This window comes from Orbicella faveolata, unplaced genomic scaffold, assembly GCF_042242905.1.
Source record: "Orbicella faveolata isolate gen_17 unplaced genomic scaffold, um_ofav_v1 contig_26, whole genome shotgun sequence".
NCBI lineage: Eukaryota > Metazoa > Cnidaria > Anthozoa > Scleractinia > Merulinidae > Orbicella > Orbicella faveolata.
The window spans coordinates 21,640,200-21,762,095 of record NW_028301554.1 but is presented as its reverse complement, the minus strand read 5'-3'; the positions used below and the strand labels follow the sequence as shown (position 1 = coordinate 21,762,095).

General features: G+C 39.4%; 10 protein-coding genes, 2 long non-coding RNA genes and 3 pseudogenes across 12 annotated transcripts in view; 6 read left to right on the top strand and 9 right to left on the bottom strand.

Annotated features, from left to right (window-relative positions):
- Nucleotides 1-1,597: 1,597 nt before the first annotated feature.
- On the bottom strand, nt 1,598-3,965 carry LOC110066006 (DELTA-thalatoxin-Avl2a-like; annotated as a pseudogene).
- Nucleotides 3,966-5,845: 1,880 nt separating this feature from the next.
- LOC149108520 (uncharacterized) lies at nt 5,846-6,706 on the bottom strand. Its single transcript, XR_016208878.1, has 2 exons — nt 6,011-6,706; nt 5,846-5,978 (listed from the first exon to the last, which is right to left on the bottom strand). It is a non-coding gene; the product is annotated as an uncharacterized LOC149108520 (long non-coding RNA).
- Nucleotides 6,707-7,563: 857 nt separating this feature from the next.
- LOC110066040 (DELTA-alicitoxin-Pse2b-like) lies at nt 7,564-13,542 on the top strand. Its single transcript, XM_020773242.2, has 2 exons — nt 7,564-7,783; nt 11,680-13,542. Exons 1-2 carry the CDS (start codon nt 7,646-7,648, stop codon nt 12,925-12,927), a joined length of 1,386 nt encoding a protein of 461 aa, XP_020628901.1. The 5' UTR covers nt 7,564-7,645; the 3' UTR covers nt 12,928-13,542.
- Nucleotides 13,543-14,383: 841 nt separating this feature from the next.
- Nucleotides 14,384-21,444, top strand: LOC110065995 (E3 ubiquitin-protein ligase TRIM71-like). Its single transcript, XM_020773181.2, has 3 exons — nt 14,384-15,526; nt 18,009-19,305; nt 19,846-21,444. The coding sequence occupies exons 2-3, from the start codon at nt 18,024-18,026 to the stop codon at nt 20,826-20,828; spliced, it is 2,265 nt and encodes a 754-aa protein (XP_020628840.2). The 5' UTR covers nt 14,384-15,526; nt 18,009-18,023; the 3' UTR covers nt 20,829-21,444.
- A 1,333-nt stretch (nt 21,445-22,777) lies between these two features.
- Nucleotides 22,778-25,634, bottom strand: LOC110065999 (E3 ubiquitin-protein ligase TRIM45-like; annotated as a pseudogene).
- Nucleotides 25,635-27,094: 1,460 nt separating this feature from the next.
- Nucleotides 27,095-30,324, top strand: LOC110066000 (protein disulfide-isomerase A3-like). Its single transcript, XM_020773186.2, has 4 exons — nt 27,095-27,457; nt 28,189-28,276; nt 29,230-29,350; nt 29,625-30,324. The coding sequence occupies exons 1-4, from the start codon at nt 27,303-27,305 to the stop codon at nt 29,762-29,764; spliced, it is 504 nt and encodes a 167-aa protein (XP_020628845.1). The 5' UTR covers nt 27,095-27,302; the 3' UTR covers nt 29,765-30,324.
- A 663-nt stretch (nt 30,325-30,987) lies between these two features.
- On the top strand, nt 30,988-32,815 carry LOC110066001 (NADH dehydrogenase [ubiquinone] 1 alpha subcomplex subunit 13-like). The gene is made up of 3 exons (XM_020773188.2): nt 30,988-31,202; nt 31,499-31,570; nt 32,295-32,815. Exons 1-3 carry the CDS (start codon nt 31,018-31,020, stop codon nt 32,431-32,433), a joined length of 396 nt encoding a protein of 131 aa, XP_020628847.1. The 5' UTR covers nt 30,988-31,017; the 3' UTR covers nt 32,434-32,815.
- A 126-nt stretch (nt 32,816-32,941) lies between these two features.
- Nucleotides 32,942-39,715, bottom strand: LOC110065996 (uncharacterized). The gene is made up of 7 exons (XM_020773183.2): nt 39,598-39,715; nt 38,648-39,144; nt 37,687-37,913; nt 36,418-36,643; nt 35,704-36,018; nt 33,859-33,953; nt 32,942-33,775 (listed from the first exon to the last, which is right to left on the bottom strand). The coding sequence occupies exons 2-7, from the start codon at nt 39,102-39,104 to the stop codon at nt 33,614-33,616; spliced, it is 1,482 nt and encodes a 493-aa protein (XP_020628842.2). The 5' UTR covers nt 39,105-39,144; nt 39,598-39,715; the 3' UTR covers nt 32,942-33,613.
- Nucleotides 39,716-39,769: 54 nt separating this feature from the next.
- LOC110066002 (PCNA-associated factor-like) lies at nt 39,770-42,895 on the top strand. Its single transcript, XM_020773189.2, has 3 exons — nt 39,770-39,915; nt 41,423-41,572; nt 42,091-42,895. Exons 1-3 carry the CDS (start codon nt 39,879-39,881, stop codon nt 42,231-42,233), a joined length of 330 nt encoding a protein of 109 aa, XP_020628848.1. The 5' UTR covers nt 39,770-39,878; the 3' UTR covers nt 42,234-42,895.
- Nucleotides 42,896-45,115: 2,220 nt separating this feature from the next.
- Nucleotides 45,116-59,753, bottom strand: LOC110065998 (casein kinase I-like). Its single transcript, XM_020773184.2, has 11 exons — nt 59,330-59,753; nt 59,155-59,195; nt 58,977-59,046; nt 53,461-53,609; nt 52,112-52,346; nt 51,451-51,536; nt 50,435-50,519; nt 49,740-49,888; nt 48,919-49,035; nt 48,483-48,706; nt 45,116-46,821 (listed from the first exon to the last, which is right to left on the bottom strand). The coding sequence occupies exons 1-11, from the start codon at nt 59,511-59,513 to the stop codon at nt 46,761-46,763; spliced, it is 1,401 nt and encodes a 466-aa protein (XP_020628843.2). The 5' UTR covers nt 59,514-59,753; the 3' UTR covers nt 45,116-46,760.
- A 4,388-nt stretch (nt 59,754-64,141) lies between these two features.
- Nucleotides 64,142-95,142, top strand: LOC110065994 (coiled-coil domain-containing protein 171-like). The gene is made up of 30 exons (XM_020773179.2): nt 64,142-64,447; nt 66,579-66,714; nt 68,963-69,039; nt 69,382-69,556; nt 70,480-70,592; nt 71,100-71,188; nt 71,327-71,367; nt 71,728-71,822; nt 73,294-73,386; nt 74,928-75,022; nt 75,658-75,862; nt 76,246-76,357; nt 76,520-76,626; nt 77,018-77,107; nt 77,407-77,568; nt 77,887-77,925; nt 78,470-78,640; nt 78,908-78,991; nt 80,531-80,635; nt 81,100-81,631; nt 81,943-82,137; nt 84,235-84,476; nt 85,021-85,236; nt 85,737-85,928; nt 86,594-86,739; nt 87,356-87,542; nt 88,120-88,344; nt 88,912-88,997; nt 92,047-92,133; nt 94,135-95,142. The coding sequence occupies exons 1-30, from the start codon at nt 64,307-64,309 to the stop codon at nt 94,220-94,222; spliced, it is 4,326 nt and encodes a 1,441-aa protein (XP_020628838.2). The 5' UTR covers nt 64,142-64,306; the 3' UTR covers nt 94,223-95,142.
- LOC149108519 (uncharacterized) lies at nt 68,672-79,927 on the bottom strand. The gene is made up of 3 exons (XR_016209163.1): nt 79,866-79,927; nt 79,652-79,748; nt 68,672-68,771 (listed from the first exon to the last, which is right to left on the bottom strand). It is a non-coding gene; the product is annotated as an uncharacterized LOC149108519 (long non-coding RNA).
- On the bottom strand, nt 91,014-91,748 carry LOC149108518 (uncharacterized; annotated as a pseudogene).
- A 2,275-nt stretch (nt 95,143-97,417) lies between the features above and the next one.
- LOC110066039 (protein Wnt-2b-A-like) lies at nt 97,418-111,835 on the bottom strand. The gene is made up of 4 exons (XM_089295719.1): nt 110,596-111,835; nt 110,137-110,351; nt 104,724-105,004; nt 97,418-98,972 (listed from the first exon to the last, which is right to left on the bottom strand). Exons 1-4 carry the CDS (start codon nt 110,670-110,672, stop codon nt 98,484-98,486), a joined length of 1,062 nt encoding a protein of 353 aa, XP_089151845.1. The 5' UTR covers nt 110,673-111,835; the 3' UTR covers nt 97,418-98,483.
- A 6,606-nt stretch (nt 111,836-118,441) lies between these two features.
- Nucleotides 118,442-121,896, bottom strand: part of LOC110066012 (centromere protein H-like) — a 12,423-nt gene continuing 8,968 nt past the window's right edge. Inside the window, exons 8-10 of the mRNA XM_020773205.2 lie at nt 121,601-121,662; nt 120,561-120,621; nt 118,442-119,113 (exon numbers count right to left, since the gene is read on the bottom strand). Coding sequence (XP_020628864.2) covers nt 119,015-119,113; nt 120,561-120,621; nt 121,601-121,662 — 222 coding nt within the window. The 3' untranslated portion in view covers nt 118,442-119,014. The remainder of the gene's footprint in view (nt 119,114-120,560; nt 120,622-121,600; nt 121,663-121,896) is intronic.

Genomic DNA, 121,896 nt, shown 5'->3' with positions numbered 1-121,896 from the left:
CTGACATATACAACGTAATTTACGAGACCCGCATATACGCGCATTTTAGCACACGTATATATGGGTCCTTGTAGGACGCGTCTATTTGGGCATTTATTTCGCATATCCTCGCGCTTGAATTTACGCAAATATGTGGCCCTTTAAAAATGCGTATATACGCGATCTAAATGGTCGTATATATGAGCTTAAAGTCCATACGTAACGTATGTAAACAAGTATACGCGGCAGAAAAACCCGTGTATACCCTGTCGTAATTTTGAAACGAATGGCCAACCATAGATCTCGGACTAAAACGGTTCGAGCAAAGCACCTAAAGACCGACATAATTTCGGGAAGAAAATCAGCCCTCCGATTAAGTAGCGTTGCGTGATAGAGAGAGGGTCTCCTCATCTATCTTTTAGTCGGCCAAAGGCTCCCCTAGCCTCCCCTAGCCCAAGCACTGCTCGTCTTGCAAATAAAGTCTTGCGTTTTATGGAATCAATCTCTTCCAAACTTCGAAACAAGGAGAACGGAATGTATCCTAAAACTTAACGTTTGACCGCTATGAACCTCCTCCCTGTAAATTCTAGGGACTGTAACCCTTAGAACCGTTGAGATCTAACTAACGTCGAGTCAGTGTTATTTAGGCCAACCGAAGCACTATTTTCTATTTGCTAAGCGCTGGAAATCGAGTTTGATCAAACTGCGATTGGTTTTGATTTCACATCTGATTGGCTGAATTGAACAGGCGCGAACTTTTTTAAAAAGCAGTGACAGCCGGAGAAAGAAAAAACACAAAACCAGAGCATTTCAGGATTCCATTTTGGACACTCAATATAAAATCGCTCCAAAAGAAAGTTTTCTAACCAAGGAGAGCGAGCGCGCAGAATCCATGCCGGTATCATTCAACTTGGACGAGTCACTTGACTGAGCTACGAACGCAGTGAGGCCTGTACTTACGACTGAGGTCAAGATTCTCCCAAATGAGTCGAGCTCACTGGCAGGTATGTTTTCAACTTCTAAAGCCTGTTTTTATAGACTGGAAAAAATTCTTAGAAGCGTTCAAACCGCTCTTAGTCTTTTATTTATTGTTATTCACTTATGTTCAATAAGAATTTGCCAAGGTTTGCTCGCTTTATTAACATTTTTACTCGTGAAGTTTTTAAGTGTTCTTTTGGCTCTTTCATTAAGTATTTTTAGCAGACAAAAGCCAATTGTTTTCGCAATTTTATTTATGTGCTGGTCTAGACGGAAAAATCTGGATTTCGGTCAACATCCATTTAAGCCAATTATATTTGTGAATTTGGCAGTTCCAACTCTTGAGAAAAGGCCATATTATAAAAATGCTTCAAATTTCTGATTTTTTATGTGTTAAAAGTTCTTAACTGTCATTGAAAAGAAAAGGAAGGAACTTGTAAAAAAATATCCTCACCCAGACTGAAGAACCACAACTCAAGGTGTTTGAATCTTTTGAAACATCGTATTCGGAGATGAACGGGATGTCCCGTTGAGGGTCTGACGCTCAGTCCCCCACTGTCCCGCTCCATTACCCTTTAATGGTAATGCCATTTTGGCTTTGAACATCCTAGAAACGTCTAGGAACTAGGTGAGCAGCACGTACTTTTTTTTGGTTTATTCTAAAAGAAACTATTCGAAACGAGACCAAACACAAACAGTTAAACCTGATAATGAAAAGCCTAGGGGTTTTATTTGTCTAAGGGGCTATACGTAACTGTTCGGCAAGCCTTGCCGCCTTTTAAAATGAAAATACAAAATACAAAGTCACCGAAGCGGATGATCTACCTGGCTCAAGATCTTGATGTCAAATTAACAATGCTCGGTACATTTTGTTCTTATATACCCATATCATGAAACATATATGACAAATATGCTTTTGATGAGAACTGCACGTGCTAAAAATTACAAAAACGCGAAGCCAGTTTTAGTCTAAGTACCTAACGATTGCTACATTACAGGTGTACAGCAAAAAGCGAAAAAGATCGAAAAAAAACACTATTCTACAATTTCCAGTTTTAAAACAGTCTTGCCATTTTCTTTCTTTGCCGGTTGTTTTTTTATTAAAGCTATAGCTCGACTGTTCCTTTGGAGATGTTCGGGTTCAAGCTTAAGTAATGGGCTCGGAACAAAGCGCGCTTGTTGTCTAGTTTCCATACCGTTGTACGCTCCTCCGACGGGTTCTTGCAGTAGCAACGAACATGCGAGATCTCGCAGCCATGCCATTCCCAGTCAGTCTCGGTGTTGATGACCGCTGTCGTTTTCCCATTACAGTTATAGTCCAGTTTGATGTCCGTGTACGTGACGCACGATGGACCTCTACATGAGCACCAGGCCACTGCCTTACGGTGGCAGTCTTTGTCACTGTGACAGCCTTCTGGCGCCAGAGAACACTCGTACTGCGGTGAGGTGGGGGAAGAACTCTTGGCAAAGTTGAACATCTGCAAATCTTGTCCGCCACCAGGCCTATAGTCGCAGCCATAGTTGAGAAACCCGAGGTATTAGTACTCGAGATTGACAGCTCTGATGAAGTTTTCAGTATGTTGTCCGACATACAGGGTTTGCAGAATGCTCCAAAGTGACGTCAAGGTGTACTGAATTGCAGACTTGGTTTCTTTGGCTTCATTCAGAAATTTTTCCATCAGATCTGCAGTGCGGTGCTTAATAAGCTCGTTTCTAGGTTTCAGGGGTCCCTCCTCGAACAACCAGATTGCCATTCATGGACATTTCAGACACCCGGGATATTTCACTTTCATGAATACCAGAACACACTGAAACACCAAGCTCTGTGACATTTGTCGGTCACGCCAAGGCCAAGAAGCTTTCAACCTTGAAATCTCTCTCCTTATAGGAATCGTCGGTCTCAGCAAATACCATTTGGTTGATGCTCGATCCCAGTAACGCAGACGACACAACATGAGAGCCATAAGTGTTGAGGAATACATCATAGTGCTTCCAGGCATTGGAATACCAGGGATCCTGAATTTTAACAGGCAGTTTTCGAAATTGTTCTAAAAAGTTTCCGTCAAAATTCTTTTCATCCAGCAGGCATGCTTCGTTTAACATATCTTGACTGTAAGATGCCTGGATCAGGAGTGAATTTCCAGTCACAGAATGGACGAACTCGGAGAGCCCTTTTGATGCATACTCGAGTGATAAGCCCAGTGAAAAGCCTGTCTTAAGAGAACTTTCCAGACCTGCTGTGGTCGCCAGGGACGAATAGGCGGCATTCGTGTCTTTGTAGTAACGGAATCTCCGAATCGAGACGAGCTTTGGGTTTTCTATGATACACCTCTGCAAAACGGAAGGATCCAAAATCTGTAGAAAAAAAAAACGTGAAAATAGATGATATTCCATAAAAGACCGATAAACAGGAAAAGCAATAAAAGACTTCTTTCTATGGATTTGGGACATCAGAGGCAAGGACAAAACCGTGGATTGCAGATCAGTAATAAGGATTTCAGGATGAGTTTAAGGACTGGAATTGAGGCAGGACTCTCCAGATGAGCAAGATGCAGTAAGATGTGATGCAGGCCTATCAAAGAAATTAAACGTAAGAAAACTCAACACCCATGCAATGAGTTGCTTTTTCAACGTACAATACTCTGCAGAACACTTCCTTTCGTTTCAACATTTTCTTCGACGATCCTTCAAAACAGGGTCAATAAAAACTTGTAAGTCATATTTTGTCACAAAAAACCCTAGTTGCTTATGCAAGCATTTGCGGGCGTTTCAAAGACGCACAGCTTCAGCTGAAAGTTTACCGACTTATAGGCAGTTAGTATCTTTACCAGCAATGTAATTACTCTAGGCCAAACATTTCTGTATACCTGATATCCACTCCTGGGTATGTCACCCACAAGTTTCTATGTAGGAAGATACAATCCCCTTCCAAGAGGGCTAAAATCTCCCCCCGCAAAAGTACCGAGATTAATAAAGGACAACGCAAACAGGAAAATCATCCTCCTAAATGTTCTGCTCCTTCAACTGGAGCTAAAGGTCAAACGCCTTGCGTACGTGCAGTCGAATCCAAGAGTGTCCTATCGGCGTGGTTTCGCTATTTATTTGTAGTTGCCCTCTTCTCGCTTAGAAGAGATGTTGCATTGTTTTTGAGCGACACTTAGACGTAAGTCTCAAAACGAACTTTTGCTTTGCTGCGTCAAACTAAATCTCTTGCCAAAAATATTTTCACGACGTCAGGTTCGGGGCAGGGGAGACACTCTCTGCAGGGTTTTGGGCTTTCATTATACCAATAGGGTATAGTGCGCGGGGCACATTGAGCCACACTCAAAATTGTATTCTGGTGCCTTTTATAACAATGCTCTTTAAGATGTCTATCGAACAACTCTGTTGTTATTGCATGGCAATTTCGCCCACCAAAAGATTTTAGGGTTCCAGAGAGAGTCGTTTTCAAATAATATGTTCTTAAAACGCCTCTTCCCCTAGAATCTTACATGCAGAAATTTGGCAGCAATCGTATATATGGCTTCAAAGCAGGATAAGGCTGATCAGATACACGTCAAGGCAATAGGTGATATTGTCTTAGAGATTTATACCTTACGATACACGTAAGGTTTCCTTAGTTTTGTTGATAAAAGGCTGAAATGACAGAGTAGTTGTCTGATCTAAAAGAATCATCTCATCAAATCAGTAAAGACAGTAAACCAGCCGTTAAAACTTAAAACACTTAGTGCACTTCTATGAAAGAGCTATTGTCGCAGGATCATGTCGACAAAGTTTAGTGGGTTTATTTTTGCAACTATACTTCCAAGATGGATGGAATCATTTATTGAGATAAGTAAAACCTAAAGCAGCTGCTAACATTATTTATTTCCGACTTGGATCTCTATATTTAGGGTTCCTTTTCGGAAACAACTTCGGAAGATCAGAGGCCAGTATTGACAGTATGCAAAGCTGGCACGAAAAAACGAAAGTTGTCAACAACTGACCCATTTGCCAAAGTCAACAAAGCGAAAATATATGGAACGAAGCTTGAAATTGAGAGAACTTTTTTCGTTGAATGTAGGCTTCAGTAATCTCTCGAGCTTGACCCAAATATCTCTTGCCATTGAAAGGAAAGTTTTTGAAAGTGATGACGTTATTTTGTTGACATGTTGACCTTCAGAGAAAATCGGTTGAAAGTGATTTGGATTGAAATCTCTCTTGACCTTGATAGCAAATTTGTTGAACGTGCAGCCAATTTTGTTTCTTGAATTTTGCACTATTTGGCCTTCCATTCTTTGGACATCCGGAAGTTTTTCACCCAGTCTCGTTCATTCCAACCCAGGCACGTCTCTTCCCAAAACAACTGCGACCTTGGTTTGGTCCAAACACGACGAACAGGTAAATGCGTGAAAAGTAAAAAACGGAAAAAAACAAGGAGGAAACGAGACGTCTGCGTCGAAGATGACGACGAAGCCGTCTCTGTGCAATCCTTTACCAATTTTGGGTAATTTTGCGGGTTTCCTTTAGCCCTGACTGCCATAACGAAACCAGACCCATTGATCGCCATTTCGTTTACAAACTTTAACATCAAAATGAGGCTACGCAGAATGTAAACGTGTACATGTTTTGTAAAGGAGTTGATCCCGTAAGAAGTGGCGGATGGCTTAGGCAAACTTATAATGTTGCGTAAGTTCGTTTTGAGACACAGGTTATACTTCGGTTTTTTTTTTTTACTTATTTTAACGGCTTGATGTTCCCTTTTGACCAGACAACGTCTCAGTCATTACAACCTTTATAGATCTTTATATCAGTCAATAAACGGTAGTCAACCAAGCAATTTAGCTCTATAGTTATTTTGAATGACCAGCTACTGTGTGGATTTCTAATTTATGTATTAATCTATATATTTTTGTAAATTACAGTGGAACCTCGATTTAACGAACCTCTATTTAACGAAGTCCTCGATACAACGAACGATATTCTATGTCCCGGCCAAAGTTACAGTAAAATGTATGGAATAGAACCTCGATATAACGAACCTCGATATAACGAATTCTTCGATATAACGAACATAATCCGGAAGCCCAAACGTAAAATCTACCTCGATATAACGAATTACAATGTTTCCTTGTTTACATAGACAATTTTCTGTATAACTTCTATGCTGCAACATTTTTAAATCGCTACTCTCAGAGAAAGTGTCGCTCTTTTGTAAACAAAAGCTGCGCGTCTGCTCAAAAGTGAAAATAATTAAGCCACCATGCTTAATCAATTGCATCTCAAAACGCGACACTTCTGGGTGACGAAAATTGCATTGAATTGCGTGACAGAAGTCATCTGTGTTACAAATCAATCATTAACTATGACCTCGATATAACGACCATTTTGGTCGTTTCCCCTCAATTTCGTTATATCGAGGTTTTCGATATAACGAACCCTCGATTTAACGAACAAATTTGGCCGGTCCCCAGCGACTTCGTTAAATCGAGGTTCCACTGTACAATACAAACAGACGTTGCTTGTCTTGTCACCGAAGCTAAGGAAACTTTACGAGTACCGCAAGGCATAAATCTGTAGAAGAAAGCAGGTCACCTATGGATTTTTCAATGTCCATTAGACTGCTAATTAAAACAATTTTCTTGAGAAACGATTTCCCTTGGAAAACATCCGCTTGGATTCATGTGGCAAAACTTTGATGTTAAATTCTTCTTTATTGCCTTCACGTGTATCCGATCAGCCTTATCCTGCCTTAGCCTATTTAGTCATATACACGATTGTTGCAAAATTTCTGCACGTAAGTAATCACGGAAGATCGAGGGGGGGGGGGGGGGGCGGGCGGGGATGAGGAGAGTGGGAAATCCATCTTGGAAGTATAGTTGCAAGAATAAACCCACTAAACTTTGTCGACATGATCCTGCGACAATAGCTGTTTAATGGAAGTGTACTAATTGTTTTAAGTTTTAACGGCTGGTTTACTGTCTTTACTGATTTGATGAGATGATTCCTTTAGATCAGACAACGACTCTGTCATTGCAACCTTTTAATCAACAAAGCTAAGGAAACCTTACGTGTATCGTAAGGTATAAATCTCTAAAACAATATCACCTATTGCCTTGACGTGTATCTGATCAGCCTTATCCTGCTTTGAAGCCATATATACGATTGCTGCCAAATTTCTGCACGTAAGATCCTAGTGGGGCGGGGCGGGGGGGGGGGGGGGGGGAGGGAGGGAAGCGTTTTTAGGAAATATAATTTGAAAACGACTCTCTCTGGAACCCTAAAATCTTTTGGTGGGCGAAATTGCCGTGTAATAATAACAGAGTTGTTCGTTAGACATTTTAAAGAGCATTGTTATAAAATTCACCAGAATACAATTTTGTACGTGGCTCAGTTTTCCCCGTGTATTACCCTATTCAGTACATATTCCCTAAACCCAGCAGAGGGTGTCTCCCCCGTCCTGAAACCTGACTTCGTGAAAATATTTTTGGCAAGAGATTTAGTTTGACGCAGCAAAGTATCATGAGTTCCTTTTGAGACAACAGGTAATTTAATCGTCTGTGTGTTTTCTTATGTCTACGTGTCACTCCAAAACAATGCAACATCTTATCTAAGCGAGAAGAGGTCAACTATCAATAAACAACGAAACCACACTGATAAGACACTCTTGAATTCCACTTGCCGTTGAACGAGCAGAGTATTTAGGAGGATGATTTTCTTGTTGGCGTTGTCCTTTTTTCACATCGGTACTTTTGCGGTTGCCGCGGAAGATTTTAACCCGCTGGGAAGGGGAGTGTATCTTCCTCAGTTTGACTTGCTTGGAAACTTGCGCGAAAGTGGATCTCAGGTATGTTGTAATATTTGGTCTGAAGTAATTGTTTGTAAAATAACGATAAAATTTGCTGAACATACAGCTTGTTCAAGTGAATGTATGAAATATCATGAAGACATGATTGATCGTTGCAGTTATGCACACAACTTCAGAAGTTGTGAAATTAAAGCCTGAAAAAAATTCACACTGCACCGGTATCGCAGAGGTCATGGGTTCGAATCCCGTCCAGGCCTGAATTTTTTTCAGGCTTTAAGTTGTGTGCATAACTGCGATGATCAATCATGTCAACATATGTCAACATATCGTTACTAGGTTCGGCCGAAAACACTGAGGGCTAGGCCGTCCAAAAAAAATCGTTACGGACGGAATATTCATATTTCGACGGAAGATTTTGAAAAGAACCGCGAACTGGTTGAAATGCAGAAATGATTGATAGGCTTACAGACCTGTTCTATGCCCATTATTGACACATTTTCGTCAAATTTTGATTTCTTTTTTCAGTTTTTGCGAATAATATCACTTATCATTCAGTATATTCTTCAGGTGAATTTCAGCATTTCTGATGATGCTACTATAGTCACTGCATCTTTCAATAACTAGCCTGCGTTGCAGCCGGACGTGTCATAGAATCCACGATATAGACTATACCGGCGGTTTAGACTGTCTGGTAGTCAGATGGATTCTCATTTAAATAAACTGATCCTTATTAGTTTGCTCCATTTTGATATCGGTGACTGAACCATTTCTAAATTGTCTAAATCATTTACTGTTTCAGTAGACCGTTTAACACGAGAACACCTAACTATTTGTATTTAGACAGTATCATTTGTCAATCATTTATTCCATTTCGCAAACCATCACTAAACCATTTATGTTTGGTCTGTGCCGTTTAATAATCTTGTATTTTTGGTGGTGACGGCCGCCCATAGCCGAGCACTGTTTCGTTGTCTGAACTGTGCTCAACGATTTGATTACCGCGCGCTCGGTAGAAGTCGGAAGCTGGAAGGAGCCGCCGAACACTTGATTGAGGGTAGCGAAAAACGCACTTGTCCGTTGAGCTTTGAATTTTAGAGTCTGCATGTTATTGAAAGGCACAGTAACTCTGAAATGCTATCGCCTTGAATCTCGGAAGATCTTTCAAGCTAAATTTCTGATCGAAGACTCTTTTATAGGATCATCATTTAAGGTGGCTGGACACAGTTTTTGATACCTGTGTTTCATTCACCTTTTTCTCTAAAACCCTTGATCTCTCGGTCGCCAAAAATGGCAGCAAGCAAGCAAATAACACAAACTTTGGTTTTTCGATGGTTAAGCTGACGTGGGTGCCGTTGCCATGGCAACATGAATAAAAACAAAAAGGCCTTTAAAATTGGTTTTGTTTATTTGTAGAAAATCTAGTCATTAGATTTTCTTGATAATTTGTATGCAACAAACTTGTAACGATCCTCACAAGTAAACACCATTTTGCTAATAATTTAACAGAGAGATCTTTAATTATCCCCTGTTGAAGGTTCACTGGAATATCTAGAATATCCTCTGTTAAAGTTCAATTATTTTCAATACTCCAGTTACTTATTTCCTAAGTATTTTCCTACCAAATTTCGTGAAATTCTAATGAGTGGTTCTCGAGAAATAGGCGTATTTCCGAGAGTGCAATTTTTCAATCGCAATTTTTTGACTAACTACGCATGCGCTGCATTTAACTGGGTTCTTTCGGTAACAAAGAAAAAGCTGAGAATTGCTGGGTTCTTTGCATCGTTACCTTTTCTAACATATCTTTGTGATAAAAGGCTAAAGCCATTAATACACTGCGTTTAATTATAGAGAAAAATAGCACAGATAGTACGGGTAAACATATACAGGCAAAAACTAACGATAGACAAATCCGACGTTTCGGCGATATCTTGGCGCCATTGTCAAGGGAAACTAATTAAATATGCGATTTCAAGAGTAACCAAGAGTTCAGAGTTACTAATTTGCATAAGTTAGACAAAGACTTTAGCGCGAACTGAGTCTGATTGTACATTTAAACACGGTCGTAGTTTAGCGTGTTGAAAAAATGCCACAACAAGTTTGATTGTCTCATTAATGAGATGTTACTCATTAAACAATTACGACCGTGTTTAAATGTACAATCAGACTGAGTTCGCGCTATTAAAGTCTTTGTCTAACTTATGCAAATTAGTAACTCTGAACTCTTAGTTACTCTTGAAATCGCATATTTAATTAGTTTCCCTTGACAATGGCGCCAAGATGTGGCCGAAACGTCGGATTTGTCTATCGTTAGTTTTTGCCTATATATGTTTATCTAAATCATTGTTGTTTAGATTGTACGGGTGTTGAGTAAATAAAATGATCGTTCTATTGACGGCATGTTTGTTTTTTGCAATCCTTGTGCACGCGCTGAATTGCATCAGCAAAAGCGCGCGCGAAAACTGTGTAAAAGGTCATTCCTCACATTTGCATTGTGCATCCTTACTGCGCGTAATTTATGGCGTCATTAGCGCGCGCTTGTGCACGCGCATATTGAAAACATGACGGATTTGCCTTGATATTGAGCTCTGTCAGTTGAAAAATGGCTCTAGCTCACCAACGAGCATGGGCACCCCAATTTTTTTTTCCAGTCGTTGTAATCAACTAATCATAAGCTTTGCGTGAGAAAAGACTAATCTAATTTCTATTGCTGAAAATTAAATAAATAAGAAAAATAGCAGATACACTGTGGTCTTTTCTATTTTGCAGTCGGTAACCACGTCAAGAAATTTGGTTCAAATTTTTAATCAAGGATTTGGCTTTCTGTCTGAATCAAACTTAAACGTTTATTTGTGTTCGACACAATGTATTGACTGTAGTTTAATGCGTGTTCTTATGAGTCCGGGCTTACAAAGATGTTACAATTACTGGGAATGCGTTCTTATAATAAGCATTAAATAATGCCAAAATGGGGCATTTTCAATGCCTCACTGCCCCTTAATGAGCATGGGCACCCCCCTTTTTTATTTCAAAATTGAAGTTATCATATGACAAATATTCAGTGGACAAAGTTTGAACAAAAATCTATTGTCACTTTTATTTCAGAGGAATTACCTTAAGGACGGTGCCTACTTTTGTTAGTGCACACACGTTCTGCGCATTACGCAAGCCATGGTCTAAGCGCCACACGCGCGCTGGGGTTGACATTGACGCAATCAACTACGCTATCACGTACACGACTAAAATGAAAGCAAAATTTTCCTACTGTGACCAAATCAAGTTTAATGAACCTGTACTTAAGCCAGGAAAACCAGAATAGCAGCATATCACTAACCAGCTGTTATCTGTTGAAAATTATACCGAAATCCAACTGTATGTTGTAATATTTGGTCTGAAGTAATTGTTTGTAAAATAACGATAGAATTTGCTGAACATACAGCGTGTTCATTGAATGCATGCAAATGCCCATAACCCACCGCCGACTTGGGCGGCAAAACTTGTGTTTTTTTTTCGAAAACATCTTCATCCAGAGAGTAGGCCGAAAATACTGAGGGCTAGGCCGTCCAAAAAAAATCGTTACGGACGGAATATTCATATTTTGACGGAAGATTTTGAAAAGAACCGCGAACTAGTCGAAATACAGAAATGACTGGTATGCTTACAGACCTGTTCTATGAAATGTATGATCTTTCAGATATTCATTTGTGTTCTATGCCCATTATTGACATATTTTCGCCAAATTTTGATTTTTTTTCAGTTTTTGCGAATTATATCTCTCATACAGTATATTCTTCAGCTGAATTTCAGAATTTCTGATGATGCTACTGTAACCGATCCTTAACTGGGTCTGAAATGCTATCGTCTTGAATCTCGGAAGATTCAAGCTAAGACTCTTTTAGGATCATCAAAGTTGAGCGTAATGTTTTAATTTCCGACAGGTACTGCGTTCTTCAGCTGTGCCGCAATGTACTATTACAGCTAAACAGGACGTCTCGAGCAGGGGATTCAAGTTTTACAAAAACACCGAAGAATTCTACTCTTCCATGACCACCTCCTCAGGTCTGGAAAGCTCTCTACAGACTGACTTTTCCTTGAGCCAAACACTTGATCAAGCATCAGAAAACGTCGGTGGAAGTGACCGGAGAGTGACTGGTAATTCACTTTATTTTGTCGCATCCTATCGTCAAGAAATATTGAACAAAGACTGCCTGAATTATGGAAAAGATTTTGACGAAAAGTTTCTGGATAGTTTTCAATCACTGCCAGTCAACATTCCACAGCCGTGGATGGACTCGGATTGGAAAGAGTATGATATCTTCCTTAAGAAATACGGCTCCCATGTTTTCACGTCTATTTCGGTAGGATCGATGATCAATCAAATGGCATTTGCTGAGACTTCCGATTCCTACACTGAACGAGATTTCCAGGTCAAAAGCTGCATGTCCCTGGGTATATCATCGGCGTTTGGAGTCTCGATGTGTTCCGATATTGACAAAAGTGAAGCATCGCGAGTGTCAAAGATGAACATGAGGGGCGAGCTTGTCATTAAAGGAGGGACCACTGAAACCCGAAACGAACTCATCAAGAACCGCACAGCCGACCTGATTGAAAAATTCATGAATGAAGCCAACGCCACTAACGCTGCAATCCAGTATACGTTAACCGCAACCTGGGATATCCTCTTGTTTCTTTATGTAGGTAAAGATAACGATAACTTCATCAGAGCTGTCAATCTCGAGTCCTACTACCTCGGGTTTCTCAATTATGGCTGCAACTATCAGACAAATGGTGGACAAGATTTGCAGATGTTCAACTTGGTGAAGGGTTCTTCCCCTACCTCACCCCAGTACGAGTGTTCTCTGGCGCCAGAAGGCTGTCATAGAAATGACGATTGTCACGTCAAGGCATTTAGTCGATGCCGTTGCTATGGTACCTCGTGCATTAAGTACGAGAAAGTGACACTGGACACTGGGAAGACAAAGAAGAACGCTCACGTCAACAGGGACGACAACTCATTGAAAGGGCATGGATGCAGCTACAAATCGTCAAAGGCACAGTGTTACTGCACGGATGAATCAAAACAGCGTACTGTCGTATGGCCCGCTAAAAGGGGAAGTAAAGATGTTTTGTATAAAGCACATCACCTAAACTTGAAGCAACTCGTGTGTGACAGAAAGGAGGCTTAAACGAAGAGCATATCGCCTGGGAAGATCCGCAAACTAAACCACGACATTGTAGATGCAGTTTCTTTACAATATCCCGCTTCGCTTTACTAAAACAGAGACTGGAACAGTCTTTGTTAACAGTTGATCATGTCAGTTTGTATCTTTATCCCAAAATCGCTGGCATTTTAACTTTTCGTCGTTCATTGTTGAACACATTATTAGTGAAAATTATCAGTTTAGACTTGAGCTCACATGTGCTCAGCTATTTGTTGTTCTATACGTTTTTTTTGCTAATAGTCAACGGGGTTTTCAAGTCCTTTAGAGTTGCTTTTGCTAATGATCATAGTTATTATTTTTAGTTATGGCTGAATCTCATATCCCAAAATCAACTGAAGAAAACTCAATTTGAGATGCTAAGATTGTTCTTTTGGACCTTTTGAGTTTCAGTTGTGTTTAGAGTGTATATTACCCATATATATATATGTGCATTCTCGTGAATGATTTTAATTCATAGCGTAAGGCGTGAACCCAGGCGTCGGCTGAACTGTCAAAGAGAAAAAATGCCCTTCATTTCTTTATCATTGCTACACTAAAAACAATGTCATATAAGACTTAAATACACTATCAGTTGAGAGAGTTGGGGAATTTATTTAGTCACACCAGCAGAACTAGAAAAATCAGTCCCCTTATTTTCGTCAGTCAACGAAACGGGTTTGTGATTTGTCCCCTATTTAATGTTGAATAGGTACGTTGCAGTCAGTGTGCGTCGCACAATTTTCGTAAAATTTGTTTTCTGGAATATCCACACTCTATGTAGCTTGTCAGAATTTCATAACTCATGGGTTTGGCGTCTCAGACTACACTCTCTGCACCCAAGAGCAGAATGATTTCTCTGAACATAACTAGGGTAGATTTGATGGGAGGCGTACACATGGTACATGCGCGATTAGAGTCTGTATTCAGTATATACATTCATCTGTACGAAGCACGATTCAGAGTGCGGGGATAATTTTCAGACAAATGTCTCACTCAAACCCAGTGCGCATTTATTTTTGTAGTCATAAGAAAATAGTCCGGCAATTTTGGCCATCATGTCGTCATCTAAGTAGTGCGCTTCGTAACACAAAATCCCGCGCACCTCGCTGCAGAACCGTGGTCGAAAAAGTGAACTTTTGTTGACTGGGTTCTAGTCAGGACTAGTGTAAACTCAAGGATGGATCTAATGTGGAATTGAGGAATTGGCTATGTCACTGTACGTCACACATCTCGGCTCATCCGGTTAAAGGAGCTTCGTCACGGTTTCCGCATCTTGAAAAGTTTATCATAAATTGTTCAAGTTCGTCGTTTGTAATCCGTGTCAATTTTCTCCATACTTCACCATCCTTGTTCATTCATGGTTTATTATTAGTCTTTGGTGCTTCTGCATCTTAGTTAACTGCTATTTATATTTTCAGGTTCCCTTTAGTTGAAAGCCGTATTTTGTAAAAAAAAAAAAATGACTCAAAATATCGTGACTGAGCTCCTTCAAGTATACGGATTGGCGTTAGGACCGTTAGAATGTTTCATAAGCTTCATTTGTCACCGGATTCTTATACAAACGTTATATTCTGCGCCCCCCACCCCCCGCTGTGTGTACCCTCCACGGGCCCTGGCGGAAAAACTCGTGGTATGTTTTTTCATCTCAATGATACGGCCGGTTTTGCCTCCTGCTTATCTCTCTTAGAGACTAAGAACCTTAAACTGAGTCAACAAATCAGTGCAGGGTATAAGAACCCAAAGCACTAAACAGTTATGGAAAAGTCAGTGCGAGAGAAGTATGGGACGAAATTACATTGTATAAATCAGTTAGTATGTATGGAGACTACAAACGTCGGGTTTCTTGGTTTAAGGCCGTGAGATCGAGTTCCCCATGAACATTTTCAAATAACAGCAGATGTCACAAGATAATCATTGTACTGAACACATTTAGAGCGTGTTACGTATTTCCTATGCAACAGATTGTCTAACTGCGTAATGGTTTGTTTATTTTGGACTAAAAGCGTCCCTAAAATTCAAAGCAAAGAACTTCCAATATGTTTGGTCCTTATTCCGGCTAAAAGCTGTGCAAATAAAAACATATCCCTCAATCCTGGTAAACAATCCAGTGGTGATTTCCAGAGACAAATTCAATTTTCGATTATTCTTCGCTGATCTCGATATGACGAATCGTGGATATTTAACAATATTTAGTTCATTTTATAGATATTTTGTTGCATTTAGTAATTCACACGTTATCAAAGCGATTCACAAATCCCATAAAGGCACAGAAACGCCAATAACTTGAAGATGCAGTGAAATATTTTCAACCTGCTTATTAACCCGTCAAACTTCAGATGGTCCCTAAATCAACAAAACTATTCCCTCCACTGATTGGTCAACGAGCAGTCAAATACCGGAGCACAGGTCAACGGGTTTTTACGTAAGAATGCCAGATCACTGCATCGTAATGAAATCACCCAAGAACAAAGGATGATATATTTTTCCTTCTCAGCGGCGTGAAACAATCCTAAAGTAGCTTGAATGAATTCGTCCGCGGACGTATTGGAATACGCCAACACTGGAAAAATAAGGACAGATTGAGGTAACTTCAAACTTCTTCAGTATCGTTCGCTTCGTGTAAATATAAAGCTCGAATCATCTCTACACTTAGGAACGCGAATTATTTTTGAAATAACTGAAAGTCGCCAGGAGGAGGGTTCGCTTCCCAAGTGATCCGTGAAAATAAATCATTTTCAACTTCCACAAATCATAAGATACCAAGATATGTTCGGACTCTTTAAGATTATTAATGACGGTGGTTTATGACTTTTGCGAGCCAAAGTCAATTGATTATTTTACTCGCGAACAAAAAGGAAATTTAAAACTGGTACTTCAGTTTACATCAGTTGATCCAAAAATGTTTTTCCGCTTGACAAGTATTTCAAATCGATATTAGATCGAAAAAACCCCGCGAACTCAAAGATTAGTTCTGAAGAAAAAAAGCCATGATTTCAATTTGACTTTGTGAGTTTTGATTTCTTTTTTTAGTGCGATTTAAACTAAAGCTGATACAAACTACGGCAGCTGGTCACAAGCTTTGCTTAAAGTCGGAATATTTCTCTTTAGAAGAACAAACTACGTTTTCATCACAGCTTCTGGAACTACTGTCAAGTAGTATAAATTTCATCTTTATCTTTTTTCATGGGTAAATCGGGTTTCGATAGGTTTTGTCCCGTGCATATTTTATCGAAACAGGTAACTTAATCACTTCTATGATTATTTTGGACATGAAAGCAATAATTCCAAAAACAATACGAATAGCGCTTTTCAACTAGGGAGTAAAAGTTGCCCGACCGTTCGACCATTTTCTCTGCAGGAAAACTTCACAGTGTCTTACGTTTTTTGAACTAACAGGGAATAGGGAGGGACGGATTAACATTAAATTAAACACCGCGAAAGACTAGTTCATTAATTGAATGAGCTCATTTCTTCAACTGTCCATGGGACTACTGCATTTATAAAGAATGTAATTAAGGAGTGATAGAGTCAAAACTGGCAACAAGCAAATTTAAGGCTGGTTTTGACAAGCACGTCAGTTACAGCATAAGCCGACATAAGGCTAAAACAGTAAGAGGTTGAAAATTAGCGCCTTTTGTTCGAACAGTGTCCAAACAAAAGGCCCTACCTAACAGCACCTTATGCTTATTCGCCAGTGAAAACCAGCTTTTAATGTGCCACATTTAGCCGACAGTTTCATCTCGCCCATCCAGTCCGATCTCATAGCAAAGAACGATTGATATCACAATTAACTTCAGTTTTCGGGCTTACAATATCAACATATTTCTGGAATGACAAAATTATCAAGAAGAATATTGCCTGATCAAACATCAACTCTTCAGTGTAGAATGAGATAACGAGTACCAAAAATTGATGCTTCCAACTTAAATGCAATAAAACAAAGCAAAATTTTCGGCTTAATAGAGAGTGATACAACGAAGCGATTTCTTTCCGTGTGTTAATAACGCGAGACGGAGAAAAGCCGAAGTAATTATAAGGTGCTTTACATGTTATTTAAAATAGATTTGCGCTTAAAGTCACATCAATTATCAGTCCTTCCATTCATTAAATAAAATTAAGTTTATCGAAGCTTGCTTAATGCTTAGGGCCTAGATATAAAGTTGGACAAAGGTCAGTGATATTATCAACTATACTTAATTATACAGTGTATCTTTAAATTTGTCGACCCAAAGAGAAGAGCAGAGCACTGTTCATCGTCCACAACACTGCGTTACAAGTCTCTGAAACCAACCAACCAACTGTTCGGTCTCTGAGCCCAGTAACTGTCAGTCTGATCAATGACCAGCCAACCAAACAGTCGACCGACAGATTGACTTACCGACCAATCGACCAGCTGAACACCCAACCAACCGACGGCAGACCAACCTATCAATGACTCAAGCAGTCAAGTCATCCAACCAATCAACCAATTAAGCAGCCAATCAAAAAGTCATGCGTGACCAACGAAACTAACAAACAAATGAAAAAAAAAAAAAAAGAAAATGGCGTCGGCTTTTGGTCCCTCAACATCTAATTTTCAAGGACCTTGTGTTACCTGATCTATCGTTTAATTTAGCTCCCAATCCGTGTTTTTGAGATCTCGTTAGTTTATTTCTAAAATTACGTTTATTGTGATTGCCAGAGGTAATTACCGTGGTTTTAAGACGGCCATTAAATAAACTACGTTAACTAAGTAATCTGACTAACTTTACGATTCAGTATAAACGGAGCCGAGCAAGACACTCTGATGCTTGGCTCAAACTAATACTCATCTCAATCAGTATCGCTTATCAGGGTAGACTATTCGGGCAATTTGAAATCGGTGGACGGGGGGCAAACCTCCCCTCTCCAAGCGCTCAACCATGCAAACCTATCTCGAAAACATCATAGAAGCAGTTGATAAGCGAAATAACATATACTGTAAGCGGACTGGAACATATTTAGGTATATTTTTATTTAAAAACATATCGCTTGGCCTTATCTTCGGTGCAATGACTAATTTGTCCAATTTCAATCCTGTTTGTCAGGTTTAACGAGGCACCATGACGTCAGCCATCAAGGTTATCGAACAGATCAACGAGCAATTGATGTGCGCCATTTGTCTGGATCGCTTGACCACGCCGCTATTCCTGCAATGTCTTCACACGTTCTGTTCGCAGTGTTTGCATAGAATTGCCAACAACGATCCATCTTCAACGATTATCTGTCCCACATGCCGCGCCAAAACTCCACTTCCGGACCAAGGAATCGATCACTTAATGCCTAACTTCTTTGTAAATCAAATGCTGGATCTGGTTCACTTGAAATCAGAAGAGCTGAAGAAAGAAATGCGCGAGAACAAGAAGTGCAACGCCTGCGATAACATGAAAACAGCGGATTTTGCTACTTCAAGATGCGTGGACTGCAACAAGGACTTGTGCACGAGTTGCGTGGCAGAGCACAAGCGGGCCCATGCCACACTCGACCACAGAATCATTGCAACCAGCGAAGATGACAGCCAAGAGACTCAAGAGCTGGATAAATACAGTTTGTCGTTCTGCAAGTATCACACAAGAAATGTCATCAAGTACTTTTGCAACACGTGCGACGAAGCCATTTGCCGAGTGTGTACGATCCTAGAGCACCGGGAACACCAGTACGTATATCCCAAGGACGCTTTGCCGGCCAGGAGAGGCGCTATCGCAGAACTGCTTGAACAAGCCAAATCCCGGATGCCTGAACTAAAGAAAACGCTGTCTCAAGTTCAAGAAATGTCAAAAAGGCTCACGGAGTGCAGAGAAGCCATCGCAAAGGAAATCAGCGAGAACACTGAAGATCGAATCGAGGCGTTGCGCGAAGGACAAAATGAGCTGTTGAGGCAGCTAGATCACATCCATGACGGCAAGCAGAAAGTCTTGGGCTTGCAAAAGGACAGCATCGAGCTTGAGCTGGGAAAGCTTTCTGGCTGCTGCGAGTTTGCTGACAACGTCTTGACGTTTGGCAACGAGGTCGAAGTTCTACAGATGAAAGGACGCTTGGAAATCTTGAATGATGTGAAGGTCCAATTCGAGCCTGAAGAAGACGACACCATTCAATACGTTCACGATCCCGCCTCAACAAAGACTGTGTCCGAGTCTCTAGGCAGCATCCGGGCTAGCAGCACTTTTGCCTCGATTTCATACGCAAGTGGAGACGGAATTCACACTGCGCGTGTCAAAATGGAGACAACTTTCCGGCTGACCACTAAGGATCGACATGGCCAGAGATACAAAGGAGGAGATAGAGTCACAGTTGACATAAGGCAACCTGATGGGACACCTTTGCGGTCCACAGTCAAGGATGAAGGTAATTACGCAGAAAACTTCTTCGTTGTTAACATCTGGCAAATTATACCGTTAGGTAAAAGGTAGAATCTGCATGCGAGCCAAGTGGATCATCAGGCTGGTGCTCATCTTTGTTTCTCTAGTTGAAGCGACTAAGAGTATTTCTACTCCCCCCCCCCCCTGGATTGGATGCTAGTCCATCGCAGGGTTACCACCAGCATTAAATTCGCCGGTACCCATTTATGCACTTGGGTGGAGAGGGGCACTGTGTGCGTAAAGTGTTTTGCCCAAGAACACAACACAGTGTCCCCGGCCAGGACTCGAACGCAGACCGCTCGGTCCAGAGTCGAGCGCACTAACCATGAGGCCACCGCGCCTCCACAATCATACCGTGAAGAAGTAAGGTTTATGTTATTTCTTAATTGTCGGATTTGATATAACTTCTAATATGAGCGCGGTTGGGTTAGACACTGCATAAAACAGTAACATTAAATTAATTTTTAAAGAACGCTGTTGTTAGTGATCAGTCATGTAAATCTAAATTGTCTCGTCTCAATTACAGGGGATGGCACCTACACTGTGTTCTACATGCCAGAGGTGAATGGCAAACATGAAGTGTCCGTTTCCATTCAAGATAAGCCAATCATGGGTAGCCCCTTCACCGTGCTCGTCATCAACCGCCGCGAATACGCCGACGTCGGCCCGACGCTCCATCGATTTGGTCAGTACGGCAGCAAAAAACGCGAGTTCAAATCACCGTTCGGCGTTGCAGTCGACAACGAGAGTTACATCTACGTAGCCGATAGCTACAACCATCGAATCCAAATTTTTGGCCCACGGGGAGAGTATGTTTCCCAGTTTGGTTCCCACGGGGAACGCAAGGGAGAGTTTAACTGCCCGACAGACGTAGCCATTGATAACAAAGGAAGAATCATTGTTTGCGACAATGGTAACAACAGAATTCAGGTCCTTAGTCGGAATGGTGCATTCATTGGCAAATTTGGTCGCGAGGGTACTGGCAACGGTTTCTTCAAATCCCCCTGGGGAGTTGCGACCTCTCGGAAGAACGATATTCTAGTCGCTGACATGGAGAATCACCGGGTTCAAATTTTCTCCCCCGAAGGAAAGTTCGTATCAAAAATTGGTTCTTACGGCGATCGCCCCGGGCAGTTTAACTCTCCCTGCTACCTCCTCGTCAACCCGGAAGATGACCATATATATGTATCTGACTCGAAAAACCACCGTATCCAAGAGTTCGACAAAAACGGGAAATCGCTGAGGCAAATCGGATGCCAGGGAACAGGGGAAGGGCAGTTTTCACATCCCCGTGGGCTAGCCATCGATATCGCCGGCAATCTTGTGATTGCTGACATGGGAAATCACCGCTTGCAGATATTGGCCGCCAGTGGTAAGTTCGTCAAGGAGGCTGGATCCGAGGGTAGTGGAGACGGACAGCTATCGTTCCCAGAGAGCGTTGCGATCATGCCCAATAGTGGATACATTGTTGTATCTGATCTCAGCAACAATCGTATACAAGTTTTTTAGAAGAAACAGCACACATCTATATGCATAAGCGTTCTACTGTAGCAAAAGCCTCAGTTGTGTAGAGAGGTTATGATAAGAAAAACAATACGTTTTAGAAAAGCCTTGTAAGCCCTTTGCAGGTCCTCCACAAATGAATATTTACAGGGCAGTGTTTGCTGGACGCCATGAATTTAACATTTTTGAGCTAGTTTATATTGTAACAATTTTATTTATCCTCACGGCGAGAGATGGTACAAGAGATATCTAGAGAAACTAGAAAATTACTCAATGCTAGAGATGATGTAGATTTATTATGTTTTGTCTTTCGGAACAAGAAAGATTGAGTTCCTCGTCATCCCAGCCGCCACCAGAGTAAATATGTTTCCAGTTATGTTTATTTAGTTTTGCAAAGCCTCTTTTTTTGGCCAGAATCGAATTTGTGATAAGTAACTAGAAACGAGTAACGAATAAGCTATCCCACAGATTCAAGTGAAAGAATAAATTATTCAATATACAAACAAACAAACAAACAAACAAGCTAGCCGGAAAGCAAGGAAAGAAGAAAGGAGAGGATGCATAAAATGTGCGAATACTAAACAAATTTATGAACAAAAGAATAAACTTTCCAAATGATTCATTGCTTGGGACATACGAAGTAAAAATATGTGCTGATAACTGATCATTGTATGTACATATGATAACGGCATCATGATTAAGCTTCTGGAAATATTGATTGAATATGTATTTGAAGTTACACCACAATGTTATATTTCTAAATATTTTAATACGGTAGTACCACGCTCAACGGGTAGTTTTACACCTAATAGGAACTACAATCTTGGCCAAAAGTCTTAGGACTCCTTAATTTTCTAGTGAGCATACAGCTCACCTAAGAGAGAAATGCATACACCCCATTCCCTCCTTTACAATGTTGTCCACATAGCGAGAATTCCGTTTGCAAATTCAACATCGTTTGGGGAGAGTGGGAGTGGGGGAGGGGGGGGGGGAGGGGGGGGGTAATAACTAAATAAGAACTTGAAAAAAAACAAGCAAGAGCAGACAAACATTGATGTTTCCGTCCACGATATAAGTTGAGTGTCTTAAGGACTTTTGGCTGTAGGATTGTAGATGTAGTAACGATGACTTAATCGAATAATATTGCATTGGGTTAACAATTTTTTAAAATACTCAAATTATATTTTACGAAAACCATTTAAATCAAGGTGCTAATGGTATACCATATAGATTTGAAGTGAAATGAAAATTGTTAAAAGTTGCTTTCAAGAATGATTTTGTCACGTTCTTCCTTGTTGACCAATTTACAAACTCAGGGGACAAATATCTACATAGGAGCTGTTATACAAGCTGATATAACTATAACATTAAAACTGGTTGAAACTTTTTCTAAGCTGGTTCGTAGCCATGGTAAATTATTGAATAATAAAATGATTTTTTACGTAACAATTTACACGCCTATCGAATTCGTCCTCTGCCTAACTGAAGGACGATTAGCCTTCTTAAAAAGTTACTTGACGATAAAAATGATTTATAAATTAATCACTTTTAAGTTAATTGATCAATCAATCAATAAAAAAGAGATTAACTAACAAGACTAGGTACTGATATCACTTTTTTGTTTTCTATTGACTTGCTGATCAAATATAATCTCGCCTTTGCTTAATTTTGACCATAATTTCTTGGATACATTACACCATCCATGTTGATATTAAGTCTTACTATCAACATAGCAAATAACTGAGTCAACTGAATTTCCGATCCGATGCAATTGGCATGTGCTATTAATGTCAAGCGGTATTGACATTTTCAGACGATACCCATATACAAAAGATACATTCTAGATTTTGCACTTAATTTTTACTTAACCTATCCCCTCAGTAACGGGACTTTTCATGTTTGAAAGGTTATTTCCCATGACTCTCGCTAAAATTAGGAAAAAACAACACCCTTGCTTAAATAATCGCGTTCAATTTTATAGTTATCGCAAAGTTGATGCTGTGAGAAATTCTTAATTTCGGTAGTATGCCAAGAAACCCTGGAACAAGGTGTCGGAAAAGTGGCGACCATGCAATCACGCTATCGACATTTCACACCAATTTGCAAGCACCAGAACTTAACGCGGAAGAAAATTTACTCACTATACCTAACTGCTTACATGTCTTAGGTTTTTATTTCGTGTACAAATATATAGCGCATTCAACGTATGCAGTAGAGTTTGTTGGCTTCGCCATCAGTCACAAGGATTCGACCATCTGGGGCAGCGGCTATACCCGCAGGACTGAGCAGCACGGTGGAACTCTTGCCAGTGAAACGGCCGTCTAAACTAAACTGTTGTACACGGGCATTCTTGGTATCACACACGAGTACATTGCCGAAACGGTCCACGCACATAGCTGAAGGCTTATTAAAGCACCCTTCGTCACAGCCTTTTCTCCAAAACTTATACAGAAACTGAGCTTGCTTGTCAAAAACCTTTACACAGTGATCGACGCCATCACTCACAATGAGCTTGTTTTTGTGTACTACACAACTCAGTGGGCTACTGATGTGTTCTGGGCCACTGGATCCGGCTGTAAACACTGGCTGACCGTTTGCTAAGAATATTTGTATTCTGTCATTTAACCAGTCAGAGACAACAACCTGTCCTTGATCATCGGTGCACACACTGAGCGGATTCTGAAACTCTCCGCTTTGCGAACCTTTTCTCCCGAAGCTCTTTAAAAAGTTTCCTGTACGCACGTCAAGCTGTTGTATTCGCTGATTCCATTCATATGCCACCAGTAGCTCGTCGTCAGTTAGGAAGGTAACATCGGCTGGATGTTTGAAATATCCATCCGATTCTCCCTCACTGCCCAGTTTCCTAATAAACCTGCCAGCATTGTCCAATAAGGCAACACAGTGGCCCTCGTAATCTGTGACAGCAATCTCCCCTTTCCTATTTACAGCAATTCCACGAGGCCGCTTTACTCGACCTCCTCTTGGCATGTGCAGCTCGCTAACTAAGTCCACAGAAAATCTTCGCTCCTGAGCTTGGACCGTGAAAGGACTACCAGTGAGAGTGACAGCGTTTAATTTGGCGTTGATAGTGTAGCTGCCGGGTATTTTAGGTGTGAACTTCACTTGGAAGTTTCCATCTTCTTTCTCACGAATAACTAAACTTGCCACCTCTTCAGCGGGTTCCACGAAAACTTCAACTTGATCGCGAAGATTCGTGTGCCATACTTCCCCTGGCGGTGTGTGTAGGCGAAGCGTTAATTCTGCTTCTAAACCAGCTTGAAAAGTTTGAGTCAGTCCCTCGCAAGTAGCCGTCTTCCACGCGATGAATCCCAGGTTTACACTCTCGGGTAGGCAAGTCGGAAAGAACCTAATGAATGCTGCATGACCCGGAAGTGATGGCACTTTCGATTTGCAAAGCTCGTCAAATCGCTGTTCCAGGCTTGACTTGTTTTGTAGCACGCCAGCACTTGAACCTCCATGCTCCAGGTCACTAGTGAACTCTGCTGCTTGGTTGATCCGTTTTGTAAACGATTTCGCTTGCTGCTTCGCACTGCTTAATTTCTCGGTTCTTGAAGCCAGCGTTCTATCCAGGGCATCATTAGCTTCACGCTGCCGCTCTCGAATCGCGGCTATCATTTGCTCAGCTGCGTCAGAAACCTCTTGTTTTGCAGCAGCAATATTAGTTTCCAGTTCAGCAGCTGCCGATTCAAACTGCTGAATCACATCTTCGTAGGCTTTTTGCTTCTCTTTAGCTAACTTAGCGCTTGCCAACAAATCTGATTTCTCCTCAACACACACTTTGTCAAGTGGGACGATGTCGTGGTTCCTGTGATCAGTGTTGATGCACGATTGGCAAATGCAAGTTTTACAGTCGCGGCAGAAAAATTCCATCAATTTTCTTTCATGATACTTAACTGTGCAAAATGACTTTGGATTTAATACGTCCTCGTAATCTTCGTCTTGAAAATCCTTGACTACTTTCGCTCTGTGCCCTTTAGAGATGGTGTTCAAAAGACAATCGCGACATAGAAAGTTTCGACACTCAAAGCAGTAATGGATTTCAGGTCCCTCGTTCAAGTCACATTTTGAACACCTCAGCTCATCTCCTTCTACGCTCTGGCGAATGGCGAGATAGTCATAGACGGTAGTGAGGAAGACTCGTCGGCAGATCATCAAAACGCCTTCCATCAGGGATGTGAACCTGAGTTTCACACTCGGGACAGCTGAATTTTCCGTCTCTTTCGCTCGATAATGCGTGTTTCTCCAAGCACTCACAGCAAAATAAGTGATAACAAGCAAGAATGTTAGGTTTCTTGTAGGTGTTTGAACAAAGACAACAAGTAAGTTGTCGTTTAAGTTTCGGCAAAGTGAACTCCATTGCAGTACGCATCGGTTTGGAGATAAATGTTCTGTGACATGTTCTGGTCTCTGATTCCGAGAAGTTTACCAAAAAAAAAGAAAAAAATATCAAAGGGAAAAAATCGGATTGGGTGGTTGTAAATAGTCAAGCGAAAGGGCCAATGGCTGCGGACTTGTGCACTGATCCACAAAATTACATCTCACGTGATTCTGTCTCGCGTTCACTGAATATCTAACATTACAATCCATCAAGTACTGTTTCTCGCTCTATTAACCTAAACACCTCACACTGCGCGGGCCAAAACTTTAGCATTTCCGACCATAAATCCAAGGCGGTATCCCTTGCATTCTCAATTTCAGTTTTAGGTTACATGTCTTTTAAAATTTTTCAAAAGTGTCAAAATAATGAACAGTTACAAACAACGATCGCTAATAATAATAAAAATACAAAAATCCGGACAGACGATCGGTCCCAGACTTCGTGAAGTGCTGGCAGAGTCCTAATAAAAAGGCTCGTTTCTCTCTGTTATCCATCGAAATGCTGTATTTCTGAACATTCAGATATGCGTTCAAAAATACCAATGAAGATGTTTGCATAATGTAGTCATCCTACGTGAAAAGCTAATATTATTTTTTAACCACCCAATTCTTTTTGTTTTCTCCATACACTTAACAAATTTTAAGAATTACTTTCAAGAAGTCATTTATTTAAAAAAAGGCAAAAAGAAGTTGTTTAAGTCCTAGATAGTTGTGTGGCGACTGATCAGATATATCTGCCATCTTGAATCAGTAGAATCCACAGGTTTTCGAAGAGCCGTGGAACTGCATGGGCTTAAGTCACATCCACACCACGCCGGAGGAATTTAAAAACGCAGCAATCAAAAGTTATTTTGTTTGTTGAACAAAGTCGTATAGAAGAGAGCATTAAGAGAAGAAATCGGAAATGGATCGGGCATACGCTACGGAAGCCTGAGAATAGCATCACACTTTCCGCCCTCGAGTGGAACCCTCAGGGGTTCAGAAGAAGAGGCCGCCCAAAGCAATCCTGGAGGCGAAGTGTGCAAGACGAGCTCGCCAAGAAGAGTATCACTTGGATAGAGGCAAAGAGAACTGCCAAAAATAGAGTCAGGTGGAGATCCATGGTTGACGCCCTAGATGGCCTAAGGTAATGTAAAGGTTATTTTGGCTTTGTTTTTTTTAGGAAAACTCGCTCAGGGAAATCACATGATCCATCGTTTTCGAGAAGCTCCGTTTCAGGCAAAATTTTTTCCGTCAACACGAAAACGAAAAGGTAGACGTTCTCAAATTCCCCCGGTTTGAATCGAAGAGCGTTGTTGAAAAGCTCCGTTTTCGTGACGGATTAGTGTGGACGCTGCCTTAGTTAACTTGTATGCCCCGGCCAATTCTTTTTCATCCGAAGAGAAATTTGTCCAAATTAGATTTTATTTCCAGCAGTAAACCATGCAGTGAGCTGACTAGCAAAGTGCTTGTTTGTAGTCCTCATAGTGAGGCATGCTTTTACTCGTTCCCAGTATCTCAAAGAAGGGAATCATGTCTCAATCTCGTTCCCAGGACACTTTTCCACAGTAAAGCTCGATGAAGCAGTGATTTGAGTGCAGTCATGAATGTTATGCGAACTACAATTTTAACGGTAATAGTCTTTTTGCGATTTACTACTGTAAACTGCTATAAAGACAAGACCTTTATGACAGAATTTTTACTGCTAACAGAGCACAATAGTTTCCCTGAGATTTTTTTCGGTATTTTCGATGAATATTGTTATATTCTCTGGCTCTTATGCAAGAAACCCAAAGGGCTAGTAATCTTGTTCGCTGCTTAACAAGAGAATATTCTTATGCTTGCACCATCTTTTTTGCGTGATTGTCCGATAAATTGCTTATACGGGTGTTTCTGGTGGTCGCTGGCTAAAAGAATTAAACAAAGCATATATAAAACAAATATTACGGGTCCTGCAGGTTTAGTCACATTTCATCTATAAGAGATTTCTCCACAAATATCTGTCAACTTACGCTTAGAGACACGCGCTGGTACAACGTTCGTGAGCACCAGCTATCGTTGCAACAGACAAAGTCTTGCTATTTTCACCTTGTTGCCGACAACATGAAGTTTCTACTCGCTTCGATGACAATTTTTGCAGCTCTGGCGATAACTTTGGAAGCCGGAGAACAATCGCCTGTTGAAGAGCTCACAGATGATACCTTTGAGAACTACCTTACTGTGTCCCAGGTTGCAATGGTGGATTTTTTCGCTCCATGGTAGGTAATCAACACACTAGTTTTAAAACAGTAGTCTATGCATGCCTCAGTGTAGGTAGTTAAATTGAAATGTTTTAAATAATTCGGCTAAGGAAAAAAAAAAAAAACCATCACGAAAATCCTCTGGAATCACAAGGATCACGTTCTATTGTTCTGTTTGAAGTCAATTTTCCTTTGTTTGGTAAACTAAATGTACTATTCGGTTTTGGAATAGTCGAATAGTGAAGGCAGTGGCTAGATTTACGTTTTGAACTTAACTGAGTAAAATGTGTCCAGCCACGAGCGGAGCATTTGACGTAGAGATGCAAATATTGGCAAAAAATTCATAAAAGAACGGAGTGGTTAAACGGAGAGATTGATAAGTCAATCACCATCGTACTGTGAAGCTCGAGATCGTCTTTCACAAAACGCTATTAGCGTGACGATCATTTGTCATTAGCTCTGTCGTTTAAAGACGTGTAAATGTGTAAAACGTTACCAGTTCACACTAGTTTTACTTGCGTTTAGCCCCTTCCAAACGATCAGTTACGAGTTGCGCAGCAGCGGCGAAGAGGTGAAGAATTAACTAACACTCGTCATTTTTCACTAGCCGTTCTCTGAGCAGGTGTAGGGCTTCATTCGCACCTAAAGACCCCCCAATCCCTGCTAGATCTCCTTATTATCGTTGAGAAAATGATGAGCTTAACTCTGTCACAAATTTCTGATGAAATAGTCAATAATTTCCATTGCAGGTGCCCACACTGTCAAAAATTTGCTCCCATTTACGAAAAGGCAGCTATTAAAGCACAGGGATCGAGACTGAACGTTTTCTTTGCAAAGGTACTCAAGAGATTGAGAAAAACTTGTAGCTTGTCGTTAATAAATGTTTTTTTCTTTCCATTGGTGTGATACATGCGTGATTAGGCATGTATAGATTGTGCTTAAAAATGTCGAAAACGTTGCTCAAAAACGGGTCAAAAAGTTGCTCCAAAGTTGCCCCAAAATGACAAACGTTGTCCTAAAAGTTCAACAAATTGCTTATCAACAATTTGACATACGCCACTTTATTAACAGAAAAGCTTTAAACAACTTGCTTCGTTTGACCATAGTTATGGTTTGACATGATATCAAATGATAGTGACATTTTCAGCCCGAAATTCAAAAGGAAGTAAATATTACAGTGATTCCGCAACCGCTGGAAATTGATTCAAGGTTTGTGGGCAAATGGCTACTGTCCTGTTCGTGGGCGCATGGACTAACAAAACATAAACAAAGCGAAACGCCTTTAATTTTTCAAAAGGCTTTTCATTACCAGTTGAAGCTGAACTCGACATCCCCTGAAAAAGGGGAAATTCATTTCTGGCACAAAAAATTGACTAAAGTTGCCCAAGAGTTGCTCAAGGGCCCAAAGCTACTCAAAGTTGCGCACAAGTTGTACAAGACTTCAAAAGTTGCTAAAAAGTTGCCGAGCACAATTTATATATGCCTAGATACATTCTGCAGATTTTCTGCTAAATATAGCTTAATCAGGGCATAGTTTGAGTTACAGAGAGAGCCGGTATACTCCTGATTATTAACTCTTGGTTCAAAGCTTATTTCTAATGGAGCCGATCAATCGCGCGCGACCTTGTTCATAAACCAAGGACAAAGTAGGCGAGCCATTTTCATCCCAGAATTTGAAGAGAGTAGCTCCCAAGGGTAGAAGGTCCGGCTGCAATAACTGTAATGGAGAACTAAAGGTGTCAAGGCGTCATCGTAGTGGAAATCTTACATATATTTCTCATTATTTGTAGGTGAACTGTGCAGGAAGCGGCGAAAACATCTGCAAGAAACTGCATGTCAGATTTCTACCGACAATTAGAGTCTTTAGGGATGGCAAACCAATCGGAGATTACACAGACGATCGAACTACAGGTAGAAAACCTTTAACCTGTTTCAGTCTTTTTAACACCATTGCAAGACCTGTCTTGAAATCACTATGATTAATCAATTAATTGATGCAAAGTCTCTCTGCAATCAGGATTAGCAAGAAAACAATTTTTAAATTAAGACTAATTCTACTCATTTCTTGTATTTTTTTTCTCAGCCCTCGCGATGTCGGCAAAATATCCTTGCATATGATCTATAAAACACATTCTTAAAATAAGGAGTATCCAGTTTTAATCACTTTATTTTTTTGTTTTTTTAGAGGCTGTTGTAGCTTTTGCACGGAAGGCATCTTTAGCACCAAATGATTTGAAAATGACGATGTCAGATGACATAAGCGACCCACATAAGATCCCTTCAAATGTCACTCCTTGGCATGCGGAGGAAACTGGACACCACTGAGAACAAAGATGCAACCTTCCCCCTCCACTGTCACTGCCTTCTGCGGTCGTTATTTGATTGGTCACGCAATGCTTCTCTTGGATAGGAGCGCTTCGTGATGACCCAAATAACGGCTGCGAAGGAGACTTATATTCTTCCGATACAAGCGCTTGTCATGTAACGCGACGAGGAGTGTTACGTTACAATCTAATGCGCAACCACTGCGGAGCAACGCCGATGTACTCCCTTACTACTATCACAAAGGAAGGGCTCTGGGGATATTCTTCCACCAAGAAAAAATGTTATTACACGAAATTAACGTAGCATAAGCTCACCAACTATTCATAGTTGTTGATCAGGTGTAACTTAGATGTGACTTGCGAAAAATAGGAACAATGTATTGTACATCATCGTTCTGTGAATTTGTTATTTCAACTACAAACTATGCGGGACCAAGAGAAAATGTTCTCTTGGCTAGACTTACGTAGATCTGGAGTCATAGAAAACCTGTAAACTGGTTCATTCACAACTATTACTAGGTCTCATTTGAATCTTAGAAATAAAATTGCTGCTACCTTAAACTTCCCTCCTATTATGAAACTTTCTCATTGGATTTGTCTTCTCCGGTGGCACATCAGTTTTTGTTGGCCCTATGTTTTAAATAGAGAGTATTTCATGATGCTGGGTAGTTACATTAGCTAGGGAACTGAGGAACGGGTTGAGAAATTGGCTAGAATTTGGGTATGTTTGGGATGAGACGAACATATGCCTTAAAATATTAATTTTATTAAATGGCAAACTGGTCTGCGAAGACAAGGAGCAGTCTAAGTTCCCTGAACGGTCCGAAAAAAAAAAAAGAAAAAGAAAAAAAGATGAGTTTAACCTAAGCGTGCACGTTTGCCGAGAACAGATAAATAAATTTATCTGAAGAGTCATTTAGAGCCACTGTCATAAGTACTTCATTGTACTTGCTTGTTTCGTCCGCGTGGTCTATAAAAGAATTTCGGTCTCGTTCTTTTCTTAGACGTTAATTGAACTCGCCTTTGGTTTGCTCTGCAAACTTTCCAAAACAAAATAAATAGACTATTTTTTTAGGTTATGGACCTCACGCTAGTTCAGGAACAAATATATCTTTCTGCAGCGTAATTCAAAACAAGAAAGTTAACCGAACGTCAGCCTGACCGAACGTTTTAGGTCAGTGTGTCGGCGCTGTGTACGCTTTGCAAGCCTATGTTGCAGAAGACTGGGAACCAGAATCGACGTGAAAAAGCAAAATGGCGTCCTCCTTGGTGAAACAGCCGGTGAAGCAAGAAATGCCACCAAAAGGTGGTTATCCTCCCATAGAGTTCGCTAGAAATATCCCAAAAAGAGGACCGTCTGGTGTGGCATTGTTTATTGGTGGAGCTACCGTGATGGCTTTCGGATTTTATAAGGTTATCATGGGAAACAGACAACGCTGGTATGTGTGTGTTGAGCTACATGCACAGTGTATGTGCTATGTTTTATATTGGTTGCTTTTATTTTTAGCCCGTGCCAACGGAAGCAAATGAACAGCTAATGAATACCTATACTAGTACTAATATTATTTACGTTCTGAAGCTGAAGGTAGTAAACGTTTGGACGTGTTTTACTATAGAAAGTCTAAGTTAATTTTTCACCAAGCTCAACTTTACGGAGCATTTGCTGATCGAGAAGGTGCATTTCCATATATATTACAGTGTAACTCTTTGTCCTGCTTGCTTTTGCAATCGGCAGTGAACTCCTGAAGGAGCAGAGGTATGCCAGAATTGGAGTGCTACCACTTCTGCAAGCAGAACACGACAGAAGGTACATGTAAGCTTATGTTTAATAAAAAAGTACATTGTCTATTAAACATGTATAATACCAATCAGTTCTTTTGTTGTTACCAGTACTAAGAGCGAGATAAAGCCCTGAGGCACAGTGTACCTGTAATGTCTCTGCTGGGCCAAACTGTAATCAGAATTTACTTAGAAGAGTAGGTATTGTTTGACATATTTTAACAATAATTTGCTGTGCTTGCTTTTGGAGTCAGCAGAAAAATTGAGCTGAAATTAATTGGATGTGATTGTCCATAATGATTTCTTTGGTTTTGTATTAGTGATGGTTATTGGAATACCTTTCTAATGAACAATTATAACAAGATTATTACTTATGCTGGAAGAGAACTCAAAAAATCTCTTTTCTTTTTTCCCTGAGTAGTGTTTGCCACTGACTGATCAACTTTAATCTTGTCTCTGTCAAACCTAGCTTTGTCAAATGCTAGCAGTTTGTGGAAAATGTATCAGATTTGAACCTGGTTACCTAGCGACATTGGTTCCCATTAGTCTCATGTAGCTTAGTGGTAGAGCATCTAACCCATCTGCAGGCCTGGGTCACTGACTAACACCATGCTCGAAATCCAAAGTTCTGGAACATTTGGTTATGATGATAATGTACCAGTAATTGTATCAACGAACCCAACATTGGAGTAATAACTGCCCTGCTTATTAAAGTTGCATTTTGGTGTAATCATCATTCTTTCTCCTTATAGCTGTTTGCGTTTACTAAAAGAAAACGAAGAGCTTGAAGCACAAATCATGAAGGATGTTCCTGATTGGAAAGTTGGAGAGAGCGTGTACCACACAGACAAATGGGTTACACCTATGCCTGTTCAAGTTGAAAAGCTCTAACAATAGCTTGGAATTAGTGCTTCCAGATACAAGAGAAACATTTTGGATGTACTTGTAGGAGTTCTTTTCTGTGTTCTGTGAGAAATAATGAGAAAAGTCTTTGACATGTGTTTTTTGATGATGTTTACTCAAATTGTGAGCAAGTCTGTTGAGTAACTGTGTTAAGTTGGTGTGTTAGTTGAAAAATATTGCATGGCTTATATTTGTCCAGGTATGAGCTTAAGCACTGCTGTTTACTTCTGTTAATATTTCAACTACTGTAATCGAAAGAAAATGTCATTGACTTCTGTTTGCGACAGCCAAAGTGCAAGTGTAAATGGGCACTCAAAATCCTAGGGTATGAAAGTTTGCTTTGATCAAAATTAAATATATTTGTAAATAAGTCTCAGTCTGTTTTCTTGATCACTTGAAAGCTGAATTAAGCTTCTTAGTACCTAGATTTTTACTGCGTAGTCACCCCAGATGGCTAGTAATAGTCGAGAGTATTCAGGCCACCAATCAGACAAGCTTAATAAGCAAAGCACAGCCTTTTAATCAATGGAACATATGGACTGCAAGATGCATGTACATGTAGCAATATTCAACTCACAGCTTAGCAGTGGCTGCTGATGTGAGCATTGCCCCTTAGTTTATCTTCTTGGTTCTTTTATGCTTTCTCATCTTTTTTTCACATCCAACTTGACATATGTACATGTATTTATTCCATGCAAAGGCTGGATGCTGAGCATGTGATGTTTATATTTTTATCATCTTAATGGTTCATTACACAATGGTTTTGTTCTAAGAGAACACTAAAAACACACACACTTTGCTAACAAAGAGTGTGACACTTCATATTGTTATTTATATGGAATAGAATGACATTTTATTTTTCAAAGTGGGACTCTACTGCACAATACATATGCAGGCCTACTAACATGTTATCTTTACAGACTGTTACAAGCTTTCTTTGCGTGTAAAGGTAAGTGCAATGCAACATTGCATCAGTGCTACAGAACTTAATGATAAAATTACAGGTGCTTTTTATAATAATCTACAGACAGTTAATTGTTTTTGGTGTAGATAAATACCTTACCTAGCTAGGTATAGACAACTTAAATTGTAACATAAACACATCAAGTATTTTACACTGTACATGTACATGCATTTATTACAAAATAATAAACCACAAGAACTTGTCTCAAATATAGGCATTTAAGGTTCCAAGTGGAACAGAGCTGCGCTGTAAGCTGCCAGGATCAACGTTTCTTCTTGAAGTCCTCTTTGGTGTGTATGTTCTTTGGTGTGTTGTGCTGAATCCTCTTTCCTCTGGAATTGGAGGTTTTATATGCGACTTTTTAAGCTGTTGAAAGAGTAGACAGGTTATTGCAAACCTTGGAACCATTCGTTAAATAAAAATAATAATATTGTAAGCTCTAAACTTACATTATCAACAGCTAGGGGATTGGGGATGAGTTTGGGAACACCAGCATGTGATGGGAAATCACTCCAGCTTGTTGGCACGGTAACAGGTGCACCACCTAAATAAAAGAACAAGACCAAAATATTATACTCATTCATAATCATTAGCTGGTAGTGCTTTGCAACTGGTAACATTTCAACTTACAGTACTAACTAGTCAAAGGGATTCCAGCACCTACATGCACATGTGTAAAAGTTACTGTTCTTGTAGTGACATGCATTTGCATGTGATTTCATGAGTATGCATGTATTTAAGGTGGCCGAACACATTTTTCGCGCACGCTTTTGCTGATACAATTCAGCGCATGCACAAGGACTGCAAAAAACAAACATGCTGTCAATAGAGCGATCATTTTATTTACTTAACATCCGCACAATCTGTGCTATTTTTCTCTATAACTGAACACAGTGTATTGATGGCTTCAGTCTTTTATTACAAAGATATGTTAGAAAAGGTAATGATGCAAAGAACCCAGCGATTCTCAGCTTTTTCTTTGTTACCGAAAGAACCCAGTTAAATGCAGCGCATGTGCAGTTGCTCAAAAAATTGAGACCGATTGCTTTTACAGAAACTTGCAGATTTCTAACGATCTAGTCGTTAGAATTTCAAGAAATTTGGCAAAAAAATAGTTCAGAAACCACGTGAATGACCTATCACAGAAAATCTGAATTTTGACATAGGGAATTTTTAATAATACAGAAAACGATTTATGGCGAATTACAAAAATCGTCTGTGTCAAAATTTTATTAGAACAGTGTTGACAGAAGGGATTTAATGTCATTTTGTAGTGGGGAAAATGATGAAAAAAATCTAACGACTGGATTTTTTTTAAATAAACAAAAACCATTTTTTAAGCCTTGTTTTCAAGCAGCCCTGTTGCCATGGCAACAGCACACACCTTAACCAAAATGTGAGAATAAACCCTTCTGTGGTTAAAGGGACACAGTCAGCTGGTGCACATGCACATTAGATACCATTTTACAGCTAATTTCCACATCACACTTCATCACAAGAAGCGCGCGTGGAAAATAAATTGAGAAGCGCATCCAGGCAAACCTTGTCAATTCGACGTATTTCCAAGTCAAAATAGTGCTTATATCTGTGTCATATTAGAAGAACAGTTATTTCATTGATACCAGGGAGAATGTACCGATGGACGTGGCCAGGGAAAGCCAAAGGTCAAGAATACCTTCGAAGTCGAAGAATCCGCGGAGGTGAGAAACACGAGTAATTGGTCATTTCTGCTTTCAGTTGGATATTTTGCTTTTCTAATTTCGTTCTACATCTTCTACCCTTTCTAAATTTAGGAACCAGACCCATTTCATTGTAAAAGTGCTTGCTCGACCTGTAGAAAGCAAGGTTCTACAAGAGGTTGTCCTTGTTGAGGAGAGAATCGACTCTTGCAAAAAACGGGCACCAAAGCATAAATAGTTTAAAGGTAATGGTGAATTAGGCATAGGCACTTGAAAACTGTGTTCCGCCATCTTAAATTGGAGGAAGAAATGCTTTGTTATTCATGCACGCATTTGCATGTATTCTGCAAAACAAAAAGCCACTGCTAACTTGTATTCGAAACACGCAACTTTCAATATAATCGGTTACACACATTTGCATGTTTGGTGCATGTAAAGTGCGTGGTCACTGCATGCAACATGCATGTAGTAAATGCACTTTACACATGTGTAATGCTGCAATCTCTTTGACCGATACTGTAACCAGGATTTTAAGGTTTAGTGAGGCTGGTCATGATTGGCTGTAACCATCTGTGACGTGAAAAATAACAGTCAGAATTCACATCTTCTACTTACTGTAATAGTCCAATGGGATGCTGCTATTTGTGGTCAATCCTGATGCAGCTTTTTTGTATGGTGCTGATACCGCTTTGAAGTCCGACTTCATTGAAGTGTCATAAAAGCGTGCTCCCCTTGCTGCTCCCAGATCCACATGTGATTCAGTTCTCAGATGAGAACCATCCACTATTTTATTTCTAAATCCGGTGGTAGGGTTCCCAAAGAAGATGTCATTTGTTGTCACACTGACTCTCTCATGAGTTCGTAATGGATCCATGTCTCCCTCAGGAAAGCTGCTCTTTCCCATGTCAAGGTTGGCAGAAATACTCTTGTCTACAACAAAATGATGGTAACGTACTCCATAATCACAATTTAAAAAGTTCTGCAAAGTTTATATTTGTTCAAAGAGGAGGCAAAAGCGCAATGAATGCTTCATCATTTGACCAAACATAAATCAATGGCAAGCAAAACCTCTGAATAATTTCACACTCACAAACTCAAACAGTTTTTTTTCCCAAGCCAAACATGGAGTAATTAAATGAGTATAACTACTGAGTGTATGAATGAAAACCTAAAGTGAGGCCAACTGTGAGAGCTACATGTACCAAGCAATATACTTTCTTCTAGTAATATTAAGTTTTCACCTTTGTTTATAAATTGTAAAAATTCTAGAAAAGTTTTAAAAAATTGGACTCTGGATCAAGGAAGATATAAAATATAATGTCAACTCACCTGACATTAAACGTGAAGGATAGGATTCTGCGGCCGTGGTCTTCAAGTGTCCAGGGACACGCCTGTCACCTAGTTGGAAAGTTGTTCTACGCAGTCTGTTGACAGCATCTTCTCTGTCAAAAGGGGTGAAATCTTGAAAACTCGGTCTTCTGAAGGAATCTTGTTGGGTTGAAGTGGAGTAATTGCACTTTTCCTGGTCACCTTGAGGAATGCTTGATCCCCTGTCCTACAAGGCATTGAAAACAGATTGATTTAACCCAGAACTATCACAGCAGAGCCATGTTGCTTAGAGTAACTAGTCACACTTAGTAAAACTGGTGGTACTAAGGTCTCTTAAGGTAATTCCTCTGAAATAAAAGTGACAATAGATTTTTGTTCAAACTTTGTCCACTGAATATTTGTCATATGATAACTTCAATTTTGAAATAAAAAAGGGGGGTGCCCATGCTCATTAACGAGCAGTGAGGCATTGAAAATGCCCCATTTTTGCATTATTTAATGCTTATTATAAGAATGCATTCCCAGTAATTGTAACATCTTTGTAAGCCTGGACTCATAAGAACACGCATTAAACTACAGTCAATACATTGTGTCGGACCACAAATAAACGTTTAAGTTTGATTCAGACAGAAAGCTAAATCCTTGATTAAAAATTTGAACCAAATTTCTTGACGTGGTTACCGACTGCAAAACAGAAAAGACCACAGTGTATTTGCTATTTTTCTTATTTATTCAATTTTCAGCAATAGAAATTAGATCAGTCTTTTCTCATGCAAAGCTTATGATTAGTTGATTACAACGACTGGAAAAAAAATTGGGGTGCCCATGCTCGTTGGTGAGCTAGAGCCATTTTTCAGCTGACAGAGCTCAATATCAAGGCAAATCCATCATGTTTTCAATATGCGCGTGCACAAGCGCGCGCTAATGATGCCATAAATTATGCGCAGTAAGGATGCGCAATGCAAATGTGAGGAATGACCTTAAGGTGAATCCATTGTGAATCAAAGAACAACAACAACAAAAATCAGTAGCCACGGGAGAACAACGAAATTTTTACAATCATGTGGAGAGATTACTTTGTAGCATACAATTAGCATGATTTGGGTATTATTTTAAGGGAGTTAAATCATGACTTGATTTCCACCTCCCTGTCACTGACTTTCTTCATTCCCTGCTCCTGCTGAATGTAAGGTTCCCCACTCATTTTTCTTTGATCAGATTACCTTTTTATAATATGTTTGCTCTGTCATGGTTTTGTTACCAACTCACCCTTAAAGCAGGATCCGCGAGATGTTGTCTTTGTAGATAACGTCCAATAAACTCTGACTTTGTGGTTGTTGTAAATTGTCCCAAGTGGTGGGTTCTTGCATCCCCAGTAATAGTGGGTGGTCCATCAAACTTGTCAAAAGGTGCCACAACATCTCTTTTACTTACCTGTTTACCCAAGAACTTACTACGGTAATCTGAGTGTGGCCAAAGTTCTTTCTCTTTGTCACCTACATAACCATTTCCAAAGTTTACTCTTAGATGATAGCTGTGATCGAGGGCTTGTCATAGACCATGTTGTTGGTCCACAGGGAATTGAATTTTGTCTTTAATTTATTAATGGGCTGTACAATGTATGGTAAATGATACTTTTTTTTGGTGACATAAATCTTAGAATTATTCAAAAGAAGTTATTTTAGTTCTGCTCCAGGACTGATAGTTGGTAAGAACAGGGGTAAAGCCTCTTTGCCAGCCATCTGCTACTGTCAAAAGTACATGTAGGAGAGTTATCTGAGAGTTCTGTCTATGGAATTGGAAGATGTTCAATTAGAACTGAAGGTTTTTGGAGTTGTTTTTGTAATAAACAACAACAACAAAAAACACCCTTCAAGTTATCCTGGTTTCTTTTTGCATATCAACCTGGTAAACAGTATGATAGGAACTACATTTAAAGCGTACATGTAACAGATAGATTTCAACCTTACAGAAAATCACCCTTAATGATGATTTTATATACATGTAGCTCCTCCCCCCCTCCCCCCCCCCTTCACAGGGTTATCAAAAGTTGTCAACTGCCAGTGAAAGTCAGCATCTATTTAATGATCTGGGGGTACCCTACTGGTTTATTCTTCCAATTTCTTTAAACAATTATGCAAAATCAGCTGCCTGCTCCTACAAATAGTGCTGCCCACTTGAAAACTTAATGACAACCCATGCCTCAGGAGACCTCAGGATGGCAACTCACCTTGTGGAATGTAACTTCGCATCCAGTCACTCTTTCCTGTGGCAGCAGGGTTCCTGGCTTCATCAAGAGGTCGAACTGGATAATATTCTTTGTGTGTTGTCTGGAATGACTTCAACTGTCTGTCAGAATCCATCTTAAAATTTGTTCTTGTCAATGCTGATGTAGAATTCGCATAATCCTGTTTCCCAAGACTTTTCTCAACAAAGTGCCCTCGGGTCATTGAACACTTATCATTGTACCGGTCATCTTTGTGCATGATTGTTGCAGGAGATGGGGATGGTATGCGTTCCCTTTTAGTCAGAGGGAGGGGTGGGTAGTCCTTTTTAAAAGTACTCTTGTACACCTGTGGATCCTTATTTGGCGCCCATCGATCCTCGTGGCTTATTGTAAAATGAGAGGTGACTAGGAATTCTGAACCTGTTTTCTGGGCAGGGATCTTGTTCATCAATTCTGTCATGTTGTATTCTGTCTGTTTTATTAGATGCTTTGATATTTATCTGCCACAAAAAGTAAATAGAATTATTTATAATAATCAAGCAAATAACGAGCATTCTGCAGCATCAGCAGACAGTAATGATACTATAGTATAACACTGTAAGAAAAATCAAAGTATGTAAGCTTTCATGTAAATTTTAAGTTACAAAACACAAGTTCAAATTTTAGTTTTGATCGATTCATACTGTCTGTTTTAGTCGAGTTTCAGGGACAATACGATGTTAAGAAAAAGATGACCCAAGTTTTTCAATTTTTAAAATTTTTAACTTGGGTTTTTTCACTTTACCATACTCAAGGAGTTCGAGCACACAAAGACGATCGAGTCTCTTGACTAATAGAGGACTACTTCAAAACTTCGCGACTGGAATGTGAGCATTGTTTAAACACTATGTAGCTTTTCTGTTTGTTAAAAATGATCGATGACAAGTTCAGCATATCTAAGCAGTTTAACTTACCTGTTTAGAGAAAGGGACAAGAAGGACAGCATTAGATATAGCTCTTCAAAGTTTGTAAATTAAAATCATCAATCAAAGTTCACGCAGCAGTGGCTTCTATGTTGCCTTCACTTCATGTGTTGCCATGAGAACAACGGAACTTCCGGTCAGGTAAGCCTCGAAGTGATGTGGCGCGAGATCAACTTTAAAAAGGCGCGAAGATTCGAAGGAAGACATTTTGATTTTCACCTTTCACCGATTTACAGTGAAAATTTAGTTCGAGTTCACCTTAGCTGAGGAAAATGGTACGAACGAAAGCAGACGGTGCTGGAAGAAGAGGTAAATGAATTAATTTCGTGTATTTAAAACTAATTAAAGGCCATGCATAGCGTCCCGCGTGCATCGAGTGGATCATGTTCATTTCATTCGATTTGCTTCTGAATTCGGTTTGAACAGATTTGATTAATAAATTTACTATTAAACTGAAGATCATTCTAGTTATAATGTTATACCCTGATATTTTAGAGTGCTGACACAAAAGTAGGCATCGAGGACGAATTTCTACGTTCCTTTAAATCAGGGTGAAATCAACACCTTCAAAGTTCATAAATTCACGTTGTGACTAGGTATTGAAACTAAAGCGTATAAAGCTTAATGATGTCTTGCTAATCAACACTCACTGTTGCCAATCAAACCTACTTGCTCGGTCGTTTTTCTTCTTGAAAGTGATCTAATGTCAAGCTTAAACGTTTTTGGTTCAAGTGATCAATCGTTTTATTTCGTGGTCAATACAAGAGATTGGAGAGGAAAGAGTTAAGTTGTTTAAAGAAATTCACTCTGCTTCATCATTACACAAAGTTTCCCCTAATGATATAGAAACAAAATTCAGATGATTCATAGCTCTTGGTTTCTAACAGGATATAAATAAATGTGGGCAATCTTCACTGAGGTGAATCCATTGTCATGGAATATACCCACATTTATAATGGTAATTAAATATTTTAGAGTTGTTGATCAGAAATATATAAGATCGAAAAAGAGAATAGAATCATTTCACAGGTCTATGGGTGCCCCTCATTCTTAGCCCATTATTTCGCCAACAAAATTGCAGATTTGAGTATCACATATAAAAGGATGAAAATAACTTAACCCCCAGGGAGGGGGTACTCCCAGAAAAGTTGGGTGGGGGTGTGTGGCCTGCCTCCCTAAACCCTTACCCTATTTATGACCAAAATCTGCAAGTTTCACTACCCTATTTATGATCTGACCAAAAATTCAATACCCTCTTTATGACCATTGCTTCTGACACAGTTGCCCTAAACATAATTCATGAAGGGCGTTTGTTGATGGTCTTATCGATAATGATGAAAAAGTAACTTCTTCTAAGAAATATAGCCAATTTGAAGACAAGAGTGCAAAAACCATACCCTATTTATGACCAAAATCGACACCCTATTTTAATTTATGACCAAAACAGCTGAAAAACCATATCCTTTGGGACGCACATACCTAGATAAAGCCCATATAAGGGAGAACCCCCCCCCCCCCCCGGGACTTAACCCCTTGGTGATTGTAGTGGGGTGGGAGCCTTAAATGCCAAACATTTTAAGGGAGAGAATGAAGCAAAACTGGAATTTCCAGGGGGTAGGAGGCCGTAACTAACAGAAACCTTTTGTCATGAGGTCTGGATATTTTACAGAACAACACTAGGTATCTAATGCTAGTGACAGTCATTCACCCAAGTGTTAATTAGTTACCTCGGATTACAGTACAACAAGCTAGTGGATATGTCAAACCCTGCCACTCATTCACCCCTAATATGGTTATGATGTTGTTCTTGTTGCAGCTGTTGGTGCTAAAGCACCTCGTAAGCAAGTTGGTGGAGGGTCATCATCAGCTGCCAGTAGTTTTGGTTCACCAACTAGTTCAGGAAACAAGAACAAGTATAATGGAGGAAACCCTGTAAAATGGTGGCCTTCTCCCAAATGGCAGAAAGGTATTTTCAGATAAGAAAAAGAGACTTGCTGTTAAAGTTTTCAAGACATGTGTAATGTGCCACAAGATAGTACTCATGTTTCGAGAGGTGTCAATAATTTTCTTTGTAAAATCACCACCTGCTCATTTTAAGTCAACACTGATAGTGACCTGTTTGCCATTTTATTATAAAGAGTTTGCATCGTAACGAGTTCCACAGTGCAAATCTGCTAAATTTTCTAATGTCTAGAGGTTGATACATAATTCATGTCCCTGAAATCAATTACTATGCTTTTCAGAGTCACCCCTATGAACAAAGTACCGGTATTGTTTAAACAAAAAATGAGCCGAACTTTTGAAACAAAATTATGATTCCACTGTAAAGTAAATTTCCCACGGGGAGGGGGAGGCGGGGGGTGGGGGGGTGGTCAAACCCAAAAAACCTTCCATGGAGAGATATAGATACTTTCCGAAACAATGCATTGTCAACAGTGACAAAGTATTTTTACTCGTAACCGTGATATACATTCTCATTTTCAGGGATTGGAGATTTCTTTCCCAAAGATAGCACAAGTAGTGAAGTTTCACCAGAAAAACCTGGCCCCTCAGTTGCAAATGAGTGCCCAGGGACTTCGTCTGAAGCACAAGGGATTGAGGGAATTGAAGAAATTGTGGAGGACTAATGAACGTCCTCTTTGTTTGCAGCTCTCAGCATCAACAGATTGGCATAACCCTTCTATGAGAACTATTTATTCTGTTTGATTTCACTTTTTACATATAGTTTTCACCTCATTAAAAGAAATCTGTTGCAGCTGATGATTTGCCTTATCTAAAAAAAATAATTACACATATTATTTGCATATACCTTTTCCCCTGGTTGGTGACAGCACATGCAATTTAAAACCAAAGTTAGATGCAAACTAGGGGACCTGATGTATAGTCGCTGATGTTAAAAATTGTACAAATGTTTTCACTGCTAACTATTTTAATGAGTGTAAAGTGCTCGATTGTTTGATTAAACCAAATTAATGTGGAAAAATTAGATTACAATAATTTTACTTTAGAAACTTCATTTGTGCAAGCATTTTGCAAAATAATGTATGCGAGAAATAGGAATTTCAATACTCTGACTCAGGATAACTGATTTCAGATAATTTTCTTTCCTGTAGCATTTAGGCTATGTACAGATGTATGCAAGGACCTTTTACATTTCACTTTGAATGTGGATTTATTAAATTATATTACCAGTACTGTAGTCAATGGTAAGCTGGAATAAATTATAGATTGAGAACATGATATTCTTTTGTATAGCATTTTTGCGAATATTAAACTATGATTTGCCTTATGTATGGTGTCAGCATACTGGTGGATTTTAAGAGGCAAATATAGTCAGTCCCTGGTATTTAAAAAACAGACATCTACCCCAAATTTAGATCCAGTCTAGCAGATAAAATTTCTTGACTCAAACAGTTATTTTGCTATAAAATTATGAAGAAATTTTTTGACTGGACGGATGCACTTGTCCCATCAAATTCAAAGACATCATAATTTCACTACTGGATATCAAGCTAGGGAAGCCATAGCCAGTAACGGTGCAAAAAATATGTAAAGAGCTAGGCTGTTGACCAGTGGACTAAACCAGGAGTTACTGTGGTTCTCACATCTAAGTCTGAACAAAACTCCACTCTCAGTTAGGTCTTAAAGTTGAACTGAGAAGTGTGGAAAATGGTAAATCAGACTGAGATAGTGAGATGTTTGGTCACAAATAGGGTATGGTTTTTACAGTTTTTCATCATTGCTTGCTTCAATGATCTAGATAGTACTGTTGTGTACTTCTTCCTGGGCTGTGACAAACAATGATCAGTATATTTATTACACAACTAAGATAGCTCAAAGGGCTAATGACAAAAATCAACCAATCATATTGCTATTGTTGATCCAAAATTTTCTGAGTAGTGAATTGAGCACTCTGCTGATCCTATGTGACTTTTCTTAAAGGTTTTCTTGTAGTTTTCTGGCTTACTTTTCTAACAGAATTAACTTTCATGTAATAGATCCTTTTTCCTACAACTCTCTTTTCTTTATTTATTTTTTGTCAGATATGAGAAAACACCAGTTCAACTCTCAATCAGAATTGTATGGTTTAAGTTTAGTCTTTTCAGTCTGTGATCGTGGGATTATTTTGAAACAATTTCACATAACAATGGCCCTTGTTCTTGCCGTGCTTAGTATAAAGCTTTAAAGACTTTGGACCAACATTCTCCTGGCACAACCCTTGAACCAGGTTATTAAAACATGTTTATCATCAATTCAAACATTACCACTCCTTTGCTATTGACTTTTAGTATAAATCTATTAGCATTCTATCACAAATGCCATTCTCTGATTGGCTACACTACTCACTATCTATTCTGTTATGTAGCATAGGAGAGTGCATTTGTTAACAAAATGATGGCTGCTTCTTTGTGTTTTCAAGGTGTCTGCCAAGAGGATTTAGGTAATGTTTTGAATGACTTCTAGATTTATACTCAAGATGTTATTAGTTCATAATATTTATATGCGTGATAGAAATCTCGAGCTCGTAATCTAATTGTTTAATAAAAATTCTTATTAAAATGTTCAGTTTGAAGATTGTTTATGAATGCACTTCTTTTCCCAACTAACCATGAGTAAAATGTTTTTATGAGTGCTGCCAAGCTCCTGAGGCAACCACATACTGGGAAGTTAACCCACTGACAAGACTTCTAGCCACCGTCTCACTGAAACCTGGAGTTAAAGTGCAAACCCTTGAGAAGGCTTCAATTTCACTGACACACCACCAAGTTAAGCATGTTTAACTAACTAAAGCAAGGTTACAAAAAAGTTGCTAAAGTCACATGCACGCCAAAACTAAACAAGGTAAAAACCTGTGTGATTATAATATCCTAGAAAGGTGGTTTGAAATTTGTCTTCCCAAGATAACTGAAAAGAATAAATAATATTGACAAATTAGAAAAACCTTAACCCAATTTAGTTGAACTGGTTTAGCTGGTGAGAATGGCTAGTAACTAGTTAGTTACTTTCTGCAGATGTGCAGGAACTGATCAGTCACTAGCTATTAGAAGAGTGGGTTTCATGTGTCAAAAATTGGTTTTGCATTGCTACGGTACATAATTAGCTTAAAAAACTTGTGCCACTTTTTCATCCAATCAGAAGAAAAACCAAAACCAACAGTAACTTTTTCCCACACGTTTCCCATGCTTTACTACATGCACTTATGCTACATGTACATGTAACATAATTATACTAAGATTTAATTGATTCATTGGATTACCCCTGTCCTTTGTGATTGGCTAGAGTGATTGGTTTTGGTGTTGACATTCAACTGAAAACCACGTCAACAACTGTAATAGTAAGACTAGAGAAACTAGCAAGGCATAATTATAAATTACTTGGTTTGGCCCATCATAAGTTAAACTCTACATCCTGCACAGTATAAATGTAATGTCTGATACAGACTATTTCGCTGTTCAAATGAACATTTGCTGTAGAAGAAAAAAATTCGCACAAAACCAGCAGAGCAAACTGAGAAAAAGGTTTATCTTTTAATAATTAATCATCTAAGTATACAAAGATTTTGAGACTTTCTTTAAATGCTTTAATGATAAGGAAAATATTTTCCTGTAGACTGTACAAACCACATGATCTCTACATAAATTGACAATTATGATGGACAATTCTGTATAATTACAAATCAGTGAAAAATGACACTATATATGAATGACTATGTTATTCTGTTGGTTTCTCCCAAACCACTTGTGATTGTCAAAAAAGGAATTGTAATTGAACGATGGGTTGTCATGAAACTAAATCATTGTGTCAGTAAAACAGGGCAACAAGAACAGCTTCTTCCCCTGTCTGGCCTGTCATGGCAATAATCTCCATAACTCAATTACAATAAAAAATTCCAGAATTCTTGTGATATTTTGTTGGAATTATCTTTGGGCAAGATCTTGCAATGGGTTGATTTTTAGAAAGAACACATTCTTTGGATTATTGGGATGGCAGCCTGCAGTTTCTGATAACTTTCTACTATTAAAAAATGCATTCAACTAATGAAAACAAAATCATGCAAACAGAAACCACTGATTGCGCAGACAAAAATATTGACAAAATTATCTAGAGACAAATTTGTCCTCTGAAAGTCACCACATGGCCTAGAGCTGTACAATGGAAAGGTCTTCTCAGAAGTGATTGATACAAAAATGTGAAATAACTACAAATTAAACTTGCAGAACCTTCTTGGCAACATTAATGGGTCTGAAAACACTACAACTGTTTTACAATGTTTGCAGTCTTTCACCAAAAAGTCACAACATTTAAGGTTTTTAAAAATTTTAATATAACCCCAAATTTGGCACAGGTCTTTCTCAAACTCATTTTAAAAAGTTCCTCTCCAGGCCCCTATTGTTTTTTAGTGACCAATGGGTTTTACAAAGTCAATCACTTCAAAGTAAATGTCATTTTATTTGATTGCTGTGTAGACAATCCCAGAGTCTCTCGAACCTGTACCAGTCCCCTTCTCTTACTAGATGTAGCAATGAAGTCTTAAAATATAAATATAGGTAAGGCAAAACTCGCATTTTCTCTGTGAGATGCAGAGCAAAGATCACTCACATAACATTTTATACAATACAATAAGGAACTAACTAAAATGAGTTTCAAATGGCCAGTGAAGAAACTGAAGTGTAAATAATAATAATAATTATTATAATCGCAGAATAATGTTCACCAAAGATAACAGTAACCAACAGTCTGAGCGAGTTTCCCATTGTGTTTTTGTTTGAAATGTTTGGAATACACCTTGCATTTCTGGTTGTGATCATGGATAATCAATCTTCCGATCAGTCCACCTAGTCACATAGAGAAAAAGTTGAGAGTGGCTTTCATGGACTGTTGATCATCTTTTATTTAAATTATTGTTACAAATAAAATCCACTAGATTAAAATGCTTCATTACTTAACTAGACAATTTTTTTTTAAAATTTTGTGCAATGTACCAAGCTGTCACAGAGTAAGAAATTAACCAAGGTCTGCCTAGAACATTAAATTCCATCTCTTTTCATTATAAAATTGACCCAACTTTCTACAAAAGGTTTTGCCATCTTTGTCCTTATGCTAGAGAATCTTGAATGTAATCCAAATGTTGAGGCAGAGGGGGGATGGGGGGATTATTTGTGTCTTGCAACTGGCTGCTTCTTCTTCTTTTTCCTTTTGAAAAAGCAACAACACCTGTGGAAACAAAAGATAGTGTAAAACATAGTGACTCGATAATCCCAGTGGAACAACTACGCTTAAATTTTGTAACAGCATAATGCAATACCACAGAAACTGGTTCATAAGCTACTTATCTCAACACAGTTATTTGGGCTGCAATGATCTAGGGTGGTAAATTCTAGTCTAACATTGCTTACCATTTTTTAAACCACTTCATATTGCTACCTCAAGCTTCAAACCTTTCCTTTCTTCAAAACATTACAGGGATGTATTAATGAGCATGAATGTCAAAACCTACCTTTAATTGAAAGTTAAGCCTTGACAAACAATGTGGATGCCCAGATGAACAAACAGGGTACAGAGAATAATCACATCTTATGATAATTAACAATTATTCCATGAGCGCGCGTTGGATATGAGATGGTAAATAGCCAACAAGCACGAATGGAATAATTGTTTTATTAAATTCGGTGCGTTTGTATACTTGGAAATTATAGCTTAATTTTATTGGGTTTTAATTTTACAAAGCGACCGGAAATCGATGTGGCAAAAACAACAAGTGGGAAATCACATGACATGCACGCTGTTTGTAAAATTAGTTGAATGAAAAATTTGAAAGCGAAGCAAGCGAATTTGCTGAATGAATTTACAATCAAGTAGAATTCAAGGAACGTATATCAAATGAAGGAGATGTAAACTTGTTCAGAAAGTTTGAAAAGCGTTCAAGTTCGAGTCATGGAGAAGAGCCGAATAATTGTGTACTTGCACATTGCCATGATGACACAGACGTTGTGCCAAAATTATGCTCGACAAGACCTCTTTCGGAGTTCCCTTGCTTTGAAAGCCATGGCATTTCAAGCTGTATGTGTGGAGCTCATTGTTGGCCAGACTCAGAGTCAGAGACAGAAACTATCTTAGCGTCAGATTCATCTTCAGAATCTCTGAGGCCACCCTGATGGTTTTTCGTGGCTGGTAAAGAACTGGGTTTACTTTGGTTCAGCTCAAAACACTTTTACAAATGCTCCAATAATTTATTTGCCTGGTCAGAGATAATGGAAAACGGTTTGTTGTGCGGCGGCGTGCGAAGGAAATGATCAATGGCGGCTCTCCTTATGGATTTAATCGATGAACTTTTGCAATACGTGCCATCTTTCTTCCTTGCAGACGAGTAAAAACACTTCAAACAAACATTCAGTTCTTCTTTTGACATTGCTTATATCGGTTTCGGAAATTTGGTGCCACCAGGACTAGCAAGCCCTTCTGTTAAGGTAAACATTGTTTTTGTTACATAATCTTCATGAGTGTGTAAAATCTCGACTGTCATATTTAATTTTGCAACTTTGCGAGGAAACTTAACGTACACGTACTGTTAAATAATCTAATCTCGAACTTTGTGGTTTTTTTGTTGTTACTGGGACGGCATTGTCCATAATTTCCTGTATCTCTTCTGTAGATAGCTAACCGAATCTGTTTTTTTTCGTGCATGTTTTTCTCGACGAAACTTGGTTTCCCGCGAAAAAGTTTATGCTGAGCGACATTTACCGCATTCATTTCCATATAAGGTCAAACGTAGGTATAATGGCTGGTAACCGAGATCCAGTGAACCAATAAGAAAGCTAGAATTGCATTATCCGAGGTTGAGAATTTAATAATAATTAATATACATGAATACATACTTTGTTTCTTCAACAACTTCAACTTCAGGTTGTTGCTGTTGTGCATGTAGAGGAGTACCAGCCTTCCCCTCAAGACGTCTATCATCAACAGGGCCGAGGTCGCCGTTTGTTGAGCTGACCACCTGTACAGAGCCCCCTAATCTGTCTGCAGTTGGAGCCAGTAAGCCACCAGACTTCTGAGCTTGTGAATTGTCAGCCCAAGCACCCTTTCTGTCTTGGGCAGACTAGAAAAGAAAAGTCCAAATCACATTTAACACACGAGGTGTACACCAGACCTAGGAGATGCCCTAATGTACTGTAAAATTTGTCAAGAATACAATTTATGATTACAGAAATACGGCAAATACTTACAAGAAAAAACATTATGAAATTGTGAATGAAAATCAAAAGTTGTTTGACTCCTGCAATGGAAGAGTAGAGTTAAATTTGATCATACCTTGTTTGTTCCAGATGTGGATGTAATTCTCTCATTTGCTTTCTGAAATCCAGCAGGAAGCTGAGAATCTCTTTGATTGTGTGGATCTGAATGACTCAGGGAATTAATGGGACTTGGCTGTGGGAATTGCAGATCAACAAATGTTAGCCAAATAAACCAAAGTTTCTAATTCACCATCTAAAGAAACGAACATGCTTGTGAATTTCTGGTACTACTATAACTGAATACGAGTGTAAAGCATTACATTTTTTGTCTGACAAAAGTTGCAGCAAGAACTAGTGACAATAGCTCTGAGTGAAACTTAAGTGCTTTGCACCTTGGCTCAAATTCAAACTATAGTTGGACCTGGCTAATTCAAACTTGCTTATTTCAAATTCCCTGTTATCTGCCCTTCAGTCATTTCCTATTGGCTATTTCGAACTACTGCTATTCAAACTATGTTTTCGTTTCCCCTGAGAGTTCAAAATGGCGAGGTTCAACTGTATAGGTTTTACTCTGCACCTGCAATCACAGGCACACAAAATTCACAGGGCTGAAAACTTAGCCTACAAGTATGTTTTATTTGAAAATTGAGCTCTCAAGCATTATTAACATTATTGCAGTGCAATAAAGAACAAGGAAATAAAAAATCAAATCCCCTAAGTTTCTCTTTCATGACATATAACTACTGCAATCATACTATTTGCTATTGTAACTAATTATCTCACTTAATGCTTGTTGACCAGTAGAATTCTAAGGGCTATAAAATTGACTTATGGTATATAAAAGTAATTTTCAATTACTAACTATATTTTTGTGACCATGTGAAGAAGCACACTTACAATTTGCTTGTGTGTCCAGTCAAATTCACCGTCTTCAATAAAACCTCTTCTTTCAAATAAATCCTTAAACAATTTTCTTAAATACTCATAGTCTGGCGTTTCAAAGAAATCAAGTCTACGAACATAGCGTAGGTATGTGGCCAGTTCCTCTGTGGTGACAGAAAGAAAGAAATAAACAAGAATATTATTACAGGTACTATATTTTAATGTCAATGAAAACTTTCGCACTCTAAGACAATGGACTGTAAATCTATTAGCTCTAAAAGGGTAAACAGTAGACCAGTGGTGTGAGTTTTTAAGCTATTCATGCACTGCAGGGCAGTGCAGTACAGTGTAGGGATGCAAAACCAATTACTTTTCAGCACTCAAATGAAACTACTCTGTACATGTGGAGAAAACAGTAGAGCATTTAATTTACAATGGATTCCCCAGCTAAGCTGCAAGAGTACAAATGTGCTAAACATGTATAATGAAATGACCATAAAGGAAATGTGTACGCATTTATATAAACTTACAGGCTTAGTTAGAGAAAAGTTAATGAGTTGCATCAAAAATGACCTGCCTATATTTTATAATAAGTATTAATTAGTTTACATGTAAATGTTTACTACATAATGAGTTATTTGAAAAGCACAGCATAACAAATTTGTGCTTTTCTTTCTGATAGCTTCAAATAGGACATGACATTTATGTACCTGGATGATTCTCACAAAGGACTTCAATGGGTGTGGCACGTTTTGTGTCTCCAATCTTTTGGTATCTTTCCTTCAGGGTGTCTGCCTGTTAAAAATGTAAAGTTTATCACAATTTGATCTACAGTGGTTTTCAATCGAGTGTTGGAACACCAAAATCAAAGTTATCACTCTAAACAATAAAAAAGGTCAAAAACAATCCTATGAATGAATCACAACTTGAATTACATGTAGCTAAAGCAAAGCACAGGAAAACAAGCCTGATCAAGTTACAGTAATGGTTTTATTTCTTATTGGATGAAAAGTGGTGCAAGTCTTAAAAGCAATCGTGTAGTGTGGTGATGAAAAACCAATACATTTTTGACACTCAAATGAGAAATGCTCTATACATGTTTAGAAAACAGCCCTAAGAAAATACATGCACTGATTGGTTAAATATTGTGTTTCTATTAAGCAATTAGATTATGAGCATGAGATTTCTATCATGCATAAAAATTGAGAGCGAATAATCTAATTGTTTTAGTATAAATCTACTAGTCATTAAAAATTTATCTAAATCCACTTCACGGACAACTCAAAAACGCAAAGTAGCCATTACATGTATTTTGTTAAAGAGTGCACACTGCTACACTACTCACTATCTACAACAGAATGGATAGAGTAGCCTAGCCAATCACAGAACGCCATTTGTGATAGAATGCTAGTAGATCTACACTAAAACTTGATAGAAACACAGAACTAGCACAAGCTGTTGACATAATGATAGTGTGAGCAAAGAGAATTTAAATTTTGATTATCAAAGTAAACAAGTTGCTCTCCTATTTATGTTGTGGTGTTTTCTAAAAGAAATAGGAAACATATGTTCTTCAAGTTTCTATCAAAGTTAACTAACAAACTCCAACTACAGTGGAGTTGAGGCACAATTAAGCCTAAGAATCATGTTACAATTTTAAAATACTAAAATTGGCCTGTTGCATTTGCATTTACAGGACAGAGCTGGAAGGAAAGAGTTTACTTACTTTCAGCCCTTGCCAAGGAAGGCTTCCCCTTAGAAAGTACATGAACATATGCCCTAGTGCTTCTAAGTCATCTCTCCTACTTTGCTCTGAAAGAATTCAAACAACCATAATATATACATGTTGTAAACACATATAGGATCAGTACTGCAAGATGCTTTCATCCTGTCGATTCTCCCACAGCACTAAGCACACACTTAAGAAATGGAAAAGAATGATAAGAATACAATGTACACGTTGTAGAGCATCTTTACACCACTGTATGATTATACCAACACCTTCAGAAGTCAGCCACTTAGGGACCTTAGATTTGAATCATATACCACTTTTGCAGAGCAATCAAGACTGCATGATGAGTGACCAAATAGGAATGAATGAAGGAACAAAGGACACAAAGAAGGGCAACAACTTCATTTTCTCTTTCAGACATGTTTTTTAATAGTCTTCACTCACCCAACTGTAGACCAGTTGAGATTCTCAGTGCCTTATGGTAAAGCTGATAAAGTACTAGTCACTGGGCTAATGAGATAAAAACTCACGGGAAACCCTTTTTTCCTGTGATACACAATGAAAAATCATACTTCTGGTGGACTGCTTTGTTTTAGAGAGTCAATGTTCACAACAATAACATCTGCATAACTCAACAACACAACGGTATGCATACCTTTTCCTAAATGTGTGTTAATACTCATGTATCTTGCAGTTCCTGTTAAACTTTTGTGTTCTCGATATGGTATATGTTTTTTAGTTTCTGGATCAATGTACTCCTTTGCAAGACCAAAGTCTATAATGTGAATTGTTTTCTCTTTGCCTGATGATTTACGACCAATGAGAAAGTTCTCTGGCTTAATGTCTCTGTAAATCATATTCTTGGAATGAACACATTCGAGTCTTGAAATCTGCAGGAAAAATTGAGAGAAATAAAATTCAATACAATGTAAATCTCCTTGAACTTACTCAAGTCAGCTTGAGTAAGCCAGAAAACTCATCAATGTTGCCCAATGAATGCACAAAGCTGTGAAACATAATTCACCAAAGATGACTAACAACAACAACAACAACAACAACAACAACAACAACAACAACAACAACAACAACAAAACCTTTAGTTAAGTGTCTGGGGGTATTTAGCATTGCTGCTAATTGGGGACACAACATAAAACATTAACTGAGAACTGTTGAAAATAGCTTTAAACAAATTATACTAACACTAACCCAAGAATGGAACTGAAAACATGCAAGACTGGGAAATGTAATGTATAATGATCTTTAACTGCATAAAAATTACAACTCACAATCTAAAAGCCAGCTCATAAACAGCTCTTGTATTTTCAGTACATCAGAAGGTCTACATAAACAATAGCATCCATTTGGTGCGAAAATATGCTCAGATATTTGTCCGCGGACATTATCTGTTCCCGAGAAGCTTTCCAAGAGCATCATAGCTCAAGGAAAACTGTGAGCTTTGAGGAAGAGATAATGTTGAGGGCCAGATGTCCAAGCACGTTTTCGCAGCGAATGGAGGCTATCATCTTTATTATCCCTCAAATATTTTGGCAACGCAAAAATTGGGGAATATCACTTAGATATTCCCCAGTTTTAGCTGAGGTATATTTGGTCATGTGATGCGTTTAGACCAATTGCGTGCCTGTGGAAATATTTGGTGAATTATAATTTGTGATATATATGTGATGTGATGAAAGTAAAAAATCAAATTGGCAACTATTTAACGTGTGGTTAATGGTGGTCATGATTTTTCAAAGACAAGGTGATGCAATATAAAAACAAATACATTTGCACCAGAAAGTCCACTGGTGAACAATCTCTATTTTTCCTACAAGAACTAAAATAATTATCGCTATCAACTGACCAGGAAAAAAATCACTCATCATACTGATAGTCACTCATAGTGGTGATGATTTTGAGCTGGTAATCCCCTGCGGCATAGGCACAACCACTCAAGTACAAGGTTTACAAATGCATTCTTACTGCTTCATATAAAATATCACTTACTAGCTGGATGGCAATCATAAGAACTGTTTTCAAGCTAAACTGTCTGTTACAGAGATCAAACAGATCCTCCAAGCTTGGTCCCAAAAGTTCCATGACTAATGCATTGTACTTCCCACATGGGCCAAAGTAGTGCACCTGAGGTATCCCCTCTGCAAAGGATTGATTTAAGTGATTTCAATATAAGCAAGCAAAATTTACACTCTTGTGTGTATAAGTCTGTGTACCCAACCACTCTCCCTCAACACAACCCATCCTACAAAACATCTCACGTGATGATGTGATCAAGACATTGCTATTCCTTTTGTGCACATCAACACGTTAAGAGTCAGAATTTAGAAATGAAACCTTGGATCCCCAAGAACGTTACATGGCTTAATAATAATAATTATTATTGACTGAGCAGGGTGAGAATACCTTCTGGTGTTGACCACTTAGTAAAAACTTTACTGTGCTTTAGAAATAAGTTCCAGGTAAACAAGATCCAAACCAAAATTACCTTTTTCTACGCAGGTACCAAGTGGTTATTTAACATTATGTTTCAGTCACCAGATGGAAAAATCTGGTCACTAAAAGGTGTCCATTATAGTACCGTATTTACCCGTGTATTAGTCGATCCCGTGTATAAGTCGACCCCCAATTTTTGAGGCCAAAAACTAGATTTTCTTAATTTCCAGGTAAGAATTTCTTGGAAAACTTATCTTGTATTTCTTAAAATTATCTTTCAGCTACCACAGATATGTAAACAAATCACAGCATGTTTCAATGCGCAGTTTTAAAGCTTATTTTGGCACGTATACGAGCGTTTTACCCAGTTTAGCAACACATGTGCATGCAGACTTTTCGATGATAATTTTTGTAAAATGCTCACAAAAATCAAACGTAAGGATTTCAAACAAGCCTTTTTAAGTGCAAAGAGATTAAAAGTGGCTTTATAAGACAGGCAAAACACCAAAGAAGCTCACGACTTTCAGAACGACGCCATAAACAAAGTGCAAAGCGTGTGTTGGGAACTTGGTAGTCAAGCCTTGAAATCGGTCAAGTACTGGTACAGAAGTCCTCGCACTCGTATCCTGCCAGGTTACCAAAAGTCCTCGCACTCGTATCCTGCCAGGTTACCAAGCAGAGAAGTTCCAAGCGCGAAAGATATTTTCTCCGACGGCTTTACTACAGCTTTATTTAAAGGAAAAATATTGGTTCTTTATGACAAAATTGAGCCAGTGAGTGTCTACAAGATTCAGGTTAAAATTTAATGGATAAATGTTGATGCATTTTAACTTGAAGCTCTGATATGGAGAGACAGATCGCTAAGCGAACGTACGTTGTAAACTGTGCTGCCGTTTATCACCTGTTTGTTAACATTGAAAGACAATTATTATGCTAATTATTTGACTGGCGCTTGGATCTCAAGTTTTGACCCATGTATAAGTCGAGGGCGAATTTTTGGACTGATTTTTAGGCCTTGAAAGGTCGACTTATACACGGGAAAATACGGTACTGCTTTAGAGTGGAACAGGAAAACATGAAGCTTTTAAAGATGTTTCTTTGTTTTAGCATATCCTACTTGTGAATGATCAAAAAAGAGTCAGAGACTCCCCTGTACAAGGGCATTAAATTATTTAGCAGATTACATTTTAGTTGAAAAGTGGTTTTTATTACATAGATAGCAGGGTTCTCCCGAAAATTTGAAGTAGAGGGAGAATAACTTTGAGTAGGCGGCGGACAGTGCCGATAAAAAGATGTGGAGTGGTTTTATCAGAGCCATTATTTGGGACTCTGGGAGCCTCCCCAGGAAAATTTTGAAATTGGGGTTCTAAAAAGTGCATTTCAGTGTATTTTAAGCAATCATGGTTTTGTTCCTTTGTTAAAGAAAAGTAATTTCACCAAGAAAAAAGAAGAAATCTTTGCAGTTATTTATTCTCGAAAATCCTCCATGTGCGAGCCAAGCACTGGGTTGCATGTCGTTGTGTTTAAAGAACTAATCAAATTACGAGTACATTCACTGGAGATAAAAGAACTAATTTTAATTATATTTTTGAAAGAAAACAACTTATGACCTTTGTTTGTGCCATCTCTATTTTCTTTTCAATTTATCCCTGGTACTGAACAGCGATTGCTGGGTTTTTCGCTTCATTTTCAGAGGAAAAACTGAGCTTTAACTTAACCCCGGTTGTCAAATATTTCAGTGCTGCTGTCACGGGTCAGTGCCCACGTCACGTTTTTGGCAGCAATTCTCACGGCCCGAATGATTTCAGATTTCTTTTACCTTACAGCTATGAGTTGTATTTTTTTAATCGCTAGGTATTTGTTGAGAAAATTAGACATATCGTTTTTATGCTTAATTTTATTGACGGGTAGACTAACATTGTTACAAATAATTTTTTTTTCATAATTTACTTCCTATAAGTAGCCGGCGCGCCAACAGTGACTAGACGGCGAATTTCGCCGGTCACCGGAGCTTACGGAGAACTCTGTAGATAGCTCTCTTAGTTTGAAGACAGAATGTTAAATTATGCCACTTTCTTTCGTCATCTGTTATATTGTCACTATTGTCTGGTACCGTAGTAAACTTGTATTTACATCATCTTTAAATTTGGAGAGATCAAATTCTGATTTGAATGCCCACAATACATCCATGAATTCTTTAGCACTTTCTTCTTCTCCTGACTGCAAAAAGTCTTCAAAGAGGAAATCTGATGTTTTTATTGATGAATATGCAAATTATGGCAAAAGGAAAGTTTTGCCTATGGTATGTTTTTCAGATGAAACTGCTGAAAAATGATGGCCACTAACTGTCAATAACATTGAAGAGGGTGGATTACAACTGCTGTGGAGGTCATTTAACAGGAATACCTTCATTTTTGACAGAAGTTATTTTCCCTGGACAAGGGATTTTAAGTTTCTTGTTGAAAACATGTGAAATTTTTTGATTTAATAATTACTTCCTTGAAAACATTGGACAACACAATAGAATTCTGATTGCCAACATTCGATTTTTAGTAGCACTGGTGACCAGCTGGTTGCAATATTTCACACAGGTAAAATAGATGCTGATGGTGGCAAAAAAGACATACAAGTGAAAACATGTAACTAAGAAAGCCAGATACAGTTCACATAGGTTTAATGCAAGCAAAAACACACTGATCAGTGGCAGGTTTAAGAGCCGAGCATACCAGACTATAAATGGGAATAAGCCCTAACACAATGGCTCACACTATCTTATCACCTACTTCACAATTCATTTTGAAGAATGAAAAAAAAAATGGAAATAAAAACCCAACCTTCAAAATGAGTGCATGAAGTACATGGTTTTATGCATGTGATAAAATTGCACACAATTTTACATTGTGGGTTAACAAGAAGAAATGTGAAAATTCAAATAAGTGCTCCAAGGCAGGTTCTTACTAAATAAGGAATTCCCATGTATACACAGCAAGCTGAATCAAACTAACCAATGCTCAGCTTCCCATCTAAGAGTGTTCACAGAAAGTCTACAAAATTGATTGCCTTCAACCATTTGAGTTTGTAACAACATACAGGTGCACATCATTAAAATGAGTCAAATGCACTTGCAACAAAATTACACAAAATTTGCAATTTATACTTGAATATGGTCAGGACAATGTTTTTGGGCATCTTCATAGAGCTAGGCACATACAAACACCTCCAAACATGCTCTAGGCCATGACGTCCATCGATCCTCTTCCACTAGCCTTAAATTACCACAGAAGCAGAGGTGTTTTACCTCTGCTTTGTATCACATAAGTTATGAAGTCATTTGTTCTGTTTCCAAGTTCAATGACATGCATTATGCCATGCATTTCAAATGGCTTGCTTTATTTTTAACTCTAGCTACACTGAAACACAGGATTACCCAACTATTCTCGAGTCCCTCACTTCATTGCATCTGAAATACAAGTTTACAGGTTCCCTTGGATACTGACGAACAGTAATTAACTATGGGCTGCAGTACTTAGCATTTTGCCAGTAAATTGAACTTCAAGACTCATCCCATCTTTTCATACTTAGTTTGGGAAGTATGCATCAAGAGCGTGCACATTTACACCACATGTGTTATTAATCACTTGAAATTATTGAAACTGTTGCATTTAACTCCTGTGAAACGTGATTTAGGATGATTTAGGGGGGATGTTTTGTTGAAAAGATATTGTTTCATTTTATGGTCAGCTTTTTGACCTTGTTTCCAAGGTTGTCAGAGTTCAAACTTACAGAAAATTGTACAGCCACTTTTCTGGGGCCAGCTTTTCATATCTCAAGTGTTTGAGATACTGGATCAGAATATACTCTACTTTAGTACAAACCATTCATGTAACTTCAAACATGACTTGGGTTACAAAATCATAAAGACAAACAAAACAATATGATCTATACGGAGGGGGAAAAGTAGTGAAAGAAACCAACTGTGGCCCTGATACAGATTGTCTTCGGAGGTAATAATGTTGAAAGCAAAAATAATAACAAAACATATATGTCTTAAAAATTCAATAATTAAATGTCACCTAAAAACAAGGCTTCATCAAAATCCTTTAAACTGACATCACAAAGTTACCATTACAAAGACCTTGTTATTTACACACCGTTTTATCAAGACATAAAACCAACGAAAAGAACCAATGAAAGGACACATCTTGGGTAAAACAAAAATTACAATACCAAAAAAGTCACATAATTGTCCAAATTATTAATGACAATATTGTCCTCAAGCATTAAAAATATTTTCAAAACAAATCAATATTTCACCGATCAACCATTTAATAAGAGATCCAAATGAGTAATCCCACATCTGTTTGTTCTAACTCCCATTTCTTAAATTTAAATGGGGAAGATAAATTATCCATTTTATTTTGCCCGCACCTCGTTGCATATGGCAGTGAACGATTGACATGCAAAGGCGTATTTAAATATACTTACTTGAAAGAACGAGATTTCATTATCGCCGTTGGGTACTGTGTTACAAGCCACATAAGTTGAAAAGGAACATTCAAATTTCTAAACACTCGAGATCACTTTTTTCAAGGATGACAGCGAAATCTAACTCGAATATTGCTAGGAATTTGCCGATCAAAATGTGTGCTAATTTACAACCTTGACCAACTGGAAGAATTTTCTGTCCTTTTTTAATCGCTTATCTCTAAAATTAAAATATACAAGGATTAGGAATATTTAGAAACTGTTAGTCTTGCAATCCCATTGGAGAAACAGATTTGGGGTAACCGGGTCAAGTAACATTTTGAAATACCATAATAAACATGCGATTCACTACGAAGAGGGCGAGAACTGAAAAAAGATCCACTTTTCAAGAACGAAAAATTGAATCAGAAGGATGAAGCAAGTTAATTTTTTTACGCTTGGCTGTCTCTCATAATCAAGAGCCCGTCAACGAAATACAATGGATCACTATGTATATTTGGCACTTCCTGCACGCCGAAATCAAATTCTCCCGACAACACTCAAATTTTTTTTTTACGGTATTCGCGAACTATTAAACGTGAACTTACCAGCATTTCCAAGTACTTTGTAAAATCGGTATTCCAAATGCAGCTGTGGTGCCCTAGATTTCATGGGTTCCTGTCAAAAAAGAATATTCGATATTTGCCATCAGCTAGTGGTAATATATCTCATCCTGTATTTCGTCATGAAAGCTTGAACAGCAGACAAAAGTAAGTTGCGACTCACCAATTTGATGGCGACGTGCTCGTTGTTGTACAGATTTTTACCTAACAAAAATGTAGAGTCAAAAATTGAAAAATCATATCTTTCTACGATAAGACTAAAGGCCATAATGCCGTTAAAAAGGCACGGCATATACATAACAAATCCGCGAAACATGGTCGCCTACTCAAGTTCGTACCAAGTCGTAGTTCACCAAAGTTTCCACATCCAATCTTCTTGCCGACGCGAAAATTCGGTCCAACCATCATTACCCCAGAACCAGAACTAGAGCTATTCCTCGGCGAGTGTAAACTACCCCGGCTTGGCCGAGAAACCTTTCTGTCTCGCTCACGGTCGCTCTCCCTTTCACGTTTGGACTGCATATCGACGACCGCCCTGATACCCCTGGTCTTATGCCGTCGACGCGATGCTTAAATTCTCTTTCCAGCCCAACGGGAAAGCCATAAGTAACGATTCATTATGTTCTTAAAACATGGTCTTGTTCTACATTTCACAACTCTAAGCCTAAAACTGTAAAGAAGACGAATAAAGAGCGATTTTTCCCCAGCTGTACACAACCTCTGTAGAATTCAAGTCTGTTAGCTCAAGAAAGTTGTTGAACACGCAAGATCAAGGAGCATGCATTGCGAGCCGCGAACCAAGGTCGCCTGACCGTCAAGAAGGCGTTGTCCCCTAGCAACCTTTGTTCCTTATTTCGAGGACAAACAAAGCGCTCGACGTTGTCCAATATCAGTACGCAAATTTTAATCACTGCTATAACGTTTGAATAACTCGCTCACTCAACAGAATTCTGAGTTCGAAGCTCTCTTAGCTCGTATAAACTGAAAAAAAAAATATTTCAAGAAATTTCAAGCTCTAAATATTCGTTAACTTTCCTTATATATTTTCAACCCGTAAAAAAATTGAATTTGCAATGACTGTGTTACCTGAATATCTTCTTCAAGTACTTACATCTCAGCAGTATTCACAAATAGACAAAAGAAACCTCTTGATCTTAGCTAGCTTAGGTCATTGTATCTGCGGGAAACATTTAACTTGAATAACGTGACGCGACGCAAAGTTGAACGAGATCATTACCACAAAAATGTAAAAGGTTGAGATAACGACCTTGTTTTATGGTATCATTGATGATATCGATAGACTGGCTCTTTATTAAGTAACGATCCTGTGTAAATGAAAGGAACCTTTATCTACACTTAATAATTACAGGTGATAGCGCACGCTACTCCTGCTTTAGACTGATTGAACTCATACGTCAAGAAATTTATAAATTTGCACTCGACGTTAAGTTGGTGCACCTGTCGTAATTCAGACCCCCTCCTCTCATCCCGTTTATCTCTGCTTCTATTACAAAACCAAGAGACTATGATCAAAGTAGATCATCTCGACAAAAGACAAGACAAAGACATTTACAGTCGTACTGTCTTTTGGCTCTTGACCACAACCTTGTTTATTTATTTTTTTTGTCAAAAATAATGCAATACACTTCAAAATTATATGTACCAGTTTATGAATAGATTAATTTCGAGATCCTTCCGCCGGGATTATAATATTATCGTAATAACTACAGCTGAAGTGTTCAGAGGGTTAAATTATTATTTACATAATGACTCCATTTTTTCCGACCACCGGAATCAGCTGCGAATTCAGTGCACCTGACAGCTACAAACGTCACCTTGTACTTTTGATGACGCTTAGTTGCCTTGACACTTATTAGTTTTTCTTTATAAACATACCCTTCATATTAAACAAGGTGTTACATATTGTTTCTCGAGCGATTTTCAGAAGACATAGATGGCCACCACGAGCCTGGAATCACGCGATATTTGACCGATATATTGCATGGTGACTGAACTGCACTCGGAGTTTAAAAATCCCTGAATATCCTTCAATATTTTAAATTGAAAATATCACCGGATGCTTGTTCCGGTGGAAGCAGCTGAGACGACGCCTTTCTGTTTTGAACCTTTGTAATGTCAGTGTTTATGGTCTGTGTATCGATCCACATTTTAAGCGTCAATTTTTAGAGAAATGTCTATCTAGACAATTCCGCCTTGCTTAATATTTAGACCTAGAGGCTAGACAGAGTCAGAGTCAGTTCACTGCATGGTAAAATAACCTTCTCTACACTTCACGGGTTATACTTCTGCTCCGGTATCCAGATTATTATCATAGTTAATATATGTACGTCCTCTTATACAAAGAGTGGACATAAATTGTTTTGATTACCATAGTTATCGAGACATCATGGCTGAATATAGAGACCAAAATTATTTTAATACCACTTGCACCTTTCAGAGACTGCTATGAAATTTTTACTTCCATGGCGAGCATTTACACTTCCAATTTCAGTGTTGGTGTAAACATGATGTTCAGTCTTGTCCAAGTTGACGCAGGCGCGGACTAAGAGCTGAGACCTTGTGTTCATATCATGTCATGTGAATTAATTGGTAGTACAAAATGTCAATTGTTACCTACGTGCACTGTCGCCAGTGAGTCAATCAGAGTCTCTTGCGTAATGGCTTGAAACCAACAGATCGTCAAAAAACCGGGGGTACTTCATGATATTTCAGTCCGGTGAGAATATGTGGCCCGCCTTTAGTTCGCGAAACATTTACTGTGATTCAGGCTAAAGATTAAACTTCAACACCTGACTTTAGTCCTGACCACAAAACCAATGCCCCATCTTTCCTTTCTCAGACCCGAGAAGGGTCTCATAATGTACGATGCCTTGATCCCCTTATCAAGAGGGTTGGCTACCACGTAAAAAGAAAATCTTTTCTTTTAAAGCCTGCTCCTAATGTTTGACAAGAGTACACACCTCGTTTCAAAATCGTCTAAATGTATTCCCTGTTTTAAAAATAGACCGTTTAGCAGCAAGTGACACTGAGTATAGTGCCCTTTCCACCAGCTATTCCGGCATTGTCGACATATGACTAATTATTTACATCGGGGAAACGAGGCATAACACAGCACATAACACAGGAGGACGGGGATTTAAGAGTGCACCCAAAAAGTCCACAATTTTTGTTGTCTGGTCACAACAGGGCACCAAAAAAAAGTACGTGCCTGAACTTGCGTTGTGTGTGCACATGTTCACCTAATCAAGCATAGAAAAATTACGGTCGGATTGTGTTCAGAGACGCGTGAAAACAGTCTCACGAATTTTGAAGTGACTTAAAGCAAATATCGAACAGCCTGAAAATTTGAATTATTGAAGATATTGGACGCAGAAATGCGACGCTTTCTTGACGTCTATGTCTACTATCATCTTCTCTCATCTTCTAAATAAGAAGACTTTTCTGGAAACGGTCCAAAATTCATAGAGCGTAATACCCAGAAAATGACGCGCGGGCTTACGTGCTGGTGACATTTTTTTTTCCAGGGTCTCTTTTCCTTCGCTCGCTCGCGTTTTTCACACAGAAAAGAAAAACCTCGAAATAAACTATGTAACAGTTCAGCTTACTTTGTACTTCGTCGCGTTCCCTTCTTGAAAGGCATGAGAGATTTTAGGGTAATTATATGCTGAGCAACAAAACAAAGACAATCGTCGGAAATCTTTTGGAAAGATGCCAAGCGGAAAATTCAACAGCTGAGTAATTAAGCTGTAACGTCAAGAAATAATATACAGCAGAGAGAGCTTGAACTGTAGAGACGTCAGCCAGTGATATCGAAAATTGGGGGCTCAGGAAATACGGCTGTTTTGTAATAAGTCCTGATCAATCGCAAACGCCGAATGATTTGCTAGACCCTCATCGAATGATTACGAGCGCTATATATGTTAAGCTATAAGCTTCTATTTTTTAACTCGATTTTTGTCCCCCACAAAGTGTGTGGATATCTCTCTGGTTGAATGAGTGTGATAGTCACACCTTGAGAGTTGTGACCAGTCAGTATTGTATTTTTATCTTATATATGCCACACATTCTTATCTTATTTATATTTTTATGTTGTAAGTATTTTTCATTAGTTTTTAAACATAATATTTAGATCTTGCTATTTTTATGCTAAAGTATCCCTATTAAGTGGTTTTATTACTGCCTTTTTTAGCTTGACACTTGAATAAAAGTATTACTTGCTTATGAGAACTCTGCAGCCATTCATGTGTCATGTATACTCTCGTGGCCCCGTTCAATTTTAAATTTGGTTTTCCTTTCTATGGTTTATAAAATTTTTCTTCTGGTGTTTATGTTTTCAGAAAGACGAAGTGTTAAGGCAGACACCTTTAAAAATGGCATTATAATTTACTTCTTCCATTGTCTTCCCAGTCACTTTTAGCTATTGCAAACGTCACGTGAGCAAAGTAGCTATTCCGTCCAATAATTACTTTCTGATTCGTATAATTTATTATTTGAATAAGGCTGTTGTCCAAAACAGTACAAGAAGACGAGAATAGGTATGAAAATGGGAGACACGAGACATTCTGTCTTGAGCTTGAGTTTCTTCGAGTAATTGTACTGATAATGGATAATTTCTTGAAAACTGATTCTTGAAATTTTTCATTTTGTTTCAATATTTAGCATGGTGATCTGTTTTTATGTGGGATTTTTTATGGGGTCAGGGAAGTCAGGGACTCTTTAACGGATCATCCATATGGCTTTCTATTTTTTATGTCACATTTTCATTTCATTTCCATTTTTACTTATTTTTACTATAACGTTCAAACTGTTCTGGAAATCAACTCGTTTAAAATAAGATATAGATAAAAATAAACGTGGGTTAACTCGTTTTGTTTTGATCCGCGTTTGTTTGGCTCTATGCGATCTAGTGCGAAAGAATTTGTGAAGTAGGCAACACGCTGAAGTTTTCCATTTAAGTTTATATATTTTTCACTGGATTTAATTTAGGCAAGATTCGATTACTTTGCATTTGGCATCGTGACTCAGCAGTACACTCGGCCCCGTCCTGTTCGTACCTGTCGGAGGCAATCTGGTAATGAGGCAGGAAATAAGCGGGAAAATATGGTCAGCGGTAGCAAACAACAAAACAAATCGCGCTTTTTGGCCATTTTCCGTTGTAAGCTTCCTAAGTCACTTCAGTTTTTCAGCGTATTGTTGTAATAACAAAAGAAAATCAAGTGCCGTTCTAATGGATGTGACATAAAGCATCGTCTTTTCGTTCACCAGTGGCTTCAAAATGGTATAAATCATGCGAGATGGCTACGAGTGACTGGAGTTCCACTTACACAGAGGGAGGACGCTCGGCGAGCGCTTCGATTTCTCCCATTCCTGTATCAACGGGCTCTCCGCCTGACAGTGGTAATAGTTCGCCAAATTCTCCGGCATTTGCTCAAGATGTAAGCATCTTTTAATCGTTTTTTCTTTAAAGTTACAATAAATCCCCATGTAAACTCTAAACGTATACTACATTTGTTCGCAGGAATCATGATCATGTTGATTTCCGCGTGTCAAATGATTGCAGTTGATTTTTAGTTAATTTGCTCATGTCATGAAGGAGAGGTTAAATGACACTTGTCTTGATCGAGAACATCCTAGTTCTAATGCGATCTAAGCGACAGGGTTTCGATTTTAACAATCTGCACGTGTAGGTGGGTTGTGTTGTTTTTTTCAGTACGGATTGATTGATCGGCCTCGACCAGCTTATCTCCCGTTCATGTGTACTTAGTGTACACAAACACGATGTTTGATCTGGAAATTTGTGGTAGTTTGTCGACATTCGCCAATCAGTGTGAGCGTACTATTTTCATCCTATCACGACATCAGTGCTTTAATACCCACTTGCCGACGTAAACAGCTCAACACCTTGGTTAAATGACATAAACATTGTTGTTCTTTTGTTTTAGAGTTTATAAAACTTTTAGAAAGTGTTGAAACACCTGCCATTTTGAATTTTGAAATTTCAAAGAAGCTTTGCTAATGCAGAGGATGCGAAAAAGGGTAAATAAACATTTGAAACTCCTAGTGGGTAAATTTGCATCAGGGTTACATGACTCTCTTAACCCATTGACTCCTGGAGCTTTTTGCTAATAAACGCATTTTTTGGAAGTTTTGGAGATTTTCAGGCTGGATAAGGGCCAAATTAGCTCCAATCTACTCAAAAAGGCATTTGCAACATGACAGCATGCCTTTCTTTCCCCTAGCATTGCATTTTACGACATTTTCACTCAGGCATGTGCAGAAATCAAAATATTGAGATGACCTACGTCTTTAGGCTTTTCGATTTTTTAATTTTTTTGCCTTTCCTTTTTCTTCTTTTCTTTTTGCTGCAGTGATTGACCTTCTACTGGGCTTGCTTCCAGTTTAAAACATTCTGAGAAACAATCATTGAGATAGGCAATTTTTGCCACGGAGTAGCCACATATAGGGGCAGGAAATTTTGCTCTGAGTTTTTCACTCAACTTTTTGAGCATTTTTGTGCATATCTCAGGCCCCATGGGGCTGATTACTCTGATCTGGGTATCATTGGAAAGATCTTTTCCTCCTGCAGAAGTTGAGCATAGATGATGCCAATTTTGGTCAAGGGTGATGACGTCAGAAGTGGAAGAAAGGCCAAGGCTCGTCACAGCCAGTTACGGCTGGCACAGGAGTCAAAGGGTTAAGGTGGCGGACAATAATTGCCAACTCTTTCCATCACTAATACTCTGCTGGATCAGTACTTCCACTGTACTCTTAATCAGATGATACTGAAATAATGTTATCATGTAGATGTCAATAACAATGACCAATTTGTGGGCATCCTGTTTTATATATATATATCAGGTTACCATAGCAACAGCATTACCTGTTATTACATCTTTAGCTTTAGCTGTTTAAATGCTTATAACTGCAAAACTTATTGAAAATTTTTCTTTTCTCTATTTATTCTTGGAAAACTGCTGGCATTTAAAGTAAAGTCAAAAAGCGTTTGAAATTGCTGTCAATTCTGAGTTCTGGATCCTGGAAATTTTATATTTGTACTCCAGAAAACTCCTGGAATAATTTACTTCCTCTTCAACTGATTTGAATCCTGACCAGTGCTATTCAGTAGATGTTAACAGGGTTCTCATTAAGTGCTGGCCGTCTACTCCCTAAATTAATGAGAACCCTGTGTTTAGTTATCAAGGTGTGAAATGTGTTTGAAATGCTCTAATAGGACTGATAGTGGTGGTGAAAAGTAAGACCTAGCAAATGACAATTACCAGTAGAATACATTTCACACTAAAATTGCACAAAAATCTTGTACATTCATGTACGCCATACCATTTACAGCTATAGGTTGTTTTATATTCACTGCCAGCTACAGTTTTTAGCAGAAATACAAAACCTGCAAGTATTCTAAAGCCAGAAAACTATATAATTAGTCTCAAGACAGTTTGTCAAATCCTGCTTGTTTTGGTTGAATTGGTAATGATCATTTATATTAAAAGACAATGTAACCCTGTAACTATGCTATTTATTTAAATCAATTGTGTCCTTTGTTATTTTCAGAGTATTGAACAAGCTGATGAAATGGATGTGGTGCCCAGGAACAATGACCAAGTGGCAGAATACGAAAATGAAATTCGGGAACTTAGATGGCAACTACAGAAGTTGCAAGAAGCTGGAAATCTAATGGATTACACAGGCAAGAATCAAGTCTCTTGTTGTATTTTGTTATCATGTATAAAATAATGTTTTAAAAATAGAAGAACCGTAGCCAGGACAAAACATATTAAAAATTTATAAAAAACGTTCACTGGCTACATAAAGTTAAAACTTTCAGAGCTTTCGGCTGTCAGACTATAGCCTTCAATGGATAAAAAGTGGAAAAGATAACAACTACAAATATATACAAAAATAGGTGGAACTATAAAAAGAATATATTAAAAAGGAAAAATATAAGTGTTAATGAACTAATTGTTCTTTTTTAAAAGAATGGAGTATTGATTGGGGAGCAGCTTTGAATTGTTATCTGCATGATCTGTCGAAACGGTGTGCCATGATTCTAGCGTCTTACGAATATGTGAAGAGCCCTTGTCAATCACTTGGGAATTTTTAAAGTCAATAGAGTGATTTGAAGACCAAGCGTGTTTAGCGATGTTGGAACCTCTTGCGTAAGACATCACATTCCTCATGTGTTCTTTGTTTCTCGTTTCAAAGCATCTGCCAGTCTCGCCCACATAGCTCCCTGGGCAGTCGGCACAAGATATTTTATAAACCACATTTGGTTGAAGTTCAATCGGAGGTTGAGATTTAGGAGAAGGAAACTCCTGTTGTAATGTCTTGACTGGCTTGTTGACGATAGTTTTTGCATCATTAAAAGAAATGCAGTCGACTCTTTCCATAACACACTCAATGCTATCGATCAACACATCTCCTTCACTATTGAAGAAGAAAATAATAAGCAGATCGCTTTCCTGGACACCTTGGTTACTCGCAAGGATAATGCTCTCATTGTTGATGTATATCGAAAACCAACCCATAGCAATAGGTATTTGGATTTCTTCTCCCACCATGACAAACGACACAAGATCAGTACAGCTGAGACTTTATTACATCGTGCAACTAAACTGCCGAGCACGAAACAAGGAAAAGAGGCTGAACTTAATCATGTCACTGATGCTCTACGTTCTAACAATTACCCCCAAAATGTCATCTCCAACATTCTAAAGAAGAAATCTTCTACTCGGCGCACAAATTCCATCCCAGCACCTGAGGAACTTGTTTGTATGTTTTTCAAATGGGCCACACCCTCCAATTCCTCTAGTTATGTAGTCCTCCCCTACATTAATGGAATTTCTCAGCCTCTAAATAGACTTCTTCAAAAACATGATATTCGAGTTGTCAGCAAGCCAGTCAAGACATTACAACAGGAGTTTCCCTCTCCTAAATCTCGACCTCCGATTGAACTTCAACCAAATGTGGTTTATAAAATATCTTGTGCCGACTGCCCATGGAGTTATGTAGGCGAGACTGGCAGATGCTTTGAAACGAGAAACAAAGAACACATGAGGAATGTGATGTCTTACGCAAGAGGTTCCAACATCGCTAAACACGCTTGGTCTTCAAATCACTCTATTGACTTTAAAAATTCCCAAGTGTTTGATAAGGGCTCTTCACATATTCGTAAGATGTTAGAATCATGGCACACTGTTTCGACAGATCATGCAGATAACAATTCAAGGCTGTTTCCCAATCAATACTCCATTCTTTTAAAAAAGAACAATTAGTTCATTAACACTTATATTTTTCCATTTTAATATATTCTTTTTATAGTTCCACATATTTTTGTATATATTTGTAGTTGTTATCTTTTCCATTTTTTATCCATTGAAGGCTGTAGTATGACAGCCGAAAGCTCTGAAAGTTTTAACTTTATATAGCCAGTGAACGTTTTTTTATAAATTTTTAATAATAAAATAATGTGTTTAGGTCATTTCTTTGCCAATATCAAGCAATTTTTGTAATGGAAAGATTCACCTCACCATACCTCGCCTCTTCAAGCTCTTTTGCATAAATACATGGTCTTTACCCTCCTCTGCCATCTAAGTTTGTCTGCTGCTTGCAGTTGAGCCTCGGCTCATCACTTTCAGCTGGCTACATTCTTTTCTTCTTTTGGGTCTGCCCATCTTCCTTTTTCCTTTGGGTGTTTAAGACAGAGGAGTGATACAATGATGTTGTTGGGCATCCTGAGTACATGTTCTATTGAGATAAAAAGGTTGTGTGACTATAGTTTGAATTATTGACCATATTTTAGAAAGACTCTGTGATAAGAGTGATATCGTTATTAATTTTAGAACATAGTGTATTATTTTGAATATTGTTAGCTTACTCTTCTATTTTCAAAAAAATGCATTCAAAATTAATCATGAGGTATTTTTATTTTGGGCTAGATTCTAATGAGCTGAGGCGTAAACTTGCTCAAGGTGAAGAAGAGCAGGCAGACAAAATCAGAAAATTTAATGAAGAGGTACAGTTACTAGTGATTATATGTAAACATGGATACATGTATATGAGGGAAGGAAACAAAAACTCTTCTACTTATGAGCAAAGAGAGGAGATAGGGCTCTGGGAGAAAAATTGGCCACATGCTGTCCAGTACACTGTTAAGCCAGATTATGTTGGAGTATGCCTAGAATTAATAAATATTTGTTTTTATTAACTTACCATCACAGCAAGTACATGTAGCAACTGTAAATCACTGCTTGCAAACAAATACCAAGATAGAGAAGGATCATGTTTGGGTACCTTGTGGTACAAAGTAAGTCTATATTACAAGAACTAGAGGTCTCCATGAAATAATTTGTTGTAGATTATGGGGCTACAAGGTCAAGTGGCCAAACTCAGATCCACTGTGGAGAAGGGAGAGGCAAACAGACAGAAGCTGGAGTATGATCTTACCATCGCAAACAGAGTAGCCAATCAGGAAAAGAGAGCAGCAGCAGAGAGGGAGAGTGCTCTTCAGAAGACAAATGCTAGTCTCAAAGGTATGCTGCACAAATGTTTACTTGTTAACCAAATATTTATTTTTTCAACACAGTAAACTGTGAATCTTAAAAGAGTGATAAGAGTGATGATGTACATGTACTGTAATTAAAGCACTGTTATGCCACATCATGCATTGAACATGTGTGCCAAGAAAGAAATGTAAACAAGTAAAGGGCTGGTACTGGTTACATTTAGTTTGACTTCAGTTTACACTCTTAACTGATTGCAAAAAATGAACAAAAGATCAATGTGGGAAGTTTAAGTTTTCCTGAATTTTTTACCTTCACATCAATGAATCCTGCCATATTTCTGAAAACTTGCACTACTCTATTGCCAGGGATTTATACATGTAAATGTGTTAAATGGGCACATGTGCAGTAGTCCACGGATTGGTTAGCTGGGCTGTTGCCAAGTGCTGGCTGCCGGCGATAATTCGCCGGCTGAGAAAGAGGTCATTGCTGGCTGGATTTTGGGGGACGATCACACAGTAAAGGATAACAAACAGTTTTTAGGTTACGCACATACAATAATTTGATATCTAAACCATATCGCACCGTCTAAATGTTTGGAAAAAATTCCTGACTACCATGAGTATCGCTGCCTCTATAACTGGTAAATTGAAATAAAATCTTGTTTTGAGCACTTGGTTAGGGTGGTCTCTTTCTGTGTACTGCATCCGCCATATTGTAAACGTGAAGCCTGGTAGCTCCGCATTCAAGGCATTGTGAAAGATTGAGGACAAAAGTTTTGTTCCAGGTGTCTCACGAAAAATTGTGACCGGCCCAATGAAAATCTTAATGGGGAGACTAAAGCTACAATCCTGGGTTAAAAAAAGCAGCCAGGATTGTGGGACTGTGTGGTTTTGGATTACAATTATAATGCATACCAAATGGTTTTTCCTTTCACATGTACAAAAACAAAGAAAACATCACTCAGCTCAAGAAACAGTTACAAAATGTTGAGGAAGCTTTGGAAGCAACAAGGCAATCCAGCAAGAATGAAGAACACAAGTCTAATCAACTACTTGCAGAAAAGGTACAACGTACATGTATTGTCATGTTCATTATTGTAGTGCTGTTTATTAGTTGCCTATGCTGCTGCAATGTAAAATGGTGGTTTTCTTTTATGAGATTGGTTAAAGAGATTCTTGAACATTTTCTCAGTAATATATTGTAAAAACATATCTGGTATTTACCATATGGTAGTAGATTTTTCCCTGAGGACTATATTTTGTACTGTGATGATCACTTTACTCTCAAGATTAATTTGCACGAAAGTTTTCTTTACAAAATCGTTCAGTACAAAAACTTTGAAATTGTGCAGCCAGAAAATGTTTTTTATATATGTACACGGTGAATGATGAAGTGAGGCAGTTAACAAATTTTACTACAGTAGTGTCTCTGGGAATGTTAATAATACTTACAGTGTATATAGCTCTGCAGGAGTGGAGGGTGACTGTCTATGAGATAAGTGAGATTATGTACATGAAGCAAAAGAAAATGTGGAAGCTACATTGTCAACATTTCTGTGGCATTTGTGCAGGAAAATATGATTCTCCAACTCACAAACCAACTCCAAATTGAGGGAGAAGAAAAAAGGAAGCTGCATGTTGTGATTGAGGAACAAGAGAGGTGAAAATTTTTTACATCAATAAATATTTTTTGTTCTGTAATGGTTCAGACCATAATGTTACATTGTATTTTCATTGCTTATGTGATCAGTTAACAGAGAAACTGCATGGTGTTGATATTTGATATCTTAATCCACAGTTTGTATGCTGAGCTGCAAGAAAAGTGTTCTTCCCTTGAAAGTAAGTTAATGTGCAGTTCATGAACAAGTAAATAGGTAGTTCTCTATTTGTACCAGAGGTATTGATGGCTGGGTGTACAGCTGTATTGAGGCACAAACAACACTGATGGTATCTTGACTCATAGGTCAGCGATTACAGTGAGGGGAGGGGAGGGGAGGTGACACAGGGCTGGAAACAGCAGGAAATGCGTCGCAAGAAATGACATGCTTCCCTGGCAATGCATTCATAGACCTCAGATTGCTAAACATTCAATAATTGAATTATTTCAAAATTAAACTGTACTTGTTATTTCTTCTTAATGAAATAAAATATAATTATGAATAATAGTGTTTTTAATATCTAAGTTTACAATTTTTTCAGCCCAAAGATCAAGTCAAGGGGAGACTTTACAAAAGCAGCAAAGAGACTTGGAGTTCTATTCTGAGAAGGAAGAAAGATTAAAGAAAGAAATTGAGGTATCTTTGCTCTGAAACGTATGGGTAAAAACTGAATAATACATTTGAAGCTTTGTTGATCAACAACTCTCTTATGCAAATAATGTTTGTATCAATTTAAGACATTCATATACTGATCTTTGAGGAAAAGTCACATTCAACATGGCGAAAATGTTAGCATCACAGATCAAACTTTTGTACTCTCTAATGGATGAGAGATCATCATCATCCTCATGCAACAATATAAATATAGTTAAATGAAATTTAACATAGTTAATGACTAGGAGCTAGTCTTGTCTGTAGCGTTTTTATAGGCGGTTGTTAGTGTCTCGGCCGTCTGTGAGTGTTTGGTTAGCGTTTGGTGTGTTCTGTAGCGTTTGATATAGTTCAATGAAATTTTTACATAGTTTATGACCAGGAGCAAGTCTGTTCAGTAGCGTTTTTGTAGGCGTTTGTTAGTGCCTTGGCCATCTGTTAGCGTTTGTTTAGTGTTTTGTGTGTTCTGTAGCGTTTGCAACAGTCATATGGTCATGAGAGCCCTGGGGCCGACATTGTCCAGCGGTATTTTTGGTTAGTACATGTGTTGTTGTCCCGTGTGCTCACAGTGTGTTCATCGCTCTGTTAGTGTGGCATTGTGGATTGAATTACAGTTTAGTGGTTCTTGGCGTTCCCTCCTTATCCCCCCCTCTTTTCAGCATTTTTTTTTTTTTCCCACCAATGCTATCTGGCTTGAGTGTGATGGGTGCCTGTAAGGGGCTTGGCATGGGGGGCTCGTGGCTTGGTTGCGGGTTGGGCAGGCCAGTCGGGTGTTCTAGCGCCTTGGGGATGTGACTGTGGTTGCAGCCCCCGGGCTTTGTAGGCACCTTCCCTCCACTAGCGACTTGGGCGTTAATGATTAATAATAATAATATTAGATTTATATAGTGCTAAAATTATAGAATACTCTGAAGCGCTTTACAATGTAAGATTTTACAGTAAAAATATAAGAAAAATGTGTCTAAAAATAACAACTCTTAATACATGATGTATGACAAGACTTTGTTTTCCATGAATGAAAATATTATTTATGAATTAAAATGAACTAAAGAAGAGCAAAATATGTTTCTTAGATTTTTTCTCAGACAGACTAGGCTTTCTGTTTTTAATGTAAAACTGAAATCATCGTTCAAGCCTCATTCGTTTTTGAATGTAAAACTACACCTCATATTTTCTATCCAACAACACAATAAACACTTGTCAATCACTGAAACTGGAAACTGTGCAGGAAAAGTGTCAGGCACCTGGCAAATAGCTTCCTGTACAGTTAATTGAGTCTTCTGAACTCAAAGCCCAACATCAAAAACTGGCCACGGCACAAGACCTCTCCTTCAAAAACCTCTCTCAAGACACAACTCTTCCAGTTGATATTAACCCACCTAACCCAGGGTTAATGCTAGTGAGTAATAATTATCCACTTGCTCTAATTATCTGTCAACTGTCATTTCCTTTCTAGCAATATCAAGAACGCATTAAGTCACTAGAGGAAAGCATTGAAGCAGAGAGGGCTGCGCACTTAGAGACGAAGTTTAACTCAGAGATCATTCAGGTGGGCATAACACTGTATATGATTTATTTGTTACTTCTGTGGGGATTTACTCTGTGCGTGATCAATTGACTGGTGCTTCCCTTGGACACACCATGTGTAACTTACACATTTTCAGTCAAATATAGTTGATTTGCAGTCTCAGACTTGGTTCAGGGTATTAATTAGTCAACACTTAGTCAATATGTTGTATTGGCCTATGTAGGATCACTTTTGAGAGAAAGCAATAACTTAACAGGCTTTGGATGTTTATGTATTCAAGACTGAGAAAAAACAGCTTGGACATGTTCTCTGTCCTCATTCCTCTTTAACTAAATATGTAGATCTCAATAATTTGAGTACTTTGTTGCAAGTTTAGTTGGGGCTTGAGAAAAAGACTAATTGCTGGCTGGTTGTTAGGGACAAGTAGATTTTTTTGCTGTTTTGAGAGCTACTTGTCCAAAGGGCAAGTTGGAATTCAATTCTGTTTTAGCTTTTTTATTAATACTGATGAAATTATATGAACATATTTTTAATAATATTGTGTGTGAGGTGTGGCAGCCTAAGGGTTAGTGCCCTGGACTTTGGATTCAGCGACAAGGGTCGCGGTCCTGCTTAGAAGATCTCTTTGTTGTGTTATTGGATAGCCTGCCAGCAGGCTTTTTGTGGGCTCAGGCTCTTTTCGGGGAGGGTCTTCTTCCCTTTCACCCCTCCTTAATTTTTTTTTTTGTGAAGAGCCTGCTCACAGGCTAGTTACTGGTCAAGATATGGACTCTCACAGTTCCTTTCTTCCAAGGAGTATAAACAGGTTCCCGCAAATTGTTGGGACAATCTCTCATAATGCTGGGGAGTTTGGGAGTAAAATTACCAACATTCCCTCTAGAGTAGCAACAATACCTGTGGATGGATCATGATACAGAATCTAGAGTTAAATGTCAGAGCTTATGAGCCAGACTTCTTTCTTCTTTACTGAGACTAATATTTTTTACTGACTAATTTATTTACTGCTAATAATAAATCTATTTCACTGGAATAATAATAATAATAACAATAACAATAACAATAACAATAACAATAACAATAACAATAACAATAACAACAACAACAACAACAACAACAATAACAATAACAATAACAATAACAATAGCAATAGCAATAGTAATAGTAACAATAAATTAATTACTGATATTGTAACTTTTAATATGCAATGATCAAAGGTGCATTACATCATAAATTCTGAAAATTATGTCAAATTTTTAAAGCTAGTTTAAAAAGGTTCGTTTTGGGTGAGGATTTAAACTGTTGAACTGTCTTTGATTTCCTTAACGAGATGGGTGAGGCATTCTACAATGTGGGAGCAGCAACAGTGAAAGATCTGTCTCCAAAAGATGTCAACATCTTCCCATGAGGGAAATCAAGTAGTAAACCATCATTTAATCGCAGCTGATAGATGGATTGTTTTGTAACTGAAATTACATTACTGATACACAGGGGTGACTGACCAAGGAAAGGTTTAAAAACGAATAATATATAATTAACATGCAAACCATATTTATTTTTTGTAGTTAAGGGTAAGAGATCTTGAAGGTGCCTTGGAGGTTGAAAAATCAGCAGTAGATGAAGCTAAACACAACTTAGACACACTGACAAAACAGCACAGGTTTGTAATGAGGAATTATAACTCTGCCACTCTTCTTTCTTGCATTTCATACTTGTAATATAATGGTGCTCTTTGATCAAATTTATTAAATTATCTGACCTTATGTAACAGCAATCACTCAATGAGTCTAGGAGAGCTCAATAGTCAAGTGTAAACCCTCACTTCTAGCATGGTTTTAGATTTAAACTCTTGCATTTTGCTAGACCGATCCCCATGTTTGCATCAGGCTATGTAAAAACACGTATGTATTACTTTGAAAAACCACTGTGGAATGGGCTCGTGTTTTTGTATAGCGACCACTTCCACTTTCTTTTGCTGACCAGCCCACATTTCTTTGTGCTGTTGTGAGTTGACTGTCAGCGAACTGTAGTGATGGATTCAAGATTCAATTCAAGCTTAAGGTGGGGAAATGGAATGAAGAAGGTAGAAACATTTTTTTTTTAATGAATGGAGGTAAAGACACTCAACTTTGTCTTTCTTTGCTTCCAGTCAGCTCACAACAATACGAAGGAATGTGGCTGGGTCAGCACAATAAAGTGGGAATGGTTGCTGTACAAAATTTTGAGCCCATTCCATGGTTCGGTGATTTTCATAGTATCTATCTATTTCAAACTGCACAATTTTCTTCTCTTCAGGGAGCTTGAAACAGCTTTTGAAGAAGAAAGAGACACCTGTAAAGCAGAGAAATCAAAAGTGGCTAGTTTAGAGGAGAGTCTCTCTACAGAAAGAAAGAAATTACAGGAAGAAATAGATGAAAAACTGAAGATCATCACGGACTTGTCTAAACAACTGGAAGTACATCAGAAGAACTTTGATGCCTTGAAAAGTGAACTCGGCCAGGTAAAATGTACATATTTGTAATCTGTAATTTGCCAATTTTTAAACCCCACCCTTGCCCCCTAAAAGATATATATATTTTTTGTTTTCAGGGACTACATATATCTCTCTCCTTCTCAAGGGGGCAGAGGCTTTTAGGTCCAGTCCTAAACCCTTTTTCACGGGAAAAAAACAGGATTAAATAGAGCTTTCATTTACAACGTATAGACAAGAACTGGCTATTAAGTAATGTCTCTGTTTGCAGGGGCTTGGCATGTGGGGTTGGGGGGGGGGGGGGGTTGGTGTGCAGAGCTTTACTCAGACCAGTTTATCTGCATTCGCCTTTTTAACTTTTCATTCACTGGTTTTGGTTTAACCAAGTTGGACGTGTAATACATCTTTTACAGGCGAAGAAACGGCAAATTCAGCTGGACACAACCTATGGAAGTAGCATGCGTGAGCTTGAACTGCTCCTGGACAATTTTCAGATTGAAAAACCAGCGGAACACAAACGACAAGGTGAGCCTTCATGAATGCTCATATAAGGAACTGATCGCATTCAGAAGCACTGTATGAACGAATGGCGAAATCTGAGATGCAAGATCCTTAGTTGAAACTGGGTTGAGACTGAGACTTAAATGACATGAACATGAAAATAAAGTTATTCACTATTTCTTGCAGGTCACAAGAAAGAGAAACAGAAGGCTCTGTCACCAGCTGCCGTGTTGGAGAATCTGCGTCACACATTGGTTGATTATCAGAACAGATGCTCTAATGCCTCAGTTGAGGTCGGTGTCGAACTTATCAAACTTCATGCACTGTCTTTTAAACTATTACATAGAAAGTCTTGGAAAATTTGTTGCCACTTTGTGATCTTCTCTGTTCATTCTAGATGAAAGTCGCACGTGCTTAGTGTTTCGCTTGCTATTAGAGAAACTGACATCAAATTTACAACACTCTAGAATCGTAAGGATTTTGTTGCAAGTGGAAGGAAAACAGTCAGCAAATTGTCAAATCGTAATCGTAATTAGCAAGATTTGGTATTTCAGTTAGGAATTACACTGCTTCAACTCGAATCTCTTCCTCCTCTTGTAGCCTGTTCCAATTTGAGAGCGACTTGGGGAGGTAGCTGAATTTCAGGCTTAGATAATGTGTTATTTTTGCTTCTGATACTCTTAGTTAAAAAGGATGAGAGAGGTTGTGGAGAAACTGTCAGCGGACTGTGAACATTACAGAGAAATGGTGACCAGCAGAGAAAAGGCTATGAAAGTAAGAACATAGTGATGAGATTTATTTAGAAAAACTGAGGAAATTATTGAAAAAAGGGTATTCGAGGAGATGAGTTTTTTTTACAATTGGGAAAAAATACCAAAATGATAGTCTACATGGTAAAACAGGCTGATTCTAACACAACGTAGTTTTACTGCCATTAAGGAAGCCCTTCACGTAGGAGACGTTTTGAGTGTTAGTCCATCAAATTATTTTGTCCAAGAAAATCTTGGCTCAACCGGATTGACCAACTTGGTCTTCGCTAATAACCTATGTTTTTCTGTGCGTGTTTTTGCCAGGAGGCGGAGAACGCGGTGGCCTCTAAAGTTAAAGAGCTTGCCAAGTCACGCACTGAATGCGCAGAGAAGGAAGCCACAATAGCAGCCATGAAGATTGACATACAAACATTGAACAAGGCCATAGAAGACGCCAAAAACAAAGTTCAAAACTCAGAGGAAGAGGTACGTCGATTGCAAGTTACAAGTCTCTCTTATCAGCTATATTCCTTATCTGAATGCAAAGGCGTAGTCTGTTCGCTTAGACCCTCTATTTTGCCTTGAGTTCGTCGAGATCACAAGCTTAGCCATAACAAAAGGGGGTGGGGCTGGGGAAAGACGCTCTCGCGCTCTGCGCTCGTATCGTTAGAGCTCTCGAAGAAAAATAACTCGTAGCAAAAAGATAAACGTTCGTGGACAGACTAATAAAAGCGTGAAGTGTCAAACGTTTGCATTTACAAATGAATAAATCAATAATGGTACCTATTATTTTGTTCCTTTTAGAACATTAAAGTGAAGAGCGTCTTAAATCGTGAAGATGAGGTAGGACTAACTGATTGTTCAGTTCATGTTTCCTAGGAGACATGTTTCTTCAGCGAAGCTCTTCTTTGCGAGCCCTAACTTACTCTACTGCTGTATCTTTATGTATTGTAACTCATGCTCTGGCTGACGGGCAGAGGGAGGGGTAGGAAAGGTTACAGCCTTTAAAGGGGTTGGGCAAAGAAGATTACTCTAATATGATAGATCAGAGGTTTCTGAGCATACTGTAACATTAGTAATCCAACAAGCAAGCCACTGCATTGGGGGTTTAGAATCAGCGAGAATGTTTAGAACGTCATGGGCTCATATTGATGTTACTTGGGAAAGCAGCAGGGGGTTATTATGGAAGGGCGTTGCGTTGACGACTAGTTTGAAATTTTGTTTTGTTCCTTTTGACTGGGTGGGGCTATACAGGTCAACAAAAGCACCATTCCCCACTCAACTGTTACGTAATAGTGCATTATTGTCCTCTACTTTGTGAAACACGTGTCCGGTGTCGCCATTGATCACTGCTAAAATTAAACGTAGGATTTTCTGGTTCTTTCAGACTCATCGCATGTTCCTGCATTCCCTGTACCAGCGGATGATCACCGGACAGGTGTATGTCTCGTCACCAGACTCCTCCGCTCTGTCCAGATATTCCTGGTCAGACATGTGTAACCTGGTGTCAGAGCAACTGTCAGCTCAACTCAGCGAGCTAAACAGAGCTAACGAGAGGGTAAGTCACTCATACTTACTGACCTTACAATTTTAAGTTTCATGTTTGACCATGAGTTATAATGTAAGGCTTCCGTTTACGTAGTTGATTTTTGTTGTGTATGTTCTCCTAGAAAGATACCGACGTGAATATTTAACTTAGTCTGATCAGAAGTTTTGTGTATCGCACATAGTGATCGTACAGTCTGCAAAAACGATGTGAGGTGCTTGATACAGTCGTCCATACCAGCTTCAAACATTCGTTTCCCAAACACTTTTTCCATTTCAGATTCAGCACCTTGAGAGCGTGTTGTTGAGCAAAGAGGAGTCACTTCGGCATGCACAGGAGGCACACGAACAAACAGTGACCAAAGTAAGACTGATCATGCTGTTAAATGTTCAGCACACCACAAGCTACTGTAAGCTGTTGATAGGACAAGTAACTTAGGCTACGTCCACTCTACGCTGGGTGGAGGAATTTGAAAACGCAGCTTTATTTCTACGGTTAGGCCTACCGTCCAGACTAATCCGTCACGAAAACAGAGCTTTACGAAAACGCTCATCAAACCGGAGGAATTTGAAAACGCTGGGTTTTCGTTTTCATGTGGACAGAAAGCATTTCGAAAATGAAGGTTTTTCAAAACGATGACCTCACGATGATCATGTGATTTCCTTGCCCGATTTTTTTTTTTTTTTTTCAAATACAAATCCAAAATGACCGGTGATTGTGGCGTTTTTAAATTCCTCCGGTGTAGCGCGGACGGGAAACATTTGATTTGTTTTCAGAGTGAAACCTCCGTTTTCAAATTCCTTCGGCGTAGTATGGGCCTAAGACACAGTTGAACAACTCTATCTTTCGTTATGTATACGTACAGTTGTAGTAAAGGCTCGCACGGTCGCCCACGATAAATACAAGATAAACACATAATTAAGAACGGAGGTAGGTTAACATCATAAAACCACTAATGATAAACCTTAGCTTGATTTTAAACGATGTTTTCTTAGTTTTAAAGCATGTTATTTGCTTAAATACCTGACTAAGTAATTCTTTGTTTCTTCACGTACTCTGTTCGCAAATGCATCAAGCTTAAATTTCGTTTCCTCTCGTCTGTTTGCATTTACTTCTCCATCTACGAAATTCCGAAGAAGGAAGCCGAGTTTCGCGTATTAGAAGGTTCGAGATGTTAAAGTTTCTGTAAAAATTGCCCAATACGTCGGATAGATAATAAAACATTTGCTTTACTGACCTTGTTTGTCTCCTTGGTGTCGCAGTCTTTCTATTTTTTGACGTAAACAACTCAAGGCACGTGCAGTGACCGCCGCAATACTCGAATGTTATTGGTTAGCACTAAAGGGCGGGAATTCTTTACCGAGTATCCAGCGCAAGTGTCAACGCCTCAATCGAAGCTTAAGTTAACTGTAAACGAAATCTACAGCGCACTTTTAAACGACGAATAAAAAGTGATTGACAGTTGAGGATGGCTGAGAATTTGCTTTTACTAATGCCAGCCTTCAGAAGCAGCCAGTTTTCTTCTGCTTTTGTTTTACACCGCCGAAACTGCGTGTCCTGGGCCGGGTTGTTCGAAAGGATTAAAAGTAAATTAAAAGTAAACCGAAGTAAACCGAAGTATTGATTTTTCTTGTCTCAAAATGTTTCATTGCTTATGCTCTGTGCAGTTTGAGGTTATTAAAACTCAAAACTAAAGGGTAAGCAATGTAAACATGAAACCTCATCCAAAAGTTGCAAAACTGGAATAAAAATTCTTGCGAATCGTAGGTTAGCCTAATCGGGCTTTGAACAACCCAGCCCTGTTGGAAATCCGATTAATCTTTAAACCAGGCTTGAAGTCAATTGAGTTATTTTATCTGGTGTGAAAGTGCTAAGATCTCACATCTTGTTTTAAATCCCCAGCTCTCTACGGCCATCAAAGACCGCGAAGTTTCGTGGAAGAAACAAAAGAGTGAGATAGAGGAACATTACAGTAACCTGATCAAAGATCTCCATACCAGAACCCAGGTATCACTAGTGCTTTGCGCTTTTCTTCTAAGATGTTCAGGGCCCTTCATAGCTTAAACAAAAAGCGAGACAGAGATGATAGTAGGAACTTATTGACTGAGTGAGAGGGCCGGACGTACGGACCGAGCGCAGCGAGGTCCGTGCGTCCTGACAGAGAGCCGAATATTTTCCGTCCGGCTGTCTTCACTCAGTCGATAGGCATTTTATGACCCTTCTGTGGCTGGCTTTGATGAAGTTGTGAACTTCTTAATTTTTGTGAGAAGTGTTGACTTTATTCCTTAGCTTCCGGAGTAAGTTGGCAACTGAAGTAGTTCTGCATCGGATAATGTCAAAACTGGCATTTTCAAACTTAAAGGTGACGAGAATTAACGAAATCATTGAGCTGGGGGTTTGTTTATTGTGCCGCCCTTTTTTGCAGGACAAGAATTCTTAGTTTCAGCTTTAAGCGATTTTCTTTCTTTCAGAAAACACAGTCTTTGGCTGACCAAGCGTGGGAAAGGGCTCAAGAAACAGGACAAGTCAAAGATACGCTGGAAATGGAAAACGCTCGACTTCAATTATCGTTGGAACAAAGTCAAAGAAGCGAGTCGTCGTTGTTAACTGTTTGCGCACTGCTCGCAGGCGCCTTATGGCCTGCGTTTGGACGAATACGAGCTTTAGCCTCTCAACGGAAGATTTTATCCGAATATTCAAGAACTTTAGAATCTCTCCGGGATCAGTCGAACACTTTAGGCGAAATGCTAAGTAACGAAATGGAAGGTGAGAAGCGGGAAAAGGATGAATCCCGCACGGCCAAGAAACAACTTCTGAGGGACGGGCGGAGTCCTGTCTTAGTGTTCAGAGTCGGTGTTATAGCCGTTATTGCAGCTAACAGACTGCGTTATTTTGGATCTTGTAGTTTAAAATTATTCGTGTCGTCCGAGTCTCCGGGTGAGTTTAGCGGAATGTCCACTGTGTGCTGCGGAAAAACATCCAAGAAGACGGCAGACTTCAAGGGTGAGTGATAACTGTTGATATCAGACTTACTACAAGTGACAACACGTCACGCTTTATGGTGATTCTCTACTGTCTTAAATTCAATTACAACCTTGAAAAAAGAAATGCTGATGAAAAATTCATCGAATTTAGGGGGAACGTTTTTTCCACATATTACGTTTCTAACTTAATCTAGTTTTCTGTCGTACGTAACTTGTAATTTGTGCAATCCGTGCTCATAATCTTGGATTGAGGAAAAAAAAAAAGTAAAAGAAAAAAGACCCAATTACGACAACAAAAACAACTTTCAATTACCTGCGCCATTTTAACAGGTCTTGCTGGTGGCCATACACGAGAATCCATTTCCGGGGACACGTCACGTGCAAGTGTCAGGGTGACGTCAGCACAGGCGTGGTTCACCAGCTCCCAGCTACGAAGTCACCTGACCAGTGCCGTGAGCGAGTTACAGTCTGCTCTGAATAGGATGAACGAGGCCTGGGATGGAGATTCGGGGCGCGATGACCGAGGTTAGTTGGCAAATGGCACTATGTTCTTTTTTTTTTTTTAAGGAAGGCAAATCTCAGAAATGAAAAGAGAGGTCGTTTATAATTTCAGAGCAGGCAATTATGCATATGTTCCCTTGAACAATTAGATTCTGAGCTGGAGATTTCTATCACGCATAGAAAACGATAGAGTATAAATCTACTAGTCGTTCAAAACTGAACTAGAAAATTATTTAAATCCTCTTCACAGGCACTTCGAAAACGTAACGAAGCAACCGCCATTTCATTAACAACCGCACACTGCTAGGCTACTCACAAACAGAATAGATAGTGAGTTACGCAGCCAATAACACAACGGGATTCGTGGTAGAACGTCATACTGATATTCACAGAAAGTTTTAAACCGGCACTGGCCGCTTTTAAGGCTGCTATGAATCACTAGAGTGTTTATACTTGTTCAGTTTTACATTATGTTTATTCAATGCTTTGTCAAGACGACATGACCAAGCTTGTTCCCAAGTTTTATAATTTATTTTTCTCCTTCCTCTTGATTTTGAACTCATATTCATTCTTAACTAGTGAGACAATCTCAGATACTGCAGAGTGTAATTTACGGCTCCGATACAGTAGTCACCTAGGTCCTCACCCATGCCGTTCTCTCCCTTGGTAGTCAACTAATATGAGCGGAATATCAGCGGACAAAAAAACTTGATAAGACATAATCTTAGCAGTGTGTATGTTTCATGTTTATGTTTTCTTTCAAGGCTCAAAAATAACTTACGATTACCGTTTGTCGAGACGGTTTTGAAAGTCATTGCGGCAAATGTGACAATTGTGCTTTTCACGCCAACGTTTTCAACTTGATACTTTTGTTTTCCTGAGTCGCCAATGTGTGCAACAAGGTACCTTTGTTTCCACGAAAATATAAGAAAGATGTGCATTTTTTTGCTCACTGCTGGAGATAAATGGAAAATAAAAGTGAAATAACTGCTGAAAAGTCGAATAGGAACGATTTTGTTTTATTCCAAACGCAAATTTTCATTTCACCGATGAACAAGAACTAATCTAATTATCAAATAGTCACGTCCAGCTACGGAATAGTGCGTTCTTATTTACATCAAACTAAAATACAATGCTATCGATTGATACAATTGAGGAGCGTTTCAACGACAAGTTTTGAATGTAGAGATCGTTACTTGGTCGAAATTATATCCCAGATCGGTGAGAGAGTCGTCTCAAAGACTGATGAAAATATGGCGGTTTCAGTAAGTTCAACGGACGGCAATAATTGCGAAGTTTCTTTTGTCACAAATTTACTAGTTTTACATGTAACTAAGGCAGCAAAGCTTCGGCTGAATATGAACTTTTTGCTCCCTTCATGAAAGAGGAAATACCCCGGTAAACAAGCCGCTAACGAGAAGCATTATGTTTCCATTCTTTACTTGAACCCTGGCAAACACACAATAGTTATAAAACAGCAGACGAAATTTCTTGAATCGAGCCAGGGGTGATTCCAGAAGATACGCAGTCACAGCGTTATTTGCACTAAAAAGGGAGAACTGACGTTATCTGAAATATAACTGCTATCCCTGGTCAAAACGAGAGTGTGATATCACTGGAATAAACGCGCAGATCTGAACTCGAAAGCGGCGATAGCAATGCCAGAACGCATGCGTCTTACATGTTGTGTTCTACCACAAGGAAAAGCACTCTACGTTTGTGTGATCGGGTATGAAATGTATCCTTCACCTAACATGTAGTCGACACTGAAGGCTAACTTTTCTGCGCTTGCGTTTCGTATAAATTGCTTTTGTTCTAGAGAGAATAGCACCACAAGGATAGCAAGAGATTTGCAAAAAACATATATAGTTTTCTCATGTTTTCAGGAAACCAACGTAAGTATGACGCGTTTTGCGTAGTGCACTCAAGAAGCTACCCCACCTAGCCCCTCCTTCCTGCATGGCTAATTGATTAATTGAAATTAATTAATTAAACAAACATTAAAGTTTACACCTTATGGCATTAGTGCTAAGTACATTAGCGAACAGCACCCCCCTAAACCGTCCCAATAGTGCACTCTGCACTAAAAACTTGAACTGACTTCTTCACAACACTTTTCAGATGGCGGAAGCAGGGCGCTTAGTCCTTCATCCGGGAACAGTATAATTGCCGCAGCCAGGAACGCATATAGTAAAATCATCTCCGGTCTTCAAACGGAATTTTCTGGCCGGGTGATAGGCGAAGAAGCTTGGCACGAGAGATACTCTGGGTTCAGAGGAGAGCTGATGGCGCTGTTAGGCTTGGGTCTACAACAGTGGTTATCCAAAGGTCCATCTACTGGATTGGCGTATATCTCCAGTCAGGTAGGTAACAGGGAATTTGTAATTTTAATTTATACGCGTGCATGCGCTACAGTCTTGGGGAACTGAGTAGATTTTGTGGTCGGTGGGCGCGCGCGGGCGCTTTCCATTCAATGAAAAATTCTGGTTTAAATTTCCGGAAATTTCCAGTTACGAATGGAACATCATTTTGCGGAATTTTCAGAAAAGGAGTCAACCTTACGAGGTGTACCGAAATTGTCGGAAATTTCTCACCGGGAATTTTCGTTCTATTTGACTTTCCTCCTGGTATTTCCATTTTTCGAAAATTCAACAATTTCTGGATTTCTTGGAAACTTTCCAAGGAAAAATTTCCCGGGAAATTTCCACTTGTCCATTTGTCCCCGTTTCTAAATTTTCGAAACTTTTTGTTGAATGGAAAGCGCCTGGTGTCACACAGAAACGAACGGGATACTTACGTAAAATGAGCTTGGATATATGTGACTGGCGAGCTTGAATATATGACTGGCGAGTACCTTTGGTTTCTTGGCGTGTGATAATGTGCCATTCCATTTTTTCTTATCTACAGCGAACAATTAGTGCTCTTCAGAATCACATCCTGGGCTTTACTCAGCGCCTTCACTCAGCCGAGGTTGACAGACGTTCATTGCGTCTTGAACTCTCAAAAAGCAAACAAGAGACTTCTGAGCTAAAGAGTGCCCAGTCTTCCGCTGATTCACAGCATCGTAAGGCAAAGGAGGAAGCGCGAGGTCTGGAGGAAAGACTTCAGGAGATGAAAGAAGAGGTTCGTTCGTTAAAAACAGTTGTTGAAAAAGGACTATTTAAGTAATTAAAACCAAATTCACCGTAGAGCCAGTTAAGACACAGCAAATATAATAAAGACAGAGGCTGAACAATTTGTCCGAGAACATATCAGGTCTCCTCTTTTTTTCTCTACTTGATTACTATCATCTGAAATTGATTTATCGTTTCGTTATTGTCCAGTAGAGATGTACTTCGTAATCTGGTTTGACCAGGCAGTGCGGCCGACAAAAAAAATATTCTTGGTGGTCCGGCTATAACACTGTGTAAGCTAGGAGCAAGACGAGACGGAGTAATTTGTCTGTTTCGTAAAACCAGAATCAAAGTAATCACGCTAGCCAATCATAAAGGACACGGACATTACAAAAGACAAAAAAGTGGCTCGAGTCTTTTAAGCCAATCGTGTAGCGTAGTTGCAAAACCAATTTTTTTTTAAAGAATTACTTTTCGACACTCAAATGAAAACTGCTCTGTTACATCTAGATGTTATCCATGGTCCCTGTGGCTCGTTTTGAAAATATTTGCGAGGAGCTCAACAATGCCTTGAAACGGGAACAACAGGCCCAGGCCCTGCTTAACGAGCAGACGGCACAGATGCAAGAGATGGGCGAGCGCCTGGAACTTCATGCAAATCAGGGTGAAGAAAAGGACGTGACGCTCGCAGAAGCTGTCAAGGTACAAACAATAGCTCTTTGTTCAGACATTCCGCTTTAGTTTGTGATCACTGATAAACTGTTAAGATGGAAATCATTTAACTATAGAAGACACTCTGGGCTTGTCACGCAGTCTTTCCCCTGAAATATTGCATGACGAGCCATACAGGAGGCTACCAACAGTGGCTGATTCCAAGGAATGACTGGCGAGTTCAATCTTAGCCGTTGTCATTATTTTGTGTTCTTGGTCAAGACACTTTACTGTCAAGGGCGTGATTGTTCAAAGCTGTGATAAGCAGAACCAGGATTATCTTCAATTTTGACTTCAGTCTTAGAACCTTTCAGTGGGCGTCTTTGTTTGCATTCCCCAGCTTTAACATTGCCTAATCTAAAACTGCTAAAAACGAAAAAGGTAAAATACTAAATATACAAGGGAAATTGAACGTCGATCGCCTTTTTAACCTGGAAAAGAGGTAAACGGCTGTCCACAAACCCGTCCCTGCAGTTGTATAATTGATAATGGTACCTGCTTTTAATAGCGTCGCACGAATGAAAAGTCATCTCAGTTTCCTGTTATTTACCTGCTCGGTTTCTTCGGTTCGTTCATTACGTCTCCGTGCATTGTACTAGTAACCTCAATAACTCAGTATTTACTGGAAACGACTATTTGCTTGGGTTATTTGGTAGGGTCTGACTGAAGCCAAGATGGAGCTTCGTCGTAAAGAACACGCCGTCCGCCAGGTCTCAAAACAGATGACTTACATGGAGAACGAGAAGAACGCTTTAGTAGACAGACTGAACGATGCTGAGAAAACCATGACGGCTGCAGCTAGGTAAGGGCTAGTTAGTTAGGCTTTAATTAATGTTATCAACGATCGAGGGAACAGGTACCGTTTTGGAAAATCTCCGTTAAAACGCTTGACGAGTTTCCGATTCCTATTATCCAATCAAAAGCTGGGACGATCTCTCACGAGTACTCCGAACACAGTCACGTGTAATAAAGATCACGCGTTATGACGATAACGTTATGTTGAAGAACAGTGTAAGTGAAAGCTGGCTCACCTCGCGCCAACGCCCCGTCGGTTACTGAGGAACTGGCCGATCTGAGGACGATGGTAGATTGATGGTTGATCTATTTAGCCTACACTTGCCTAATCTCTTCGCAAGTTTTCTCTTTTTTCCCGTTTTCCAGAAGTAAATGTCATCGCCAATTGCGTTTGTAGCAACCTAAGTGTGAAATGCAGACAAACCAAACCCCAAAACGGTCTATTTTCGTTTGTGAAAAAAAAAAACGAAACAAAAAGACAACCAACCAACCAACCAACCAATCAGGCAGACGGGCAAACGGACAGATTGATAGACAGAGAGACAGACAGAGAGACAGACAAAACACATCTTTTTCTGGTACCAGTTGTATGATCCAACACTGGGAAATTTTCTCCGCTGCAGAGAAAAAGAAGCCTTGATGGGTTATTTGAAGTCAGTCGACCGGGCCCTGGAACAGAGTAAAGATCAAGTTCGGCTCTCGAAGGGTGCACTGGGACCGTACGAACAATCTCTTCCCCAGATTATCCTTCCGGACGAGCGGTTAGCCATGGACGGGTTAAGCCTGAGCCCCGAATTACTCTCCTGCCAGGTATCGAATGTTGGCAAATCTTGTCTAATGTAGTAATACATAGACACTGACTCGTACTTGCGTATCTCTCAGAGATTCGTGAATAACAATCGAATCGAGATCGACTTGATTATACAACTATTTCGTGATTGTAGAACTATGAACTTACCTGCTTTTCAAGAACTTGGGTGGGTGTTATCGCCAGTACATTTTCGTAAGCCGAGTTAACAACTCGTAAATAACACGGCGATGTCTACCTCGTTTTCCCTAGACTGTTAAGAGTCTTTCTATTTCTCAACGCACGCGAAGGAAAAAGCGAGCGCCAGGGCGAAGCACGAGGGGGTGGGGCGGGGAAGCGAGCCAATCGAAGAATATTTATCTCGGTCCTCACCTCCTACCCCATCAAGTCTCCCATTTGGCGCTTGCGTTCAGCTCTCTCGCGATTCTACCCGCGTTCAACAATCGAATTAAAATTCGAGAAAATAGAGGGCTGTGAACAATCTACGTTTTCACCGCCAAAATGATATAGAACGTGACATTACGAAAAGTATACCGTATGTCTTTAACCAATCAATTGTCTTATACTTCTTGGTGCCAGCACGTAGTTACATCATTTATCGAGTGTCAGCAGCAGGCATTGGATCGTATTTCCGAACTTGAAGTGGACAAGCAGCAGGCCATGTCACGCGTGGCGCACTTAGAAGAGGAAATCATGTCACACAAGGCACACATAGCCACACTGAAGAATGAGCTAGCAGCTGCCTGCAGGAGACCCATGAGTGATGACGGGCTCAGTGATCATGGACATTACATTCCTGGCGCGGTCAGTTGTTTATGTTGTTTGTCCTTCCAATTCTTCACTCTGAAAAGGATCAGGTCAACCTTTGAATTGTCGATCTAAGCTAAGCTCTTGTCCAACTTCGCAGTAATTTGTGATTATGTTATCCTTGATTGCGGTATTTTGAGATTCTGTTATCTCATGTCATGCCATTGTAGGCGATTCTGTCACATTTAAGGAGCTCAATCACAGTATTGTAAGTCATTTTGGCCACGTACGAAGTTGCCTTTAAATTGAAGGAAACCTGAAAATAATAGTTAACTAAGAAAGAAAAACACCGAAGAGATAATAATAAACCATAAAGAAACAACGATGTTGGGGGTGGAGAAGCTTGACACGGATTACAAACCAAGAACTTGAACAATTTAGGCTGAACTTTTCACGATACGCAAACCGTGACGTAACTCCTTTAAACAGGTATTGAAATCAAAGGATGGTTTAAAACGTTTTAAAACAAAGCAGAGAAATGAGATCGTGAATAGTGAAGCGGTGGGTCAAATCGTGTCTTGATATGATTGACAATACAAAACAATTTTCCCTTGTTTATTTTAGGAAGGTTATCCCGGGAAGGACGCATCGTTTCATCGCTTTTCAGAATACAGAGATGACGATAACTTAAAGAGCTTCATTCCTTTATCGTAAGTATGTTACTTCTGTCTCTGTACATTATCGTCTTGGCAGGAATTCATTTAAGGATTGTTCTTTTCTCTGCCATATAACAAAGGAGCATAAAAAATGAGTAGTGAACGGGGGCGTTGAGCCGCGTTATGAGGTCCCGTCCACAGTACGCCGGAGAAATTTGAAAACGCAGCTTTATTTCTACGGTTAGGCCTACCGTCCACACTAATCCGTCACGAAAAGGAAGCTAGTCGAAAACGCTCTTCAAACCGGAGGAATTTGAAAACGCCGGCTTTGCGTTTTAGTGTGGGCAGAAAACATTTTGAAAACGGAATTTTTCGAAAACGGTGACATCACGATAATCGTGTGATTTCCCAGGCCGAGTTTTCCTCAAACACAAATCCAAAATGACCGGTTATTGTTGCGTTTTCAAATTTATCCGGCGTAGTGTGGAAGGAAAACATTTCGTGCCATTTCAGAGTGAAAAAGCCGTTTTCAAATTTCTCCGGTGTAGTGTGGACGGGGCCTGAAAGCTCGAGGAATTAAGAATTTATAATACTTGTGATATTTGAAAGCTAAGGATTTTTAAAGCTGTGTTCACATAATTGAAAACTATGCAGATGTTTTCAATACCACCTTGCTGAAGCCGGAGAGAGGAGCATTCCTTTACAATTAAACCAAACACGAATTCATAGCTTTTCATCAGAAAACACCCCCCGTTGTACTTTATACACGGTTTGTACGGGGTCTGGAAAACGTGGAAAGTCCTGGAATTTTATTGTGGCATTTTCCAGCACTGGAAAGTCTTGGAAAAAGGCTACTGGTCCTGGAAAGTTCTGGAAATCTGTTAAACTCAAGTAAAAATATGAAATGTATGGCAGACAGTAAGGAGAATTAACATTGAGATCCCGAGAGTGAAAAGGTTCATGTGAAAAGTCCTGGAAATTTTTTTCGGGAAAGCGTACGAACCCTGTTTATAGCCTTTTAAAAGGTTTCCCCAAAACAGGTGTATACTGGGTAGCGTTTATTTTCAGCCAGTTACCATCTATAAAATGCAACATGTTTCATGATCACCTTCGTGAAAGGTTAACAGGTTTAGTAACCAATTTGACTCGTTGCTTATCGCAATTAGTAGCTCTTCGCATAAGTTAAGACACCTCTAATTTAGATGTATCGAAAATCACCGTGTGTAGCCGGCCATTGACGCATTCGTTTTAGATAAATTCATTGTTTTTCCTGACCAGAAAAGAACTTAGTCCATTAAACTTCAAAAAGGTAAACTCCCTCTAATGAATGGCATTTATTTGTTGTAAGATTAGCTCGGATACTAGGTTGCACCACTGTACATTACCCTCTTATCCCTTCACAATCATTATCACGGTGAAAGGTTAAAAGGTTTCAGAAACAAGCGCAGTTCATATTATACACACACAGGGACGGCTACGTTTTGTTGGGCCCTACACAAGATCTTTGCGTCGTACTCATAATTTACATTGTTAAAGCTCGTTTCACGATTCTGAAGTAGTTTGATATAAATCTTTCCTTTCCCGTCTCCAATCGATATGTTATTTAGTGTGTCAGTTGAAAGAATTCTCTCTGTAATCTGGGACAAACCAAAGCCTTTCGTGAACTGCTCACCTGAAGGAAATTTTTGTTGTTTCATCATTCTGTTGGCTGATTTTCGTATTATTCGCACCTCACAAACGAGAAGAGCAGCATTCACTACCTGATAGGTATATTGACATGGAAACCATTATTAAATGACAGCTATTGTGAATTTGATCTATATTCCAAGCTCTGATACGGACTGATCAAGCGCATCAGTAGGAGAGCCTCTTTTATTGACTCTTAATTGGCATGTGCGCCTGTAAAAAATTCCATACGTTTACTGAGCACTTGCGTGATGCTTATCCATTTGATACAAACATGTAAAGACCCTTAATCAACCAGTCCAACAACACTTCACAATACTATATGGTAACCATTAGACAGAAACTTAAACATAACACAGCTTAGAAGAAGCTGGCAAGGTTTGTTCAGTCTTGAACGTTTTCAAAGTATTTCCTGTAGCCCTTGATCATGTCTTCTCGAAGCTTGTTAAAGGATCGAGGAACAACTCTTGGAAGCAGCCACTCGACATACTTCTTGGAGATCCATCCATTGAAGTTATTGTTGGTTAAGCCGAACACTTTACAATCATCTGGTGTTATGACAAAGAAATTTCCCCCATTAGTCGCTCTCACAAGACCACCTTCATTCTCGGGCTTTGATGGATGAAAGGCATTTTTCTCGATCACAAACAGTGACTGCTTGCCAAACCAATCAACCTCTTTGGCCGGTGGAATGAACAAGACGAAACCTCGATCCTTAAGCGGCCGAGATGCGATTGCCCGCATGAATGTGACGTACCCACCACTGTCAGGGTAAACTTCCAAAGTGGTATGGTCCTTGAAAGCTTCATCCCATTGGTTACGAATTTTCCGGTTTGATGGGTGCAACAACTGAACGAAACTCTCAGCAAGCATCGGCATCTGAAAGGTGAAGAGGATCTTAGTGGGAACCTCTTTCTCATGGAAGGTTTTACTCCAGTAGGCTACTTCGGGCCCCTTATGCGCTTCACCCCATCCGTTGCCTTCATCCAAGTCTTGTTTGAACTATTTGGCTCTTTCAAGTTCTTCCTCGTACGTGAAAGATCGGAATGAGTCCTCTTTGCATCGTGTAACCATGAGAAGAAGAAAGAAGACAGGTTCAAGTCTGTCTTCCCTTCGCATACCCTTCCTCCTTTGCGCGCCTGTTAGTAAATAAGGCCCTTGGGTACAAGTTGACCGGCTAAATTTACTGGCCTGGACACTAAGGCAGCGAAAATCTCAATAGACGCGTACGCGCGACAAAAGGTCATGACAACTCATGACGCTTATTTGATCTCTTACAGTGATCTCAACCCGGCCCCATCAACTATCACCTCAAAGAAATGTCGAGCTCATAATCTACTTATTATACGTGCGATTACAGCACAACTCCATCCTCCAACCAAACTAACTCTCATGTTACGTCATCATCTCGTTCCAGGGCTCATCGTGATTCAAGCGCATCTTTCAGACCCTCGTTAGCTTCGACCAGCGGTCATCCGGACAGAAGCAAAGGCAGCTATGGCAGGTATTTCAAGTTCTTGTTGCAGAGATCGTATTCAAGTGAGCCTTTAAATTGAAGTTTTTTCACTTGGTTATCAACGGGAATTGGGAGGCGCGGTGGCCTCATGGTTAGTGCGCTCGTCTCCGGATCGAGCGGTCCGGGTTTGAGCCCTGGCCAGGGACATTGTGTTGTGTTCTTGGGCAAGACACTTTACTCTCACAGTGCCTCTCTCCACCCAGGTGTATAAATGGGTACCGGCGAATTTAATGCTGGGGGTAACCCTGCAATGGACTAGCATCCCATCCAGGAGGAAGTAGAAATACTCCTAGTCGCTTCATGCTACAGAAACTGGGATAAGCTCCGGCCTGATGGGCCACTTGGCTCGTATGCAGACTTTACCTTTACCTATCAACAGGAATTATAGTTTTTGTCAAAATACTTGGGTAGATTAACCACCATGGCGAGTTTGGAAAGCTGATGTTTGGAGCGTTAGGCCTTAGGGAAAAGTGGTGGATTGTGGGTTGTATGCTGATTCGTTCCCAGTCATGCTACGCGCTGTGTGAAGGCGACTGGGGACGCGTCAGGGTTGCATGTGTGTATATATAAATATTTAAGATAGTGCGTGGACTGTCATTGGTCGATAGGTGTGATTAGATGAGAGTGCGTAAACACGATTTTGACAAGAAATATTTTTTAAAAGCAAACACTCGGGAGGTTGGGAGAATTCTAGAATGTTATAGAAACCCTCGACTACGACTTTGCATAACTGTGTCGAATTCTCCCAACCCCCCTAGTGTTTAGATGAGGCTATGTAAACAGGGAAAAAGTGTTCTTTTGCTCAAAGGAGCTCAGTCACTGCATTTTGAATTATTTTGGCCCGTACAAAAGTACCTATATAGTGAAGGAAACTCAAAAATAATAGTTTACTACGAGAGAAAAATACCGAAAAGATAATAATAAGCCATAAAGGAACAAGGATGGTTATGGATGGAGAAGATTAACACGGATTACAAACGACGAACTCGAAAAAATTTAGACTAAATTTTTCAAAATGCGCAAACCGTGACGTAGCTCCTTAAAATATAGTGGAGTTAAGCCACTGGAGGAACCATGGCAACAGAAATTACATGCAAGAATACGTTCGATCGTTCAATTCCTCGTAACAGGACATTTCGTTCTTTGTTTGTTCCGAGAATTTGGTAGCACATCAAAACGAGATCCTTAGTTGACGATTTTCCTTCCTTCGGATCACATAACATTGAATGGAGAATTTAAATGTATACGAACCTGTCACGGAGACAAGTTCATTGAACTTAAACCAAACACTGAAGCCTATAGAAACTTATTTTATTGTAGAAACATAAACGAATGGAACTTACTGGCTAGCAATGTTTTAGATATAACAAAAACTTCATTATTTAAAACAGCTCTTTGTTTATATTAATGTCTTTATCTCCCTTCCCTCTTTTTACTTTTGATGTCTTGCAGTGATGGGCGTCTCACTTCGTAGAACTCGCTATGTAGATGTAGATAAGTTTAGAGCTTAGATTCTCCCTCTCTATATATTTAGCATTAGTATCACCCAACTAGTGGACTAATGCAAATCCTGCATTTTAATTGGCTATGCTACTAGAGGACTATTAGTAATAGTCCTCGAGTAGCGAGATTGGCGCAATCGAGCGTGACGCTTTGTTTCGTTTTATTCCTAAATAAATATTTCTTCAACTTGCATTTGCCAACTTTATTATTACCTTTTCTGTCCGACTAGTTGGGTGATACTAAACCAATTAGACCCTTCGCCCTCAAGGGCCACTGGTCAATAGCCCATGAGGCGAAGCCGAATGGGCTATTGACCCGTAGCTCTTGCGGGCTACGGGTCTAATTGTTAATTATCTCTGGTCTTTAGTTTGTTTTGGCCTCGTGTCACGTTCAGGTTGCGCTGCGATGATCTCGGACTTGTGATGTGTTTGTCGGAAAGACGGCATTTCTTTTGTTCTCAGTGATACACTTTTGCATTTCTTTCAGTCCAAAGAGACGCTTAACATCAAGCTACAGAAAACAGGGAAAACAACTTGGACAAGATTTTTCTAAATTACTCGATCAAGGATTGTGACAGCTAAGGGAAAGACCATGTCTCTCCGTTCAGCAGCCCATTTAGTCAGCGTGGTCGTACAACTGTAGAGAGCTACGAGGCAACCATTACACTTTCTCCTGACATCTCAATGTACATAGTGATAATTTCTGTAAAGATTTGCTGCTAGGTTTTCTTGATCTATTCATTATGTCTCTTACGTGCCCTGATTTAGTCGTCAAGCGTAAAAAAAGGTTTTGATTCCGAGAGGTTTTTTTTCAAGAGTAAACGTATTTATTTGTACTCTAGATTCTGGAAATTATGTTCTCGCTAAACTATCCAGGGGCTCGTTTTGCGAAGGTCCCGAAAAGTTTTTGCACCCGGAAAGCCGTAAAAAAATCTCAAACCTTATGATTACAGAGCTGTTTTATTTACATATTCTTAATATGAAGAGAGGTTCTCTTCATACAAGAAGTTTCAGGCGTATTTACTTCTCTGTTTGTAGATACCGATTAACTAACAATGCCTTTGCGGGCCCGAAAAGTTTCTGGGGCTTTCGAGAATAATTCAAATTTAGCTTTTACAGAGGTGAACAATTTAGCTTTTTATAGTTCAGTACTTAACCTTATTTCAACTAAAAACTGAGCAGTTTGCCTTAAAGTTTGTCGGAAAAATTGCAACACCAACCAAGGTTAGTTGTCTCGGCTCTCGGACAACCGTGGTCACATGAACGGACGAGCATTCTTGCATACAGAGGGAATTTGCGTACCTTCCTGCTTGAACGCCAGGGACGTTATGGTATACTCCACCCCCAACACAGTAAAGCGTTTCTTTAAGTTTTAGTTTCTTTGTTCATCAGGATGTTGGAACTTAATATATCTTTAAAAATAGAGCTCTTGTTTGAAAATACGTGTAAGGTGTGTTAACTTATTTTCGTACAAAATAAAGAGTTGTCCCCAGCCGTTGTGCCTTTTTGTTCTGGTGCAGTATGGTTTGAAATATTCGAGTGGGAAATTCCCTGTTATACACACGGGGGGACGGTCCTGGAAAAATGGGGGTGGGGACATTAAAGGTCGTACCACAGAATGGGACATATTCCCATGGACTTGTTCCCCTCAAAGTTTGATTGCTTCTTGATACGTATTGATCTTGAGACAATTCCTGGCAATAAGAATAAAAAATAAACACTAGAAAGAATCACAGCTCCCCAACCCCAGAACCCAATTTGTTCCGACCGTCAAGTACTTCGGTCAGTTTGGGAAATAAATTCTTGTTGGAAGGACGAAATATCCTTTGCAGTTTAAAGTGGTTCGACGGTCTGACTCGAGAGAAAAGGTCCTGGAGTAACTTGAATATAAATGTGACTGGGTACTCGTAATAAAGGTAGCCCAACATGATCCTAGTATGGGAAGTATTATAACAACGAGAGATTTGCTCTTGTGTCCAACCTCTTGCGAAGACACTAAGCTCCTTTACCGGCCAATCTATATTTCCCTTGTCCACAGAGATTAAACAAAATTTCAACGCCACTTCCAGTTGTCATGGCCTCGACATTTGTCGGAGTTTTGAAGAGAAAGGACTCCTGTAAGAACACGTTATAATACGAGCAGTGGTCACTGAAATTATATGAACCGACTGACTACGTGGCAAGTTCTTAAAATGTCTATGTATACGCGATGTAAAAAGCTTGACTTTTCAGTGACTTAACTTTTGGCTTGATACTGGAGGAAATTTGTAACGCGGCATTTTTGGGGTGGACTGCGCGTGCGGTGTTTTCGATCTCTGGGATGTCCCTCGTTTAAACTCTAGAAGTAATAATATCAAACACGAAAGACCGTGTTTTACCACAATTCCAAAAAGACCTCGAAGTTGAGCGAAAATACTCCGCTGCTGTACATCGTATTTTCAACTGTCTTCTCGGTTTTTTGAAATGTAGTCAAATGGTCTTCCGTGTTTGATATATCGCTTCTTAATCGAAAATAAAACTGAGGAGAAAACGGAGAAATAAAATCGTAAAAATCTATGCTGATTAAGATCAGATTTCCAAACACCGTCACGGTCATGATTTCCTTCCTTTAAACTTGATGAGTTATTCATGAGTTTGAAAAAAAAAAAAAGGATTCGTCCCCATATCACGACCCCTTAGTAAGACAGGCCATGTTGTTTGCCATGTGTACGTCCTCGACTAATCAGAACGTGTTTCTTAATTAGTACTACACAAAACCAAGATAGTAACCACGTTACGATTGGTTGAAAACTGTAACCTTAGATGAGTGGAATCGGTGAACAAGCTGTCTCAAAAGAAGACAATATTTTGCCCTCCCCCCCCCCCCCAACCCCCCTGGTACTGACAGGTAGGAAAAACTAAGACCAGTGAACGTCTTCTTGTGAGCAATTTTGGCTTGAAACCTGTGATTTGACAGGCCCGTACAGCTCATTCAATAAATTTTCTTGTTCTTCCAAGCTTCATTTACATTATTTAATCTGTTGAAACTGGTCATTCCAGAAATGATCAACAACCACCTTCACAATCAGGTTAGGTCATCCCCGTAGCGCCGGCTGGCGCAAACGGCGGTCCTCCAGGTTTGGCGATCGGAAACGGCATTAAAGGTAGACACTACGACTGTTTGTGATGGTTTCTCGGAGCCTCTGACTTTTGTGACTGTCAAAAGCGTTACTTTCACAATAGCCAATACATTTTGAGTGACGAGGATTTACCTTCTCTTCCCTCCACCGCAACTAAAATGATAACAACCTTTTCCCTGGGGCTTAGTTGCATAGTTTTTACCGGTCGTTTAAGGAAGAGGGGCTTTTACCTTGCTAATAGCAGATTTGCACGATGTCGTCATTTGACTACAACTATCAGAATTCCTTTTATTTTTTCTTTGTTATTTTAATTTTGAATTCCCAGGGGGGTTTAAAGAACAATTGCCCTTATGAACATAAGAAACAGAAAAAGTGAAGGATTCTGGTAGTTGTAGTCAAATGACGCCATCATGCAAATTGCCTATTCCATAGTGATCAACACTCTATTCTCCCTGACAAAATGAATGAGTAGGAACGTAAACACAAGGCAGAAATCGTCAACATGGGGTGATTATTTTCAGTGATAAATGACCAAATTCTCAGTAGGAGTCTAAATAAAAATATGAAATTGGTTAGTGAGAATTCAAATTTCGAGCGTGGGACAAGAATGGTGGAATCAGGGGAAAAACAACTAAATTGCAAACTCACAACTCAGGACTTGTTTTTTATTTCTTTACTGTTGGACTTTCGTGTTTTCGAAAAAGTCGTCCTCTACAATACAATATGTTCAAACACTGATTTTCTCTCTACGGTGTCATTTTATAAATAAGAAAGGTTTGTATACATAGAAATAATTATATAATTAGAAGTTATTTGCATTGTGTAAGTTACAAACCTCAAGACATACAATTAAAACAAATGCTCTACAAGTCGCGAGAATCACAACGCTTGTTTCCACTTGAAAAGAGTCTTTCCCGCTCTCATTCTTCTCCACAATATCGTAACAAGCTCGTGTATTTCTCGTCATGTGAGAAAAGTACAAGGTGCATATTAATTAGTTTGCTTCTGGCCGAGGTTTCTCAGGAAACAGTCGGGGGAATAAGCACCACTACGGCTGAGCCTGCGTTTTTCGTTCGAGACGTTGCTAAGCAATATGACGTCATACTGACGTACGCATGCTTTTGTGAGCAGTATAACCTGGCCACTACATTAGCAACTTGGTAAAAGGCTGTCGCCTCATTAGTCTTATTTGATTGAATTCAGCGAAGAGGCTCCTATTCCCCGGACTTATTCGGATAGAATTACAGGGGAGAATCTTGCTGGGGGAGGTGAAAAATTCAGTCATTTTTCATACAATTCAGTTCTTTAAAAGTTCTCATAAATATGTACACTGTCAAGCAAAACCTATCCAATGAAAGGCTAAAAACGCTGTTGTTCCTACGAGTGAGCAACTAGAAGAAAGCCTTCGATTCTCTATTTCCAAGTGAAACGTTTAAGCATCGCGTGAATAGAGATCTAAGCCATGACTCACAGTAGCCACAAGCGATGTCAAAGTGTGTCGGTGATGATTTGTTGTCTTTGAATTATTGTAGAAAGTGGTAAGCTACCCTTTGTTACTTCTGGTGTAATCATTCATAGCTGCTTTCCCAGCACCGTATCCGACACGGCCAATGAAAAAATAAAAATCCAACCGACTAATTGCATATTTTAAAAATCCGTGACGCCCTTTGAACATAATCCATAATAATTTATTCCTGATTAGTGACGTCATTACGCCTCACTTGCAAGTATGTTCGATCCACTCTTTTTTGCACCAATCACACTTGACGTGACAACACCAGATAAAAGTACAGTTACATTTGACGTCATCCACCTTGTTAGCAGTGTTATATCCCCGGCCGCAGCACAACTGGCGACAACCGTCCGTGCCTTCCGATGTCTTATTGCACGTTCTTCCTACCGTACCCAGAATTCCATACCTGTCGTCGGCTTTGCAAAAGTCCGGTGAGTTGACGGCGTAGACGAGACTTGAAGGCGACGGTCGACGGTTGTTCGTGTTCCTCTTTCGTCCTCGTCGTCCGCGAGAAAGTCTCGTGAGCTTGGTTTTGCTTCTGTTTAGTTTAACCTTCAGCGCGCTATCGAACCTTCGTCGTAGTTCGGAGGCAACTTGCGCCATCTTCGGCATGGTTTTCCAACACACTCGGATAGTACACGAGCCAGAGACACCGTGACATTTGCAACTCTTGCCCATATTGTCTTTTATAGCCTAAAACAAGGAAATAAAAAATAACATAATCAAACAAGTCCAAGAGTCTTTATCCTCTATAAACATGTGTAACAAACGCAAACCAACCACTGAAACAATGCAGTCTTAGGCAGGTCAAACGTCGAACTTCACATAAGACGAACTAAACTGCAATTTGAGTCGATCCAAACGGTTAAACCTCGACCGTTGGGTCAAACGTCGATCTTAATTCGAATTTAGTTCGACCAACACGTTCTATCCGTCTGCTTCTAAATTCAGTCGGAAGAACTCAGTCGAGTCAAACGTCGAACTTATCCCGAACTTAATTCGCTCAGTTTAGCTCCTCTCATGTGAAGTTCGACGTTTGACCTACGCCTTAGAGAGGAATGGCCTGTTTACATTTGTCGGCCGTCTTCGGTTACTTCCTTCAAGAAAAATCAGGGAAAGGGATAGACGACAGGAGGGGGAGGAAATACACAGGCTACAAAACTAATCCCATCTGTTTGTCGTAGCACACGCGCTCTACGTGCACAAGACCATTCTCATCCCCAGAGCCCGCCGGTCCTTGTCATGTCCAAGGGGATCGCAGAGTCTGGTGACGAGAATGGCACAAGATGTGACGAAGGGGCTGTTTGAATAATTGGTCATCCTTGATTTGATTCACAGCATAGTTGTCGTTTGGAAGATCTCTCAGATTCTTTCTATCTTTTGAGAGTTCCTCGAAAGAGACAGGTTAACATTTGGGCGACTGGAGGTCCTAAATCAACATTGGTATAACAAAATCTGTGAGATCAGATCGACATGTACGGTTTGGTAGATGGAGTTATTGTACTGGCCTGTTGTCAAAAGCCTTGGCCCTTAGGCTTGACTTACCATTTGATTAATTAAATCTAATATCGAGAAAGATACCAAACAAACCCAAAACAAATATATTTATCACAAAAACATGTTTAATGCTAATGGAAAAATGTTACCCTTCGGCGCTAAAACCATTTTACTTCAGGATCACTGATTTTAGAAAACAATAAATCAAACAGAGTAAATTATCCCAAACACTATCATCGTCCAATTTTGTCCAACAAAATCAGTACAGTGTTATACATGTACACACTGAAGACGAAAGAGATAAAACCAACAACTAAATGACATCAAAAGAAACGTAAAGCAATCAAGAACTATGATTAAATTGTCGACCTTGAACCGGTTCAAATTCGTCTCTTCTAGAGAATAGATTAGGCGTTCACCACAGGGGGTAAAACTGCGATTTACTGCAATTGTTTCAAAAGGTCATTCCATCTTAATTAAATTTTGAAACTCGAATTCTCTTCGTCAAAACATGGATTACAGCCTGAGGGGGCTGGGCAAGGTGGCGGCTATCAAGATTAGCATACAGCCCCATAGCTATTTAACAAAACGAAAATTTGGTTCAAATTGGATGAAGTATGATTTGAGAATTTCCTCGATTTGCAACATAAAATAATCAATGAGCTTAAATGAACATTTCACTTCTAGTTCCAATAATTTAACGATATAAGGAACACAGTTGTGTAAATGTTCATGCTTATAAAGTTTGACAAAAACACACATTGTCAAAGACACCCGCTGAGGTTAATTCCAAAGCAAACATTCTAATAACGAATTTGTGATAAGCTTGTTCGTCTAAACATATAAGGCGGGCTTGTCTTTGACAGATAATCGATTACGTCGGTGCAAATTCAGATTTTGGAATGTTAGTCTGTTAAGACTGTTGAAAAGAGTGCAGTAAGCCGTGTCGTCCGGGCCTTCAAGTAGAAGGCATTTTTTACAACGACTTGACGCATTTTTGCACGTGCGATTGCTGTGTTTGATCTGATTGGCTGAGAAGTTTGGACAAGAAACAAAGCATCATCGACTCTCTGATGAAGTGTTAACAGTTGGGAGCTGAAAATATCTAAAAAAATCTCAACGTGCTTCGAAAAAAAGTAGATTTAAAACCATCTTACGGCAGTTTAAAATGCTCTAATCCGTTAATAATGTAAAGGACTGCTTTTAAGACTAAAGAAGATTATGTTTGATGAGCTGCAAGATGGATAAGAATATACGATGGTTATTTCAAGATGTTCTTTGAATAATCTCCTCCAAGGATTAAGGACTATTAAGGGATAGGAAACTCGACTATTGCCGCTTTGATACCGAGATAATTCTTCCGAAACTTCCATGATCTCCTGTTTAAGCTTCGTATCGATGACTTTGAAAGATAGTTTCATTTACTTTCCGTGTTGATAAACAGCTTTATTCACACGTAGTAAATGATTGTTGAAACATACGCTCATTTGCTAAGCTTGCATGTTAAGAAAATTATCTCTCGTTACACCTAATGCCCGCCTATCGCATACCGATATATTTTAGAGTTCCCTATGCTAATTGTCGTACATGTTCATGCCATCCAATTTTGATAATTTGGTGTTAAATCGAAAAAACATTTCTAAAAGGAAAAAATTATTTCCTTGTTTAGCTCGTAAATAAATAAAATCATGAATTTCATTACTCGATTCAAACTCATGAATTTCATTACTCCATTCAATCTGCCCAGTTTTAGCCATCCACGTTGCTTTGTGCCTTCTTATCAACACTTCGGTGTTTTACTACCTTAATGAGCTGTTGTTTTCCCTGAATTTGAGGTCAGTTTACGGGAAAATGGGTCACTGTCCCTTCTGCAATTTGCTCTTTTATCTACAAAATCGTCACAAACGGAAAATCTAATTTTAATCTCTGGCGAAGAAAACTCCCTGCTGATAAAATAAATACCAAAATATCCGGAACATAATGAACACTTTATCGCCCAGAAGTTCTGCTTTGAGATAATATTATTTCCTTTGTCATTTATTACACAAGCAAAACCCGCAGGAATTTTCATTACGTTTACAAGGAAAGATCAAAAATAAATCCTACACCTTTCGAATGAAAATTCTTAAAGGAAGGGCGTGTAATGGGTCTCCATCACGTTTTATCGCGAACCACCGAAAACAAAGTTCAGAAAGCGGTTATGAGGTAAACGAAGGAAACCCACGAAGCTGGCGGAGTTTCCGCGCGGGAGTCAGTTTGCGCGCGCGACAGTCACGAACCGGACAAAAGGTCAAACCATCACTTCTTGTTCAAATTTGTTTCGATTTTTGTCAGACGGAAGCCGCAAAATTCGCAATTTAAGACCCACGCAACGGAGCAGACATCTGAAAATAATATAACAGTCATTAAATATAGCTTGGAAGTTTGCGAACAACCGCATGTCGAGGGATTTACATAACTGATGTTCAAAAATTTAGATTGCCATTAAATTGCGGGATGACTGGTCTAGTGTATTTTCAAGCCATCAACATTGCCGGTTTTTTGTTTGCTTTTTTGCCGAGGAAGGGCAGAGTTTTAATGGGAAACTAGAGCTATTCCTTTCATAATTACAAACATAGTTTCACGCACATGAATTGACATGATGAAGGAGAATAATGCATCTTTAATACGTTGAAATTATTTTCTGTAAGTTGTTTTAAATATTCATTTAAATGCCATGCTGAATTTTTTTTAGTTTTATAAAGTGGAAAAACTTGGAAAGCCTCAGAGAAGCGAAATAAAGTCAGAGACGAAGCGAAATTTTAGGCTACTCATCGAGTGGTGTTTGTATGTAAAGTGAATTTTTGGGTCATTGCTGGAGTTGGTTGACCGGCCGACTCGTGGTATCGTATCAGTCTCATGTCTACATACGTCTAAAACCGATTGCAACGAGGGCACTGGGTTAGGTGTTCGAACTTCCTGGTTCAAGAAAGTGCTGTCTCAAATGACATATGGAAAAATACTGAAGAGACTTTTCAATGTTTATACTCTCTAAGATTCAAAAGACTCAAAACTTAGAGCCGCATCGCACGACGCGTTTGTTTTTCTCGGGGTGAAAGGGTTAAAAGGCATAATAAACTTGAAATTAGTATTTTTATTTGCAAGGTTTTGAGAAGATTATACTTCAGATTATCGCGTCAAATACTATAACAAAGAAAGATGAGACTAACGCAGCAACCCCCTGGTTATAGAAAAACACAGTTTTACGAACTCTAAATAAATTATACTTAAGTAGAAATTGAAGCGACTTTTTAGGAACTTCTAGTATCTACAACATTATCGCAAAATTTCCAAGGAATCTGAACTTATCACCCATTTCTCTCTTCGTCATCGCCAATGAGCTGAACTTCCTATAATGGTTTCCGGTGATTTGTCGAGTACTACTCTTGAAAATTAAGCCTCGATTATTATTGATTCACGTACGGTTTTAAGCTTTGTCAAGATCCGCTAAAAATAGATGGCCGCGTCTCTAAACAGATTGAAAGTGTTTATCCGCGACTTTACAAACAACCTGTATAAAAAGGATGCCTTTGTTTGACGAGGTTACGATGCAAGTTTGTTTGTCAGGAAGCAGCGTCATGTATGGTATTTTTAATCTAAAAACCTTTAATTGCTCTACTCAGAATACAGAATATAAGATAAGGAAGCAGACAATATTTGTGGATTTAACGAGCACGTTCCCATTCATGAAAGCTGGCCTTGAATTCCACAAGAGATTTTTCTACGAAACATTAGTTAAGCTTCATCGAATCAAATAAGCATCGATCAGGTTATAATTTTCTAAGCCAAGGAATAAGAAAAAAACACGAGAACATTGAAAATCGATCTGAAATACTTGCCCCTCGTTGGTGTCCAAAAGTCGAAAGCGACAAACCGCAAAACTGTTAGGTAGAACTCCTTCGGAAAGTACAAAGGAATTATATCCATTTTTCGAAAAAAATGCCGCGCCGAAAACTCAACGATCCACTACAGATTAAATTTCTAAACAGCGGTTTATAGGGCGAGGACAGTGGGGAAAATCTTGGTTGGGAAAAATAAAAGGAAACCGTAACAACGGAAAATACACATGTCCTGTCTGTAAACACCAAGCGACGACGCCCAAATAACGCGCGCAACGAACACAGCGCTTCACACTTCATAAGGAAACATTTGAGATGCCGTCAGATCCGTAATTGTGGGTTTTGCGGTAATTAACTCGCAACAGTGAGGCTTTAACCCCTTGGTTTCCAAATCTCATGCCGTCGTTTCAGTTTGCTACAAGTTATCCATATTTATACACATGCGCACTTTGGTAGACAGTTCATGTTCACATCCTACATGTGACACAATTTTCCATTTTCTTGTGCGTCAGTCGGTCAATGGCTAAAAACTAACAAAAGGGACATCACCGTTCTTGATAGCCATTTTCCCCTTATTTCGCCAAAAAACAGTGTCTAACTGCTGACCCGCAAGAGCGACTAATTATTGCTTCGTTCTTTCTAACAGTATCTGCTTGCCTGCCCCCTTGTGCGTTTGTCAAGCCGTTTTCACACTTATTCATCACATCCAATCCGCTTTATTTTCAACCCCAATCTTAATCGCTGCAATCCACATCATGTTCTCAAGCGGTTTGGCAGTTTGTTAGCCGACACGAAAATTATGACATTGCCACTGCGTTCGAGAAGCTATGGTGGAAGCCCTATATGCCTCACAAGGGGCAAAGAGGATTAAGTCAAGTAAGTCAAAACCATTTGCTTTTCTATGCGGTTGTGTTTTTAAAAGCCACAAAAAAATACAACGCGATTAAAAGATCATAAAGAGGAAAACATCCTGTTCCATACAAAACCTGGTCAGTCCCTCCCAACCACCCCCTCCTCCCTCTCCACCCCGTCCACCCCCCCCCCCCAAATAATAATACTTTGAGCATACCTTTCTTCCCGCTTCATTGTTATGCTGTGTGATAAACTTTGATAAGTCTTTCTCAGGATTCTTGTCCGGCTCCATAAACTCTTTCGAGTATCTGCTGCCGAATCCAAAGTCCTCGGAGCATCCGCCCCATTCCCAGCTCGCTTCCCCAGCTTTCTGGCCCCTTTTTTGAGGCTGAGAAGCACAGTTACAGACATCCCAGTCACCCAGACTGCAGCCCTTGGTTATCTGGTAGGCCACGCCTGCAGCGGCAATAGCGTTCAGGTACGAACTCTCTCTGGTATCTAAAGAAAAGGAGGAGTAAGAAAGAAAAAAACGAATCCATTGAGTGGAAAGAGGCGACACTAGAATACGACTAATAAATGCGGGTCTTCGCCGGAAAATCTTGTGAAAATCTAGTATCTCTTGGTTTAGTCACTGCAGTTATTAAGCAAACAGCATCATTATTCATGACTATTGCATGCTAACTATTACAGAAATGGTCGGAAAATGACATACGGTGCAACAAAATAACAAACGTCGGGCGGTAGGATCACAACCGATGCATACAAACTCTTACAAACGGCGGGAGAAAAGGAAGGGGGGCTTAAAATTATGAGAGAAAGAGAAACGAGGGACACTTGTAATTCTAGAGGACATAAACAGTAACTCAAAGCAACCCTTCATTCTCGTTCTCACTGCGCGCAAAACAAGGTTGTCACCTTGCATGTGCACGACAAAGATGACTCGGGGGCAATGATTTGTACTTCTATCGTCAAGTCTTAATATCGTTTAATTTCTCTAGCAGATATATTATCGTTATGTTATCGTTTGCCCCTGCTTCCTAAAACCTGTGAGGCAATTGGCACTTGTCCTGGGAAACGAGACGAGAAAAGACTTCAAGGCGCCTAACAAGCGCTTATTTACACACCAAAGTTACATAACATCATAAGTTATTTTAAAGATGTCCACGCAAAATAAAAATTTGTCTAGTTTCCGAACCTTGTGATGCAATTCGGTACGTTAGCTAAACTACTTTACGAACTGAGCAAGGAAAACGTGACTTAGGAAAAGACCTAACAGTTCAACAGTTTCCAAGTTTGGAACTGTTTACATTTACGTGAAAATTTATGATCAACTTGAGGTCAACTTGCCAATGTTCACTTAGCACCGTACTGCATTTTAAAGAGTTTTGCATGTTCTGTTGTATTTGACGATCAAACTTGATTTCATCCGCCTCCCGTGTAGTCTTCCACTTACGTTTGGCATCCTTGAATGTGTAAACTCAATCCAAGACTTTGCAAGGCTAATGCTTATACCTTGAAAACGAACATACAAAGCAGAATGCAAGAGCGTTCTTGATTCTCTGGCTCTTAAGCCAACGAACGCCCAAATTTTAATTTTCTAATTTTCTATCTCTGCGAGACGTTTTTTGCAATGAACGTGCACGTTTGCATGAGCCATCTTGTTGTGTATAAAGACCTAGCGACTTTCTTTACTTGTCCTCACAGAAGTTAAATCGCTCAGCAACCAATTAATTATTTTGGAGCTGAATTCAAAGCTGTACCGTTCTGTTGTAATCCGATGTCTAGACCATGGCCATTAGATTTTCGGCCAGTTCTTCTCTCTGATGGCGTTGAAACTCTAGAATCTTGCCTCAACTATGGATATTACGAGGCAGTTATCTGAAATATATACTGTATATGAGAATATGATGTTGAAGAGTATTATATTCTGACTGATCAGTTTACAATCACGTACACATGAAGTCTACAAAGCCAGTCAGTAATACAGGAAAGTCAAGTCTAGAGAAAAAAAATCACTCAAGCAGAATGTTTACATTTTTTTCCCAGTAAATCAGTTATGCTACACAAAAGGCGACTAAGTAATAAAGTGAAACAGTCTAAAATTTAGAAACTTGTATAAAAAAGTTCTGCAAGGAATGAAACTACCTTACGGAAAACTCGCAAGTACTACATGTAGTCTTGAAGTTGTAAAACATGAAAATTAAGCTTCCCTGCAAGAAATTGATTACGAATTAAGCAGGAATTCACAGAGCAGCTACATCAATTTGGAATTCTCGGCTCTGGAGAATTCTAAACTGTCACATTTGATCTACAGTACCGGTCAAAACTTTGCAAAAACTCCCCTGTTGCTTCGCGCGAGGTACGACCGGCTACAAATGAACTGTATTGACGTCAAAATGCGAGCGATTCAAAAGAACCCCAACCGTCTTTTCAGTTAAACAAAAGAAACAGCCAATAACATCGTCCGTGGAACAATCTTTAATCCCGTGCTCACCCTCAGAAATAATAAATGATAATAATAAAGATTGGCAGAATATTAGAACGGAAAAAGTTTCATAAAGGATCTTTCCGAATACCCCGCGGGCTGATGACGCTAAATCCACCTAATTACTTGTTAGGCTTGAGAACGTGCGGCACGCTATAAAGAATCGAGAGAGTTTTAATAAGTTCAGAAAAAACTCAATGTTTGGGCCGTGAGATCATTTTCCGTCCACTTTTCCTGTGCCTTTGTTAACAGAAGCGAACTTAGTTTACTGTTTGTTCTTCTACTCGTTTTCATACATTGCTTTCAAGTAGCAATCTCTCGTAGTGGGACATTTCTAAAACAACGACCAAGTTTGCACCCCGGGTTTGCATAGAAAGGGGCGGGGAAATGGGCTTGTTTTGAGACATAAACCGCGCTTGAACCTTTCAGTTGATGATTTTTTAAATTCTCTTCACTTTGCTACAAGACAATGTAGTGATATTGTTTGGAGAAATTAAGCGACGATCACAAGAGTTGAAGAGCAGCAGACGAAACTTCGAGACTAGAAGAGTTGGACCAACCCGGGTAGAAGCTAATACCAATTTAAACAGAATAAACATTTTTCGATTTTAGAACAAACAGCTCTATCAGCACCTTTAAACACCTTTCAAACTGGCGTGTTTACCAAAGTACAAAAAAATGTCGAGTTCATTCTGGTTGTATTCTTTTCCAGAGTTCACGTCACGCTTTTAAAACAGCAATACCAAAGGTATTCAAATGCCATTCTTTTAGAACAACACCAAGCAAACGAACACACGTCTGATTCTGACAAAGCCATTGTTCAAAAGCCAATTTAAAAGAAAATTACCAAACCTTGTTTGAAGTTGTGATGGACCGAACAACCCACAATTACCCTCATTCTTTAAAATTACCGCCTGAAGTGTTGTCTTTTTCTATTTCCCATTTCACGATGGGTAATTTTTCGCGACCGATAATTTCACGCAAGACAAAGGTTCTGAAAAGACATTAATGCCTTAAGGGTATCCAGGAGAATAATGGCGAGAAGGCAGTGCAATTATTTGCTAAAAGATTAATGATAACTTTGCGGAATAAATCTCTTTCGGGATTATTTTCTGCCAGTTTTGAGAGAACTTGTCAGGGTTGACTTGACCCAAGAAGGGAAAAGTTGATCGAGCGTTTAGCGACACCGAAAGTTGAGTTTTCAAACGAGCCGACCAAAACCGACGAAACTAAGTTGAAAGGTTTTGCTTGGACAATGTTTTAATCTGTAAATCAACAGACATTTCGGCTCCTGATTTCTTCGAGCAATGATCCACAGGAAAAAAGTGTTCCGTGTTACGATGTTTACAGAGGCAAAAGCCAGTCAGACTAATGTGTGTGATGTCAATTACTTTTTTGTTGTGGTGAATTCCACAGGAAACCAAAAACATTGACGCAAGTACAGCTAATTTCTATTCTCTCTCTGCTTCTTCCCTGCGATAAGCCGGCCCACGCTTGCGTGGAGCGCTACACGGGTCAAGGATATTTCAAAGTGATCGTTGAAGAAAGAAACGGAAATTAAAAGCCCACCCGAAATCACAGCAAGGCGCGCAGGTTCACGACCGCGTGTGAAATAGAGTGTATTGGACACCCTTAATAACAGCAAAGTTGTAATGTGTTTGTTTTCAAAATGTCTTCGACTCCTCTCTAGATGACTGTTGAAAAACCGGAAAACAAAAGAAAACCGCTAGAGTTACCCTGATATTCCATTACTCTAATGAAAAGCGGCCATTACGGCTGAGAGTCTGATATAGGCCCGCGAGATTAGCGATACAACACACGTCGTAAACAAATTGACACTTCACGTCAGAGTTTTCCATGAGAAGCATTAAGTTATCTATGCTGTGTACACATAAGAGGACATATTTCAACGTCTGTGTGGCCCCAGATAACGTGGATCAAAGAGAAGAGGTATTAATTGAGCCTGGTGCAGGCCTGCTCGCCAATAATCACACAAACAGCCGTTTTTCGCATAGGAAGTCATCGCGAATATGCTTTCTTGAGGTGACTTCAGGGACAGTCCGGTGTAGTTTTCAAAGAAAACACTGTGGACGTCTTGTTCATATTTATCTAGCAAAGGCCGCCAAATCCACGAATGATCTCTCTCATACGGCATTTAGCTTTAAAGTTGATGGTACTTTGGTATGCAAACACTATAGCTGCTTGAACCTTCTTACGTATTAACTGATAAAAGTAATAATTTCGTGCCTGGGAACGCGAAATATTGCCGATGACTTTTCGCCTTAAAAGGGATGGGGGAGGAACCAACTTTCTAAAATGTGTTTGAACTTTGGATCAGTGTTTGCTTGGATGCAAATTTCCAAGACATTTCCTAAGCCTGCTAGATTCGTTTCACATGTGTAACAAAAGTGCCGGCCGATTCGTTAGGGTCAAGTTGTCGCGACTGCAAAAAAAAGTTGAAAAAAACCCGCCCGAAACGTTTCGCGCGACAAGAACTTTCAGCACGGTAACAATGCGAGATTCGCGGTCGAAAACTGTTGTTGAAAGGTTGTTTGAAACTGTTTAGAAACACAAACGAATAGAGGAGGGCGTTGAGATGTCCAAAAAACGAACAAAACCAATAACTCCGCTCAAAGGAGCACCCTGCAGGTAAAAAATGCCTGCACTGAGAAACATTAACAAACTAGCACTAGGCGGTGAGCAGCCTTAGGGCTTGTTTGAACTCAGCAAATGCCACGCAACATTTCCAGCGCCCGTTAAACTTATTCCAGACCAGCAGATTGCTTGATAGACACGGACTGCCAAGCTGCTCTGAAGTGGGAATTACGCGGATTTTTGAAACAAAATATTTCCTCATGTGTTCTTCATGAAGGCACATATGCATTCCAGTTGGTATACAGACCGCAACAGCGGCCCGAACCGCATTGCAACCACCACATCACAACTTACACCGAAGCGAATCAACGCTACAAGGCCAGCTTATCTTTTCCCTTGGTTCTCAAAATATCGGTGAAAGATAAGGACAGTTCAGGAAATGTACGATAATAATGTTGTAGGTAGAACGTGGAACGGAAGCGGGGTTGGAACCCTACATTGCTGAATGTTAAAGGAAAGGAAATAAAAGTTTAGATCATGCGTAACTTACTCGTCTTGAGCATTCTTTCCCTTTGAAAAACGTCTGCGATCGTAACGCCGGAGCAGTTCCATCGGCGATCAGTAAACTGACTCCTGCACTCTTTTAGGCCCAGTTCGACACCGTCCCGAGCGCTCAAGCCAAGCAACGGTTCCTCTTTACACTTCTTTAGTTGAGGATCCTTGAGCCAAGAACAAAATCTCAAGGCAGCTTCGTTACCGGGTTGCCTGCAGAGAGAAGAGGAAAACAAGTGAGCCCGGGTACCGCCGTGTGTAGACTGTAACTGTTCATATCGAGACCACCCTAACACAAGCAAGACCCTAATAACCTTGTACGCGCTAGATGAAACATTGTAGTTCGCTTTCAACGCAACGACCTCCTCTCGACGCCTCAATTACCATCCAAGTAGTTCTCGCTTCGTGGTGAAAATTTCCCACTTTGGAACAAATATTAAACAATAATCTGACTCACCTGGTCTTTTTGCGCCCGTCTATCGCAGCAAGAACGATGAAAGAGACAAAAGAGAGAAGCCAGACGCGCGCTCTCATCGTGTGTTTTTTTCTATGTTTCCCGTTTGTCGTAGGCGGCTTAAAAGTGTCTCGCTGAAAAGCTCCGAGATGAACGGACTCGTGTGATTGCTTAATGGCTTGTATCTGTCAATCTAAGAAGTCGCTTGAAGTTTTCACTTGAATTTAATAGTAAAAGTCGCGGTCCTCTTCTCTCCCGCGGCCTTGTTAACACGTTTTCAAGTAGCGTTGATTTAGCTATTCGGGCAAACACTTCTCGTATACTTGTGTAGCGTTTGAGGTCAAGAACGTACTTAATAAACAACGGCTCTCATCGCTTGAACGCCTTCGCAAGCCAGTAATCTTGGCAATTTCGCGATTAAAATGAACCGAAACAAGGCAATCGGCCGGAAGAATGGGTCTTGAAAAACGACGCCCGCTGATTGGCCACAGCTCCCTTTGTCCTAGATCGCCTCTATTTTTCCAATAAATCATCTAATAACATCGAGACAAAACGCTTGTCAAAACAAAACCCGACTTAAGACCGAATTCAAATTCATAAGGGCCGGAAACCACGGAATGGTTCGAGGCAATACGCTCAACGAACAGACAGTCCCGGTTAATTTGATCAATAAACTCCAACTGTCCTGAGGAATGATTGTTGCTAATTTCGGCAAATCCGTCTTGATAAGGAAAAAGTTACGCCGACCGCGTATAAATTCCAGCACAATTACCCACTCAAACCTTCACTAATTAAACGTTTCATTGTTGTTTATTAAAGTTGAAACGTGCGACCCTCTATTATGCCCGATTCCAATAGCAATTTTCTTGTTTGCGCTCCCCAAGTCGCAGTGTATTGCACGTTCGAGTATCCCAGACGGTGAATTTGATATGTCCTTGTTTTCACAGTGATAGATCGTTATATAAAATGAAAAACTATCATGCTCGGTGGATAGCTGTACCCAGCCATGCCGAAAATAACTTTGGTGTAGATGCAAAGGGTTCTTTTGTCAATCGGCACCTCTTTGAGATCGATTTGAGTACAAAAAGAAAAGAATTGAGCTATCTCTTATCTAGCGCGGAAAATTCTGGTCTAGATTGCCGAACATGCTGGCAATTTGTCGTGGAAATGACTTTATCGAATCTAGCCTTGCTCTCTTTTTTGAGATGAATCAATAACACTTAGGTCAACAGTTCAGAATGATTCAGATGTAATTAAAGCAATCTTCGCTCGATAAAATTAATCACAGGCAAGATAATTTTCTCTATCGAGGCCTGCCATCATTTATTACTGCAACTTGATTGTTTGGAAAACACATCAGGGCGACTAACTAACGCCGGTTTTCTTTGCGTTTCGCTATTTTGTTGTGCAAGCATTTACGGAATTCCATCAAAAACGAATCAACGGCAAAATTTAAGAGATTCGCGTGTTTTTTAAAACGCCCGTTAAGAGGGCCAAAAGATTGCGGAAAGAACGTGACAAGGACAACGACCCAATAGGCAATAAAATTCAAGAAACATGAACGAGTGTACGAATTGCGTAAGACAAATATAAGGAAGAGTCGCTAACACAGAAATGGTGCAGAGATTCTATTAGAACCGAAATTCAATATCCGGCGAGTGTTAAATCCTAATGATTGTTTTTTTGTTTTTCAGCCCGACTCGTTAAAACATATAAATTGCCGAAACGCCTCCGATTACCGCAGAAATAAGGCGAAAAATATTAAAAATTTGTCCGTTCAAGCGTGCGCGCCTAGCCTACCCCTGAATGTCGCTCTAGACAATGTCATTATAAAGTACTTTATTGTTCATTAAATTTGGCAAATGTCCGAAAAGTTTCTCTAACGTTAATATAGGGAAGGCTATTTTTTGTTGACAAAAGAGACAGGAAATCTGAAATAACACAATATTAATAATTTTGTAAATGAAGAAATCGGTTGCAATGCAATTTTTTTTTGTTGCGCGCGGAAATGTTGGAAAGATGTTAATCCAGTGCCTTTATAAGTTAGTATTTTGTTTGACCATCTTGCTCTTTAGTCTCGCCAAATCGCGGCATTTTCAAGTCTCTTTGTTCCGAGGAGGAATAAAAAGATGTAATTATAGTTCCAAAACAGTGGCAACTTAAAATAAATATCCGATATAAAGGATGTTTGCCAACAATGTTTTTAGGCTTCGTATTAATGTCAGTAAAAATCAACAAATCGCCCACTACTGAGTCTGCGAGTTCACTTTGGAAATTTGATGAGGTTCAAAGATGGCCAGATGCTTAAAAAGAATTGCTTTATCTAGTAATGGAAAGCATTGGACTTCAAAACGCCCCTTCTCATTTGGAACGATTTCTTTTCTTATTAACCAAACCCAAAATTGAGGCATTGTGACAAATATTTCTCTTGCTTTCTGTGATGCGACTCAAAACGGAAAACCGACTCAAAGATAACAAAGTTGGCGCTATCTCTATCACTCTGTCATGAAAGGCCAATCGATAAATTTATCTCCAAAAATGAAACGATAGATCTTCTTAGAGGTTAAGTGCCGGATTAACACAAACTGTTGAGTAAACAAAAAGACTTTAATACGGTAAATGTGGTAATGGTTAATTCTCGCAGGGCGTTAGCTTTGATATAGACAGGTGTTTTTCACATTTGAAAGTGCCTGCGAGTCCCAATTAAATTCGTCGTAAAATATCATTGTGTATTTGGTTCTCCTAACGTAAATAAAGCACAACCGGATTGACCAAAATGGCCAAATACAAGCAGGGAACCTTAACAAATCAACGGGTTTCCGCGAAGATTCTGGATAAGTTTTGATTTTGCCGTTCCAAATCGCGTGTCAATGACGGAATTTTTGCCAATTCATCAGTAGTCACCATTTTTTTTTTACATAGGAGTTTCAATAAAAGCATCGTCCCTTTTCAGCAGGGTGCCATCGAATTGTTTCTATACAAATGTTAGACCTTTCAAATGTGGGATTTTTAAACACTTTTCACTGATATCGGGCAACTACGACCTTCGTTATAGTACATCTGCACAGCGACTTGAACAATATAGGGACACGCCAAGACTATTGAAAACAGATTTGCCTGGTGAATTGCGCGGTATCAGCTGTTTTCAGCTGATTTCATTTCACAAACACAACGTTTTCTTCTACATGTCATATGCTTTTGCAAACAGAGCAAGTTTTTCTCCACGGCCGGAAATTGAAAAAGAACACGAAAGAACACTGAGCTTTTCCATCTCAACAATACAAGGAACGCTGACTGTAGACGAAAGCTTGCCACATTGTAAAAAAATCATTGGTAACCCCATAATTCAAGTGATTCAAATAAAGGAAAGCCGAAATATTTTTGCAGCGTGCCTGATAATCTCCGCATAAAAGAAAAAAGATCAGAGAAATAATACAAATTAAAACACAATGTTAGAGGCCATCTGTATAACCCTCTGTCGAAATTTCCTCAGCTGTTTTTCACTCAAGATGTTCAGAATTAAAAACACGTTTTGAAAAAAACACATTAAACGTGCAGGCTTTAACACGCGAGCGAAACATACTTGCGTAAAGATAATAAATCTGACCGGTAGAAATCGAACTTGTCAAAAGTATTTTCGGACGATAAGAATGTACCCCTTGATGAAGATAGAAAGTTCTCTGTAACATGGTTAACCCGACCGGAGATGACTTTCGGAAGACTTGAAATGCATGTCTGATGCATTTTTCTGAATAAAAAATAACTGATTCTTGTCTATGCAAGATAAACCTTTTCAAAACATACACTTGTTTTGGAAACCCCTTTGAATTCGCACACTAAGGCACAGCACGCTTGTGACGCGTGGTTAGAAAGCGTGCGTCTTTCGTATCAATAGCAACAGTGATGAACACAAGAGCGAAAGCTACAACATAAAACAGTTACAGGTGTTAACAGAGCCAGAGCCAGTACCCTTTAATTTATACTAAAGATATCTCAAGCAATCAAAGTGAAATTTCGTGTTATTAAAAAATAATCATCGATCCAAAACGTTCGTGTAAGTGGAGTTGTCAAATTGTTTTAATTTGTTTTCCCTATCTAGACTTGTCGAAAATTGATCCACGGTGTTTATCGATCTCTTGGCACAGGCTAGCTGAGGAGAAGAAACAAGCCAAGAACAGGCAAGGCAGCAGATGGTAAAATGAATCTACGGTCAATATCACCACAGGGAGGCGAATCAAGACTGATTGTGTGATAAACACAGACTTCACTCATGTGGCTCACAGATGGTCTCTATGCTGGTGTTTTTAACGTTCATGCACGCAAACGGATTATTTCCATTTGTAAATCGTCTACAAATTTTCTCGTGAAAAAATGTGCCACCAATTTCGGCACTTAAGTGAATGTTGCCGAATTCTCTAAATTTTCGTTGTATTTTTAGCCGCGGTAAGCCGCGAGTAATGACCGAACATTTCTTCACATCTATTCAAAGGACACTGATACCTCTTGCACGATGACATTCGAATAGAGATAATTCGAAAAGAACTGTTTGTTTTACGCTCACCAGGCTATCTTTTCGCATTCAAAAAGCAATCAGGAATTAATATTGTTTTGATAACACTTCTATTTCAAAATTGAAGTTGACTTGAAAAGTAGCAGGGAACAATGATCTTTCAACCTAGTGTAAGGAAAGTCGCACAAAACTTTGTTCTGTGCGGGTTTTAATCCATTGTCTGCAGAGCAAAAAGTTGTTCACAGATGTAATCTCCTAACAGCTGGTGAGTGATAAATATTAGTTTTCTTTAGAAAAACCGGAACTTTTCAGTAACTATGTAGAGTCCTCGTAACAGATCGCGCTTTCTTTTTTCTTTTCATATGTTTCCAATCAAGTTTCCTAAAGTCTGCACCTCACTGCAGGAGTGTTTCAAATTAGGCTTAGCCATTTTCACAGGCAATTCAAATCATCGCCGGAAGCCTTTTGCAGAAAATAAAAAAAGTTGGTTGGATATACGCTCTGTAATGAGTCACAACCGTTCAGAGTGCCTTAAATGCTCTGTCTACCTTAAAAGGACCCTTTTTAAGCTCCTCTCTCTAGTGAGCTACTTCTAGAGTTTCAATTTATAATATAAACCCTCTTCCGCTCTAGCCTACGTGTAGCCGTATCCACCCCCCGAGGGAAAACGGGAGGGAGGGAACGTCTACGAAGAGCTGACACGAATCGTGTTATGTGACGTCACGCTTTTGCATGGAAATATATAATGGTTCCTTATTGGATAAAGACCGCGAGCAATACTTTCGAGAATACTGATTGGCTAAAATAGATTTGTGCCAAGCCGCAAAATGTCTCACATTCTCACATCTGTACGAGTTTAGAGTTGCGCTAGTAAGTGGCAACTACAGACGTTCTGAGCATTTTAGAAATACCGGCAACTGATGAGATCCGCATGGAGGATCGAAACCATGGTCTTGCCTGAACTAAGCCGAACAATGGCATATACAACACGCAAAACAGTCAACAGACTTGCGCGTAAACAGCTACATTTGAATCATGTGGTGCCAGAATGACCAACTACAAATATGATATGCGTGATAAGGATCTTCCTACTGTACTTGTAAAAACAGCTCTAATCACAGCCGGGCCCGGCGTCACGATATAGAATGCAAGTATAAAGCAACATGTTCACGGTAAATTTCATATTTTGTCCCCCAAAAGCAAATTCGTGGAGACTTGAGAGCATATCTTGCAATAGAAATGAGCCTAAACAATGCATAAACACATGGAAAATTACAGAGGTGTCAAACTCTACGAAGCGACATGCAGATAACAGCGGAAACTATGCAGACCTATGACCTTTAAAAATTTGCCATAGCACGATCTAACGGCTCAACTTTACTCAAAATTCCTTCTTATTAGACAACATGAAGTGCCCTTCATAAACACGAGTGAAGCGACAAAAAAGGTCAAGTGACCGAACAGAGAACGGCAAATGTACAAATGTCATGAACCGCAGAGGTCGCTTAGGCTAGTCAACCTCTTCGAACTTAAATTCGCGCATTCTAGCGAATTTTTCGGCTGGAAAACAAGGCCAACTTTCTTCAAACTTGTGGCGTAGTTGATTCTCATAGATTTTTGTAATTCTTCCAGGTTCTCCTGCAAATTATTTCTCTTCTTGAGGAGAACATGACACTGCCTACAAATGTCCTCTGATGTAGCGTACACATGGAACTCCAAATTTGCGAGCGCGACGTTTACATCAAAGATTGTCTTCTTCTTGCTTTGGACCAAACATCGCCCGTAATCCTTTTCAATCTCTTTAAAACACAATATACACTTGAAAAGGGGACTGAAAAGGGACATTGACTTGCAAATAAACTCCAAAGAATAAATATTTACGAGGCCTTTGTCTGCGCGAGGACACGAGTACAGACAGGAAATATAATTTGTTTGCATAACTTACATAAATTACTGTGACGTCACATAACACGATTCGTGTCAGCTCTTCGTAGACGTTCCCTCCCTCCCGTTTTTCCTCGGGGGGGTGGGTACGGCTACACGTAGGCTACTTCCGCTCGGGTTCCAAGGAGAATACTAATAATCCTTTTCGCTCTATGCTCCATGTAAGTGCCAGTTCCGATGAGCCATCTGTATGGGTTCTCTGATTTCGTAAGATTTCCCTGCAGTTGAGGAGTACAGTAGAAGAACATGTAGAGTAGAAAAGACGACTGCACAAGTATCAACTTCGTTGTTTTGCCGGAGTGCTTATGTTATCTCTTAGAATCATCAAGCTCTTTACGCACACTTCAACGTCAGTCGCAGTTAGGAACACAGATGCGGTCACACAAAGTCCTAATAGTTACGTTATGTTGACGTTCATATTTTGTTGACCACTGATAGGATCCTCAGCTACACCATAGCAGATACACTTAGGTTGGACGCTGTTCAGTTTCCACTCTTGGTGATGTGGCTTACGCTGACGATATAGCCCTTCTCTGCCACAGAGCGTTGCACACAGGCAAGCAAAACTGTCGGGCAACTTTTAAAACTGTTGCCGGATCGAAAAAAATGTGCTTGAAAATCAATAGAAGACCAAAAACATCTGGAAGTGTCGGCAAGAACAAACACACCAGAACGAGGTTGGTGTGGTATCACACTCCGAGTGTTGCATCTCACTATAAGGAGATAAATCTTCCTCCAATACTTCCTGCCTTTTACGCCACGAACATCAGGAAGAACGCTTATTTGTTTACTGCATGGCCGCAGACACTTACGATATCTTACATAGATATTTTGGAGCACGGTGGCCTAATAGTTAGCGCGCTGGACTCACTGTTGATTGGACCGCTTTCGAGCCCTGCCCGGGGTCATGGTGTTGTGTTCTTGGGCAAGACACTTTTCACCTCTCTCCACCCAGGAGTACGACTAAATCATAATTAAGACTGCTTAGTGTAACTTTTCCACTCACGCAGAGATTTGAGGAATAAAGACCAACTGCTCGCAGCTTACACCGACTGGGTACCGGTGCACACTTAGACCAACCTGACAAAATGCTGCGTAGTGGGGGGTAGGGAGAATTTTTAGCGGCACACTTAGATCAACCTGACAAAATGCTGGGGGAGAAGGTAGCCTTATGATGGACTGACATTCCACTCCTTGGGAGGGTAGCCATACTGCTAGACACTTCATGCTGCAGGGTTAAACGTCCACACTGATGAGCCACTGGGCTCCTCCAATCCACTGGATTGGGACAGACTTCTTTGCCAACATGCAAAAAGTTTAGAAGCCAGTGCGTGCTCAAGCCTTGCCGGAAAGATTAACATAAACACAAGAAAGGTGAAGAAACAAATTCAAATCGGCGATTTCCAGGTTCATTCATGAAAGTTCACAGAACGATTATTACAAAAATTGTATTATGACAGGAATTATTTGACACCAGATTCTCACACAAAACATTGTATTCTACGACTGGTTAGATTCGCACCAATTTTAAAAAGGTGAAACTGCGAACTGGTCATTGCTAAAAGAATTAGTCATGGCGGAAGTCATCATTCAGTTATACGTATTCTGCGTATAAGCCTGTATCAGATCAGCATGATCTTGGTAACATCATGCACTATGCCCAAGTCCACATTTATAGAAACACACGAAAAACCATTGAGAAGAAAAGTATCTATGGTCCGGGTTAGGATTCTCCTGTTTGTCGTTGTTAGAAACGATATAAGGTTCTCCAAGTTTAACTTTATGTATGCCTAAATGAAGAGTCTTGAAAACATGTCCATATCAAGCAATTGTTCAAGTGTTTTCTGATAACATCAGATCATTCGATTACTTCAATAAATGGATTCCTACTTGTCCCCCGTCAGGTTAGTCATAGGATTCCTACTTGACTCGCTGATGCTCAACGTTGGCTGCTCGAGTGCCGAACCGTCACGTCGCGGCAAACTCCAGTGTCTCTCCAAGGCTGAGAACAAGACGCCTCATCTCGTCATCAGACGCCCAGTCAATACCACTTCCTACGATGAGGCCCTGAAACAGGACAGGAGTTACATACAGTAAAAATCCTCGTGCAAGACCGTTATAAGAATGTCCGTACGTACACATGTGGTGCTTACTGAGAACTGATTTAGGCTACTGTGAAATCCCAAATTCAAGAAACAATCGATTTTTCGAACTTCCCGATAACTCGAACCAAAAGACTTCTTTCCCCTCACCACCTCAGTCGATCACTGTAATTTTACCCCCGAATTCTCGAACTATCCGATTTTTCAAACGAAATTTTCGTTTCCCTCCGTTAGAGGTTCGAGAAATCGGGATTCCACTGTCGTTTGCTGCTGGTTCAGTAACTGGAATCTTGGTCGGAATAAGTTTAGGTGATCGAATGAATGCGAGTGCAATTAAGGATTTAGGGCCTGTTTACAAGGAGGGATGGTTACCCTGGCAAGCGGGTTAACCCTAGCTGGACGGGAAAAGATAGCCCGGGTTTACAAGCAAATTTCGCGGGTAGGGTAACCCTACAACCCGGGACAACTTAATGCGCGGTTATACTCAAAGTGTCCGGAAACAATTAGAAAGTTAACCCGGCTGGGCGGGTTAACCCTACCTGGAGGGTTTACAAAGGAAAAAGGTAACCCGCCTGCCAGGGTAACCCTAGCACATAGATAGGGTAACCCGACTACCCAGGTAACCCTGGCTGCCTTGTAAACATGATGAAGGAAAAAAAGGAAATGTGCGAGTGCTAGGGCAACCCGTTTGCTAGGGTAACTCTTTTTCCTTGTAAACAGGCCAACAGACTACGAGTTATATTTGAAAATTCTCTCCACTTGCACTCTCAAATATCACTCGTAAATGTAATTACTCATTACTCATTCATTATATGACTGAGGAAATCACGAAAGCGCACGCGGTAACTTGCATTGCAGAGCAAATTAAGAATTAACGATAAATTGGCCTGCTCTTAGCCAATCACAATGAAGTAATTTTCTCAGTTATGTAATATAACGAGAAACAAAACTCCTCCCCCGAATCGACGATAAACTGCAATTGGCGCTAAAACCAAAAGTCCCACTTTTTCCATCGTTAAACTGGTGGGAAGGGTGGTCTTAATTTTTCACTGATTTATATTGACCAAGATTGTAGTCTAATGGGTGTTTTCCCTTCCTTACTCACAGGACACATGTCTCATATTTCAGGATAATAACGGTTAACCCTTTGTTGCAGCAAACAACAAGCACTTTGCGTTGACGCAGGGCTAACACTCAAAACATCAGCTTCACTAACGCGCTTCGGCAGTTAATTTACCTTTATCAACTTCAAGTTGACAAATTGCTAAGCAGTATTTCACTTGCTCACCGACGCAGCCCAACAGTTTCCGGCTTAAAAAACTCGTTCATGCAGTAAGAACCAGTCATTTTGATTTTTACCGAAAGGCAGGACTGTTTTACTCCTTGGAAATAGCAAGCGCCATGTGACCTACCTGAAAAACATTTCTGACGATGTCAATCTTTTCTACTTTCAGTGCTATCTGTTGTTTCAATCTGAAAAAGAATACGGACGCGTTACTTCAACTTGCCGTTTATTTGTGGAGAAAACATGAATGAGGAATGAAAAGAAAAAAACGATCAATTTGAGCGATGCACTCGTTCTGGCTCCAATCCGCGCCGTGTACGTTTGGAATCACAACTTGTGCGCTGCGAGGCTGGAAAAATATTTCGTTCGAGAAACACTGCAATACCACACGAAAGACAATCAGGAGTCAGTACTCTACACACGCTTGTTGTTTGCAGCACTCGCACAATGGAATTCTGTTTGAATGCTGCTCCAAACTGATGGATTTGTGAACAGTCCGACAGATTGTAAGTTTGCTTGAAAAACCATACAGCGTGAAAAAAAGACTTGGAATATACATACATCCTAGTCATTTTCCCAAAAAAAAACATAAGAAAAATAAGAGGAAATTAGCAAGAATATAGGAGATTTATAGGAGGATTTTCAGGCACTCACAAATGAAATTCTTAGGTTCAAACAAAATTTAATGAGTCTTGCATCATTTCTGAGACTGTATTTACATGTATTTGAAACTAAGACACTAGTTTACAATGTGCTCAGTATCATTCAACTGTCCAGAAATAACATAATTGAACCACAGGTGACAAGAGAGAAAGCTTGTACACTCAATACAAACCTCGTGTGAACTGTGAGCTGCCTTTTTTGTTTTTCACCATTTTATTTCATTTTTCTTGAACTGTATTTATAGGAAATATAGGAGTTTTTAGCCTATTATAGGAGTTTCATAGAATTCTATAAAATAAATAGGAAAAATACTGGGATGTATGAATATAATAAATGACGGGTTTTGCAATTACAGTCGAACCTCTCCACAACGGTTACCTTGGGGACAGAGAAAAGTGGCAGTTGTATAAAGGTGGCCGTTAGTGGAGAAATCCAACATGTCCCTGACCTTGAACCCCTGACCTTCATTTCCCAATGATCTTCCTGGTTCACATTGATACTTACTTTTGCATTGTAGCATTGTCTGTGCTTGAGGATGCAACATTTTCCTTTTCATCCCTCAATTTCTAGCGAATTTGGGCAAAAATAAGGTTATAAGAGTCAGGCTACATATCAAATTCAGGATTTAGTAACACCGATTGGCAATGTAAAACTAGTAGATCTGTAAGTTGCGTCATAATAGTACGACAACAATGTTTGCGAACAACAACTTTCTACAGACCCCATAACTAGCAAGAGCAGCATATATCTTTAGTCGCTGCATTAAGGGAACAAAATAGGAAAACTACATCAGATGTTCT

Excerpts from the sequence above, each read along its gene's own strand:
- LOC110066040 (XM_020773242.2), top strand. The coding sequence starts at position 7,646 with ATGATTTTCTTGTTGGCGTTGTCCTTTTTTCACATCGGTACTTTTGCG. Across the intron at positions 7,784-11,679 it reads TGCGCGAAAGTGGATCTCAG|GTACTGCGTTCTTCAGCTGT; the intron begins GTATGTTGTAAT and ends AATTTCCGACAG.
- LOC110065995 (XM_020773181.2), top strand. The coding sequence starts at position 18,024 with ATGACGTCAGCCATCAAGGTTATCGAACAGATCAACGAGCAATTGATG. Across the intron at positions 19,306-19,845 it reads GTCCACAGTCAAGGATGAAG|GGGATGGCACCTACACTGTG; the intron begins GTAATTACGCAG and ends TCTCAATTACAG.
- LOC110066000 (XM_020773186.2), top strand. The coding sequence starts at position 27,303 with ATGAAGTTTCTACTCGCTTCGATGACAATTTTTGCAGCTCTGGCGATA. Across the intron at positions 28,277-29,229 it reads TGAACGTTTTCTTTGCAAAG|GTGAACTGTGCAGGAAGCGG; the intron begins GTACTCAAGAGA and ends CATTATTTGTAG. Across the intron at positions 29,351-29,624 it reads CACAGACGATCGAACTACAG|AGGCTGTTGTAGCTTTTGCA; the intron begins GTAGAAAACCTT and ends TTGTTTTTTTAG.
- LOC110066001 (XM_020773188.2), top strand. The coding sequence starts at position 31,018 with ATGGCGTCCTCCTTGGTGAAACAGCCGGTGAAGCAAGAAATGCCACCA. Across the intron at positions 31,203-31,498 it reads ATGGGAAACAGACAACGCTG|TGAACTCCTGAAGGAGCAGA; the intron begins GTATGTGTGTGT and ends TGCAATCGGCAG. Across the intron at positions 31,571-32,294 it reads CAAGCAGAACACGACAGAAG|CTGTTTGCGTTTACTAAAAG; the intron begins GTACATGTAAGC and ends TTCTCCTTATAG.
- LOC110065996 (XM_020773183.2), bottom strand. The coding sequence starts at position 39,104 with ATGACAGAATTGATGAACAAGATCCCTGCCCAGAAAACAGGTTCAGAA. Across the intron at positions 37,914-38,647 it reads GCGAAGTTACATTCCACAAG|GTGACAAAGAGAAAGAACTT; the intron begins GTGAGTTGCCAT and ends ATGGTTATGTAG. Across the intron at positions 36,644-37,686 it reads TCGCGGATCCTGCTTTAAGG|GACAGGGGATCAAGCATTCC; the intron begins GTGAGTTGGTAA and ends AATGCCTTGTAG.
- LOC110066002 (XM_020773189.2), top strand. The coding sequence starts at position 39,879 with ATGGTACGAACGAAAGCAGACGGTGCTGGAAGAAGAG. Across the intron at positions 39,916-41,422 it reads AGACGGTGCTGGAAGAAGAG|CTGTTGGTGCTAAAGCACCT; the intron begins GTAAATGAATTA and ends TTCTTGTTGCAG. Across the intron at positions 41,573-42,090 it reads TTCTCCCAAATGGCAGAAAG|GGATTGGAGATTTCTTTCCC; the intron begins GTATTTTCAGAT and ends TCTCATTTTCAG.
- LOC110065998 (XM_020773184.2), bottom strand. The coding sequence starts at position 59,513 with ATGCAGTCCAAACGTGAAAGGGAGAGCGACCGTGAGCGAGACAGAAAG. Across the intron at positions 59,047-59,154 it reads AGCACGTCGCCATCAAATTG|GAACCCATGAAATCTAGGGC; the intron begins GTGAGTCGCAAC and ends CTTTTTTGACAG. Across the intron at positions 52,347-53,460 it reads TTATGATTGCCATCCAGCTA|ATTTCAAGACTCGAATGTGT; the intron begins GTAAGTGATATT and ends TTTTTCCTGCAG.
- LOC110065994 (XM_020773179.2), top strand. The coding sequence starts at position 64,307 with ATGGCTACGAGTGACTGGAGTTCCACTTACACAGAGGGAGGACGCTCG. Across the intron at positions 75,863-76,245 it reads TGAAAAGTGAACTCGGCCAG|GCGAAGAAACGGCAAATTCA; the intron begins GTAAAATGTACA and ends CATCTTTTACAG. Across the intron at positions 76,627-77,017 it reads GCTCTAATGCCTCAGTTGAG|TTAAAAAGGATGAGAGAGGT; the intron begins GTCGGTGTCGAA and ends TGATACTCTTAG.
- LOC110066039 (XM_089295719.1), bottom strand. The coding sequence starts at position 110,672 with ATGAGAGCGCGCGTCTGGCTTCTCTCTTTTGTCTCTTTCATCGTTCTT. Across the intron at positions 105,005-110,136 it reads GGAAAGAATGCTCAAGACGA|ATACCAGAGAGAGTTCGTAC; the intron begins GTAAGTTACGCA and ends CCTTTTCTTTAG. Across the intron at positions 98,973-104,723 it reads ACAATGAAGCGGGAAGAAAG|GCTATAAAAGACAATATGGG; the intron begins GTATGCTCAAAG and ends TCCTTGTTTTAG.